Source organism: Paramormyrops kingsleyae, chromosome 11 (assembly GCF_048594095.1).
Source record: "Paramormyrops kingsleyae isolate MSU_618 chromosome 11, PKINGS_0.4, whole genome shotgun sequence".
NCBI lineage: Eukaryota > Metazoa > Chordata > Actinopteri > Osteoglossiformes > Mormyridae > Paramormyrops > Paramormyrops kingsleyae.
The window spans coordinates 2324897-2469075 of record NC_132807.1 but is presented as its reverse complement, the minus strand read 5'-3'; the positions used below and the strand labels follow the sequence as shown (position 1 = coordinate 2469075).

Genomic DNA, 144179 nt, shown 5'->3' with positions numbered 1-144179 from the left:
TCGCAGAGCGAATAGTTCTCCGGGATCATCCTCGGAACCCCAGGAAGATCTGCCCACAGCCGGTGCGCCGGTGAAGTGCCTGGTCCGTGTTTAGGGAGTTCGGTCATTCTGTCACGGTACGTGCAGCCCGGATAGGGAAAGCAAGCGAACGGAAGCCAGGGATCGGGGAATACGGAGTTTAATGCCAAAACACAGAGCACGCAACAAAACAACATCAATGACCGAACTGGGGATACAAACGGAAACGCGGACTAAACAATCCGAAACAGCTGTAAAACACTGGGATTCCACATGAGGTTAACGAGGGGGCGTGGCACACATTAGGATCGGACGGAGCGGGGTGTGACATTATTATTATAGTTCATTTAATTTCGCCTCAAAATAAATTTCAAAAGAACAAATTCAGTTGAAAATATTCCATGTTCCATGTCTTTATTATTCAAGCAGTAACATTCAGTCCTCTTATTTCTGCTTTACAATATTCAATCACGTTATTTTCGCTGTTTCAGATATGCTGCCACAATTTCAGTGGTTTAAAATACGATCCGAAATTCAACTCTCTACATCTGGGACTAGCAGGATGAGCCATAGATTGCCGATAGCGTTCTCTTCGGGAACCGCGACCAAAACGGAGCAAGCGATCAGTACAAGTACTGATTGACTTGGCAGCAGATTTTTGTTGATTGTGTTATTTATGTTTCTTGTCGTTTACTGGTCAATACGATAACTTATTGCAACCCCAACTAGTAGGTTTTTATGTAAAAAAACGCTAGCTGCATTAATTATCACCAAACTTATCTTGCTAACGTAAGAACTACAAGGTTTACACACCCAAGAGTTTAAATCAGCGTGATAAATTTATGATATTGACAGTCAGTTATGAAAGCTGCTGGCAACAGGTATAATGGCAAGGGTGCCAGCAACTGACTCATACCTTGATGGAATTTGTATAAATAGTGCATTATAACTATTATGTAAGAAAACAAATGTTTAGCACGATATTATACACTGATGACGATATGAATGTTCATAAACACGACGCGATATTTCACGGCCCAGCCCTGTCCGATGCCGTTTCATTGTCACCGTCTTTTCCTTTATTAATTAGGCATATCATACTTTCAAAGTGCTATTAAGGTCCCATGTGCTTGTGCACAATTTGTGTTAATGTGAATATATCCCCGGATGCAAGGCCCGCGGTGGCGTAGTCAGCAGTTGTTTGTATTCTGGGTCTTGGTGGACTGCTTCGCCACCATCATTCTAACAGGAGCTTGAGGTTTAATTAACAAATTTATCTTCATCCCCACTCTCTGATTCATCCATTGTTTGCATTTGATTCCTCATGTGAGAACTACTGTGTACAGTTTTCTGTACCGGGGAGGGAACAGATCCATAAGGTCACACCCTTTAGCGTTTGCAAGGGTCCTGAGCGCAGTGTTTGGTGTCCCTAACTGTGCATAGCTTAGCTAATACCTGATCAACCTTAGAGGTCAACGACTCACCCTAAATTTTCACATTAACTGGATCTGAAAACCACCCAGCTGACTTTCATCTTTGATATACTGTTGTTAGGATACTGGGCTAAATACGGAGGATGTCAAAAAAAGAAAAACTTCAAAACACCTTTTTATAAAAGTCCGTAATGTTCACCATGAATGGTTTCCAAGGCAACTTCAAGGTTCTACAGATCACATTGTTCTTTAGAAAAAGAGCAGAAGAGCCATGATGCAGGCTTTAAAACTGACCACAAATTAGGTTCAATTATGAGGAATAATGTAAAAATGGGATTACTAATGGCTGTCCTTCATCTGTGTCTTTCCTATTGATGATAACATCAGAAGCTAATTAAAAATAATGTTTCCTGGAGAGATTTTTCTAGATACTATGAACATTATTCTTTCTCTTAAAAAAACGTTTACAACTTACATTAGCATCAGTGGAAACAGTAGAAACACTCAAACAAGAGGGCAACTGTAATGAGTAAACATGAATGTGGACATATGACCTGTAACGTGAAGTGTTAAAAGTGAAGACACCATGCTTTTAAGGAGTTACCATGGTGATGGGTTCGGTCATTACTGTCAAGAAAGAAGCATCTAAATTTTACAAACTTTGCCTTGGGTAATTTTATTTTGCTGGCAACAGAGTAGAATACTGACCACAATCAATTCATTTGTTGATTTGAAAAACAGCAGTATTTGTTTTGCCCTCATGTAAAACAGATCCCCTTAATTTAGACAAAGAAAAGGATGGGCATTGAGAAGAGCACACAATTATGGCACTGAAAACTGAATTAAAATTATTTTGGAAAGTGGATGATAGGCACAGGGCCAGCCCCGAAAAATAAAGAAAAGAAACCAGTACCCAGTTTCATAATTTGCTTTCAAAATAACACCCAAGACAATTAACAATCACATGGCAATTGGCATCCTGCATTCACCTGAAATCAATTATAATATACTAAAGTTGAACAAATTAAACAGTTACATAACCATTTTAGTGACAATCCTGTTACATTTCTGCAGGCATCATTCAATCTATCTATTGCTTACAACAAGAGGCTACTAAGATATAGGTAATGAAAACTGTTAAATGTCTAGTAATGTTTTCAGTATCGACTCTAAAGTTCTGTTCATCTACAGTAACATACCTGCTTTTTGACCTAGTCGAAAAAGTTTCTATGCTGTAAAAACAGAGTTAATTTCAGTTTCCCCTCATGAACAGCTCTCTTCAGTTCTAATTTATTGTTGAATTGATCTTCCAATTAGTGTAAACTTTGTTCTCACTATCCAGGGATTTGCTTACTTACTTTCAACAAAAGGTCAATATCAATAAACCTGATGTTTTAGGTGGGAATGGCCCGATACTCTTGTATCCCGCACATTACCTGATAGGAAAAAGAGGAAGGGGAAAATTGCCTCCTCAAGAGCCAAGGGAAGAACTGGTTGAGTAGAAGATTAAAATTTCAAGCTACACCAATCCACCTTCTTGTCAGCTGTTTATTGCCACTGACCTCTATAAGGCAAGGTCAGATTTTCAAATTATAGGAGACTAGTAATTTGTGCAATGAGTAGTGATGTCATCCACCAAGGTCATAATGAACTAGCAAAAGAAGGATAGGGTAGAAGAGACAAGAGGAAGGAGGTGGGTGAAAGCAGGTGGTTGCTCTGAAGGTGTGAATGTAATTAGAGGACAAAAGACAAAGGGAGAAAAATAGCAGGAGGGCTTGAGTTAGGGATGTAACCATGGGGCACTAAGGCCCAATCCCAATTCTATTTTCTACCCCTTCCCCTTGCCCCTTGAAATGAAGTGGAAAGGGGTAGGGTTAAAAAATTTCCCCTAAGAAATGGGACACCACTACTACACTGTTATACGTCATCATCCATTGTCACTACCTCCTAACGTTACGTCAGAGGACATGCACCGATGTTTATCACAAATTCCAAGATGTCGCCGTCAGCATCGTAGCATGTAAAGATTACTCACTCCCGAAGTTTTTTTGCGCCGTATTTGGACTTTAAAAACATATGTTCGTTTTCACCTCGAAAACGTATAAGCCTTCGGGTTTCCTCAGCTGTCCCTATACAGAATATAATTTACAAAAATGTTGTCATGTTGCAATAAGTACGAATAGTGTAAGCACCGTTCATTTACATGTACACATATGGCCGTAAGCAAAACAAAACAACGCGCTACAACATGCTGTCAGTTACCGGGTAACGTTATATGACATAAAAATTAGGGCTGTCAAACGATTAAAATTTTTAATCAGATTAATCACAGGGTTGCTGTGGATTAATTTAGATTAATCACGATTAAATATGATTCATTTTTAATCTATATTAATCACAATTCATTTTGCATGAGCAAACAGACTCAAGAAAAAAGGGAATATAAATGCACTTATGATGTTTATTGAACATCTTCAACACGACTCGGATGCATTACATCTGCCACAGAAGTGCAATACCATGGACCCATATCAAAAAGCAAGATTTTTTGCTTAGCCGGACAACTTGTCGTATTTAAGATACCTCAGTTTAAATGGTCTTTATCTTCGTTCACTTACAATTAGCCCGAACTACCGTAAATCCGACTAATCATGAAATCCAATTCTACCCCGGTTAATTGCCATTGTTAGCAATATCAGTTGATCACACATTACGCGCGGTGCTTTACATATAAAACTCCGTAGCAACACGTCCACAGATAAGTTGGACGGTATAGTGTGTGCGACTGATTTAATGAGTCACAAATGAGAAGTAGTGCTTAAACAGTATAAAACTACAACTTTCCCTTCTGTTGATAAGAGGCGCAGTCATCTCAGATTCTGAACTCGGGATCCTCTGTGCTGCTCCGAGATATTTCTCGGATCTCCGAGAAACTGGAGCGGGCATGTTCTCACTTCCGCTTTCAAAACTCCGGAATACGACTCGGAATACGAGTTCCCAGGGCAAATGGAACGCACCAATACTGCCTGAAATGGGTTGACAGAGACATTTCAGGCATTTTGAGTCATTCTGCGCTGCAGATGGGTTAATTGCGTTAAAAATTTTAATCAGATTAATCATGATGATGGATTAATCCGCGTTAATCCATTAATTTTGACAGCCCTAATAAAAATATATTTCCTAATATTGTGCCATCAGTGCTATCCGCAAGCAAACTTTAGCGATTTTTTTTCAAACGTTTCTTTACAGAACATCACCGTAAACACAAACACAAGATTGATGGTAATATACATGTAATGAAAAAATGTCAAATGGCAAAAATTACTTAACATTTATGGGTCTGCTTGCTCGAGTGGGCAGCCATGTTATAAATTTCTCTTAGCCCTTCGTTTGAAGTGAGGTCCCGAAAAATCTTCGTTTCGAGGGCTATCTAGCCCTTCCCCTTACCCCTACCCCTCCAATCAAAAGAGAATTGAGACACTCCTACCCCTACACGTGAACGCGCCAAACGGAGGGGTAGGGGTAAGTGTAGGGGTAAGGGGTAGAATTGGGATTGGGCCTTAGTTCCCCTTCAGCCTTTCATATCTCTGGTTAACCCCCTGGGGCCTGAGGCCTTTTTTCCACTTTCGAAGTAGTCTGACATGCCTTGACATTTTAAAATATTTCACCTATCTAAAAAACATTTATCCCAAAGTGATACATTTGCTTTTATTCAGCACAAACTCAGCACCAATAATCTGAGACCTCTTAGAATGTTATTATTCTATTTTTTGTTAAAATCAACTTTAAACATATACTTTTCAAAAACCTATTTTCAGACATGCTGAGAAATTGTAAAAAATCACATTATAGACATTTCTAGGTAAGACTTTTGAGCTCTGAAGCTTATAGACACAGGGGTTGGCTACACATAGGTGAAAGTGACATTCAGAAATTTTATATAGTTTGATTACTAAAGTGTTAGAACTTTGGAGTGACACTCTTTTTCTCAAAGTCAGTGGTCTTCACAATGAATATTGATGAGATAGGTGTTCTCACACCTGTAGTAGTTTGCATACTGTCAATGGCCCATCAGTCTGGAATGTCACTGCACCCCACACCCATCACTTTGGAAAGGCAGTTTGAAACGCAAGAAAAGTAGCAACAATAAAATCCCTTTCACAGTTTATTGATAGATGGAATGAAAAATGAAAAACTGTGACTACATAAATATAGAAAGCGATAAATATGATGCAGTGACTATTATTGACGCTCTGGGGACGAGGGCAACATCGACCGCGTATCTTTCTCGTGTATTTCAGTTTATATCTCGCTGAAATCATTATGTAGAATCATGAAAAAAACACTGACTAAATCCGTTATTTGTCTTCTTTTCAAAACTTCCATTGTCAGAAGTATAAAAGTTTTTAAAATTAGGTTAAATAGGCAAAAAGCAAATCGTGTCACCTTTCTTTGTTTTACTTGCGTCGGAAGCGTGTAGGACCGCTCTCAGCGGAAGATCGCTATTCACGTTCTAAATACGCTGCGTTTGAATCGGCGACCACGTGATTGCAGGCACACAGGCTTAGCCCACTGAGCTATGAACACAGGTATGAGCTTCGCTGCTGAAAGTGGCAACACTGGCGCAAAGCTTCAGCGGCAGAGACGTATCCGTGTGCTATATTGTAGCCGATCAGTGTAAACACTACCCAGACATGTGCTCTTGTTTATTTCGGTCACAATGGGCGTATTCACATATTTATTTACCCAATACTAACTGTCGGATTATCATGTTATTATCATGCGAATAGCGCGATTTGCAAGTGGGTGGGCGATCAGAGCCGCTTCGAGACGCAGACGCTTAAGTCAGTCACTCTTGTTCTTTCAATTCGTATCACGAAGCTGTAAAAATATGTTTAGTTTCTACCTATATATATTTGAAAAGTAGACCGTCCAAGGTTTCTGAGAGTATTTTTAAAATGTGTATATGACAAAAACTCGCGGAGTTATTTAAACGGTTTTGCGAAATTTCTGTCAGATCCCGCCGGCGGGATCGCCGGTCCCAAGGGGTTAAAGACAGAAAAAAGGTGAAATGTCTCGAAGCATCCTTGATCAAGTCAAGTCAAGTCATTCATTTTTATAGAATAGTTAGTTCCAACCAGGAAATCTGATTGGACAAGAGACATTCTATGTGTGCTGTTTCCAAAGCATAACCGCACTCGGACAAGTCACATCAGATGTATCACTATCTGCTTTACAGGTGTATCTAAAAACCATTAGTTAGTCAAATTTAAATGATGCAAAGTAGTTGGGAGTGAGTGAGCTGTGTTGTGTTTGAATGTTTGTGTTGCTTGGCAATAGTTTATTAGTGGGAACGTTTTTTTATTTTTAATTTTTTTTGCAAAGGCCCATAAATGTTAAAACAAATAATCAAGCAAAGTATTATCTGTTGTGGCTTTATACTGTTATATTATAAAGGCCACTTGATGAACTGTTGTATAAAAGCAATAATGTATGAAAAGGAGTGTGTTAAGTCCTGTGTATTTAAGTCCACGTCAGAGTATGTATCCCCAGTTCCGTCATTGACGTCGTTTGCCATGTTTTGCCTCATCTGTTTGTTCTGCCTAATTAACCCGTGTTCCTGATTGTCTGTTTCCTGACCCTGATTCTCCGCTCCCTGCTCGCCCGACGGCGATCGTCACAGAATGACGGAACTTCAAGAAAGGTTACCCCCCCGATCGAGGATCACTACCTTGGTCTGATTGACGAGGTAACCTATTGGCTCGCCCAGCCCAAAGTCAGGGAAGATCCCGAAGCCTGGGCTTTGGCCAGCCGCAACCGGGACATTCTGGAGAGGATGTCCCTGGACAAAGATGCGCACCTCGCAGTAGAGGTGTGCGACAATCTCCGCCAGCTTCTGCGGAGGGTGGCAGAATTAAAAACCCGGCAGGCAGTTACCTCCCGCTTACCCCTCCGAATCCCCAGAAGCATCCCGGACTCCACCGCAAACAGCCAGCCGAAAGAAGAAGCGGAGAAAGCAGCGACCGGAAAACGGCCCATTAATATTCCTGGGGGCTGTCTCAATCTCCGCAACGGACAACACCGTTGCTTCGCTCAAGCGGGCGGACGACGCCCACACCGCCGCTTGCCCCTTGATGAGGATACCCCGGGCATTTAAAGGGGCCAGGTCCATTGAGAATGCAATCCCACAGGTCTCCAAGATCCTTAAAGGGACAACGCCTGTGATTGAGGCACAGACTCTGGCTCCGACTAAATATTCTGAACATGGTATTCTCCCAAGTGTTTACCATTAGTGGCACCTGCCAGTAACGCATAGTTGCAGTTTAGAGAAGTTATGAATAAGGTTTACCACAGCCTCCCTATTAGCTTGTCAGCCCTAGACATTGGGGAGCCATCAAACAGATTCACCTGATTTAACCCATGGAAGTCATTGCAGTAGGTTCTGTCGAGGGTACCATCTTAATCAAGCTGGACCATGGATTATGGCTGTCCCCTGTCACCCCCAGCTGCACCTTCTGTTGAACCTCCTTCTCCTCACTGATATGACTGCCCCCAGGTGACAAGCTGAAAGAGGTCCATGAGAGGGTCGATGGAATGAGAGAGCTTACCATCACAATCTGAGTCTGAAGCTCCATTCCCAACCAGTACTGGGTTTGGGCCTTGAGAACTGTGGGCACTAGAAGAACCTCACCTGATCAGTAGAGATGGTGCTGGTCAGACAACATGAATTGCTTTTTTCAGAGATCGTTGTGATGTCTGTGGTTTGATGAGGATGTGGGCGTAGAGTGTAGCTGTCCAAAAAGGGAGATGTGGAAACATTTACATATAAGGATAAATTGTTTAGCAGCATTGTGGACAAGATTAACTGATCCAGTGGCATATTCCAGTAATCTTGCCATTAGGGAATTGCAAACAGAGATTATTCATCGATAAAAATAGCGAAAATATCAATATCGTCTTCCTGATTTACTAATTTTTTAGACAGTATAAGTTCTTTTTTTTTTTTTTTTGTGGCCCACCACTACCCCCACCCCCCTCTTCAGAGGACAACTTTATATTTAATTACAACTTTATACATAATCTCAAAAGTTCATTCATTTAAATAAACCTCCTTTGCAGAAACGGTTTTGGATGAGTTTTGACCAGGGAGTGACAAAAAGTGGACAGTATATGTGAGAACTCCTTCAGGACAGCTGGAAAAATATCTCAGGAAGCCACCCTACGAAACTAGCATATAGGAGAAAGTAAAGTCAGCCAGTCCCTGGAGCGATTGGGGTTAAGGGCCTTGCTCAAGGGCCCAATGGTGGGATCACTCTGCCAACCACAGGATTTGATCCAGCAACCTTCTATGTCCCAACACACAGAGCTGCCCCCACCCACTGTCACGCCCCGCTCCGTCCGATCCTAATGTGTGCCACACCCACCTCGTTACCTCGTGTTAATCCCTAATTGTTCTCATCTGTGGCCTGGTCTGTTCACCGTATCCTGCCCATATTAGTCCGCGTCTCCCACTGTTTCCCAGACCGGTCATTGATGTTGTCAAGTCTCGTGACAGTCCGTGCCTGTTTGCCCTGTCTTCTCTGAATAAACCCTGTTTGCCCATCCACTTGGCTCTACTCGCCTGCTTCCCCGCTCACCCGCCAGTGAACATAACAGAATGACCGATCTCACAAACAACGCACCGCAGCAAGAAGAAGATTCCTGGCTCCTCCTGCTGCATGAGGTGAAGTATTGGCACGAGCAACCGGAGATCCAGGAGGACCCCGGCTTTTTCGCCCTGGCCAACCAAAGCTGGACCCTGCTACAGGAGGTTACCCCGCGCACGGAAAAACACGCGCTAGCGGAAGTGCACTCTAACCTGCAGCAGCTTGTCAGCCGGGTGACGGAGAAGCAGCTCCAGCTGCTCGCCTTCTCCGAGGCACCCCCGCCTCTACCCACCTGTCCTGGTCGGCGGAAGAAGAGAAGGCGCCGGGGAAAAGGCGAGGAGGAAGCCCCAACGATCTTCGTGGGGGCTTGCTCTCTTCGCCCTGCTGTCATCCCTGCCAGTGGGCGAGGGAGCTCCTCACTCACCTCGGAGGGCACCGATGCTGCCCGCCTAATCAGCGCCGGTGAGAGGCCGCCTCCCTTGGAGGCTAATAACTTTCGGGCGGAACGCCTTGGCCAAGGAGGGATACGGGCGGTAAGGGACACTATACCCCGGGTCCCTAAAGCCCTTAAAGGGGCAGCGCCTGCTCGCCAGGCGCCCATCCTGGCGCCCGTTCCGGAGCTGCCCGTCATTCCGGACCTGCCTGCTCTGGATCTGCCTGCTACTGCCGCCACTCTGCCCGCGGCACCACGTGCTGCTGCCGCCTCTCTGCCCTCGGCACCGCCTGCTGCTGCAGCCTCTCTGCCCGCGGCACCGCCTGATCCGCCTGTCCTGCCTGATCCACCTGTCCTGCATGACCTGCCTGTCCTGCCTGCAGTCCCTGCAGCTGCCGCCGCTCTGCCTGCGACACTGCCCGAGGTGGCCGCGGATGCGCCCCCTGCCGGCTGCGCGATGGCGGCGCCCCCTGCTGGCCAGGAACTGAGGGTGCCCGCTGCAGCTCTGCCCGAGGGCCTGGCTTCGCCTCTGCCTACAGTGGAGGAAGCCGCTCTGCCCGTGGCGCCCTCTGCTGGCCGCACGCCCAAGGTGCCTGCCGAGGCGCCCCCTGCTGGCCGCACGCCCAAGGTGCTCGCTGAGGCGCCCCCTGCTGGCCACGTGTCTGAGGCGCCCGCCGAGGCGCCCCCTGCTGGCCACGTGTCGGCGGCGCTTGCGGAGGCGCCCCCTGCTGGCTGCAAGCCCGAGGTGCTCGTTGTGGCACCCCCTGCTGGCCACGTATCTGAGGTGCCCGTCGAGGCGCCCCCTGCTGGCCGCACGCCCGCGGCACCAACTGAGGCCGCCGCTCTTCCCGCGGCACCGCCTGAGGCCGCCGCTCTTCCCATGGCACCACCCGTCCAGCCCGGCTCTCCTGTCCTGCCTGTCCAGCCTGGCTCGCCTGTCCGGCCTGTCCAGCCTGGCTCGCCAGTCGTGGCTGAGGCTCCGGCTACACCGCCTGCCGCCACGCCCCCTACTTTGCCCAAGCCTCCACCCACTGCGGCTCCTATGACTCCCTCGCCCTTGCCCCGGCGAGGCCGACACCCCCAAAGACCCCGCCTTTCTGTGTCCCGTAAGGGGAGGGGACACAGGCGTCGGGCCCGGGTCCCGCCCGCCCTGCCCCCTGGCTCGCCCGTGCGTCCCCTGGCCGTCGCTCGGTGGATGCCTGTGGGTCCTCCGGCTCGGGGTCGCCAGTCTCCGCTGGGTCCCCCCCTGGTTCCTCGGTGCCGGTCCTCAGTCCCGCCTCCGGCTCTGTGTCAGCCGCCTCCGGGCCCCCCTGTTTCGGCTTGGCGTCGGACGGCGCCTTCCCCGGCTCCGGCTGCGCCTCCGCCTGCCGCGGCTTCCCCCTCCTGCCTGCCTGCTCCGGTGTTCCCTCCTGCTTCCTCCATGTCCCCTTCGTCACTCCCTCGTCCCGTTCCCTTGGCCCCTGGGTGGTCCCCTCCTGCTCCCTCCTCCCTCTCGCCTGCGGCCCCTCCGGCCACTGCCCGTCGCCCATCGGGGCTCCTTTGGGCTCCCTTAGTTCCTCCTCCCTTTGCCTTTCTCCCTCCTGTCTCTGCTCCTCCTCCTCCTGTGGGTCCTCTGTTCACTCCTGGCCCCTTCGTGTAACCTGTGGGTGTTCCTTCTGTGCCCTCTGTGTCTCCCTTCTCTGTCTGTCTGTCTGCCTTTCCTGTGCTTTGTCGGGTCCTGTCTTTCTTCTCGTCCCTGTTCCTGTTTTGTGTCTCGGTCCTGTTTCCGGTCCCTCGTTGATGTCTTGCTTTTGTCTTCCAGGTCCTGTTCCCCGGTCTTGTCTCGTCCGTCGCCTCCTCTCGGGCACGCCCGGTGTGCGCGCCTTTGGGGGGGCACGCCCCGCTCCATCCGATCCTAATGTGTGCCACGCCCACCTCGTTACCTCATGTTCATCCCTAATTGTTCTCATCTGTGGCCTGTTCTGTTCACCGTATCCTGTCCATATTAGTCCGAGTCTCCGACTGTTTCCCAGATGTTGATGTTGTCAAGTCTCGTGCCAGTCCGTGCCTGTTTGCCCTGTCTTCTCTGAATAAACCCCATTTGCCCGTCCGCTTGGCTCTACTCGCCTGCTTCCCCGCTCACCCGCCAGCGAACATAACACCCCCCAGCAAATTATTCCTTTTTGTTTAATACTTTTTCGCTTAGTGCATAGTTCCATATATGTTATTTTATAGTGTTGATGTCTTTATAATTATTCTAAGATGTAGAGAATAGTACAAATAAATCTTTCTATGGGTAGGTGTCTCCAAACTTTTGACTAGCACTGTATGTCTTTTGCACAGTGCCGTATGCTGGGTGACATGGAAATAAAATCCACTCCAGGGTGGACAGCTTGCTGCTAAAATGTTTTTCCTGAACAGATCTATTTTTAAACGCAAAATTCTGTGTTCACTGTTCCTGGAGCAGGGATGGCATGGTGATGCAGTATTGCCTCACAACTCTGGGACCAGGGTTTGAGCCTCTGCCATGGCTACATGTGTGTGGAGTTTACTCTCCATGCCTTTCTGGGGTTTCCTCCAGGTAATCCTGTTTCTCCACACAGTCCAAAAACATGTTGAGGTGAATTGGAGTTACCAAATTGTCTGTAGGTGTGCATGTGTGAGTGACTGGTGTGTGACTCTGCCCTGCAATGGGTTGGTGCCTGTCTTGGGTTGTTCCCTTCCTTGTGCCCATAGACGTCACACCCCTGACAACTCTGAATAGATTAAAGAAGATAGATGGATGGTCTATGAGCCATGTCATACTGCAAAAGAATCAAGTAAGATGAGAATTTATTGTAATGTACTGGACATCAAAAGGGAATAGCCCAATTCTGGGTTCTTCACCTATGACCATATTTCACTTCCAATTAAGTACTTGTCAGGGACCAAGATGGAAGGCATGAGGAACACAGGTGGAATAGAAATAAAATCCTTTTTTTAATTCACAAAAAGAAAGCAATTTAACAAGAGCATAAACTTAAAAAAAAAACCACAGCTAGTCATATAACAAAAAGTCAACTTATCAAAAAACCACAGCTAGTCATATAACTTAAACCAAACAAACTGACCTTCTTCTAGACAAGACATCATGAGGGCTATATATACTGGTTGGCCAAACCACAAGACACAAAAGGGGTAAAACCAATAACAAATACCACAAATACACCAATACAAAAGTCAGTTAATGTTTCAATCAAAACAAACAAAATCAAATTAAATTAAGTTAATCCGAAAAAATATACTTAAACAATAAAAAGAAACTAAATGCAAAATATTCCACCCCCACCGCAAACAACCAGTTGGAGTTGTCCAATTTCCTGCCTTTAGCCCAGCTTCCATGTTGGCCACCTCTTTTGCCTGGAGCAGCAAGGAATCCTTCCCTGCGCTCCACACACGGTAAATCAAAAGAAACAAACTCAATAAATACTCAACACATAATTCCAGTTAACCAAATGTGCGCGCCTCATCTAGTAAACTGGTTAAATGTGCCAAATAAAGAAATACATAAAGAAATTAAATGTTAATTACTAATATATTGCAACTTAAACTAAACAAACTCAAACATAGAATAACAAATGGCCATAAATGATACTTTCAAATTAGCTGTGTGGCTGTGGAGCAGCCATCACAGTACCGCATTTCAAAACTGCCCAAAAGAAGTCAGCAGGAGTTAAAGTTTTGCAAGGGTTTGATACATGGGAACGGCAAGCACTGAGGCGTGATGCAAATTTAATTCTTCTCATAAAATGTGACTGAAGTCAGAGAGCAGCTAGTGGAGCTGAACCCACCCACTGTTCCCTCTGCCTTCCAATTCTGCGGCTCAGAACAAGAATACCATTTGCAGCTCCTGCCCTCACTCACATGGCCTGCCTCGGTCAGCTGCAAACTCCAGTAGCACCAGGCGGAATAGCCCTTTCAGAGCAGGCCTGAGGGCTTCCTTTCTGCACTTCTCAGAGCCCATGAATGAACATTATATTACACTCATGGCTGCAGGATAGGCCAACAATTGCAGGAGAAGGATATAACTCTGATAAGATTAGTATTACGAAATGTATACCATCTGGAATCTATAAAAGCTGTCAGGAAATGTTTTGCCCCCAATTTAGTTGGTCAGATTAACTTGCTTGAAATACTAACAAAATAATAGTGCAGAAAGGCCTGATTTTGAATAACTCAATTCTACTCCATTCCTCGCCCCCCTATCAATTCCCCTCTTTTCACTCACCATTTTTCATTCTCTCCATCTCAATCTTCCACCACCCACTGTCCCTTTTCTCATTCCCAATCTCCCCAATTGTCCTTTCCTCACTCCACATCAATCCACATGTCTGATTATGCCATCGTTATCATTATTCCTTCACTTTCCATATTGACACTTTGGACTTCTCTGCTCTAATTTAGTCTGTTTTTTTTTTTTGATTGTGTGTTTGTTCATTAGTTTTTTACCCTCCGGTGAAGCCACAGTAACAGTGGGCAACAGTGGATGGTCAAGTAGTGCGGTAGGCATTGCAGTGATCAAGTGGGCATGGGGTAAATGAAACCACAAGCCATTCTAGGGTGACTGCTCTAGAAATGCTAGAATTATAAAACAGTGCACGTGCAGCATTATAGGGAATGCACGGTCTGGTTCATTTCTACACACTTCATCAGTGGACTTTTATTGCAAGGTACTTTTATTGCGAGAGTACCAAGCTGTACATCTCATTGCTATAATAAAATAGAGGTAAGAAAAGTCTTTTCTATCTATTTTTTGTCCTTGCTGAAATCACCTTTCCACCTTTCTGAAAAAGTTTTACATTTTCATTTCATGTTTTCCATGTTCTTTACTCTGTTTTTGGATTAAGCTAACTGAAACAGCCCCCACAATGGCCATATTATAGTTCAGTCTACAGAGTTTACGGGTGGGGAGAGATTTTAAAGGTGTTTTTTTAATTAAGTTGAATGCTAGCTTAATGTTATTTATATAAATTTCCATAGTCCACAGGCAACTGTTTTTAAAGCCAGCCCTGTCAAGAAACAGGATTTGCACGGTTAATTTCGCCCTTAGATAAACACCTTTTATAACTTTAAATAGTTGGCTGGAATAGGCTATGGTGTTGCTACAGAAACTTAGAACCCCCATAAACAGAAAACAACAGGAATAAGCTATGTCCCAGATGTGTTTTGGAGGAGGTGCTTCTGTCTGGAGAAATCTATATCTATTGAGGGCTAGCATAGGCCGGAATAGGCAAAGAACGCGTTTCTCAATGAATGTTATGTCATCATCAGACCTTCTTGACTGATTGTCAAAGGACTCCCATAACTGCAACGGACCCTCACATCATTCATGCCGCTTATTTATTCCCATACTAGAAATATTCTTTATGAAGCTAATTGTTTCCTGGTGTTTGCCACGGTGGGTTTGCAGCAAACCGTCGTAAAACACAGTACTAAATAAAACATACGTTAGCATCTGTATTTAATTTTAAGTAATTTATTATGACTTTGTGGAAGAAAAATCCATGGTTATGCCAACTCAATACAAATTCAATCAGTAGGCCTACTTAATAATGAAACTTATAACACTATTCATTCAAATATGATGATTGTAACGATTAACTTCTGCCTTGAAACATTTAATATACTAAACACATAATGCAAGCTTGCTTAAGTAATAGGTTTTCATTTTTTAGGTAAGAGGAACTAACATATTTTGGTATGACTTATTCTGCAAAAAGGACTGGATCAAGGTACAGTACAGACCTGACCTGAGAAGTAAGGCTGCTGCAGAAAACATTTATAAGAAATACATGTATGGTAGAGGTCAAGGATACTGAAAAGAGAACCAAAGAATGTATGGGGAAGTGAGATGAAGAACTCAACTTGTTTGAACTGGGTAATGAAACCAAAAGAGTGATCATGAAAAGGTCGACCATACCTCCTTGAACTGTCTGTAAACTGTCACGTTTTTGGCTGTAAAAGACGTATGCATTTGTTGTTCAGGGAGCAGAGCAAGAGACGCATGAAGGACTGCTGAGTGTCTGTTCTCCCAAAGCATTGCGGTGAAATAAAGTTTGTCAGACTTAAACAAATTGACTTCAGCTAAATTTCTACTACAACTTATCTTTGAACCAGCTTAGGAATCTGCTAAACATGAGCATGCTGTTTGGCCCTTCATTTACACTGTTGTCGATCCTGTTGTTCCTCCACACACCTGCAACTGTAGCACGACAATCGCACTGCATTCCTTAGAACATGTGACAATAAAACTTGCAACAGAATATAAACCATCATCAGTTGCGGACTCCATCATCAGATGTGGCTTACTGAATATGACAGACCGATGATGACTTTCGAAATCACCCATGCTACATCCATGGTAGATCACTAACAATAAAGAACATAAGCCAGCAACGTAAGTTTGGACCTGATTATTGTTTATATGATGGTTCATGGTTGACATGGTACTCATAGCTGTCAAGTCTCCCGTTTTGGCCGGGAAACTACCGTATTTTTCCCCTCTTTCCCGCCGTCCTCCCGTATTAGTATTTTCCCGTAAATCTCCTGTATTATAATATCATTAAAAAAATTCCTCTGCCTCTACAAACTGAACTGTCAGTAGCCTCGCGAGAACTGCCACCTGCAGTAGTCTGCAGGTCATTTACAACATTAACCAGGTCATAAATGCGGAGGTTAAAATGGCAATGCTGTGTGCCAAAAACAACGTTACTTTCACTTTCTGTGAGGACTTCAACAAGGATACAAAGTCTGCAACAAATCTGTATAATATGTAGGAATTATTAGCTCAGGTAATTTTTAATATCTCCACCAATATGTTTGAAATTAATTAAAGTTTAATTAATTATTATTTAATGCTGATTATTAACCAATCGTTATGCCGAATGGTCGGTTCCTCCAAACTCAATTGCGGTATCCCTGTGAGTCTGTTAATGTGAGACTTAAATGGGATTCACTAATTACCAGTATCGCTTAGTAACCTGGGTTAGAACGGTCGTCCAGCGAGCTGCATCACCAGGTAATGTAAACGATTGGTAGCGAAGCTCCCCTCACGGCCAATGAGAGAGAGTCTCGCGATGTTTCAGGCGAGTTTGAGGTTCAGAGGGTGTAGCAAGATCGCACAGAGGCAGGGACTTATTGTGAACACTCAATGACGGAGGCTGAAGTTGTGTAAAAGACATGCATTTATTCATAGCTAACACTACAACTAACATAAGACAGACATTACACCTAACACAAACAACAAACACGAAATAACGGAATATAACAAACGATGTAATTATGAAAATGCAATGACCAGATTTAAATGAGTAACCTTAAAAGCGAAATACTGTTCTGCAAAGTAAGCACAGTTTGTGGAAACACGACCCTAAAGTCATATAGCAGGTTAACAGAACAGCTTAAGTTGTTAGAATGAAAGGAAGTTGGTTTACTTGGTTGAAGAGTGGGGGGGGGGGTCTTGGCAGTTGATGGCAGAGCTGCTGAGCTGATGGCACTCAGGAAGGCGCGGCGTTTGGAGCAGTGGAGTGGAGCCCCTTTGAATTCTCTCTCCTGGTGAAGCTTTGTCTTGGGTGCTGTTCTCTGTTCAGCCGGGCCTTCACCGGAGGACTTCTTGTAGGCTTCTCTTCTCCCGGGCTGATGGTCTTTTCTGCGCTGCTGATGGTCGTTCTGCGCTTGATGATCTGTTTGCCCCGGTTGATGGTTGTTCTCTCGGGCTGATGGTTGTTCTCCTTTTTGTTCTGAGGTGCCAGGGTTTTATGCTCTAAAGTTCATGAATAGGGATGACCAGGAATTCGACTCCTGGCCCAATGGCTGGCCATCCATTTGGTGGGCTTTTGCAAGGGGGTCTGTATCAGTCCTTTTGGGATTTATGACTTGACTGATTCTCCCTTCACTGATGATTTTCATTAAGCTGTTATAACTTTTGATACATCCACTTTTATGGTAATCACTGACCAGATTTGGAATCAGGGGTGATTAACAATCAGTTTGATACCAAACATGCCATACCAGCTTCACAGGTACATACCTCATACCATCTGCATTAATTGATTAAACAATTAATTATTTTATCTATGTGACTGATTCACATCAGTATAGGATACAGGGGTTTTGGGTTGCACCTCAACAGATGTTACACTTTGTGCAGATATTACATCAAATATTCATATTCCAAACAGCACATCTTATCCATAGATAGGCGTGGCCGTTAGTTTGTGGTAATATCAATATAAGTTGCACATCTGGAAACAACATATTTTGTTTGGTGTGGCTTATGCCAGTTGATCTTCTCCAGAATGGATAAGATACACCTTAATTCAGTTCTTTTAACATAGCATGTTAGAACAAAGAACCTTGGTAACGGTCCACCAAGATCAGATAAGGACCACAAAGGAATGTTGTAAGAGAAGGGGGGTTGTTAACAAAGAAGACTCTCTAAAAGTTAGGACACATTGGTTACACTAATTTTCCAGATTCTTCTGGTATACCATGAGAACATACACTCACCTAAAAGATTATCAGGAACACCTGTTCAATTTCTCATTAATGCAATTATCTAATCAACCAATCACATGGCAGTTGCTTCAATGCATTTAGGGGTGTGGTCCTGGTCAAGACAATCTCCTGAACTCCAAACTGAATGTCAGAATGGGAAAGAAAGGTGATTTAAGCAATTTTGAGCGTGGCATGGTTGTTGGTGCCAGACGGGCCAGTCTGAGTATTTCACAATCTGCTCAGTTACTGGGATTTTCACGCACAACCATTTCTAGGGTTTACAAAGAATGGTGTGCAAAGGGAAAAACATCCAGTATGCTTCAGTCCTGTGGGTGAAAATGCCTTGTTGATGCTAGAGGTCAGAGGAGAATGGGCAGACTGATTCAAGCTGATAGAAGAGCAACTTTGACTGAAATAACCACTTGTTACAACCGAGGTATGCAGCAAAGCATTTGTGAAGCCACAACACGCACAACCTTGAGGCGGATGGGCTACAACAGCAGAAGACCCTACCGGGCACCACTCATCTCCACTACAAATAGGAAAAAGAGGCTACAATTTGCACGAGCTCACCAAAATTGGACAGTTGCAGACTGGAAAAATGTTGCCTGGTCTCATGAGTCTCGATTTCTGTTGACACATTCAAATGGTAGAGTCAGAATTTGGCGTAAACAGAATGAGAACATGGATCCATCATGCCTTGTTACCACTGTGCAGGCTGGTGGTGGTGGTGTAATGGTGTGGGGGATGTTTTCTTGGCACACTTTAGGCTCCTTAGTGCCAATTGGGCATCGTTTAAATGCCACGGCCTACCTGAGCATTGTTTCTGACCATGTCCATCCCTTTATGACCACCATGTACCCATCCTCTGATGGCTACTTCCAGCAGGATAATGCACCATGTCACAAAGCTCGAATCATTTCAAATTGGTTTCTTGAACATGACAATGAGTTCACTGTACTAAAATGCCCCCCACAGTCACCAGATCTCAACCCAATAGAGCATCTTTGGGATGTGGTGGAATGGGAGCTTCGTGCCCTGGATGTGCATCCCACAAATCTCCATCAACTGCAAGATGCTATCCTATCAATATGGGCCAACATTTCTAAAGAATGCTTTCAGCACCTTGTTGAATCAATGCCACGTAGAATTAAGGCAGTTCTGAAGGCGAAAGGGGGGTCAAACACCGTATTAGTATGGTGTTCCTAATAATCCTTTAGGTGAGTGTATATACAATGGTAGCTATACCTATCTATTTATTTAAATTTATATGTGTTCAAGTGCAAAGGGGTAAAATAGGTGATACTCCGTGAACATGGTTATAAGGGTGGCACACAAAACACTAACATTGTCTAAGGACACATACAAACATAACCTATCTATATATTGAGACTAGTAGTCGTGAGTAAATCAATATACAGGGTATACAAAAGCCAAACTTAAATGAAATTTCCTTTAGGGTGTTCGTCTGTTGGGTGAGTGATATGTAAGGCAGAGTGTATGGGGAGGGGGTTGTGTGCCAAGTCGAGGGACCCCTGTCCTTGAGGTCCACTCTGCTTGTCTGTAGGTTCCTAAATCTTTGGGCAATAAAAGTTGTAGTGATGGCCTCCCTTGTTATTTGTGTGTGTTTGTGTGTGTTTATGTGTGTAACCCCCCTTTGGTGCCTCTCGTACCAGGCTCGGCCTTGTCTCAGACCACCTGGAATTCAGGCCCTGTGATATGTGCATGTGTGATCCTACAAATAAGTCATTAGTGAATGCCAGAGAGCCACATGAGTGAACATGAGAAATTAAAAGAAAATGTGTAATGAAAATAATATTTAAATGACAAGTGGTTATTTTAGATTTCTTGTACACCTGTCTTAAAATGTAAGGGATACTAGATCTTGGTTGGGGTGGTGGGATGGCTCGCGGTGGGTGCCGGAAAATTTCCCTTATTTTCAAATCCAAGACTTGACAGGTATGATGGTACTAATCATCTGAGAACGTGCAGAGTGGTGTTTAAAAAGACTTATTCTTGATATACATGTAAAAAATGGAGTGAAGTAATAGGTTGTAGGTCCAGTTTGTACTGACTGTGTCACAACCTGTCGATTTCATCAGAGAATTCATCCAGAAAGTTCAAAGGAAGTTTTTCAGAAAAGCATCCAGAATTACTGTGTACTCAAGTGCCCCAGGGATGAATTTTAGATAACAGAAAAGGCACTTTTTAACTAAATGAGCTATTACCTCTTCTTCTCCTCCTAAATCTGGGGGGTAAAACGGTACTCTAAACATGGCTGGTGGCCTGATCACTTACACACTTTTGTCGGAATGGAGTTCATGCAGTCACTGCGGGCGGGGACGTGCTTAAGAGTAAACGGCAAGCACAAAAGTCCAAAACAAGGCAGCCTGTACATTAAAGTACCGTCATTACACTCAAGCAGAGCAAAATGAATGAGCTTAAAAAAATAAGAACTTGATAAGTATTTAGTATATTGCATAGAATATCACCATTACTTGCACCCAGAAGTGCTTTTGATATTTTGCTTAATTAACATTTGCCAACATCATTTAGCTGTTTTGTTGATCAAGTCATCAGCTAGAAATAACATAGCCTACACTGCATACGGTAGGTTACAATTTATAGCCATACATTTCCACAAAATTCCACATACATTCCTGGAGAGATTACATCATTTGTTCTGCTGTCACTCTATCCTAAACCTTGCTGCTGATAAACCAGTACCCCTCAATAGATATAGATTTCTCCAGACAGAAGCACCTCCTCCTAAACACATCTGGGACATAGCTTATTCCTGTTGTTTTCTGTTTATGGGGGTTCTAAGTTTCTGTAGCAACACCATCACCTATTAATGGCAGGGTCAGCGCCCATCCAACCCCGCCCTCTGTGACCCTTCCACGTTTGGCCAGCAGGCATTGCTGTTCATTCCGCCTTTTCCCCTCTCTGTCTTAGCTCCTCATCTTCCTTAGTGTGTTTTTCCCGTTCGCCAGACTGCTGCATAGGTCAATGGGCTGAGTGTGCAGCTCAGATACTGTTCCCCTGTGTTGTGGGTTTGAGACTGGCTTGAAACCAGTCTCACCCATTTTGTTTTCTGGATTTTTGTTCTCTAGTGTTTATTATTTCGTATTTCCTTCATGTTCATCATTTTGTCTCAGCTCCTGAGGAGTGTCCACCTAACCACGTTTTTCTTTCCTGATTTTCAATGATCACAGACTCTTCAGATGGGGCACTCCTCCTTGGTTGCCCCACTGCCTGCTGCAATCTGTCCTTACTTGGGCAATGATTCTGGTGCCTGTCTATACTTAAAAATGTTGCTAGCCATCCTATCTGTGCATGGAATAAAACTATGTAACAAGCTCCCATCCTGATTTCTTCAACCACTTACTCATGGGCGTAAATTTCATTTAACAGTAGGGGGGGACAATAAATATAAAATTTCTCATGAGCAATTTTTAAAGGGGACACAAATAATACAGTCAAATTGTACTTATGAAGATATGTCCCCACAATGAAAAACTTTGCTTCTATCATTATCATTGTAGCATGGAGACTGCATCATTATGGTTATTTTCAAAGGTTTTCTCAGGTTCAATGACAAAGCAGATTTTTCTTCAAAACTATTTATTGCATTGTTTGTTATGTTGTTTACAGTCAAGCCATCAACATACAATAAAATTTAAACATGACTTTAAATGCATAATAGAAATTGATTATACAAAAAAATACAGTGGGGTCAGTTCGGACGTAGCACAGTGCTCATTTAGTAAATGCACAGCTAAACAATATGCTAATTGTGGCCATTAATGTTAAGTTAACATTATGCCAAGTCGTCACAAATAAAACAATGCATGGGAAACGGCTTTGGCGTGTTAGTTGCAGTGCACTATGCAACAAGCTATTGTAAACAAGCTAACGTTAACTAGATAAGTAATATTTTAATCGCTAATATAGCAGATTCATGGAAAATTACTGTCACGCCCCGCTCCGTCCGCTCCTAGTGTGTGCCACGCCCCCTCATTATCCACGTGTGCTTCCCCGATTGTGCCCAGCTGTTTCCTGTTTCTTTTGCCTTGTCCTGTGTATATGAGTCCGTGTCTCCCCATGTATGCCAGATCCGTCATTGTATTGTCCGTGGATGTCTCTGCGTGCTTGTCATTTGCCAATTAAACCCCGTTACTTGACTTCCTGGCTGCTGACGCCTGCGTCCCGGCTCGCCTCCGTTGCCGAACGTGACAGAATGCCGAATCTCGTCGAAAGCACGAAGCAGCAGTCCGAGCACCACCGGCTCGGACTGCTGCAAGACTTCGTGTATTGGCAATCCCAGCCCGAGGTCCAGGAGGACCCGGTAGCCCTGGAGCTGGCTAGCCGGGGCAGGGACCTGCTCCAGAAGGACCGTCCACCCGGACAACAGTACCCGCTGCAGAGGGCACGTAAATGCCTCCGCCGCTTACAGCTCCGGCTCGCGGAGGGAAGAGCGGGGCGCGTTGCCTGGAACCAGGGAGACGTGCAGGAGGCAGCTCTGCCGTTCACCGCGAACGACGCGGGGGAGACCTCGTCGCTCTACCTGGGCGCCTGCTCGCTTTTCCCCGCCTGGGAGGACACCGCTGTCGCCTACCCGCTCAGCCCTGCCGGTAAGCCTCGGCTTGAGGAGAAGCCACCTCCCTTGGAGGCGTATTATTATCGGCTGGAGCGCCTTGGCCAAGGGGGCATACGCTGCGTAAGGGACGCCATTCCGCGGATTCCCTGGACTTTAAAAGGGGCAGTACTTACTCGGCCGGTGCCCGTCCTGGCGCCCGTTTCGGACTTGCCTGATCCGTCTGCCCAGCCTGCAGCCCCTGCTGATGCTGCCACGATGCCCGCGGCGCCCCCTGATGGCCACGTGCTGGTGGTACCTGCTGCGGCGCCCCCTGATGGCCACGTGCTGGTGGTGCCTGCGGCTGCGTCTGATGTCCCGCCTCCGCCTGCACCCACGCCCGCCAAGGTGCCTGCTCTGCCTGCGGCACCTCCTGCTGGCCGCAGACCCGAGGTGCCTGCCTCGGCACCCCCTGCTGGCCTCACGCTCAAGCCTGTCTCGCCTGTCCTGCCCTGCTTGTCAGCCCTGCCAGTTCAGCTCGCGGCCCCGCCTGAGGCGGATGATGCCGCTCTGCCCGAGGTGCCTGCCACGGCACCCCCTGCTGGCTGCATGCCCTCCGAGCCCTGCTCGCCCGTCCTGCTTGTGCGGCCCTGCTCGCCGGTGGCTCCGGCCGCACCGCCTGCAGCCACGCCCGCGGCTCCGGCCGCACCGCCTGCAGCCACGCCCGCAGCGCCCCTTGCTGACCACTCGCCTGTCCTGCCCGTCTCGTCTGTCCACCCGGCCCAGCCCTGCTCGCCTGTCCTGCCGGCTCCTGAACTGCCTGTCTCGCCTGTCCTGCCGGCTCCTGAACTGCCTGTCTCGCCTGTCCTGCTGGCTCCTGAACTGACTGAGGTGGCCGCTGCGGCGCCCCCTGCTGGCCGTGTGATGGTGGCGCCCGCTGCGGCGCCCCCTGCTGGTCGCACGCCTGCAGCTGCCTCCGCTCTGCCCGTGGCGCCCCCTGCTGGCCGCACGACGGAGGTCCCCGCCGAGGTGCCCCCTGCTGGCCGCACGACGGCGGTGCCCGCCGAGGCGCCCCCTGCTGGCCGCACGCCCAAGGCGCCCGCCGAGGCGCCCCCTGCTGGCCGCACGCCCAAGGCGCCCGCCGAGGCGCCCCCTGCTGGCCAAGTGACTGCGGCGCCCCCCACGGTGCCCCCTGTTGGCCAAGTAATGGCGGCCCTGCCTGAGGCCGCCTCTCCCGTCCTGCCCGCGGCCCTGCCTGAGGCCGCCTCTCCCGTCCTGCCCGCGGCCCTGCCTGAGGCCACCTCTCCCGTCCTGCCCGCGGCCCCGCCTGCGGCTCTGGCTGCCCCGCCTACGGCCACGCTTGTTGCCTCATTGGAGGCCCTGACTCCCTCGCCCTTACCCCGGCAAGGCCGACGCCCCCCAGGACCCCGCCTTTCAGTGTCCCGCAAGGGACGGGGACATAAGCGTAGGGCCCGGGTCCCGCCCGCCCTGCCCCCTGGCTCGCCCGTTCGGCCCCTGGCTGTGGCTAGGTGGCTGCCTGCGGGTCCTCCGGCTCGGGGTCGGCGGTCCCTCCTGCTCCCTCCGTGTCCCCTCCGTCACTCCCTCGTCCCGTTCCCTTGGCCCCTGGGTGGTCCCTTCCTGCTCCCTCCTCCCTCTCCCCTGCGGCCCCTCCGGCCGCTGCCCGTTGCCCGCCTGGGCTCCCTCGGGCTCCCCTTTTTCCTCCTCCCTTTCCCTTTGTCCCGCCTGTCTCTGCTCCTCGTCCCTTTGTTCCTCCTCCGTTCACTCCTGGCCCTTTTGTTCCGCCTGTCTCTCCTTCTGTGTCTCCCTTCTTGGTCTGTCTGTCTGCGTTCCCCGTCCTCTGTCAGATCCTGTCTTTCTCTTGGTCCTTGTTCTTGTTTTGTGCCTCTGTCCTGTTCCCTGTCCCTCGTTGATGTTTTGCTTTTTGTCTTCCAGGTCGTTTTCCCTGGTTTCGTCCCGTCCGTCGCCTCTTCTCGGGCGCGCCCGGTGTGCGCGCCTTTGGGGGGGGGTTATGTCACACCCCGCTCCGTCCGCTCCTAGTGTGTGCCACGCCCCCTCATTATCTACGTGTGCTTCCCCGATTGTGCCCAGCTGTTTCCTGTTTCTTTTGCCTTGTCCTGTGTATATGAGTCCGTGTCTCCCCATGTATGCCAGATCCGTCATTGTATTGTCCGTGGATGTCTCTGCGTGCTTGTCATTTGCCAATTAAACCCCGTTACCTGACTTCCTGGTTGCTGTCGCCTGCTTCCCGGCTCGCCTCCGTTGCCGAACGTGACAATTACATCGGTAATCAGCATTTTTGCCGCAACTAATTTATGAATGAGTCTGCATCAACTACATTAAAGAGAATCGCTTTATTTAAAGTGAATAAAATACCCTACTTACTGGAGTTCAACATTAATTGAGCCACACCCCTGACTCGTGTGCGTGGAGTAGGCGATATGAACTGGGAAAGCAGGCAGTTGGCCAAACCACTGTGAGGAAGGGGAGGGGGAACTTAATTGTTTCTAAATGCATTTTTTGCGTTTGTTTTTTTTTCTACTTACAGAATTATTTTATATATACATACATATATTTTTCACAATAGTGCGATTTTTTTTTATATATATATTTTTTTTTGGGGGGGGGACAACCCTTGGATAGGGGGGGACATGTCCCCTCCGTCCCCCCCGGGATTTACGCCCATGCACTTACTGCTCCCCACTAACCTTGGTCCCATATCACATTAGAGTTCATTTTGGGGGCTGCCTCGTTCTAAGGAGTTTACATGAATCCTCACTATTGTGGATCAATGATTCTATGTCGGTTCACTTTGTGCCTGTACCTAAGCTCCCCCCTGCCAAGAAGACAGCTCAATTAGTTATTGAACACGTCTTTCAATTCCATGGGTTGCCTGTCAATATATCTTCTAACAGGGATCACCAGGTTGAGTCCCATGTCTGGAGAGAATTCTGCAGTCTGATCAGCACTACTATTAGCCTCTCATCAGGTTTCCATAGATCAACAAGCAGATAGAGGTGTTTCAAGCATGTCCAGCTGGGAGGACACCCCAGGGCAGACCCAGGAGTCACTGGAGAAATCTCTCAGCTGGCCTGGGAATGCCTTGATGTTCTCCTGGTGGAGCTGGAGAAGGTGGCTGCTGAGAGGAAGGTCTGAGCATCCCTGCTTCGACTGCTGCCCCCACGACCCAGACCTGGATAAGTGGCAGACAATGGATGGATGGATGGGCTCCCTACCAGTGCCAGCCACTGTCTGTATCCTTATCAGTGCTGCGTGAGGTACCACCCTCCATTGTTTCTGGACCTGGGGGGGGTTGTTTCAGTTCCTTTGGTTAACCAATTCCTGTCAACAAATCTGGCTTGGGTGTCACAGCGGTACTTACAACAATGGATGATGAAATACACCAAGAGGTGCCAGAACCCGGCTTCTTCCGAGTACCAAGTAGCTCAGAAAATCTGACCATCTCCACAGGATCTGCCTTTGCGAGTCCAGTCAAGAAAGCTTGCTCCCCGGTTCATGAGTCCTGTCACTATTTCGAACGTCATCAGCCCTATGGCAGTGCATCTGAAGTTGCCAGCATCCATGCAACATTACTGCCTGGCTTTGCATGTCTCTTTGCTTAAACCTGTGCCTCCTGGCTGACTGAAGGAGGTGAGGTTCACGCCAAACATCGTCTGCTAGGGCAGGGATTTTCAGTATCTTGTTGACTAGGAGAGGTACGGTCCTGGGGAGTGTTGCTGGGTACCCATCCTACACGTACTGAATCCTTCTCTCATCAGCGAGTTTCATCGTGACCATCCCAAAGCCCTTCATTAGTCATTCGGGAATGTTCTGGTTTTGACATGGAAAATCTGACTCTGATTTGACCATCGCATTAAAGCTCCTGCTCACTGTGACCAATCTGCATCTGAATCCTTTTTTCTGCACCCCCTCCTCACAGATTTCTAATTTATTCTTCTCAGAGATGATGCCACTGACCTTCCTTGTTCACTTCTGCCTCACTTTGTGTTATGATCTTTATAAACTGTAGAAATTATTAGCTCAGGTAAATTTTAATATCTCCACCAATATGTTTTTAAAATTAAAGTTTAATTAATTAGTATTTAATGACGATTATTGCCTAATCGTTATGCTGAATGGTTGGTTCCTCCAAACTCAATTGCGGTATCCCCATGAGTCTGTTAATGTGAGACTTACATGGGATTCACTAATTACCAGTATCGCTTAGTAACCTTGGTTAGAAGGCTCGTCCAGCAAGCTGCATCACCAGGTAATGTAAACGATCAGTAGCAAAGCTCTCTTCATGGCCGATGAGAGAGAGTTTGAGGTTTCAGTGCTTATACTGTAGATGCCAGATCGCACAGAGGCAGGGACTATTGTGAGCACTCAATGAACGGAGGTTGAAGTTGTATAAAAGACATGCATTTATTCCTAACTAACACTACAACTAACATAAGACAGACATTACACTTAACACAAACAACAAAACTGTAATAGTGAAATAGAGGCAGACAGAATGTAATTATGGAAATGCAATCACCAGATTTAAACGACTAACCTTAAAAGGGCAATACTGTTCTGCAAAGCAAGCACAGTTTGTGGAAACACAACCCTAAAGTCATATAGCAGGTTAACAGAACAGCTTAGGTTGTTAGAATGAAATGAAGTTGGTTTACTTGGTTGCAGAGTGGGGGGGGGGGGTCTTGGCAGTTGGTTGCAGAGGCTTATGAGCGGATGGGATGATGGCACTCAGGAAGGCGTGGTGTTTGAGCGGTTGTTGGAGTGGAGCCCCTTGGATTCTCTCTTCTTGTGAAGCTTTGTCTTGGTTGCAGTTCTCTGTTGGGTAGCAGGCCTTCACCGGCAGGCTTCAGGAGGGTTTCTTGCGGGCTTCTCTTCTCCTGGGGTGATGTTCTCCGCCTCTCTCTTTGGGCTGATATGCTTTCTGCTCCTCCTGACTTTGTTCTGAGGTGCCAGGTTTTATGGTCTAAAGTTCATGAATAGGGATGACCAGGAAATCAACACCTGAACCAATGGCTGACCATCCGTTTGGCGGGCTTTCGGAGGGGTGTCTGTGGCAGTCCTTTTGCGATTTATGACCAGACTGATTCCCCTTTACTGATGATTTTCATTAAGCTGGTGTAACTTTTGATCCATACACTTTCATGGTAACCACTGACCAGATTTGGAATCAGGAGTGATTTTCCAATAGTTTGCCACCAAACATGCCATACCAGCCTAGCGGTTCACACCTCATACCATCTGTATTAATTAATTAATAATTACTTATATTATGTATGTTACTGACTCACATCAGTATATGGTAAAGGTGTTTTGGGTTGCACTTCAACAGATGTTACACTTTGTACAGACATTACATTACATATTCATGCATGGTAGAGCAGAAAGAGCTTGCTAATGGGCCACAAAGATCAGTTAAGGGCCACAGAGGAATGTGAAAAAAGGGGGGGCTGTTAAACAAATAAAGAAGAATCTCTGAAAGTTAGGACACACTGAGATACCTGGTTAAACTATTTAATTTTCAAGATTCTTCTGGTATGACCATGAGAACCTATATGACCATGAGAACCTATATGCAGTGGTAGCTTTAAATATTTATTTATTCAAATTTATATAAGCGTTTAAGTGTGAGGGGTAAAATAGTTGATACTTCGTGGTTATAAGGGTGGCACACAAAACACTAAGATTGTCTAAGGACACACACAAACATAACCTATCTATATATTGAGACTAGCAATATACAGGGTATACAAAAGCCGACTTAGAAGAAACTTTCTTTAGGGTGTTGGCCTGTTGGGTGAATGGTATGTAAGGCAGGATGTATGGGGAGGGGGTTGCGTGCCAAGGCGAGGGACCCCTGTCCTTGAGGTCCACTCTGCTGCCCATAGGTCCCTAAATCTTTGGGCAATAAAAGTTGGAGTGCTGGCCTCCCTAGTTATCTGTGTGTGTGTGTGTGTGCGTGTTTAAGTGTGTTTGTGTGTGTGCGGTCACGTGTACCTCTCGTACCAGGGTAGGCCTTGTCTCAGGCAACCTGGAATTTAAGCTCTGTCATATGTGCATGTGTGATCCTACAAAACACAGGACTTTTTTTCATATCACTTGAATTATCCATGTTTTTATTAATAATACATGACCTCTAGTTCTAAAAACACCACATTGTAAACTAGGTCCTTTTCACAGATAAATATTTGATGTATCTAATGAGAAATGATCCCATGGTTTTTGTGTGTATAATGTCTCATTATAATTGCGATGCACTATTCTCTAGCACCTCAGGAGAACAAAGGGAAACTGCCTTTAGTTTATAAAACCAATAAATTGTACCAGAGGTTGGACAATAAATCTTCATAGTCTGGTTTAAGGCTAAGTATTAACAATGCAGCTTCAACAACTGCTTTGGGATTCTGGTATCTGTCATGACCTGCTCGTACGATCCTTGTGTGTGCCACGCCCCCTCATTACCTACGCGTGCTACCCCAATTGTAATCACCTGTTGCCTGTTATTCTCTGCTTGTCTTGTGTATATTAGTCCACGTTCATGTCTGTTTCCCTAGGTCTGTCATTAACGTGAGTTCGCTGTGTGCTTCCCTATGTCCTATCAGCATTAATAAACCCCGTTTTACCTGTATTCACGGCTCCCCTCGCCTGCTTCCCCGCTCGCCCGCATGCCGATACAATGGAATGACAGACCTCACAAAGAAGACACCCAACCTCACCGAAGAGGAGTACCTCGTCCTGGTTGACGAGGTGCCCTATTGGCTACGACAGCCCGAGGTAAAAGAAGATCCTACGGCTCAGGCTTTAGCCAACCAAAGCAGGGGCATTTTAGAGGAGATGTCCCTGCCCGGCGACGCGCAACTAACCGGAGGAGGTTCGAAAAAACCTTCGCTGGCTTAGAGAAAGGGCAGTTGAGGCGATGATGCGGCAGGTAGACGAGGACGGTGGGCTACACTACAGTGAGCGGTCTGAGCTTCCTGGAATCCCCAGGAGCTCGGCAAAAGCAGCGTCGCAGAAAGCAGGAAGACGTCCTGGGGATCTTCCTGGGGACCACCCAGATCTCCGCCGTTTCTCCTGCCAGGTGTCGGAAGACGCCCCTTCCGATTCTGAACCCAGCAGTGTTCAGCCCCAATGTTACTGCCTTGTTACTGCCAAGGCAGCCCTTTCTGTCATGACCTGCTCCATACGATCCTCGTGTGTGCCACGCCCCCTCATTACCTACGCGTGCTACCCCGATTGTAATCACCTGTTGCCTGTTATTCTCTGCTTGTCTTGTGTATATTAGTCCGCGTTCAAGTCTGTTTTTCTAAGTCTGTCATTAACGTGAGTTCGCCATGTGCTTCCCTATGTCCTGTCAGCATTAATAAACCCCGTTTTACCTGTATTCACGGCTCCCCTCGCCTGCCTCCCCGCTCGCCCACACGCCGACACAACAGTATCCAAAACAAGTATTACGAAACCCAACTAAAAACTCTAAAATATGTACAAAACCGAGTTGTGATGCAGGAGAACTCCTTCCCAAGTTCCTGCTAACTGTATTTCCCTTTGATTTTTCCCAGGTCCTAGGAAGCAGTAATGTTATGAAAACCTAAAGCCTGATTAGCCCTTTCTGTATCAGACAAACAAGCTTGTAAGCTTAGGATCGGTGGTAATGTGGGTGTCACACAGAGCCAGACGTGTCAGCGCTAATCTTAGGTCTCATGGTAGGAGATAGAATACGCATGGCCTTATGACAGCCACTTCCTGTCCAGTTCTATTAGAGACACAGTGATGGTGAGGACTTGACTGTACTGCCTCCGGCAGTCTTATTGCCACTGATTGATGTTCCTTACAGCGCCCGTAATAAATATACAAATAACCAAGGGCAGCCTTTGGCCTTTGTATGTAATGGAGTGCCTCTTTTCTCCTTTATATTTGCTCTCTTCCTGTAACACACATGCAAAACAAACATCACAAGTACATTACACAGCTGATAGATATACCAGATAACAGCTAATAAACATACTCTATACAGGCCCTGTTTGAAGTCCCTTAAAACTGGCATAATGTTTTGAGTTTTACAACCACTATGGCTACCACACCAACATATTTTCTGCCTTTTCATTTGACCTAATTTGCATTTAAAATATAAAGTCACTGTGTGCTTTTCACTCTGAAGTTGGAAAAATGAAGTAGGAACGCCTAGTCTTCTTAAGAAAAGATCAACCCATGTTTATAATTTCAGACTTTTAATTTCTTTTAATGTTCAAATGAAGCAATAGATGAAGGTATCTTCACTAGGCTTATGTGATTGCAGAAAAGGAGGTGGTCTCATGCTATTAAGTATTACCCAAATTTGAAGTTAGACACTTCAAATTGTTATTATCTGTTTTATATGAAACTCTTCTGTGACAAATTCTTTGCACAGTAAAAGCGAAAAAAGCAAAAAGGCATTGCATTTTAGCCTTTACCAAAACAAACAAGGCAGCTGGCTCTCTCACTCTAAACAGCTGCACTTCATTCCCAATTACTGACAGCTGCACTACATCCCGTTAACGACCATCTACAGTACCTAGCTTATATAACCAGTTTGACCAGTGTGCTGTGTGAGGAATGTTTGATGAATATCTGATTATTGAGTGTTGTGCTGCCTGACTTTTTCCCCTGGGTGGTTCAGGTTCTCCTCCTGTGTGATTTTGTGCGTGTGCCTGTCCCAGTCCCCCAATCGGTGAATGTGTGTCCTGACCCCACTCCCCATGTCTGTACGTGTCATTGCCCTGGATAGACATTCCAGCTCCCATATAGTGTATTGGCTTCCTGTTCCTGAGGCTTTTCTTGACACTCATACCGTAGCAGCATTTTTCTTTCATTGGTTCATTGCTCAGGCACCCACCAGCCCCTTCCTCTGTATGTCCCTGTTAGTGAGATTTTTGGCTACCCGTTTTTTGTGGGAAATGGTTCAACCAAATCAGACCAAAAAATTGCATCATTTTAAGATATCTAAAAAGTTAAGGTGATGTCATTTGCTTGACACAAAAAAGTATCTTTGGAAAAATTCAGAAGCTTGTGAGGAAAACCCCATATTTTAATGCTTGATCGGTGGTTTAACTTAAGCTTGTACAGGTTATTCATTTCCAACAAAAACACTACTTCAAGTGCAAGCTGAATTTAAATGGTTTCATAAAAGGTTCAATGAACCAATAGCAATAATATGAGAGGACATTGTATAAGATTAAACTTTATTCATCCTGGGGGAATTTGTATCATAAGTAGGGATGTCAAGCTATTAATTGCTTATACTACATGTATATACACTGATAAAAATATCCTGCTTGATTTACTTAAAAAAGTTATCTCAACTTTTTGCATGACATTTTCATGTACATCAAACAAGACAAACCTTTGTATAAACTACTTGTTTTGTTTGTGCTTAAATTTTCAATTTGCAAGTAAAGTCAACTTAATTTTAATATACCTCCTGAATTATTTGAATGTGTGATCTACTTCAATTTAAAAGTTTCTAGTATCTATTTTTAGGTAAAACTTACTAATGTTTCTAAATTTCCATAACACTAACTTAAAGTTGGGTCTACTTAAGTATTTTAATTTCCTAACTAGAAAAAATATCCAGAACATTGTTTATTTTGGCTAGTGTAATTTTAAACTTACATTTACTCTTACTTTCTAGGTTATAACTGGCTATTTCTTATACTTGTCACGCCCTGCTCCGTCCGCTCCTAATGTGTGCCACGCCCACCTCGTTACCTCGTGTTCATCCCTAATTGTTCTCATCTGTGGCCTGTTCTGTTCACCGTATCCTGTCCATATTAGTCCGCGTCTCCCACTGTTTCCCAGATCGGTCATTGATGTTGTCAAGTCTCGTGCCAGTCCGTGTTTGTTTACCCTGTCTTCCCTGAATAAACCTCGTTTGCCCGTCCGCTTGGCTCTACTCGCCTGCTTCCCCGCTCACCCGCCAGCAAACATAACAGAATGACCGATCTCCCAAACAACGCACCGCAGCAAGAAGAAGATTCCTGGCTCCTCCTGCTGCATGAGGTGAAGTGTTGGCGCGAGCAACCGGCTCGTTCGCCCTGGCCAACCAAAGCTGGACCCTGCTACAGGAGGTTACCCCGCGCACGGAAAGACACGCGATAGCGGAAGTGCGCTCTAACCTGCAGAAGCTCGTCAGCCGGGTGACGAAGAAGCAGCTCCAGCCGCTCGCCTTCTCCGAGGCACCCCTGCCTCCACCCACCTGTCCTGGTCGGCGGAAGAAGAGAAGGCGCCGGGGAAAAGGTGAGGAGGAAGCCCCGAAGATCTTCGTGGGGGCTTGCTCTCTTCGCCCGGCTGTCATCCCTGCCAGTGGGCGAGGGAGCTCCTCGCTCACCTCGGAGGGCACCAATGCTGCCCGCCTGATCAGCGCCGGTGAGAGGCCGCCTCCCTTGGAGGCTAATAACTTTCGGGCGGAACGCCTTGGCCAAGGAGGGATACGGGCGGTAAGGGACGCTATACCCCGGGTCCCTAAAGCCCTTAAAGGGGCAGCGCCTGCTCGCCAGACGCCCATCCTGGCGCCTGTTCCGGAGCTGCCCGTCATTCCAGACCTGCCTGCTCTGGACCTGCCTGCTACTGCCGCCGCTCTGCCCGTGGCACTGCCTGACCCGCCTGTCCTGCCTGACCCGCCTGTCCTGCCTGCGGCACCCGCCGAGGCGCCCTCTGCTGGCCGCGTGATGGCGGCGCCCGCCGGGGCGCCCCCTGCTGGCCAGGAAATGAGGATGCCCGCTGCAGCTCTGCCCGAGATCCTGGCTTCGCCTCCGCCCCCTGCTGACCACGTGATGGCAGCGCCCCCTGCTGGCCGCACGCCCGAGGTGCCTACTGAGGCGCATCCTGTTGGCCATGTGACTGCGGCGCCCACTGAGGCACCCCCTGCTGGCCACACGCCCAAGGTGCCTGCCGAGGCTCCCCCTGCTGGCCAAGTGATGACGGCGCCCGCCGAGGCGCCCCCTGCTGGCCACACGCCCGCGGCCCTGTCTGAGGCCGCCTCTCCCGTCCTGCCCGCGACCCTGCCTGAGGCCGCCTCTCCCGTCCTGCCCACGGCCCTGCCTGAGGCCGCCTCTCTGCCCATCCAGCCCAGCTCTTCTGTCCAGCCCGTCCAGTCCGGCTCGCCAGTCCTGGCTGAGGCTCCGGCTGCACCGCCTGCCGCCACGCCCCCTTCTTTGCCTGAGCCTCCACCCACTGTGGCTCCTATGACTCCCTCGCCCTTGCCCCGGCGAGGCCGACACCCCCAAAGACCCTGCCTTTCGGTGTCCCATAAGGGACGGGGACACAGGCGTCGGTCCCGCCCGCCCTGCCCCCTGGCTCGCCCGTTCGGCCCCTGGCTGTGGCTCGGTGGCTGCCTGTGGGTCCTCCGGCTTGGGGTCAGCGGTCGCTTTTGGGTCCCCTCCCGGTGCCTCGGTGCTGGTCCTCGGTGTCGCCTCTGGCTCCATGTCGGTCGCCTCCGGGCCCCCCTGCTTCGGCGGGGCGTCGGACGGCGTCTTCGCCGGCTCCGGCTGCGCCGTCGCCTGCCGCGGCTTCCCCCTCCTGCCCGCCTTCGCTGGTGTTCCCTCCTGTTCCCTCCGTGTCCCCTCCGTCTCTCCCTCGGCCCCTGTGTGGTTCCCTCCTGCTCCCTTCTCCCTCTCACCTGCGGCCCCTCCGGCCGCTGCCCGTCGCCTGTCTGGGGTCCTTCAGGCGCCCCTTGTTCCTCCTCCCTTTCCCTTTCTGCCTCCTGTCTCTGCTCCTCCGCCCTCTGTGTCTCCTCTGTTCCCTCCTCGTCCCTTTGTCCCTCCTGTCTCTGCTCCTCGTCCCCCTCTGGTTCCTTTGTTCACTCCTGGCCCCTTCGTGTCGCCTGTGGGTGTTCCTGTTGTGTCTCCCTTCTCTGTCTGCCTGTCTGCCTTTCCTGTTCTTTGTCGTGTCCTGTCTTTCTTTTCATCCTTGTTCCTGTTCTGTGTCTCTGTCCTGTTTCCGGTGTCTGGTTGATGTTTTGCTTCTGTCTTCCAGGTTTTGGGCCCCTCGTCTCGTCCGTCGCCTCCTCTCGGGCGCGCCCGATGTGCGCGCCTTTGAGGGGGGGGTTATGTCACGCCCTGCTCCTTCCGCTCCTAATGTGTACCACGCCCACCTCGTTACCTCGTGTTCATCCCTAATTGTTCTCATCTGTGGCCTGTTCTGTTCACCGTATCGGGTCGATATTAGTCCGCGTCTCCCACTATTTCCCAGATCGGTCATTGATGTTGTCAGGTCTCGTGCCAGTCCGTGCTTGTTTACCCTGTCTTCCCTGAATAAACCCCGTTTGCCCGTCCGCTTGGCTCTACTCGCCTGCTTCCCCGCTCACCCGCCAGCGAACATAACAATACTGAAAATAATAAATAATTTATAAAGGTTATTTATTTACTCTGGTAATACACTGTTTATGCCCTCTACCGCTGGTACTTGGACTACAGATATTGAGAAAAATGGCTTTTCAGCCTTTTAGGCAACAATGTACTCTAAATACGAGTCAACCATAATATATAAAAAACTGTATTTCAAAACTGAAATGCATCTTAACATGACAAGATGCTTGTTTAACAAACACCTCTTATTTTCAAAGTAAAACTCTTTTGCTAGTTCAGAGCAGCCCAGTATGCCCACTATTTAGCACAGTTAGATCAGATACAAAATTGAAATTTTACATGTTAACAAAAAAGTGCCGTACCAGTTATATGAAGAAAAAAATGTCATACTAACATAAAGTGGCCCAGCGCATGAATGCATGCTGACAAAATCTTCACTGTTTTATAAAAAATGCAGATACATCAAAACGATATCAGCAAAATCTAAAAGGTGAAGAGAAATGACAAAAAACAAAGTGCAAAAATCACTGTCAGTACTTGAGAAACACAAAGGCCAAATGCTCTAGTAGTTTTTAGACAATTTGACCACGAGATCATATACCTTGGAGGACATTTTTTTGTTTACATCCTCCAGTTCTAAGAAGATCTTCTGAAAAACCTCAAAGGTATATTTCAGTGTCTTAGGGTAGCTCAGTTTCATGGCATAGATAAGTCCCATTAGGTAGGTACAAACATCCCAAAAGTGATCTCTGTTCCCTCCATGGCTATTCCAGCTTGCTTACAGAGACCTTCATCCCCAGATTTGCTGACCACAAAGATGTTAAGGACGAATTTAGTAAGGGCCTCTTGGATGGCTGTAGCACCATCATCGTCAAAAACCTATGAAACAATGAAGCAATTGCCACCCCAGACGAAGTCCTTGCCACCCCTGTTGCCACCCCGCTGAAAACATTACACTGTTTGATTTTTACGAACATTTCTCAAATCTCCCAGCGAACGTGAATGCATCCTTACACAGCACGCACAAGCGTGCAGCGTGCTGTTGCTGCTACACTTTTCATTGGTTAAACTGACACGCAGGTATTTCGTGCTCCAAACGGCTCCAAAACATCGCGGCAGCACACGCGGGATCGATGTAGAGCGTTTTTGCTGGTATGTACGGCTTTTATTGGTATTAAATTAAACGAAGTACTGTTTTAACGGGAAGTAAGGGAGACATTGCACTGTAGTGCTTAGCAGTAATTAGAGCTGGGCGATTTTTAAATAAAAAACTCGATTTACGATTCGAATAGATTTTTTTTGTCTGTTACGATAGTCGCTGTGTCAGATTACACGATTTTGACTCCTAAAAATTTTGTCACGTCGTGGACAAGAAACATGTCAGACTACACGTTGTTTTCCGACCAGTCATCGCGAGCTGTCTCACACACTCTTTCACTCGCACATACACAAGCTCACTCATATAGCCTACACACACACACACTCGCACATACACTCTCATACATACATACTGTTCTATTATTATTCTTGTGGTACATATTTGAATGTGTACAACTGCCTTGTCCTGCCTTGTTTTGACAGGTCCAAGTTTACCTCAGTTTTTGTTTACTACTGGACTTGATTAGTCCAAGGAGCACTTTGAATACTTATTCTATTTTTGCTGTATACTTAATACATATATAATTGTGTACATTTTGGAAAATAAAAACTTTAATTAATCTGTATACATTTTGTGGAAAATAATTTATTTTTAGTGTAATTGAACACTTTGTATATTGACCCCCCAAAATAATACCTTGCCACCCCTTTGCCACCCCTGTTTTAAAAGTCTAGCTCCGCCACTGCATGTACTACAAAACAAATAAAGATTTCAAATTCTTTTCAAGCTGGACAAAAGTAACAATTATCACAGTTGTGCTGCGCTTTCTAATTTATACTGTATTAATAAAAAAAAAACTTTTCTCCCCAAATCACTTGAAAATGTTAAGCATTGGAGTTATTTTTAATCCTCTCTACAGGATAAAGTAGGGCAGCTAATTATAAAGGTATTCAAGTTATTCTACAATATGGGTTTTGATTAAGGGTAACTATAGCATGTGAATATAGGCACTTGTCCAATATTATGAAGGGTGGGGCCATGTCTAAGAGCCATGCCTGAAGGGATTCTGTCATTGACATTCTGACCTTCGTTTGGTAATGTTGTGCACTTTTAAAATCCTCAGAATTAACATTTACACAATCATGTACTTTGTTAACTTCATACTTACATTCGGAATTGTGTTTACAAATTTGCATTGAGTCAGAGAAGAGACAGAGATAGATATTTTTACCTGGTAGTCCTTGATCCTCAATCTTTTCACCTAGGTAAACGATGAGGCCTCTGATCACAGCTTCTCTCCGTAATTCAGTGTTGTTGTCCTACAAAAATATGACATTAATTTAAGGATGGGTGGTGATACGGTGGTGAAGTAGTTAACACTGTCGTCTCACAAGGAGGAGGTCCTGGATTCGATTCCTGGGTCGGCCATTGGGCTTTTCTGTGTGGACTTTGCATGCTATCCCCATACTTGAGTGGGTTTTCTCCAGGTGCTCCAGTTTCCTCCCATGGTCCAAAAGCATGCGATATAGGTTAATTGGTAGGCACTTTTGAATGTTATCTTCAAATAACACGAAAACCCGATGGTTTGCGAAACAATGCAAAGACTTAAATGTGCTGCATCTAAGCAACTACATCGCTACCTTCAGTCATTTTCTGAACCCGCTTAGTACAGGCATCCATACCTCAACGTTGGCTCGCCGCACTCGAAGGCGATGATGAAGACGGGGTGGCGTGGCACGTCCTTCACAACAGCACGAAAGGTCTTTGAGTATTTCAGAAAATACTTAGCAAACTTTATTTTTAAACCTCAAATTCAATCTTCAAACCATCCATAAATGGTAGCGCCATCTTAGAAAGGACAAAACAATCAACTTACTCAGATATAATTCAAATATTCTGCTTAGTGTTAATGGCTCTCGGACACTAAAGAATCAGCTGGAAGTCTGATCTGGAGCAGAGTCGTCCTGTTCGCAACGCATACATCTAATTTATTACCCACTAATGTTTGAAGTGCATATAGGTTTTGAAAGTCAAATAATTGTTGAATATTATAAACTGACTTTACCTCGGTATGTCCATGTGGGCAACTTGGGAAAATCAGACTTGCAATAGTAGTCATCAACAAAAAAAATTTTATTCCAAAACTATATGCTCCGAAATTGACCGAGGCTAAATGGCTAGCAAATAAGCAGGACAACATTTGGGCCACATTTGTCTAATCACAAGTGGGCCACTTTTGGCATGCATTCGTTTTCTGGTGCCGGAACCGGGCCAGCGGTGCCACACATTTGCCAGAAGTCCGCATGCCATCTGGGGACGACCATGGTGTTGCACTTCTTTTCACCCCGCAAATGGCAATTAACAGAACAGAGTATATTAAACAAAAAAAAGTTTGTTGCGTGAGTGTATGTAAAAAGGTTTCCTGGAAATACATACATCTCCTTAAGGAAGTGATGCGTGATGTCTTGTATTTTGAACAAAGCAGTTTGACTTAAAAACAAGATACATTCTTGTAAAGATAGTAATTTATTAATTTATTTATTTGTTGATATTACGCATTTAATTGTGTTATATTTACATTTGCCCAGATTAATTTTTTTCAGTGTATAATTACATGTACTCAAGAGGCAGATCAAAACACAGCATAAATTTAAAAAGGAGTCCCATTATAAGGGAAAAAACCCAAAGCACAGTACTGGATGCCACCCAATTCCCAACACAAACTTAATAAGGTCATCCTAACTAATAAACACAGACTCATTGCCAGGGAGTGCCACCTTCAGTGTAGTAGCAGGACCTTATTCACCGTGTATGTGTGTGCGTGTTCTTCAACCTGGTGCCTAGATTCACGCGCATATGCTACAGAGGCATGATCATAATAAACGGTGAGGTACACTTTTATCACTACAAAAATGCCCCTGCAGCTTGAGGGAGGGGATGGATTACTACACCCTGCGCTAGCCTGGCAAAAAAACACACAACATTTAGGCCAATTTTACTAATAGACAAAGGAGCAGTGGTAGATCATCCTATAGAGACAAACATACAATATAAACACATAATAATTCATGAATGAGCATACGGTTAGAAGAAAATACAAAGCTAGAACAAATAAGGTTAGATTCAAAGCAAGCAAAGGGTAACAGGTTATCTTATTTTTACCTGTAGCTAGACTTCATGCATGAAACTATGGTATTATACCTCTCACATCTTGCCACAGCATCGGCCGATTTTTAAAAAGTCATTAAACAGACATACACAACATAAGTAGTTTCATCGTCACACTGGTGATAATCAAAATGTAAACAGTGGAAGCATTGCAAAAAACAGCTACAGTCTCATAACAAGTCCAGTCAGGTAAGTAAAATGTTAGTATCATCTCAGCCATGGACGATGCAGAGTGAAATGAAATAACATTCCTCCTGAACCCGAGGTGCAACATTCATGATAATACAGATATTGCAGTGCAAAAGACAGACTTATGCTATAATTTACTGTACATGTATCAGTAATTTAACAAACACTCTAAGGACAATGAAGGGTACAGATGAAGACTGTTCTGCAGCATTGCATTGCATGCCAGGACACGTGGAAGGCAACCCAGTGTCAAAGACCTTTGAATGCGACCATGAACACAGAGCTTAAACATAAATGGCCACTCAGCAGTTACCTGGGGTATGACTGAGAAAGGTAGGGTTATGGTAGAAGGCAAAGACAAACAGTTCTGTCAGTTACACATATAAAATTCATTTCTCCCAAGGAGTCTGATATTCATTTTTTCTTATCCTCCTTGGACCTCAACATTCTTCGCTCGCACTCCAATCATTCACAGACATGGATGCCAATGTCCTTAACAGTGCCCAGTGAGTCATTATTAATGAAAGAGCAATAAGCATGTGGACTCATCTCCGTACTATACAATCATCTCCATTAAAAGTAAACATTTTATCACACAAATGAATTCTGATAAGGACAATCTGTTTGCCTGCGTCTCTGTTTATTTACACAGTTGTTTTTATGATGGCCCTCATTGCCACAGCGGTGTTTGGGTCAGGGTGAGGTACCTGCCTGCTGAGCCAGATGGCCAAGCCCTGGATGTTAAACAGTCAGAATGCAATGAAGTTCTCCGTTTCAAGGGTAATAGTTTCCTGGCATAATGCACTGTTGCTTTAAAATGGATTCACCCCCTTCCCATGTTCCGGACTCCTGGAAAAACGGCAGGCAGCAGCAGAGATGGCACAGATGATGTATGGCCAGGAGTACCTTCTCTGTGAGTCATGGAATTGATGCTCTGGTACAATCCTGCAATATGCAACAACTACCCAAGTTGGTCGGGGGATCAATACCATGCCCCATTTTCCCCTGCCCTAGAAAAGGCCTCCCCTGAGAGATTGCATCAATACCAGCAGGTGAGGTGAGACATGAGTCTCTGCAGGATGGAGTAGTGGGTATGTCAAAATGTGACGTGTGCAATAGTGCAGCTGTTCCAAATGGATATACAGCGATCCCCCGCTATATCGCGGTTCATCGCAGATTTTTCCCCGACATGTCACAGTTCCCTGCATATCGCGTATCCTTTCTTGTGATCTGATTATATTCATTTGATATATATACGGTGTATATATATATATATATATGTGTGTGTGTGTGTGTTTTTGTGTGTATATATACATACACATTACATATTATTATTTTATTATTATTATTTTATTTTTTATTTTTTACCCTTGTCGTGTCCGGCAGTTTAGCAAGCAGGATGTTAGTCTGGGTGCTTTATTGTGCCAACACTTTTATTTTGCCAAGTGGAGCTTCGGATTTAAGCTCCTCTTGTTACTTGAGGTATACTCTTTATTAATCAGTTATATGTCATTGCGCCACAAAGCCGGAGCTGACAGGGGGGGTTAGTGGGAAAGAGATAGAGAGAGAAAGTGAGAAAGGAGAGAAAGGGGTGAGAGACAGAGGAAGTAGAAAAATAAATAAATACATAATAAAAATAAAAATAAAATAAGGAGGGGGGTCAGAGAGAGAGACAGGGAAAGAGAAATAATACTGACAGTAGAACAAGAAAGAAAGAGTAATAAAAGGACAGCTTCTGCATCTTACTGCTGGACACTATCATCACACCAGCTGCTGTATCTGAAAGATAAGATCCAGGGACACACACAAACAGTATACACACAAAGAAACCAGTGGTACTATTATGACATGGGAATATGCTTGTGTCAGTATCTGCTCCTGGAATTAAATACGTTAATACCAGCGAAAAAAAAATAAAAAATAAAATATATATATATATATATGCATAAGCAGACCACCAGGAACACTGTCTAAATATCGTCGTACCCGTATCTGCATCTAAGAGGAGGGAGTGGAAGCCACACACCAACTTTCACACATACTCTCACACACACACCCAGACAAGGAGAAAAAGGGATAAAATAGGGGAAGAGAGCCCTAGGCTCTCTTGTGTGTGTGTGTGTGTGTGTGTGCGTGCATGTCTATGTGTGTGTGTGCATTCTAAGTGTATGTGTGTTGATATGAAAGTGTGTGTATGTGTGCGTGTGCATATGTACGTGTATGTGTGTGTGTGTACGCATACGTGTATGTGTGTGTGTACGCATTTGTGTATGTGTGTATGTTTGTGTGTTGTGAGTGTATGTATGAGTGTGCAGGTTAACATGGAATGATTCCCAGTGAGTGTGTGAGGCCACAACAACGCCGCCCCAGAGCCCCCAGACGGCCGGGAGAGCCCCGACGGGTCATGGACCCAGCTGCCCCACAGCGGCCAGGTACCCGGGCCCCCCGCCACCGGAAGGCTGCGCGCCCACCCAAGGAAGGCAGGGGGGGAGGCACCGGGCGCCCCCCACCGGCGAGCACGAGCCAGGAAGCCGGCCACACAGGCACGGATAGAGCCCGGAGCCCGGACCACCCGCACACCCCGCCAGCCCCGGGGAGACCCGCCCTCCCCCAAGAACCCCCACCCGGGGGACCAGGGGGACGCCCCGAGAGCCACCAAGCACACCCGCCCCTGACCCCCCCTCCCCCAAGCCCAGATCCCAACCCTCCCTCCCCAGCCCCCGCACCCTCCCTCCCTCCCCCAAGTCCCCTCACTGCCGCCCCCACACTGCCCCCACACCGCCCCATCATCCACGTGCTCCCCGTACCAGGACAAACATGCAGACACACAGATCCATGCATGCACTCATACACACACTCAGACACACACTCCCAGTCACACCTGCCCGTCTTTGAGGTGCGGCCGCAGATGCCCTGGGCTTGCCCAGTGGACGGCCCAGAGGATGTTCCCCACCCCCCCAGATCGCAGGCGAGCGGGCACCCCGCCAGAGGCCGGCAGCACCCCACAGGTGCACCCGCCCCACCCCCGAAGCCAACCCGTCCGCCCCCCACCCACCTTGATCATTGATGGTGTACATGTGTGTGAGCTAAGGTGTCGTTGAGATATGGGGGAGCATATGGGGAAAAGACACCCACCGGACCCCCAAGCCCTAAGTGTCTAAAGTGGAGTTAAAATAGAGGGGAAGGGAGCTGTGCAGTCCAGCTGCGGGCTGCAGAAGCAGCCGACCCAGGACCTGCACAGCTCCCCCAGCCCTCCAAAGCCCTATGTGGAGGAGTGGTGTGACGTGGATGTATGTCTGAAATGCAGTTAAGATAATGAGGGGGGGATGAGTGGCTAATCGCCCCCCCTTCCCTCTGTGTGGTGCGGTGTGATGTCTAGGTGTGGCGTCTAACGTGTAATTAGGAGAGATGGGGGGTGAATAGCTGATCATTTTTTTGTGCATGGCACCAACACCCAGGGGGCACCACCGCCCCCCGCCACAGCGCCCCCCCGCCCCAACCCAAGGAGGTGTCTGGGGCCTCATCTGCGCCGGCATCGCCGACGAGCCGTTCATACCCAGATACCCACATTCACCAAACACTCGCACCCCATGACACCCGCACCACCCCAACCCCGACGTGCTCCCCCGTCCCAGGCCATACATGCAGACAAACAGAGCATGCATACTCACCGGATACACACACAGAGACGCACGTCCACACGCACACACTCACTAGATACACGCACAGACACGCATGCCCACAAGCACACACTCACCAGATACATGCACAGACACGCACACACTCATCTCGAGGCCCAACAGCAGATGCCCTGGAATTGTCCAGTGGTCGGCTCCAGAAGATGTTCCCCTACCCCCCAGGTCGCAGGCTAGCGGCACCCCGCCGAAGGCCGGCAGCCCCCCGCGGACGCCGTCGCCCCGCACCCGGGCCCGTCAGCCAACACCCGTCTCCCCCGCCATCCCCCGACTCCCCCGGTCCGCCCACCACCCCCCTTGATCAGTGGGAATGGGTGTGTGTGTGGAGCTAGGGTGCAGTTAAAATGTGGGGGGGACACAAGTGGGGGATGGATACCCCAGCCAGAGCTGCGGTCCTCCCCCCCCAGCCCCCACAGGCCCTCAATGTCTAAAGTGGAGTTAAAATAGAGGGGAAGGGAGCCGCGCTGTCCAGCTGTGGGCTGCCAAAGCAGCCGACCCAGGACCTGCACAGCTCCCCCCACCCTCCAAGGCCCTATGTGAAAGAGTGGTGAGACATGAATGTATGTCTAAAGTGCAATTAAAATAATACAGGGCAGGTGAGTGGCCAGTCACCCCCCCCTTCCATCTTTGTGATGCAGTGTGGTGTTGTGGGTGTGGTGTCTAAAGTGGAATTAAAAGAGATTATTATTATGTTATTATTATTATGTTATTCATATCCTTAGCCTGACAGCCATATATGTGTTTAAATAAGTTTACATGTGTTTAAAGTGTGTGGGAGGGGTATTTTAAGGCTTAAACTATAAATTTTTTTTTTTATTTATATGGTCTTTCTATATTGCGGATTTTCACCTATCGCTGATGGGTCTGGAACGCATCTTCCGCGATAGGCGGGGAATCACTGTCAATAAAGATTATTTCAGAAAGAGACCAGACATATAGGTCAGGCAATGACTATGATTAACAGATATTTATAATATATGCCTGCTTCATAATTGTTCATATAGCATAAGACATTCCCTATGCTTGTCTACACTGAACGCCATACTTCTATGAAGTGCAAAGGTAATTACATGCGTGGTTCCACCCACCTCGACACACTCTATTCCTGTCAACACCCCCACCTTTCGACACACCCATAAACCCTTTGACATGCCCCCTTTCGACACGCCCATAAACTTTTCGACACACCCACATTTTGGCACACCCATAAACCTTTCGACACGCCAATCTTTATACGCACCTGTAAGCAAATCAACATGCCTACTTTTCAACACACCCATAAACCGTTTGCCACGCCTACCTTTCAACACGCCTAGCTTTTGACACATCCATAAACCTTTCTAAAGGCCCACCTTTTCAGACACCCATAAACCTTTCATCATGCCCATCTTTAGACATGCCCATAAACCTTTGGCCACGCCCACCTTTCGACACGCCCACCTTTCTACATGCCCACCTTTTTGATACGCCTAGCTTTTCACGTCCAAAAACCTTTCGACACGCCCACCTTTTTATACGCCCACCACTTTAGCCTGCAGAGACCTCTAGTTGAATGAGGTGGGACTGTTTGCACAGAGCAGTGTTTAACTCGCTAGCTGTGTGGGAGTATTGCCACCACTGTGTAATCTTTCATTTGATTTCAGTCCATACCTACCACTTCCCAAATCTCATGAATATCTGAATAAAGTAATAGCTTCACTTTAGGAAAACATACGTGAAGCCCACCTTTAGTTAAGTATTTGAAAAAAATTCAATTCAGTTTATTATTATACTGTAATAGTGCTTTTCACAACATTTGCCCCAAGGCACTTGACAAGACTTTATGGCAATCCATTACTACATCATTTGTATAAAATATTGCATGAAACAGGGAAAACAGAAAGAAAGCATGCCAGAAGACAATGGAGGAGAGGAACCAAAAATTCCCAAGTAGGAAAACAACCTATGGAGGTCCAAGGTTGCCAATTTTATGTTTCAGGCCTGGATGAAGGAAATGATTTCATGAAGTTACTGAACTTAAAAATGGTGACATACCAGAGTTCAGCTTACGGGTGACAAAATGCAACAGGGCACCCCAATGTACAGTGTTTGTTAAGAATGAAAGGCAAGTGATAACTGCCTAATAACTGCCAATAATTTCTGTCATCTGTCTTTCCCTCTGGTCATCTGTCTTTTCCAAAATGACTGAAGGCCATAACCCACATCAGTGAACTCAAGCTGGGAATCTGTAGAAGTCCCTCCCACTCCCTTCTGGGAGATGATGTCAGCTCAGGCAGAAATGAGCATTGGTGTGGGGGGGGCATTTGGAGGGTGTGGCTGAATAAAAATGTGAATCACTAATCTGAAAGGAGGATGAAAACCATTGTGGTGCTAAGCACCTTTTTACATGCTGCTGTGCTTAATCTCCTAAACTACGAGTTTATGGTTCATGTGCAATATTGGATATCTTTTAATAGTTACATTTATTTAGCAGATATTTTTTTAATGCACCTGAAATAGTCAGACTTTCACTTCAATGGGGGAGAAAAATATCCCCCACCAATAGTTTTAACTAAAACATCTCATACAGGCTCTGCTTTCAGGTGTGCAGTTACTTACCTGCCGATGAGTAAAAATGCTAATCTTCAGTTTTACAGTATGCTAATATAATGTTGCACTTCAATCGAATAGCCTATTGATATCCATCTTTCATTGGGAATCCATCAGCAGCTTTTATACCACCTACATATCTTTGTGTGAATGCTCTGTTAATACATTTTGGCTATTAAACTTTGGAGTGTTTTCATTTCTCTTAAGTATAGCTAGGAGGTTTTGATGAGCAAACAAAAATATTTTCCTGTAATTTTTCTCAATATCAGAAACCTATGTGGCTTCTTAAACAGTAAATGCATGCTGGCTCACACAGTATAATCTATTCTTAAGTATAAAAAAGTGAGAATATGCTCCATTGAGGAACAACAGCTACATATTTATTTAAACAAATACAGCGTAACCAAGAACAATGTGACTAAGAGTAACATGACGAGTATTTCCCCATGACTGCCCGATGGTGTACTGTCCCTGATGATGAATATGGACCGAGCTTTTCTGAGGAGGTGCTAGTTAACCTCAGCCATCACTCTTATTGATTTTTAAGGGGGCTTATTAATAAGGGGATCATGGACCAGGACAGAAGAGAGCAGGAGAAGTTTTGTGCAGTAATGGGGTGGAGGCAAATGGGGCGGGGGGATTGGGAGGTTAGTGGCATTAGGGACAATACAAAGTTACCTTTGGGGCACTGAAGACAAATGGCTGCACTGCCACCTCATCCACAATCTCCATCAGGGAATGCACCTTTGACTGCACTCATGATCTATAGCAGTGGTCACCAACTGGTGGACCAAAACACAATTGAATTCAGACTGTGCAATTGATTACCCCCCCACCCCCAGCTGGAATTTTATCGTTCGGGTACCCGCCTGCCCCCACTGCTTGATAGGTTTTACTGCAAGGGGACCACCCCCCAGTCGACATTCTTTTTTCAGATGCAATGAACCTTAGCTTTGTGTTGCTGATAGAATTTGGCCCTCCAAGAAAAATAGTCGGGGCCCCCTGATTTATGCCACCACCTCTGGGAGCCCAAGAGAGTTTTATTTCCCCAATGGCAGGTTCTTCCGATATTTCTGGCATCGCTCCACGGATGGGTCCACTCTCTCTCCTCTTCTTCCTCAAGATGCCATGTTCTTCCTGCAGAGGTGGAAATTTCAGGTCCAGAAAGTACAAATCCAGACCAACGAATTTGTTTCAACCAACCAGTTGAGTACTCTGTGACTGTGACTCTTTATGCTCAACTGGTTGGTTGAAAGTAAATCATGGTCTGGATTTTTACTTTCTGGACCTGAAATTGCCAATTCTGTACATGTGATGTAATACTTTAAGTGGGCACTTAGGCTTCGCTAGGTAAAGGGGGCAAAAGCTGATTCATCTGCTGTACCTTTCACCACCTACACACAGTGGCTGATTGTTAAAATGCTTTCTGGACCGAAATATGCACAGAGCAGAGGGATGAAGTGTAGGCTAGTAACTTCCAGATACTATTCTCAGCTTAAGGTTTGACAATCACATGCAGAGACTCTTGCTGATGTTACAGAAATCAGAGGCAAGTCCACCGTTGTACTTCATAGTGGTAATTGTCCATTGGAGAGTCCTCTATGGCACTTGCTTTATAGTCCATCTCCGGTCTCCCTACAGCTTATAAGGTACCTATTTTGGCTGGGATGGCAAACCAATAATGTTCCACCAGAACAATGGTGTCACATACAGACAAGAGATATTAGGAGGGATTTGCAATAACAATGAAAAAGTGAATAAGCACAGAACAGTGCAAGAAAAGTGGGAATATAATTAAAACTATACATTGTGCCTGAGTATATCTATTTTAAAGGGCATAGCTTAAGGAGATGGGGCTTCTCTTTCATCACGTTAGATGGCACATTACCCTCCCATCAGACAAAAAAATACTTGTAGCAACATCTGGAAACATCAACTAATTCATGGACAATATTCATTTAGTCTTCACATGTTAGGATGCATGAGAGAAATGTCGTTCTTTACGCCTTTCACCAGCTTAGAGCCATTGTACTGAAAAATTTGCAGGGGTCAGACTAATTACCACATGGTCCTGACTTCTTGGTTCTGTATGCGGCCGTGTAGAAGTTTCTGACAATGGTACTTATAGCCCATCACTCACATCTGTGCAAACAGAGCAGCAAACTCCACAGGCAACAGGCTAGTCAGCGGTCTGACAGATGCAGAGGCCATGCGGATATAAATGGTAAATAAATAACATTCGAGCAGATGGTCACAGTTTTGTGTGAGGGAAGGGCACATGCCTACTTCTATACAGTATCTCCATATTCCACAGGGTGAGCTTACCCAAGATGTACAACCCAGTTTAGAGTATGAACTATGGCATAAGTAAAGAATGAAGATGGGGATTTTTTTCTTCTAGTAAGAACACCTTTGAATATGTGGACTCTAGAGACTATGGTGTCAGTAGATTCTACTCTACGTTTCCTGTAGGATTTGGATCACATCAATAACCACTTAAATGTCCTTGTCAAGCAAGTTTGCCCTACATATGATGAAAGTGGAAAGCAGTGTGGTAACATCTCTCAAAGCACACACAAGCACCCAAACATATCACAAAGTTCCTTCCAGTGCATGAAGACCTGCTCTGCTGCAGCATGATGTGGACAATTACGCCATAGCAGAATACTGTGAGGTCAGTGTGAACCCAGGAAGGTGGATGCAGGCAAAGCAAAGTGAGGAAAGGGTGGTTGTCGTGGAGGTGAACAAAATTAGAGTGCATAGCTCCACACGCAGAGCTGCCAATCGAATCAATCCCCTGACCCTAAAGGGGCCAGGCAGCACTGAGTCACCCTGGCACCCAAGGCTAATACTTCCATAAAGTGAATGGATTGACAGTAGGTTAATGCAGAGGTCACACAGCAGAATTTTATATGAGGCCAAAAACAGTTAAAGGGCACAGCCCTCCTCAGGAAAGAGCTAAGTGGCATATGCTATGATCGGCACAGATCACAGATCACAGTGCTGTTGTCAGATCTATGTCTCATTGTATTTTTGTGTTATTGTGTGTCTTACTCTGGTATCATTTTTTCAAAAGCTTAGTTAACTGGTCAGAAATAGATTTCTTTGTCACTCTTGGATACTTGATTAATTTATGATTAAACATTGTACACCAGTGCATAGGGGTTGGCATTTCATGAAGTGATACTTCATTAGTCCCTGTGGGGAAATTCTCTTTTTGCTTATCTCATCTTGCTCTGTATGAGACACATGAGAGCAAGCTTGGGGTCACAGTGCATGGTCAGCCAGTGTGCAGCACCCCTGGAGCTGGGGGGTTAAAGGCCTTGCTCAAGGGCCCACAGACATGTAACTATTCTACTGAGGCTGGGGCCTGAACCGGTGACCTTTCAATCGGCGGTACAGAGGCTTAGCTGAAGCACACACTGCCGCATGTAAGGTGACTATGTGACTATAAGGTGGCCAGTTTGGAGGGCAGGGGAGACCCACCGTTGTACCCTTGAGTTATTCAACAGGCATTTCTCCAGTGAAACATTCTGTTGTATCAAATGATGAATGAGGATACTCACATATTGCTGCTGTAACCTCTACCATAAACAAAAAAAGACAAGAGGGAAAAAAAAGCTGTCACTCTCTCGTGGCCTTTGAGAGAAAACATTACCAGAAGGATGGACTGCATGATAGGTAGCTGCAAACAAACATATCTTGTCTTGTGATCCCAATGTCCAGGCTCTCTCCCTCTCTTTCTCTCTCACACACACACACATGTAATCATATCTTTTTGGGGACCGCTCATTCATTTCTATGGGAAAAATAGTAATGCTAACTATGACAACAGGTGAGACCAACGACCTCAGACTGAGCAGAGTCCAAGCATGTGAGAACTGTAAAAAGGGCCTGGAGAAGGACATGGAGGACAGGGGTAGCCAAGCCAAAAATGTTCTCATGTATGTTCATAATGAAAACAAAAAACAAGGATTACTGCTGACTTACATGCTGAGTGGTCAGTGGGTCTTATTCCTCCTGTTGACATTTAACCCAAACATACAGGTCAGACTTTCAGATATGCAGCCTTTACAAAAATACAGAATCACTAAAATTTTTGTATTGTACACATAACACAAAACTCAGTTTGCTAGAGATATTCTGATTAGGGGATTCAAATTTTGATTATGGATGGTGATACAGAGGTTTTCATTCCAGATGCGCAGAGATGAGTGCTGAGGTCACAGAGGCCTTTGAATTTATTTTGTCTGAAGGTGATTCCCAGCAAGTTACACACTGATAAAATGAAACATGCTTCATTTGCCGTTTGCACAAGTACATCAGGAATGCTTATTTTCACGTATCACATCTGCAAATGTTCTGTTTCCGTAATGTTTTTTAACAAAAGGGGGACTATAGCGGTCTCATTTTAAAATGTCACAGCTCCAGAATCGTGCCGATGTTTCGTGTGATATATGGACCCCTGCAAACAATTTTAGCTGCCCACAGCTTTCTACATTGTTCGACATTTGGAAGTTTTTGCTTCCTCAATTTTCCTGAATATTTAAAACCAGTAATTCTATGAAAAAGTTGGGTTTAGACTCTCCTGAGAGAAGGATATGCTGTCTCACACCAACAATCTAAAAAAAACAGGTTTTATCACATTGTGGGGTACATTTGGTCCCCACAATGTATGTAATATAAACATAATCCACACACACACACACTTTCCAAGCCATAGAATGTAGCCCTGACCTGTCAAATATAGCAAAACATCAGGTCATGTATGAGCTACAATATATATGTGTCATGCCAGTCCGATTTCCTCTGAAACTGCAAAATATATAAAGCCGGAATCTGTCAGCAAAACAACAAAACAGCTAGAAATACTGTATAAGTGAATCCCCACAGTAGTCGACATAGATATCATAGGTAATGGAAGGATTTCCTGCTTAATAAATGAATCTCTGACTAGGCACTAGCTGCTGCCTGAAGATTCTACCCATATAAGAAAACAGCATTTTCTTTTTGACTCACTGAGATTTACCTTTGGCACAGCTGATAAAGAACATGGCTGAAGGTATGTGGGCACCGCCATTAAAGAGGAATTGGCTAATGTTGAAGCAGGAATGTTTGGGGGCAAGTTCAGTGGTGAAATGGTAGGTCACATAAACTCACAGAAAGACACCTGATAACCGAGAATCAATACCCAACCAGAATGGCAGCAAATGTCACCAGCAACATTCCAACATCTAATGGAACGCCTCAGTGAAAGAGTAAAGGCTATTATACCAGCAAAGGGTGGATCAACTTCATTGCAATACCCTTGGTTTTGAAACGCATTGCTGTACAAGCTGATGTCCATATACTTTTGACCATGGAGTGTATCTCTGCACTACGGCTCTTTATTCAACTTTCAAACAAATTAAAGGCCTCACAACAAGCTTTACAAGTCAACATCATCTTGCAGGTGGGTCATTCAACGTAGCTGGTTCATATTAATTACACCAGTGCTGAGTTCCAAGGGAGGCAGAGATGGCTGTGCACTGGAAATCTTCCTGCAAACCAGTGCAGCACTGCACGTTTATGCAATATGTTGGGCAAAAGAAATCATGTCTGTGGGCTTTCATACAATGTAATTCATTGTCTACTATTTACTTACAGTACTGTCTTCTGCAACAAAGTTCAGACATAACAAACACAAATCATAACCAAGTCATTGTTCATATTTAAAAGAATTATTTTAATAATATTTTAATGAGACACATAAACTCACAGAAAGACACCTGATAACCTAGAATCAATACCCAACCAGAATGGCAGCAAATGTCATCAACAACATTCCAACATCTAATGGAACGCCTCAGTGAAATGGAATGTTTATATAGTGCAGGACCAACACTTTAGCATCTGCACTGCAGTGCCACATGGTGGACAAGAGAGGACAATATCCTCATAGGCTTTCCAAGTGACAAGTTCACTTTGAATGGTTTTCACATAATTTCATAATGTCACCTTTTATACTTTAAAAACACTGCATATGTTTTAAACGATAGGAGTGGGACACAAAAGATGATTAAATGCCCAGACATGAACTCTCACCTTCCATGATCTTGTGAAATGTATTATCTTCAGAGCTGTGAACAGTCAGGAAATCTATACTTTCTTACCATAGGAACAAATAAACAAAAGAGCAACCTTGAGTTGCATCATAGATATAATGGAATCAGTTGACGGATGTATATATTTTGGAAGATACGCTGTGTTTTCTGTATGTATACATTCAAAAAAAAATTCTGAGATACAACACTAGAACAAACAGTAGAATTTATGTGGACAGATAGCGGAAAAAACTGCATCCTAATTTTTTTTCCTTAAATGAACACTTTTTTCCAAGTAGAACAGGAACCAGTATACCTTCAGATCTATTCCAGCTGCCTAGTAAAAACTACTGGCCCAGGAAACCAACCGTTACGATCTAAGCAAATATAAATACACATTCACTTTCAGGGATCTGAGAGGAGATACCATGACCAGGCACCAACCATCATATATAGCAGGTCATCTTGCAAGCTTTTGTCTCTGGGGAGTAGCACTTAAAAAATGACTACCACTAACTTAACTTTCCTTAATTATCATCCATCACAAATCAAACGGAGGAAGAGTGGTTCAGCTTTTCATGGAAATATATATGCCCTTCATGAAAGACTTGAGTGCATGAGTGCCAACTCAAAGGTGCTGTCAGGGACAGTTAAATTATCGTTTGGGCCTATTTTCCTGTGCACTGTGGGGGAAGACCAACCCTGAATGGAAAGGAATGGACATCATAAAGGCTGATTTAAAGGCTGCATAGAATCTACACTGTCGGTACGGCATAACCACATACCCTACGCCATAGCATGACACACACATCCCCTTAAATGTAACTACAGGTGTCAGGTTACAGCAGAGTGTGTGCGGCTAATGATGATGTAGATTCTGCACTGAAGTATAAATCAGCCTTAAGGGGACGTCCTGGCACACTCAACATATACAAAGGGTACCTGTACATCATGTGCCCATATCCCAGGTCCATGGATTACAATACATAGTGTTTTACTCCTGCTTTATTAGACGCGCTGTTCAGGTGTCCGTGCCCTGAGCCACTGTCTCCGTTTGGGCAAATCAAGAAATTTGAGGGCCATACCTGGCTGTGTGTTGATTCCTTTTGTCTAGAGGCAGGTGTGAGCTTATGAAAGACCATCCTAGCAGCAAATATTTCCAGACCGATCCTTTTAGGAGTACCTGTAGTGTTTCTGTAAGAGAGAAAAGCAAACACCAAGAATTCACAGCTCCCAAAATAATAGTAATGGAAAAATGCAAGATACAGAAATCATACATGTGACTGAAACTGGTTAGCATGATAATAATTGACTGCTAAATATTCGTCAGGGTATTAAGTAAAAGCTCCTTTTAATATTCCTTTCTTTTGTGATAAATATTTTAATGAAATATACCTAATATCTACAAATGTCTAATTATCCAGTTGGAATAAACATGCACAAGAGTTTTATAGATGATGTTTAAAGAATAAAATGCTTCCTAAGGCAGCAGGCCCACCTCTGGCACCCATATAAAGTCCACCTCAGGTCGCCCTGTCCTCTGTTCTCTAATTACTGTTATAATGCTGCCAGCAATCCCTGTTTCATGGCTGCCTCAGTGGCCTGTCCAGTTATTGTCCTATTACCCCACTCGTCTCCTTCACTTATTACTTTGATGTACCCCTTTCTATTCCTCATTTCCTGTTTGTGCTGCACCCTCTGTCATCTTCCCTAATTATCAAATTGTTATCTTCCCATCCCTACTTCATCATGTCTGTGCTGTTCCTTCTCTTTCCCTATTACCTCATGGTGCTGTTCTTTCTGCTTTCCACTCTTCATTACCTCAGTGTGCTGTTCTATCTTTCATCTTCCCCCATTACTTCAATGTGCTGTTCCAGCTTTTTATTTGGGGGATACTAATCCCTCGTTCTTCTCCTCTTCCCTCTCTAGCTCAGCATGCTGTTCCCTCTTCCCTCCCACCCACCCACACGCTCCATAATTCCACACTGAATGAATCTTCCCTCTGACTGACTGAAGCAGCTCTGCCTGTGAGCAGATAGCAAGAGAGGGAGGGAGGGAGGGAGAGAGAGAGAGAAAGAGTGATATCGAGCAAGAGAAAAAGGGAGGGAGGGACTCGGGAGTGAGAGAGACGAGAGCAAGAAGAGAAGAGAACAGAGAGAGGAGCATGTGTATGCCTCTGTATGTGTCCTTGCGTGTGCGTGTTCTTGAAGGACACAGAAAGCCAGACGACCAGTGGGAAGCACACGGCTGCTCTCTGACAGCTGTTCTTGCCACCGCAGCAGCAAGAAGCAGGGAGCATCAGCTCTGGAAAATCGCATCAATGTAAGGAGAAGGTGCGTCACCCAGAGGGGTGAGCAGATCGCGGTGTATGGACTGGATTGTATTCTTACCAGGGCTAATTCAGCAAGTTTTCGCACAGCAGTTAATGTCTCTCTCTCTCTTTTTGTGCGTGTCTCTCTCTTTCCCTCTCGGTTTGTCGTGGTTCATTTTAACAGCTGCAATTCTGAGAAAAGGAAAGAAAAAACATCATCTGCTTTTCAGGCTCCCCAGGTGTCGTGCAGGATTGGCATATTCCCCCACTGGCAGCAGCCTGGATCCTCTGTGTGCCTCCCCTAGTCTCTCTGGGGATGCACCGACACAGCATTCATCTCCTTCTGTTGGACCCCCAGGAACACAAAGCTAGCTAACAACTTGCTGGTTGGGGGCTGCTCAGTATAGGGAAAGTACAAGTAAAAAGAAATTACCCCTTGATTCTGGGCTGACTGCAAACGGAGGGAGTTTGATTACTTCATATATAGTTGCTTTTATACAACTCTCCGGTTTTCCCATGGACACATGGGAGGGGGAAATAGGGGTGATTCTGAGCACTTTGCACTGGACCCATTGGTTTCCTGGCCCTGATGTTGGCTGTTGCCACTAATTTATCTTCCTCTTCTATTTTTTTTCTTACCCATTTATGTTTCCTGCTCCGGATCCAGCAACGATCAGTTGTCTTTTTTCTTTTAAATCTGATCATTCATGTTACTTGGGACAGAACAAACCATGGCAAAGAGATGGCCATAACTTCCCCTAATTTCTGTTCTGCTCTGTCTCACTCCTGAAGAAGCAAAGGGCACAGTTCAGATGTCCCAAAAGAAATGGTCTTACAAAGGCTTCAAATGTGCAACTTTCTATTGTTTCAATCCAGAACAAAGATGAACCTTTTTTGGTGACTCCTGTGGCTTTTTACCAATTCGCATGAGCAACAGAAGCAGGAGATTCATTCATAATCTGTCTAACTACGATGTGGAACACAATTATGAACTATAGAATTGAGCTTTTCAAAATAAGGGGCTGATTTTTATATATTGGGGTAATTCCAAGACAAAGCTTCTTTTATGACTGAAATGGGAATACCAATGTCAATATTCATGTATTTTATACAAAAACAAGGATAACCACTAATTCAATCCTCCATGAACTCACACGCATACATAGGTGAGGGCATAACACACCCATGCACACACACAAAATAATGATTGATTTCTCAGCCTTTCTCAGCTTTTCATTTTTTTTCACAATTGTCTCAACTGCCGCCACAAATTTGATTGCTGGGAGTTCCGTAGCCTTCAGCACTTGTCCTCTGCTCACCACCAGCTGTGGGTCTGCCACAGTGAAGTTCATGAGAAGGAAGTCAAGGCAAAGAAGGGCTTTGGTTGCCCAGGAGCTTTTAAGATGTTGAGATCTCCCCATATCACCGGTGTTCCCATTTGGATCAGAAGTGCAGTACGTCCCCATAGCCAGGGACATGGACCCCAAAGCGGCTCCCCCGCACACGCCCCACCTAGCCCTGTGAAGGATGTCCCTCAGAGAAGCACCACCTCGGGACACCTCTGAGACCCCCAGCTCCAGAGAGAAAATCCGTAGCCACATGAAGATGGTGATCGACCAACTTGAAGGCATCCTCCAGGAGTTAAAGGAGGTGGCCAGTGAACTCCGAGAGGTAAGACTGACTCTGCTCCTTATCATTAGGTTGGTGGTCTTTTTTTTAGGGCTTGCTGTAGAAAAGCAGTGAGGTGGTTTTGATAAGAAATCCTTTGATTTCACTTCAGCTTTGACGTGGTAACTTACCCTGTTGCAGAGAATAGAGTAACATGGCACCTGTTCAAAGGACTGTACTATCTAAGTGAAGAACAGATTAATTTTTTTAGGAGATATCTTGCATCTCAAAAGACTTGCTTAGACTTAAGTAAAGGATTTACTTGCATATTTAATTAATAGATTGGACTTGGTAGTAGTTACATACACAAAGACTCTTCTTATACAAAGTTGTATTTGTGTATTCAGGAAATCCATAGTAACAAGATCTACAAGTATGAGAGTTTAAAGATGCATTCTTCTCCTTGGGAAAAGATAAAGGGTGTATGTTTGACCTATGCCATTGTATCTCAGTTTTTCCTTGTGAGGTGTCCCTGTGAATCTGCTCTAAAAAATAATGAAGAAAATATGCTGTAGCTTCCATAATTAAAACTTTCCACCGAAGGACACCCTCTCACTCAGCTGAATGCCTGTGAGGGGCCTCCCTCCCTAACTGCAACACCTCTCCTACACCCACTGAAATGTGTGCACATGTTTAATGCACCCTCAGCTCCCCGTCTGCCATCAGTGTCTTATTAGCTCGAGCCAACCGGCCAATCACGATGCAAGAGGCTCTCAGGGATGCATTAAACATGGAGGCTGTGACAGGCTGGCCGAGAGGGGCAGAGAAGCCGGTGGGGTGGAAAGCTGGCGGGGGCAGGGGTGGCAGACGGTCATAACTCACTGGTGCCAGGTTTCTGCCAACCCCCACTGTCGCCTGGCTTACACTTCTTTATTTACTCAGATGGGATAAGAATCACAGCCATGGAATGTACCACATGCTTGTGCTGGAACCAGGACATATGAGATCTTCACAGTTTCACATACATTAGCCACCCAAAACCACAAGCCCCACTGGCAGTAAATAAATACCAAGATTATATAACTAACCGAAAAATAACGTGACACAGTGAAGGACACAAGTCCAGCTTGCTCAGACAAATGCCAGTGATGATAATGAGGTCACAGCAATGAAGAGTAATTATCTGCTCAACGGCACCTGGAGCTACAAGCCTGGCTCCCTGAGCTTACAGAAACAGAACACACTGCTCTTCTGTATGAGCCAGTGTGAGATGTGCTCTGATCTTGGGTCTGAGCTTGGGGTTGCACCAGATGACACGAATGACCGTGGCATTGGCTGCCTTTACAATTTTCTGAGGTTTGAAGACATGACTTTGTTATGGCTGCTCTTATGAAAAATACGTCATTGGTTATTACATTTACATTATGTCACACTATAAATTCCATAGACCACAAGAAAATATAATAATCCAGTACACAGTGATGCTAATCATAACTTACATAGATTAACCAAGTGCTGAGTGATCTGAAATTATTCCGCTGAAAATTGTATTCTCTAACAACAACAATAAGAACAAATATCAGCAGCAATTTAAATTTCCACAGGTCATTAAGCACACAACAGAACTTATCGAAAATCTGAAATTTATAAAACCCTATGTTTGACAAATAAATTATAGAAAACACTGGAGGAAAAACCTTATGGGTTTTTAGCGGAAACATATACATGGGTAATAAGGGTGGGAAAGGAGTAAATCTATAGCATTTAGCAGTGTGTGTATAGCATAAATAACATTAGTTTCTGATATGTGGTTTAAATGAAAGAGATGTGCATTTGTGAAAGCAGCAGTGCAAGGCTGTACCACCAATGTTTCTCAGAAGCGCACTTAGCGGTAGAGTATTGTAAATGGATCAGTAAACAAGAGATCGTTTCCCTCTCAATGATCAGCTACAGGAAAAAGGCAGAAGGTAAAAACCAGGCTTAGAGGAACTTTGTATCGACTGAAGAAGTCTCAGAGTGTAACAAAGCTGGGCTGTTGCTGCCAGGCTGTAGGTAGCGTGTGGTTAGCCAATGGGCAATCTCCAATACAGCAATGACAGTGAGCCCATCAGTAAATTTGTTTTATGCTTGGAAACCGGTAGCATTAGGCTTGCATTTCCAGCACCCAAGGCTAATCAGGAGTTAATGAGCTTTATTGTTTGTTTTTCCCCAAGGTTCCACTACTAGATTTCCAGCCAACTCTGGCCTTGTTTAGCATCCAGCAGACCTTAGGCAGTATTCAGCTACACTCCACACAAGTCCAGGAGATGCAATATTTTCACAATCAAGGTTATAAGATATTCATATTCAGCATCAAACAAACCCTTATGCAAGAAGCAGGCAATCCACATAGAACAGGCTTGCAATCCTGCCAACTTCATGGCTGATATGTCATGCTGCAGAGGTCCTGAAAACACCTTTGGCTATTTCAGATTAAGGGTTTATGGTTATCATTCAGAAGCAAGAATGGCACTTTCAGCCCTGTAGTTAAACCGCTGCTCTGCTTGAAATAAACACAATAAACACAATGCACAGATTTATATATACACTCACCTAAAGGATTATTAGGAACACCTGTTCAATTTCTCATTAATGCTATTATCTAATCAACCAATCACATGGCAGTTGCTTCAATGCATTTAGGGGTGTGGTCCTGGTCAAGACAATCTCCTGAACTCCAAACTGAATGTCAGAATGGGAAAGAAAGGTGATTTAAGCAATTTTGAGCGTGGCATGGTTGTTGGTGCCAGACGGGCCGGTCTGAGTATTTCACAATCTGCTCAGTTACTGGGATTTTCACGCACAACCATTTCTAGGGTTTACAAAGAATGGTGTGCAAAGGGAAAAACATCCAGTATGCGGCAGTCCTGTGGGCGAAAATGCCTTGTTGATGCTAGAGGTCAGAGGAGAATGGGCCGACTGATTCAAGCTGATAGAAGAGCAACTTTGACTGAAATAACCACTCGTTACAACCGAGGTATGCAGCAAAGCATTTGTGAAGCCACAACACGCACAACCTTGAGGCGGATGGGCTACAACAGCAGAAGACCCCACCGGGTACCACTCATCTCCACTACAAATAGGAAAAAGAGGCTACAATTTGCACGAGCTCACCAAAATTGGACAGTTGAAGACTGGAAAAATGTTGCCTGGTCTGATGAGTCTCGATTTCTGTTGAGACATTCAAATGGTACAGTCAGAATTTGGCGTAAACAGAATGAGAACATGGATCCATCATGCCTTGTTACCACTGTGCAGGCTGGTGGTGGTGGTGTAATGGTGTGGGGGATGTTTTCTTGGCACACTTTAGGCCCCTTAGTGCCAATTGGGCATCGTTTAAATGCCACGGCCTACCTGAGCATTGTTTCTGACCATGTCCATCCCTTTATGACCACCATGTACCCATCCTCTGATGGCTACTTCCAGCAGGATAATGCACCATGTCACAAAGCTCGAATCATTTCAAATTGGTTTCTTGAACATGACAATGAGTTCACTGTACTACAATGGCCCCCACAGTCACCAGATCTCAACCCAATAGAGCATCTTTGGGATGTGGTGGAACGGGAGCTTTATGCCCTGGATGTGCATCCCACAAATCTCCATCAACTGCAAGATGCTATCCTATGAATATGGGCCAACATTTCTAAATGTTGCCGCATACTGGATGTTTTTCCCTTTGCATACCATTCTTTGTAAACCCTAGAAATGGTTGTGCATGAAAATCCCAGTAACTGAGCAGATTGTGAAATACTCAGACCGGCCCGTCTGACACCAACAACCATACCATGCTCAAAATTGCTTAAATCACCTTTCTTTCCCATTCTGACATTCAGTTTGGAGTTCAGGAGATTGTCTTGACCAGGACCGCACCCCTAAATGCATTGAAGCAACTGCCATGTGATTGGTTGATTAGATAATTCAATTAATGAGAAATTGAATAGGTGTTCCTAATAATCCTTTAGGTGAGTGTATATATATATATATACACTCCAATATCAAAAAGTATCAATGTTTTTGCTGCCCATCCTATGTCGAAACAGGGGCTAATGACACAATCTTGACTGATGAGTCAGATTATTTCCTCTGAAATAGACTTGTTAATAAAAGTCATGCTAATACCATAACGATTTTAATCAAAGGACCACCAGTACCTTTCTATTGAACCTGCAGAGGAGATCAACAGGGCAGACTGTAGTTATATCCGTCACTATCTGGCAGGAGTATAATAAATGTGACTATAATAAATATGACAGGCTGCTCACTGTGCATTTTAGCTGCAGTGAAATTATTTACAATGCAAAATCATTTGAGAAACTAATGCAAATGAAATCCAAAGAGCCCATCAGCATTAAGAATGAACAGAACCGTAAGAGGTGCTGCTGTGTATCATAAAACACTAATCATTTATCATGGTCCTTCGGGCCAAATTCCAGATGCAGAGTTTCCAGCTGTGACCTGTCCCTCCTGATACCAGAGGAGAGACTCAATTTACTGGGGATTAGCAAAGGACTGGGTATGAGCAGTGGGCCTTCAAATATACCAAACAAATTCTCCCTCTGCTAGTAGAGCCAGCTTGGACCAACAGCAGGGACAAAATGACCCAGGAAATCGCTAATACTAATAACCTCCATTTTCTGGTGATACAGTTGACTGTTTATATCCTAAACTCCTCTTTAATCTTGTCAGGCCAGAATAGGTTTCCTTTGTCAGTTAGTTTATTTTATCACAGCTTATAATTCGTTCCTTTCTTCCTAGGAAATACAGATAGTTATACTTAACACCATGCAGAACTTAGGCTACACACAATATTGTAGTGAATAACAGATGTTGCTTTAGTTATTTTCGCTCGGCTTTTCCTGGATTTTTATTAATCAAAAGCTTTCTCTTGTTTTCAAATTCCTGTATTCTGCATACATCTTTGTTAAACAGTAGGCTACTAGAGTACAACATTACACAGCATGTGACCATGTCTATATCAAGGTTCCAGCTCCGTCAAGGCATTGTAAGACTCACCATGAAATGTTCAGGCAATCCTGATCTCCAAATGCTACTAATTTCTGCAGTCCCTGGTAAGGATAACAGCTCCTATCATGACAAAATTTAATCTCTGCACGTCAGCTTTACATCTTATCTAAAACGATGATACACATTAAAGCACATTTGGTTCAATTACACTATCTTCCATTATTTTCAAGTCAGAAGTGTTTTCTGAATTATACCTCTTTTTCTCCATCCAACCATATTTAATTGCTGACTTATGAAGAAAAAATGCATTGCTAAATAGAACAGACAGTAAAATTAAGAATAGGCTTTAATTTGAAGCCCATGATGTATAAAAGAAGCAATAAAACAGCAATGAAAATCATTAGTTTTAAACCGTGATCTTGGTATACGGAAATGAGGTACAAATGATGAGAAGTAATTGTTATACATTACCTACCAAGGTACTCAATATATGTCTCAAAAAGTGAGGTATTCGGGTCAACTACTGTAACTAGTAACCCTAGCTGAGCAACCAGGTGATCAATCGCTAGCAGACTTGTAAATAAATGGTCCATTTGGAACAATATTTTTAATTGCTGGGTTTTCTGTTTCATATTTTGCACTTTTTATCTTTTAATGTTTCTCTGTTTTGCAAATAATGTGCATCAGCTAAGACCGAAACTCCATTTAGGATGTTTCAGAAGAATATACAGTGCCTTTAAGACTGGAGAAAAACTATAGGAAAATCTTCAAGCAATGAAAAACAAAAGGGAAAAGTGTATAGAGAAACAATGTGATGAAAGAAAAAAGTAGAAATTTTAATGGCTATTGCTCCAACAGCAAGATGGATGACAACCAGAAATGGGTCCAAAGACGGTTGGGAGTAATAACTGTGTTTTGCTTCATGCAGTGTTGGATAAGTAGTTTAAGGCATGAACAACAAGAATATAAGAAAGATAATTATATTATAGTTTGGCTTTGGACCATGATGTTTGGTTTTCAGCATTAGCAGTACTGGGCTATTGGCACATTTGTTCTTCTGGGGCGAGGATTTGTGCTATTTCTGTTACGTGCTGAGGGGTTTTATTTTGCGTAGCTGAGTTGCTTGCTACTGTCAGAATACAAGCTAACCAGCAGCTTCATCCGAGCTTGACATCTCATCTGCGCCATTTTGGAGGCTTTGACAGTTCCATTCCAGCAGAAGCACTGGGATGGAGAGTTTACACATGCACTGTCAGCAGTGGGTACGGACTATAGAACACTTTTAAAGTTGGAGGGGCAGCCCATCAGCCTGCTGAGTTCTGAAGCATGTAATTCATTTAAAATACAGTTTCATCCAGTTCCACAGTGACATGTTATGTAACAGAGGGATACAACAGTTTGTCTGAACCACAAGCTGACCATAACAGGTTCCTTTGACTTTTGTCACAAGATCCTCAGGGGGAAAGTTAGGACACGTTGGCCGTTAATCCAGCATGGCAGGCTGCCGTAAGCAGGAGTGACACTACTTTTACTGCAAGAGCTGAATATCTGGAGGCAAGATTATTTGGGTCAGTCTAATACAACACTGAAAAGAAATCGAGGCCACACTGTTTGCATCAGTATCGACTGTTTAATTATTCATACTAATCAAACTATGGGGCCAGCCTGACTTTTACCTCCTGTGAACTAACACCCTAGATGCAAGTTTGGCTATAATAGACAAAAAATTAAGTAGCATCTTCTTCTCTGTGATTAGGCTTTACAGCTAGCTTTTAGGCAAGATCAAGCCATACAAAATCCTCTTTCTTTTATATTTCTTATCGCTAGCGGAGAAGCCCTCTCTGAAATAGGCATTGTATCTTTCTGTCGTACATCATGAGATCTGGTCCCTGTAAAATAATGAAAATTTCTGTGAAGACATCGACTAATTACTGCCACCCCACTTCTCTCAGGGAGAGAGCAAGCTAGTGTGTGGGGTGACACTTACTCTGTCGTGAGCAATTCTGTTCCTGACAGGAACAGAGAGGTGCTTTAGTCGTGGGTATATTCACTCTAGTCTTGGCCCAGCTGTGTATATTACCAAAAGACAGCATGTAATGACCTGAAAAGTTTGACTATGATCTCCTCGGACTAAGGCATTCCATTCCAACCCCCCCCCTCCACAGTTTATAAAATGGGATGAGAATGGGATGTGAGGTCAGAGTATCATGTCAGTGGTATGGGCCAATTAGCAGTGTTCAACATTCAATATTTAACAGAGTAAACAAGGTTCATGTAAGCTAAACAGGTTGCTAACAGGTTATTATTCACACTCCAAATGAGGGCAACAAGCATCAAGTCTAAATGGACATTGCATAACAGGTGAACCTAGCACAGCATTACCCATAATGACACTCACTGCAAGACCATTTGTAGTTCCCATTCTTACAGCTGATTCTAGTTACAACAAGTCAAGACAGTTCTTCGCTGATGCCAGTGAAATGGTAAACAGCCAAGGTTTTAGCCGATGGAATGGATTGTTCACACTCCCTGTTATCTATAATGTATCACATTATTATTTAAACAATGAGAAATTAATTTCTTTATGGGCTGAGAAATGACTGGAAAAGCATTGCTGCTCATAGAATTTTAGTAACTAGTAGACAAGTTTGTCAAGAACGGGCTTTTATAAGGGCAAAATGTCAGTCCAGCTTAAAACAGTTGGATTAGTGGTATTCATTACTAATCCTTTTTAATTACCAGAAGTCATTAATATGTTTTTGTGTATAAGTTTTATTAATAATGCCTTTCTTCAGAGCCCCCTTGGATGGTCAACCCCATTTCACACTGAAGGGGTTTCACACTGAAGGGGTTCCAAAACACAGGCAGCGTGTTTTGGTAGCACAGCCTGGGATCCACACTGACCTTCCACCAAAGATGGGTCGGGGCACTAGGGGACGGATCTCCCCACCGGTGCCTCTGACACGGCTGCGGGATGACAGACACTTAAAGAGTAAGAGCTCGCAGAAACAGCAGTCATTCTGAGGTAGAAATAGCTGGCCAAGAGACTGCCCTGTTAATTGTTTATAAACACCCAAAAGGTCTTTTTCCACTGCTCTGGCCATTTATATTTATTTAGCAGGCGGTTTTGTCCAAATCAACAAACAAGTGAGGAACAGAGAGTGGGGTCAGCAAGCATCCCTGAGGCAAATGGGCTCAGATGCTTTGCTCAAGAGCCCAACAGTCATATTTTAACTACACTAGACGTGGAATTTTAACCCACGACCTTCCAAACACATGCACAGATCCCTAGCACCTACATTTGAACTTTATTAAAAAAAGTTATTGTAGATAGTCTTTGGATAAAGTTTAATATTGCCAGCTGAATAACATTTCCCCATAACGAAAAAATACTGTCATGTCTGCCTCCAGTCGGGACTCCTGCAGCCACATCCAGCCAGACCACATCCTGCCTCACTTTAACACTTAGACATACCTGCAGCCACATCCCCTAATTAAACGTAAGGACCTCTCTGAAGTAGAATCTTTCTGAGATCTTGTGCTGACTCATTGCTGTAATGGTAGCATGCTGTGCTTCTGAGTGACATCTACTGGATTCTGTTTTCTGACCCTGATTGCTGAATGTAACTTGGCCCGTATAACAGACAGACAGTGGAGTTTATGTGTGGTGTAATTCAAATTATGAATTTTATGTCAAGCAATACAAGAGGTTGGCTTGGGGAACATTTTTTAGCATCTTTGCAGTACTATACCGATTAGCCATAACATTCAAAGCACTGACAGGTGAAGTGAATAACATTGATTATCTCATTACAATGGCACCTGTGAAGGGTGCCATTATATATTAGGCAAGTGAACAATCAGTTCTTGAAGTTGATGTGTTGGAAGCAGAAAAAAGGACATGTGTAAAGATCTGAGTGACTTTGACAAAGGCCAAATTGTGATGGCTAGATGACTGGGTTGGCATCTCCAAAATGGCAGGTCTTCTGGGGTGTTTCTGGTATGCAGTGGTCAGTACCTACCAAAAGTGGTCATGGCCACCCAAGGCTGATGTGTGTGAGGAATGAAGGCTAAACCATCCAGTCTAATCCCACTGGAGAGTTATTGTAGCATAACTGCTGAAAAGGTTAATGCTGGCTATGATAGAAGTGTGTCAGAACACACAGAACATCGCAACTGGCTGCATATGGGGCTGTGTAGCTGCAGACCAGTCAGAGTGCCCAGGCTGACCCCTGTCCACCACTGAAAGCACATACAATGGTGAAAGTGTCAGAACTGGACCATGGAGCATTAAAAGAAGGTTACCTGGACTGATAAGTCATGTTTTCTTTTATATTCTTGGTTGGCCAGGTATGTGTGTGTTGTTTACCCAGGAAAGAGATGGCACCAGGATGCACTATGTGAAGAAGACAAGCTGGCTGAGAAAGTGTGATGCTCTGGGCAATGCTGTGCTCAGAAACCTTGGGTTCTGGCGTTCATGTGGATGTTACTGGGGACGTACCACCTGCAAACCAAGTATACCCTTTTATAGCAAAGGTATTCCCTGATGGCTGTAGCCTCTTTCAGTAGGATGTATCCTGCCACACTACAAAAATTGTTCAGGAATGGTTTGAGGAATATGGGAAAAGTGTTGCAAGTGTTGACTTGCATTCCAAATTCCCAAGATCTCAATCGGATTGACCACCTGTAGGATGTGCTGGACAAACAAGTCCGATCCATGGAGGCCCCACCTTGCAAATTACAGGATATAAGGGATTTGCTGCTAACGTCTTTGTGCCAAATACCACAGGACACCTTTAGTGGTCTTATGAAGTCCATCCATGCCTCGACGGGTCAGAGCTGTTTTGGCAGCATGACGGGGACCACCACAATACTAGGCAGCTGCTTTAAATGTTATGGCTAATCTGAAATGTGCAAACAAAGCAGCAAATAAATGCCCCTTGGTAGATTTCAACCTGTGCCTAATTATCAGTTAATTAACAAGTAATAACTGCTTAATTAACACTTGAAGTCCTTAAAATGAAAAAGTGTGGTGATGAGTTGTGGTAGATAGAGGTAGAGCCTGTGCTCTGCTTGATCCACTGATCATGGACCTGTCCTGAACAGAACACACACACACACACACACACAGAGGATTGTAATTATATCTTTGTGGGGACTCTATTCATTTCTATGGGGGGCACCGTAATCCCAACATGACTACCTTAACCCCTAGCCAGCCCTAACCTTAACCATAAGTAACCAAACAAAATACGACTTTTTAGTTCTTTTATTCCCCACAACAGGTTTCTGTTACATTGGGGGGGGGCACAATGTAACATAAACATAATCCACACACACACAGGACTCTGCTGCCATGACAGCAGGGTTTGCGTAGCGTGTCCCCACCCTTCACAGTGTCCGTAGTAAGATACAGCTGCTAGGTAACAGCTCAGAGAATCTGTTGTCTCTGGAGGCTTCCACTTGCATACATCTTACTCCTACGCACTTTCCTCTCCTTTAAGCCTGTCTTTTTTTATTCATGCTGAAAAATGGCACAGGCACAACTTGCAATACTGTCCTCAATTTAGCTGTCACTCACAATCTAGCTACATGTTTTATGCAGGACTAATTAACATAGACAAGGGTACAAGAGTTTTTGAGGTACAAAACCTTTTAAGAGAACGAAGTTATAGGTAATATATTGTGATGACCGCTGTCCGGCGAGCAGGCAGGAAGCGGGGAAGGACAAGGCAGGCAGACGAGGATCCAAAAGTAAGCGGGTTTATTGTGGATTAAAACGAGGGAAACACAGGGCAGACAGCAACTAAACATCAATGACGGATCTGGGGAAAACAGACTCAGACACGGACTAAATACACAAGACAAGCCGAAATAACAGGAAACAGGTGATCACAATCGGGGTAGTACGCGTTGGTAATGAAGGGGCGTGGCACACACGAGGACTGGACGTGCAGGTCATGTGTGTATGTATTTTTTTATGTCATTATTCATCCTTTCCTGTGTGTGTGTGTGTGTGTGTATACTGTATATTTTTTCCTGGGGGGGGGTCAGGGTAGGTGATAAAATGCCCCCCTCTGATATATCTCTGATTAAGGTAGTATTTGCAATGCCATGTACAAATACTCCCAGTGAAAGATGAATTAAGTGTTAACTAATGAGTTTTTGTATATCATGCCCAAGATCATCTAGTCTTGCCTCAATCTGGCCTCTCCCTGGCACAATGCCAGATTTTCTGGGCTCCATCAGTATTGCCTCCCCTCACCACAAGGCAAAAAACTATGACTAGCTGGCAGAGTTCATGCCTGTCGCTGTTTTGCTGATAGTTGCTTTGATGTGGCTTGAATGGAGAGTTGGGGTCAAGGTCACCAGGCAAAAGATGCAGCCCCAGAAAAAGGCAGCATGACTGCACTTTCTGCCTGTAATGGTTGGGGATGCAATGGCAGAAAAAAGGGAAATGCACACAAAGTAGCACAGCTGGTTGACACTTCTTTGGTGTTTCACTCTCTTATTCCTCTTTCATCTCTATGTGCATCAGAACTTCTCACAATGCATACCTACACCCAGCTGCCTGAACGACCTCATAGAGACCAATCATAGAGACCACAGCAAACCAGTGGTGCTTGTGCTTTCTGCCCCATGAGAATACTGGAGGGTAATCTCCCTGAAGAGGACTGCTACCTCCTGACTGTCGATTTTGTATACCCCCCATTTCACGTAATATTCCTCGAGGGGTATTTGGTTGTATCCTTGTCTGTCATGCCTCCTTGCTGGCCACAAATAAGAATATAAAACAGAATCAGCAACATGAGTAACTGACAACTGGTGAAACCTGACTTGTCCGCTCTGTGGATTGTCCACATCCTCCTCTTTTTGTACACAGATGTTTTGTGAAATTGAGCTTTTTCATAAAATTGCAGCATTTTTGGTTGTGCGCCATATAACTGACAGCAGTGTCCATGGGGCAGCAAAGTAGGGAAAAATTCTCAGTTATGCTTTATTGAATAATTCTCAAAAAAAGGTCAGCCATCATATCAGCAATCAAGTGCCCCCCTTCCAGTGTCCAGCTTGATTGGACACATGAGTGGCCAGTAATCTCCATAGTTTTTGAAACTGGAATTCTTTCAGGAAATAAGTATCTTGGTAAATGACGACCTGGAAAAAGGTGACAGATAAAGCTTGGAACTAATACAGATATCTGCTTTTTTAATGCCCATGGCTGGACTTGTCCAATACACAATGTTTCATCTGAGCAATGATGCATCTTTATGCATCCAGATTCAAAATGAATACAAGTATTCTCCTTCATCTGTCCATCCATCCATCCATCCATCTCTATTTGGTATGTAAATTATAGCTTATCTGCTGCATGTCATATTACTATGGTATGATAAGAAATTCTTTCTGTCTCTGACTGTTCTGTCAGAGTTCTAAGCATAAATCACAGTCATTTGTTAATAAAAATCGCTCTACTTTGGACTTCAGTGAGAAAAACACAATGCAGAGATGTACTATTTTAAGAATATGGTAGACACTCTGTTCCTTGGTTAAAGACATCAGCATGTGGAAGACTTCCCAATGTGTTTTTCACACTGCTCCTCACTAATTAACACCCATGGCAGGAAGGAAATTTATCTTTCCTGGGACCTAGTGGCACCCAGGAGTTCAAATTCCAGGCTATAAGCTTGCTAGCTGTCAGACAGTGTGGCTATTAAACACAAGGAGAAAATCTGCTTGCATGTTAACTGATGGAAAACTCACAGAAGCTGGGAAAAAAAGAAAAGGCAAAGGTGATGCATTCTCCATGCTAGAGTGTACAGCCAACCTATGTCCATGTGGATCCGACAGTGTGACAGAGGCTGCCTGATAATCAGGGGCAGCGTGACTTATAAAGTGCTCACATTACTTTGTTTGCAGTGAACAACACAGTAATACTGCCCTTTTGAGCAGCTAAGATCAAACATGTTCAATGGAGGACTAAACATGACTTAAGGATACATTCAAAATAAATAAATGTACAAATAAATCATGAAACATATACAAAATTACATACATATATACATTAAAAATGGCATAATTAACTCTACACTTATTTATCTATTTCTGCATTTCTGTATTCATAGTTTTTAAAATTTCTGAGTTTCTGTCTCTGTAGGTTGGGTATAACCTGGATTGGTTAAAGAGGTGGGATCATTTCGGCTGTACTACTAACGCCTTGGCTTGATGACTGCTGTGGCTGCTGTTTGTAATTACGGATTACTATTAGCTAGCTATAATTTATTATATTATTATATTATATTAGCTAGTTATAATCCACTTGTCTAATGTGTGATCCTTAATTTTATGTAGTCCTGTGTAACTGATGGCAAATTTTTTATGAGTCATTGGTAATGATTTAAGATCATTAGCGAATGGTTTTGTGAACCACACACCAAATAACTACCTTCTATTTTGTCAGGAAGGATTAATGGATAATTTACTTCAGCTCAATGCTGATATGGCTGCAGACCCTGACCTAGCTGTGTCTGAACTGTGGTCAAATCATCCACACTTAAAATGTGTGATGTGCTCAAAATTATATAAAATTATAAAATCAAATCACGCATAAAAAAATGCAGGGTTGGTATCATGGGGGGGGGGGGGGGGGGGGCTATTGTGCTCCTCCAATACTAGCCACTAAGGACACTGCCTTTTACTTAGTTCAATTTTATTTTTTAATAAAGTCGTTCATCTTAAAACAAGCCGATCTGCCTTTCTCACCCAGAGGCGTAAATACAGATCATGTGCTTATCCAATGCTTCCCCACCCCCCAGGTTTGGGGCCATTCTGGAATGCATTTTTCAATTCCAATCCAAATCAGGAAATGGGACTGGAGTTGGGATTAGAAAAAAAAAACTATGGGGAACAGAACTGGAATTGCATTCAAATTTCAAGATTTAAATTCCAACTCCAGTTTGTTTGCTTGTGTTTGTACTAATGTTAAGTCCTCCATAATCTTAAGCATCTGTCTGCAGATGAACTAAAAAAAACCTTTCTAAACAATCTTCTGTCATTGGTATACTCTGCCCTCATAGGAATACAAGTAGTGAAGAAAAAAATATTGTCATGAGTAAGGCTGTTCAAGGATCCAAGCTAGGAATTCCGGAAGTGCTTTTTCAAAGTAACTTACTGGTCTTGTAAGATCAGTGTTTTGGAGTCATTGTAGCCTCTGACGGACTCTGACTGTTTTTGTTCTGCATGTTTTTTGTCACACTGCTCCCATGGTCATAGTGAAGGCTTTGTCATAATTAGGAGAGCGACAGTGACGTAAAACCAAAGAGACACGTATTTACTGTTCACATACTGTATATCATGTGCTAATTTCTGCTAGCACGTCTGTGAGAATCGCTGTGTTATGTTAGCATCAAACGCTAACAGAATTGGCTTTCACTTGTGTAAATTCACATTACAAACTTGGATGTGAGACCAACTAGAAAAGCTAAGCTACTGCTGGAAGAGGTGTTGGCGGGGCCGTGGTCTGTGTGGATCCCAGTGCCTCAATGCAGTGATGGGGACACTGTGCTGCAAAAATGGTGCCATCCTTTGGATAAGATGTAATACCGAGATCCTGACTCTCTGAGGTCATAGAAGATCCCTGGGCATCTTTTGAAAGAGTAGGGGTGGTATCCCGGTGCTCTGGCTAAAACTACACACTGTGGCCTATTAAAGTCTGGCCTCCTAGTCATCCTGTACATCGATTTGATGAATTCTCTCCTGTTCCTTCACCACCTTAGCTACTGTGTGGTGAGCGTACTGGTGTAGAACGGCTGCCATCGCATCATCCAGGTGGGCGCTACACAGTGGTGGTGGATGAAGTGGCTCCCCATTGGTTCTGAAAAACATTTTGGGTGTCATGGAAAGCACTATATAAATGTAACATTCATTTATTTATTCCACTCAGCCGTTCTATAGTACTTTTTCAAGTAAGAGGTTAGAAATTTTCAAGTTCTGAGTTATTGGGAATGCATCAATGTAGTGCAATCCAGAATATGCCCATATTTTCATCAGATAATCAACACTATTTCCATGCATTTTGACCAATAAGATGGTGGTGATACAACCAGCTCGATTTAGTCATGATTTTGGTTCTTAGAGTAAGCAGGGCCATGTCAGCGTGAGTATGGATTGGGTACTGCTCACATAATTTACGATGGAAAACTGTTTATTGCGGTTTGGTTCTTGGTTGCAGAGGAAAAGCGCCATAACATAGAACGTGCATGGGTATTCTTTATTTATTATGCATGAACTTAATCTGCAACAATACTAGTTCCTTAAGGCCGAGAAAAGCAGATGCTTATTGATCTTTAATTTCAAAATATTATGGAATATCCACCAGAAACTTCTGAAATATCAAAGTTAAGACCACCCATCATGACAGTTAAAGAAATACATACATCTCTGCTGCGATCTTGATATCCAGGAGAAGATGTGAAAAGTGTGTCACCTAGGAACTAGTGCAAGCAAATGACTACAGGCATGTGTGCTGTTCTTTGGAGAACTAACTTCAATACCAACTTTGCAAATATCATAAACAAGATGTTTTATCAATATCCCAGCAAGGAGGCCTGTCTGTTTAAATGTTTTTGGCCCAGACTCTGTGTGTGTGTGTGTGTGTATGTGTGTGTGGAGGGGGGTGTAGTTTGACCTATTAAGATGCTATGTGTGCCCCAAGCATTGTTTCTGTGGGGAGCACTGACTCAGTGTATCAGTTAAAAGGCAATAGAAAGACAGCACTGAACAGTGCCAGTCAGGAAACTTATATCCTGAATAAGCTGTGGCTTCAAGGTTCCACTGTGAAATCATATGTTTCACCTGCAGTGTACAGCAGTAGTAGTATCTTGTGCCATCGAACACTCAGAAATTGAAACAGTCAGAAAAAACATGTAATAGACTATAAAAATTTAACAGCTTTCTGAAAACCCCGGCAGGGTAGTTTAAAACAAATCTCAAACTTGCATATATCCATGTATTGAGTTGTTCACACACATTTTATCTTAGTACTGTCATTTTCTCTCATTTTTATGCATTTTTCTCCTAACCCCATTCTGGAAAAAGTCACAGATGAAGATCTGCTAAGGAACTCCGACAACCAATGTCAATTATTTTTACTTTGCCTTTACAGAAAATAAATTAAAATTACATGCTAGTGACATGCAGACTATATAATGTTTACTTTTAATTCCTTCTTCAACTCAAGTTTTATTGACAGTCCCCATTAAAACGTAATATTTGTATTTTTAATGAAAATCAATAATGTTTGATCAGAGAATTCTAATTTCCTGTCTTCTTCACCTTATTGACATTTCATGCTCTCTATTCATGCCATTTAATTTCAAAATGCACAGATAAGCATTTCTTATATTGTGGTATAAACATTTGAGAAAATGTCTAATAAAAACACCATTACATCCGCTGCTGGTAACCCATTAGGTGATACTGGCGACCACCTAGAGCGCCATCTTCTGCACTAACCCCCCCGAAGCCCCCCCCCCCCCCACAGGCTTGCCTGCAGCACCACATGGGCACTATTTACATCTATAAATATTTCCTTTACCTTGCACCACCTTTTCTTTTGATGACAACATATATTCATTTTCCTTAAAAATTAACCACATATAACATTAGTTTCTCTTATCAGAGCTGAGAATTAAACCTGCTGTTGAAGCAAAGCAGAAGATTCTGATTAAAGGAGAGTTTATAGTTTGCCTGCCAGGTGCATACAACAGGATGCTCTGCGTCACTAGTTTTACGTTTGAAGATTTACCAAAAGTATAGCTCCCAAAACAAGCACCAGAAAAGGAATTTGACACAGAAAAAAAAATCTGCACCATTTAGTATAACACAAAAGTTGGATAATAATCATAGTTGATTGAATTATACTACATCCACTACTCCCGGCAGTGCTGTACTGTACGTGGGTCAGTCACAAACGGTCGTTCTCAGCAGGTGCCCTGTACCTCACTCACAGATACCTTGAAGTTCGCCTTTGTTTTTGAGAGGCTTCTAAAATGAGGCCAAAAACGAAAAGGATGGTACTTGTGTAATGTAGTTATATCTCTGTGCTGCATTTGGGCAGACATACTGGGTGAATAAAAGTAAATCAGGCTGAAAAAAGATATTAACCATACTAACACATCTCACGTTGTCAGACCAAAATATAACTTCTCAGTCCTATCTCCCATGTTCATGTAGGTCTAGACAGGTGTAAACATTAAGCAGCCAACAGGAAGGATGGCAGTTTTGGGGTAAAATTCCATATTCTGCATTTTAACCAAGTATTTACACACATTCTGCAGGGTTCTTCATTATATTAGTTAGAAAGTGGCTGAGATGAGTCTTTCTCCTTTGTATCATAGTAAGTGTCTGTGCTTTGGGTTGTGATAAGTATCTGAGATATCTGTTATGATGACTGTCTATTTTGCATTGTAGTGAATGATTGTTCTGTGTAGTAGTAAATGTCTGTACTTTGCATCATGGTGTCTGTGATTTCTGCAATGGTATTTGTTGCTATGGCGGGGCATGATGAAGTAGGGACGATCCATGTAGTTGCTCCAACAAAAGCGGGTTTTATTGATGTAACAGAACACAAAGGGAGAATCAGAAAGCAAAAGGTCCATGATGGGTCAAAAGAAAACTAGTAAAACCGAAAAACTAAGGCAGGGATAAACACCAGGACGAAAATACCAAAGGTTGTAAGGAACACAAGGGATAACTAACATGGGATAACTATAATGACTACAGCTAACAATCAGACAGCTAACACAGGGCAACAGCCACAATGACCTACTGAGGAACGAAACAAAAGCAGGCACTTAAATACATTAATAACAAGACACAGGACAGGTTAGAACCAAAACTAATCAACCCATCATAATGGACTTTGACTAAAAAGGAACAGGTGGGGTAAAGTACAATCGACAGGCACTAAAGACTAGGAAATCTTAAACACTGAGGGCTATGTACACTAGGAGAGACTAGAAACACAAGTACAAATGAACATAATTAAACAAGGCACATGTGGGATGACCATAGCCTAGATTAAAAATTCCAGATGCATGGGGATAAAATAACACCAAAATATTAAACAAAGGTAAGGCTGGCCTCTGGCCGGCTTTGAATTCATGACAAGGGGATCTTGAGCCGCATGCCAAACTGGGAAAAGGCACACGGGACAGGGCCAGACAGACACCGACCCTGACAACTGTATGTGCTGGATTCTGCTTTGTGTTGTTGTATCTGTGTTTTATATTGTAGAGAGTGCATTAGGATTTTATCCTTTGTCTGCCGTAAAAAAACAAAATACCTATTTTTCTACTTTGCTCATCAAAACACATTTGTTAATGCACAAACTCTTGCTTACGGCCAAGGTAGTCCTCCTTCCCAATGTTTTTTTTTTTTTATCTACAGTGTGGGGTGTAGCTTTATGGGTTAGCAGTCTATGCCAGGAAGGTCACTGGTTCAAAACCTGCAGCCAGCTGTTAGGCTCATGAGCAAGGCCCTTAACCCCAGCTGCTCGGAGGACGCTGGAAAAATGACTGAGCCGTGCTTTGACCTCAAGCTTCGCAGTCATCTATATATGTCTGTATGTGTCTCAAAGGAAAACAAGATGAGATGTGCGATAATTTAAATTCCATTGTACTTGCTACCCATACAATGACACTGAAGGCATTCTAAAACCGAAAAAAAGTATTAGTACTGAAAAAAGCATTAGTATTGGAAAAAAAATATTACTGAAACAAGTACTAGTACTGAAAAACGTATTGCTGAAAAAAGAGGGAAACATAGCAAGCCAATGCAGTCCATCATTCCATTTCACAGTTGTGGTCTGCACGGAGACAAATAGCAGGTCGATAGTCAACCTGCACCCTCTTACTTCAGGCTGCCAGCCCTGCTTTACATGTCTGCCAAAATCCCCCACTTTCTCAGTAGCACCTGGCCAACCTCCATTGTACGTGTAGTTTTAAATGTGTATCTTCTAAGTGTTGTTTCTCTTATTCAGTAACTCTGTGAATGCACCAGAGTGCTGATTATTCAGCATAATTGCATCTCACCATGAACAAAGTTACATGCTAAATGATTTGGCACCAGGACGTTTCCCCATCTATGGATTTTTGCACATCTTCCCAAGATCACAAATTGCCATGGACATCTATGCCTCTCAGTATCAGAACATAAAACAATGTCACAGAATGCATATTTAAGACAATTGAAAATGTACTTTATCTTAATTGTATTTATAAAGCATTCCGAAGTTTCATTTACTGACATCTCATCCAGGGTGTGGGATTGGCTCCAGGACACCCTCTTCAACCCTGGCTAGTGTAAGCAATTAGAAAATGGATGGATGGATGGATGGGATTTTTTTCTATGACATGTTTTTGTATAAACTTCAAATGACCATAATATCTGACAGCATAGAATGAGAGGCTATGCTAACAGAGGATGAGTGAAGAGTGGGGTGTTTGTGTGTCTTTTTCTTTATATGTGGTGGGGCAGCCTATGTAATGTAAAGGCTTCTCGAACACTTAGCAGTCAGGAGAAACCTGGTGACTATACGCAGAAATATAATATTAGGTAACCCCACAAACCCACACGCATCACCTCTCCAGCAATGCTATATTTTTGATTACTTTCACTTACATTATTCCAGCCCATAATTGGCTCTCTTTCCACACAATGATGTTTTGCACAGGAAATGATATGTTGGGTGAACACAATGGCCCCACCCCCATTCTTTCAGCCAACCTATCATCTTCTGACAAGTCAGGATTGTACTAATAATACCATCATCATGTACTAATAATATCATTTTCTGGCAAGTCAGGGTTGTACTAATAATATTAATAATGATAATTTAATGTCTTTTGTCACTATTCAGCCAAAAATACTGCAATTTCCTTTGTAAAAATAAAATCTATATTGGCTCAGCAAGGAAGGAGTGTTTTCAGGATCTAAATACTGCTGTTTGCTCTGGCAGAAATTATGGGTTCTCATGTCAGAACTTTCAGACCTCCTATTGTTGGCTCAGTGAAAGCTTCTGCTGCTTGTGGAATCAGTCAGATTATCCAAGGGGCTGTGCATACAAATACACACGCACACATAATGTACAGCTGTATTTTTTAGCTCTGAACTGCAAAACACCAAACTTCAAAAATAATCTTTTTAAATTTGAAGTAAGCAATGTTGAACACATGAAATATCTAAATCTGTGCAACTTTCACAGAGTCAAAACTGAGGAGACTCATTAAACAGAGAATAAAACAGGGATGGTCATGACTGAAGTGAAGAGCTTCGATGAGAGTAGAGGCCATCAAACCCATTCTGTGCTTCATTGTAGTGAAATGAAACTGACAGTGGCTTGTAGGGCAAGGGTCACATATGGTGAATGCCAGGAAAGCCAAAAAAAGACACACACACACAGAATGTCAGCTAGTTGCTGAACCACTAAGCTTAATTTGTCAGAATTGTGTTGGTGTCTGCAGTTAATATCTAGAGCTATTTCTTTAGAGACAGGATTAGCACTAACTGGGTCTGTGATGTTTCACTTTTTTTGCAAGCTCAGACACCTGTGATGTCTTCATCTGTAATGTTTCCTGCTGATTGAAGTACCACATCTCCTGACGTAGGGGGATTACAATTGAGGTCTTCAACAGGGCAGTCCAATTGAAGAGAATAACAGGACTGTGGGGATGTTGGGGAGATCTTCAAAGGGATGGAGACTGTGTGACACTGCAAAGGCCTTTAGAAGGATGGAGGTCATGTGATGCACATGCTGAATTTGATGTGGTCCTTGGATCAGCAAGGGAAGGGGCTGCATTTCACTTCTTTAACCAATCAACATATTCATTGTATGAGATCACCGCACTAATTAAAACCAATGTTTTCAGTTAAGTGGCAAGGTGCACAATTTTCTATGGTACCGGTTTTACTGTGTATGCCTTTTGTTAAGGGACATGTCATAGGTAATCATAAACAAAACATTGTGATGCAAAGGCAAGTAAGGGTGTGTCTTCATTTCATGATAACGTGGCAGCGAGCGGTCAGTAATACAAGTACACGACTATGCCACCTGGGAAATTTCACCCCAGAAAATATTACTCTGAATTAAGGGCACACAAGTTCATTTACCAAATGGAGCTGGACACGTGTTTGTACAATTAATTTATTGAAAAGTTAAAACAGAAAAACAAAACAAGTGCTTCAGCAACCCAAAAAAAATATATAAAAATCAGCAACCAGCCTTTGGCCACCTGCTGACAAAATCCAAGCAAGAAACAGGTGAGGTTAATCAAAAGGGGGAATGGAGTCCACTAAACACACACACACACACACACACACACACACACACACACACACACACACACACACACACACACACACACACACACACACACACACACACACACACACACACACACACACACACCAAACTGATCCCCACACAAATATACTGCACACGGTGAAAGTGTGAACACCACCAGCCCAGACCAATCAAGTCTGTTACTCAGCCAGATCAATTGAGGCAACCACTGGTATACACACAAAACAGAAAAGAGAAAATACACCAATCTAACCAAGAATCTGCAAGATATTGTGTTGAAATCTAAGGGAAAACCTCAATGAGTAGCAGAATATACGCCATTACTCTTTAGCAGTCCCAAACAGAAAGGGCAGCCCAAAGTCTCTTAATAAGCCACAATCCTAGGGAATGAAACAGCTCCAGAAACCAGGAAAACGTGCGCCGATCCTTAGCGCGTTCTAGGACTCCCAGCGCATCGCCAATGTCCCATCTAAGATCTGGAGCTTCAAGCCGCAGTTGTTGGGCAACATTGGACCGACTGAGGACAAGCCAAGATTGACGGAAAAGAAAAAAACAGATGTAGGCAAAGCCAGTGTTGCCAACTTAGCGACTTTGTCGCTATATTTAGCGAGTTTTTAGACCCCTCCTCTAGCGACTCGTTTTCAAAAAAGCGACTAGCGACAAATCTAGTGACTTTTCCTGGTGTTATTGGAGACTTTTGGAGACTCTGACCTGAAAGCACGTATCGTCCTTACTCTTCTCACCGAGCAGCAGGTGCTGCTGTGGGCTCCTCTCCGTCCCAAAGTACTCACAGACGTACATTCCTCGCGCAGCAGCCCCGCCCAGCTGCAGTCAGAGCACGAGATGTTCACCCCTCCGCGTCTAGACTCCAAATGAATCGCGCATGCGCGAAGCCGCCGCTGGCTGGCCTTAGGGCGGGATGTTAATTTTCTTTGTCTAAAATAAATGACTGCACTAAAATAAATCACAGATTTGATTCACACAGCCTCAGTCTGGTGAGGCTTTATATGAGCACCAACTGCCTGACGATGTTCTACACCTTTTTGCCACATCAGCTGCTTGCTCATTTAAGTCAACTCCCTCAGTTGCTGAACCTAACATATAGAGAACCTTGACCAAAATGATGATGACCCACTCTTTCTGTGAGCCAGTACAGCCTGTTTGTATGTGGAGGGGCATAGTTTTCATACAATGCTATTGACAGTTTTTTCTATTCTACTTTTTTGGTCCATTTAGATTGTTAATGTAGATTTTATACAAAAATGTTCACTGTTCACTTGTTTACTGTGACTTGTACACTTAAACAAACTTAAAATAATAATAATAAATAAATAACTCCACTAGAGTGTCTCTTTGGGGTCACTTTTGCCGGTCCCAAGTCCGGATAAAGGAGGAGGTTGGAATTGTAATATATAAAAAACAAGAATAAAGGTCATTTGTAGTTCTAAACGTAGTTAGGCTGTTTTTTTTTTTTTTTACCACTTTTTGTGTCTCCCACGACGTCCATTATAATGAACATGCACGTTATGCAAATAAGTCGATGACGTCATTTGGCGACTTCTAGCGACTTTTGGGAAGGCCAATAGTGACTTTCCTTGCTGAGGAGTTGGCAACAGTGGGCAAAACAGCAACGACAGTGCAGGCTGAAAATTGTTGCCTGCAACAAAACAAGCACAATGAATCACTCAAAAAAAAAAAAAACAATTTAGTTTAAAAAAGGGGAGTCTGGCATATCTGCTTCAAGAGGCATACACTGAAGCAGACGACCAATTGAAACCGTAACTAAAATTAAAACACATTAAGTAAAACAACTAACAAATACCTACAGGACTAGTGACCGGAATAACTTGCAACCATACCTGGAGCAGCAATGCAATCACACACGCAGGGCACACCTGTTCTCGCTCCCAAAATACTGCAATATAAAATATTACCATTAGCCATTAAAACCCAGCAGAGGATTAACGCTAATAAAAACAGCAAAACCTACCACCAAGACACGCAATAATTACGAAACCCAGCCAGCATGCCACCGTACCACACCAAACCATTGCGGTCCGGAAGGGGAGTTACCAGATCGGGTAACGCCAATGACGGCACCACACAATAGGTGTCCTATCCGCTTGCCTTTTTATAACCGGCAATGGGTGTGTATGTGCGTGTGTATATACAGTGGTACCTCGGTTCTCGAACTCACTAGAACTCGAATTTCTTGAAAGTCGAACAAACCAGTTTGACCAAGAACTTCATCTGAATATCAGAAGTCAAACCGTGAACGCTGATCTAATATAAATTGTACGTGCCAGGAAATGAGTCATACTACAATGCAATTCTTACTTGAATGCCTTCTTCACAGACTGGACGATTAACCAAATAAAGCAGCGCAACATTACAGTAACTAACAATAAATAAACCACTAACTTACATGTACTATTAGAGCATTTATGTCATTTATTTAAACTTTATTTTACCAGGTAAATTAACTGAAAACCAGTTCTCACTGCTTTACGTGATATTCGGGAGAAGTAGCAGATTACGCATCGGAACTGCCTGGGATACAAACGTCATGCGTGTATCTAAACTTCAGCCAATAAGGGCAAAGGTGTGTCGTCACGGAGGCGGTTCCAGTTTGTGCAGCCGGGTAAGAGGTCGCAATGCATCTAACCCTAATGCATTGCGTCAGGATCAGAATGCGTTGCTTTAAGCCAGCGCTGTAAGCAAGTCGAACGCAGCCAATGACCGGACTGGGGAAACAAACTGAAACGCGGACTTAATACAGAGGACTAATGACAACAACCAGAAACAGCTGATCACATGGGGATCCCACACAAGGTTAACGAGGGGGCGTGGCACACGGAAGGAGCGGACGATCGGGCCAGGACAGGGTAATGTTGGGATAAGATCTTTATCGTTTTGGAAGCCATTAAGAAAAAAATGCTCTTGTTTTATCATATTCATTTTGTGTTTAAATGCTAAAAGAAAAAAAAACATATTTAGGTGTAATTTTGGGGGGCCGGGAACCAATTAATTGGTTTTCCATCATTATTAGCGACCGGAGACCAAATTTCCAAGTTTAAGGAATACCAGGTTGTTATACACTCACCTTAGGATTATTAGGAACACCATACTAATACGGTGTTTGACCCCCTTTTGCCTTCAGAACTGCCTTAATTCTACATGGCATTGATTCAACAAGGTGCTGAAAGCATTCTTTAGAAATGTTGGCCCATATTGATAAGATAGCATCTTGCAGTTGATGGAGATTTGTGGGATGCACATCCAGGGCACGAAGCTCCCATTCCACCACATCCCAAAGATGCTCTATTGGGTTGAGATCTGGTGACTGTGGGGGCCATTTTAGTACAGTTATCTCATTGTCATGTTCAAGAAACCAATTTGAAATGATTCGAGCTTTGTGACATGGTGCATTATCCTGCTGGAAGTAGCCATCAGAGGATGGGTACATGGTGGTCATAAAGTGATGGACATGGTCAGAAACAATGCTCAGGTAGGCCGTGGCATTTAAACGATGCCCAATTGGCACTAAGAGGCCTAAAGTGTGCCAAGAAAACATCCCCCACACCATTACACCACCACCAGCAGCCTGCACAGTGGTAACAAGGCATGATGGATCCATGTTCTCATTCTGTTTACGCCAAATTCTGACTCTACCATTTGAATGTCTCAACAGAAATCGAGACTCATCAGACCAGGCAACATTTTTCCAGTCTTCAACTGTCCGATTTTGGTGAGCTCGTGCAAATTGTAGGCTCTTTTTCCTATTTGTAGTGGAGATGAGTGGTACCCGGTGGGGTCTTCTGCTGTTGTAGCCCATCCGCCTCAAGGTTGTGCGTGTTGTGGCTTCACAAATGCTTTGCTGCATACCTCGGTTGTAATGAGTGGTTATTTCAGTCAAAGTTGCTCTTCTATCAACTTGAATCAGTCGGCCCATTCTCCTCTGACCTCTAGCATCAACAAGGCATTTTCGCCCACAGGACTGCCGCATACTGGATGTTTTTCCCTTTGCACACCATTCTTTGTAAACCCTAGAAATGGCTGTGCGTGAAAATCCCAGTAACTGAGCAGATTGTGAAATACTCAGACCGGCCCATCTGGCACCAACAACCATGCCACGCTCAAAATTGCTTAAATCACCTTTCTTTCCCATTCTGACATTCAGTTTGGAGTTCAGGAGATTGTCTTGACCAGGACCACTAAATGCATTGAAGCAACTGCCATGTGATTGGTTGATTAGATAATTGCATTAATGAGAAATTGAACAGGTGTTCCTAATAATCCTTTAGGTGAGTGTATATCATTGGAAAGGTCTTTAAATTCTTTATTGAGAACAGAATTTTGAAAAAAACGGTCCATTCTGCCACATTTAACATTGATGAGCAATATTAATCTCAAAGGAGGGCGTCATGTAATCCAGATTATTTTAAATACACCTGTAAAAGATCTGAACACAAAACAATAATAAGAACCAAAAACAAAAGGGGAAAACGAAGTAAGCTAAAACATGAATATGAACATGAACAAACATTTTTTAAGGAACACAATATCAAAACGCTGAATGAGAGTGAAGTGTAACAATCACCATCTTCCATGTTTCTGGCTTAATTATCTTCAATAATCTTAATGTTTCCTTTTTCCATTACAGGCTGCACTTGTTCAACATATATAGAATCATCATTGTCATACTTGAAGTTAAACGTTATGTTATACCTTTGTGCAGGGGAGTGTCTTGTTTTGGTTGGAAGGTGGGGACTAATGTTTTGGGTGAGAGGAGTGAATAGGTTTGGGGGAGTGTATGAGTGAGTGTGGGTAGGCTGCCTTGGGGCAGATTTGTTAATTCTTAACTATATTGGTTTTAAAACACTGACTAAGAGTGGCAACTCTAAATTTCGTTGTGTTTAATACTACGTATTTTATGCAATGACAAATAAAGCTTCTAATCTAATCTAATCTAAACCATGATGGGTATATCCTGGTATTGTGGATATCACAGTTGCCTCATATTCCTTCAAGATCCCCTCCTCAGATTCATCATTCTTTTCCAACATGTAGTGGACAGGGGTAATGTTGGGATAAGATCTTTATCGTTTTGTAAGCCATTAAGAAAAAAATGCTCTTCTTGTTTTATCCTGTTCATTTTGTGCTTAAATGCTAAAAAAACATCCATCCATCCATCATTTACCGCCTGTCCGGGGTTCAGGTCGCAGGGGTAGCAGCTTCAGTAGAGGCACCCAGACCTCCCTCTCCCCAGCTACCTCTACCAGCTCCTCGGGGAGGACACCGAGGCGTTCCCAGGCTAGCCGAGAGATATAATCCCTCCAGCGAGTCCTGGGTCTGCCCCGGGGCCTCCTCCCTGTAGGACATGCACGGAAAACCTCTCCGAGTAACCGCCCAGGAAGCATCCGCACCAGATGTCCAAACCACCTCAACTGGCTCCTTTTGACGAGAAGAAGCAGCGGTTCTACTCTGAGGCCCTCCCGGATATCTGAACTTCTCACCCTATCCCTAAGGGAGAGCCCAGACACCCTGCGGAGAAACCTCATTTCGGCCACCTGTATTCGCGATCTCATTCTTTCGGTCATTACCCATAGCTCATGACCATAGGTGAGGGTAGGGATGAAGATGGACCAATAGATCGAGAGCTTTGCTTTTTGGCTCAGTTCTTTCTTAGCCACGACGGACCGGTTAAACGCCTGCAAAACTGTAGACGCCGCTCCGATTCATCTATCCAGCTCTCGATCTTGCCTACCCTCACTCGTGAACAAGACCCCGAGATACTTAAACTCCTCCACTTGAGGCAGTAAGTCTTCCCCGACCCGAAGAGGGCAAACCACCCGTTTCCGGCTGAGAACCATGGACTTGGAGGTGCTAATCCTCATCCCTGCCGCTTCGCACTCGGCTGCGAACCGCCCCAGTGCATGCTGGAGATCCCCAGCAGATCCAACAGGACGACATCGTCTGCAAAAAGCAGCGAGGCAATCCTGAGGCCACCAAACTGGACACCCTCAACACCCTGGCTGCGCCTAGAAATCCTGTCCTTAAATATTAAACAGGACCGATGACAAAGGGCAGCCCTGGCGGAGCCCAACCCGCATTGGGAACACGTCCGACTTATTACCGGCAATGCGGACCAAGCTTCTGCCCCGTTCGTACAGGGACCGAATCGCCCACAACAGCGGACCCCGGACCCCATACTCCCGAAGCACCCCCCACAGAGCACCTCGGGGAACCCGGTCGTAAGCCTTTTCCAAATCCACAAAGCACATGTAGACTGAATAGGCAAACTCCCAGGCCCCCTCCAGTACCCATACAAGGGTATAAAGCTGGTCCAGTGTTCCACGGCCAGGACAAAAAACGCATTGTTCCTCCTGAATCCGAGATTCGACTATCGATCTCACCCTCCTCTCCAGTACCCCGGAATAGACTTTCCCAGGGAGGCTGAGAAGTGTGATCCCCCTGTAGTTGGAACACACCCTCCGGTCCCCTTTCTTAAATAAGGGGACCACCACCCCGGTCTGCCAATCCAGCGGCACCGTCCCTGACCTCCACGCACTGTTGAGAAGGCGTGTCAGCCACGACAGCCCCACAACATCCAGAGCCTTCAGGTACTCCGGGCGGATCTCGTCCACCCCCGGGGCCCAGCCACCACGGAGCTCTTTAACCACCCTGGCCACCTCAGCCCCAGTGATGTGCAAGCCCCCCCCCAACACCCTCGGGCTCTGTGCCCTCAGATGTCTCAAAGGCAGTGTGCGTAGATGTATCTGAGGCAGGGTTGAGGAGGTCCTCAAAGTATTCCTTCCACCTCCGGGTGATGTCCCCAGGTGAGGTCAACAGCACCCCCCCCCCACCTTTAAATAGTAGGAAACAAGAGCTTCTTCCCCCTCCTGATACTCCGGATGGTTTGCCAGAACCTTTTTGAGGCCGACCAAAAATCACTTTCCATGGCCTCACCGAACTCCTCCCACGCCCGGGTTTTTGCTTCTGCGACCGCCCGAGCTGCGTTCCACCTGGCCCGCCGGTACCCGTCAGCTGCCTCCGGAGACCCCCGGGATAATAATTCTTGGTAAGCCTCCTTCAGCTTCACGGCCCCCCTCACCTCTGGTGTCCACCATCGGGTACGGGGGTTACCGCCACGACTGGCACCGACCACCCTGCAGCCACAGCTCCGTACGGCTGCTTCCACAATGGAGGTCCGGAACAGTGTCCATTCAGACTCAATGTCCCCAACCTCCCCCGGCATACAATTGGAATTCTGCCGGAGGCCTCTGACAGGAGCCTCTGCCAGACGTTCCCAGCAGACCCTCACTATGTGCTTGGGCCTACCAGGTCTAACCGGCGTCCTCCCCCGCCACCTGAGCCAACTCATCACCAGGTGGTGATCAGTTGACAGCTCTGCCCCTCTCTTTACCCGAGTGTCCAAGACAGAAGGCCGCAGATCAGATGATACGATTATGAAATCGATCATGGACCTGTAGCCCCGGGCATGTTCATACCATGTACACTTATGGACACCCTTATGCTCAAACATGGACAAACCATGGATTGCACAGAAGTCCAATAACAGAACACCACTCGGATTCAGATCAGGGAGGCCGTCCCTCCCAATCACCCCCTTCCAGGTCACACTGTCATTGCCCACGTGAGCGTTGAAGTCCCCCAGCAAAACGATGGAATCCCCCCACGGCACGCCAAATAGCATACTGCTAAGGGAATCCAAGAAGGCCAGGTACTCTGAACTGACATTCGGCGCATAAGTCTGGAACGGATTAAGTTCGAGAACCAAGGTACCACTATACACTGCAAAAACACCTTCTAAAAGCCTTTCCACAACACAAAAAAAAAGAGCAATGGGACAGCACAGAAGCACGTGCATTTGTTTACAAACACAAAGTCACATGACCTAGACAGCACTGGGGAATTCCCTTTTGTACTCAAATGCGTAGCGTTGCGTAGGTCAGAGGCGGGAAAAAACCTGTTCCGGACATACCAAACTATCAAATAAACATCAAAAGCATTATCTTGCGTATTTTTGAGCGCACAAGGTTTTTATTCACCACTTGAACCACTTCCATCACTTACTTTTGTACTAAAATGTCAATAAAACGTCATCAGATGACCCAAAATCGTCAGAAGATTCATCCAGACAATAGAGTACGTATCTATTTTTAGATTAATGGCGATTTCCAACCCACAATGCATCAGAACTCCAGAGATCTCCTCGAAAAATGGGATGTCCCAAAACCACTGACTTCTCCAAAATGACCGCCTCCATATTTAGCAGAAGCAATATTTTCACCAGCAAACCTCCCCAAATTTACGTAAAGGGCATGGATTAGATAAGAAACTCAAATAAGTCATGGATTATATAGACTTTATTTTCATTTTATGTGGTTATTTCGTCATTTACATTGATATTCTAATGGATCTTTGAGCATTCCTGAAGGTGGGTTTTCTATGTTGACAGAATAGGCATAAATGGCAGCCGCCGTCTTGGATCCGATCGCTAATCGATCAGAACTCAAACTTTTTAGGATTGGATCCGGAGTCTGGAACGGATTAAGTTCAAGAACCGAGGTACCACTCTCTGTGTGTGTGTGTGTGTGTGTGTGTGTGTGTGTGTGTACATGCACACACACACACTCACACTGTCTCTCTCTCTCACCGGAAAAATCCTACCCCAAAATTCCTCACACTACTGCTGGTTGAATGGTTGGAAGCCTAGAGCTTGAAAAGGAGAAAAAAAAACAAAAAAAAACGACTAGTGTGGTGATGTCATATGATGAAGACTGTGATTGGTTAAATAAGTGAAACATAAGCCCCTCTAAAGGATGTCTGTTAGATTGATATAAGCTGTGAGATACTGTGAAGTTCTTTAGAAGGAGGAGTATACACTCACCTAAAGGATTATTAGGAACACCATACTAATACGGTGTTTGACCCCCTTCCGCCTTCAGAACTGCCTTAATTCTACGTGGCATTGATTCAACAAGGTGCTGAAAGCATTCTTTAGAAATGTTGGCCCATATTGATAGGATAGCATCTTGCAGTTGATGGAGATTTGTGGGATGCACATCCAGGGCACGAAGCTCCCGTTCCACCACATCCCAAAGATGCTCTATTGGGTTGAGATCTGGTGACTGTGGGGGCCATTTTAGTACAGAGGATGGGTACATGGTGGTCATAAAGGGATGGACATGGTCAGAAACAATGCTCAGGTAGGCCGTGGCATTTAAACGATGCCCAATTGGCACTATGGGGCCTAAAAAGTGTGCCAAGAAAACATCCCCCACACCATTACACCACCACCAGCAGCCTGCACAGTGGTAACAAGGCATGATGGATCCATGTTCTCATTCTGTTTACGCCAAATTCTGACTCTACCATTTGAATGTCTCAACAGAAATCGAGACTCATCAGACCAGGCAACATTTTTCCAGTCTTCAACTGTCCGATTTTGGTGAGCTCGTGCAAATTGTAGGCTCTTTTTCCTATTTGTAGTGGAGATGAGTGGTACCCGGTGGGGTCTTCTGCTGTTGTAGCCCATCCGCCTCAAGGTTGTGCGTGTTGTGGCTTCACAAATGCTTTGCTGCATACCTCGGTTGTAACGAGTGGTTATTTCAGTCAAAGTTGCTCTTCTATCAGCTTGAATCAGTCGGCCCATTCTCCTCTGACCTCTAGGATCAACAAGGCATTTTCGCCCACAGGACTGCCGCATACTGGATGTTTTTCCCTTTGCACACCATTCTTTGTAAACCCTAGAAATGGTTGTGCGTGAAAATCCCAGTAACTGAGCAGATTGTGAAATACTCAGACCGGCCCATCTGGCACCAACAACCATGCCACGCTCAAAATTGCTTAAATCACCTTTCTTTCCCATTCTGACATTCAGTTTGGAGTTCAGGAGATTGTCTTGACCAGGACCACACCCCTAAATGCATTGAAGCAACTGCCATGTGATTGGTTGATTAGATAATTGCATTAATGAGAAATTGAACAGGTGTTCCTAATAATCCTTTAGGTGAGTGTATGTGTGTGCATTGGCTTGAGTTAGAATCTACATAATATTTAAGCTGGATGTTGAATATAACTTAAGATTCCTGAAGGAAAGTTTGTTTGGTTCCAGTGCCCATATCTGATTTTCTCAACACTCCAAGACATTCAAAGGACTAGTCATTTTCCTTGATATGTATCAGTCAGGTAAGGCACAAAATATACTGTATTGCATTGTCATGTTCAGCCCATTGTGCCTCAAACATAAGACATATTTTGAGGTCTTCATCAGTAATATGTACAACTAGATTCCCTACATAATCATTTGGAACTAATCGAGAAGGTACTTTTGATATGAACATTCCTTTAAACATTTTTAGAAGCATTATGCTAATTAGACATTTCTGAGGAGTATCACACATTCACTTTGTTTTCTTCGTATGTTGCATCCAAAAGCGTTATAGTGTTTTGTGATTAAGTAACCAAAAATAAGAGAAACTAGAAACTCGAACCTGATTATCATTCTGTATACCACATAAAAACACATTACTGTGTACCACATATATTCAGAGTCCACATTTAACAATTACGTAATAATTACTTCACCGTTTCTAATGATACTGTTATTCTGGGTTCCTTCATCTTCCATGAGTAAAATGGTTTTTCAAAGTATTTGCAAAGGCTGAGGATGGGATCATTATTGAATAGGGCTGGAAAATTTATCACGTTAACACATTGCGTTAATAAAGTTATGACTTTAAAATTATCACATTAACGCAAGGAGCATTATCCAAATAGGAAAATAGTATGAGCATCGAACATAAGAAATTTAAAAACGAGAGGAGGCCATTCGACCCATCAAGCTCGTTTGGGGAGAACTTAACTAATAGCTCAGAGTTGTTCAAATCTTATCTAGCTCTGATTTAAAGGAAACCAGGGTTTTAGCTTGCGCTACACTAGTAGGAAGACTATTCCATATTCTACCTACACGCTATTTAAAGAAGTGCTTCCTCAAATTAGTTTTAAAATGTTCTCCCGCTAATTTCCACTTATGGCTACGAGTTCTAGTGTTTAAACTAATATTGAAATAGCCATTTGGCTGAACAGCATCCAGACCTGTTAGAATCTTATATACCTGGAAGAACATCTGCAGAAGGATCCTCTCTGTTTCTGTATGGTCAACAATAGAGAATACAGCATTAAAAATTTAGACATACATCAAGACAGATGTAGATGTAGATTCGTTTTCAACTTGCGTGTGCATTGACTTGGTATAAGTTGCCCTGTGGGTAACGAAGTTCTCGAAGGAACATCTGTAAGAACAAGACAGTAAAAAATTACTCTAAAACCCTAAGTGATCACAATTACTATCTTGTATTATATTGAAAATTGAAAAGCACAATTGTGAATTTTCAGTATACACATGCATTTTGAGAGTGATCTTATGCCATAGTAATACAACTCAAATTAATAGTAACATATAAACATCACACAAAAGGTCGAGCATGGTAACGTTAACATAGCCATAGATGTTAAAATGATTAAAGTGCGTTAAAAAAAAAGTTTAACAATAATTAATCAAATTTGAAATTATTTAAGAAAAAAATTATTTTCAACCTACCTTTCCAACCAAGCGTAGGTTTTCTTGTCTTTTAAAGCTGATTTAACAGGGAACAAAATATAGTTTAAAACCACGTTTCTCAACCACTGATGAGCCATGAAGGCTACAGATTGGACCGCGAATTTAAAATCGAGACTGGCTATTGATCCGTATAGGGCCGCCAGCACCACGTTTAAATCTTAACCATGATGCATTGTGTCAGGACCAGAATGCATTGCTTTAAGCCACCCCTGTAAGCCCAAGGCACAGTGTGTGTATTGTGGATTAACACTTTCAAACGAGGCTCTAAAACCATCAAAACTCAAGCGGCATATCGAAACAAAGCACCCAAATCTTATTGGAAAACCACTGGTTCCTCCTGACCCCATGAAAGTGTCCTTGAGCAAAACACTGAACCCCAAATTGCTCCCAGTGTGCAGGTTGGCACCTTGCATCAAGAGCATCTGGCTGCAGACCTCCACCAGGAGGATCTCTACTAGAGGGACGGAAACACGTGAACTCCACAAGAGAGTCCGGACATGACGTTATGCAAACTTACGCCATGGAGGCAGTACCAGATATCACATGATCTCCATGCACGCACAGCCTGGATTTGTCAGTGGGAGAGTGTTTAGCTTTGTCGAAAGAAAAGTGGGTAGAACAAGCAACAACGGTAGCATTCGACCGGTGATTTTTTTTTTTTTCCCTCTCCAAATTTAGCTTTAAATTGCATACTTAAGCTTAGACTGACTGTCTACTGAAAAGGAAAAAAAAATTTTTATAAATTTATAACTACATTTATAAATAATTGTCTTTTGCGCACAAGTTATTATAACAGGTTAGGTGCGTATAGCTGTCATGTTAATGTAAGAGGCTTATTTCAGCACGCTGTACTATGTTTGCTAGACCTGACAGTAGGGTACAATAAGATACAATAGCCTTGCAATTAATATTACTGGAAGGAGTAAATACAACGCTGCCGCGCACTACTTTGACATTAAGGCTGAGGTATAGTCCGTGTGAATAGGCACCAAGAACAATTAATACTTTTTTTCTTCATTATCGGTAGTCAATAATAAAACAGGTATACACAGGTACAATAAATACAATAAATAACTGGTCAGCAATGACAAGAAATGTTAGGCGAACAAATCAACAAACCGAGTAAAGTGGAAAACATAGTATATCTTGACGCAACCGAACCAAACATGAGTGTCAACAATGTTAAAGATGCACAAAATACAGCCTGCGTGCAATAAATTGTGACCAAGTTATACAAGTTTAGTATTTTTGATTATTTGAATATGATTAGCAAATTGACTAAATTGAATATAGGGTTATGCATATTAATATTGACACTGATGTTTTGTTCGGTTGCGTTAAGACAGATTATGTTTGCAACTTTAATCGGTTTGCTGATTTGTTCACCTCACCGAGTTCAACTAACATTTTTTGATATTACTGATGTCATGCGATAAACGCGGAAGCAGGCGAAGGAAGCCGTGAATATGCACAAAGGGATTTATTTTCTGGAGTAACACATCAAGACACGTGAAGTTAATGACCGGACTGGGGAAACGAACGGAAACGCGGACTAAATACACTGGACTAATGACAGCAATCAGAAACCGCCGTAAAACACAGGGAATCCACATGAGATTAACGAGGGGGGCGTGGCACAGGAGGATTGGCACGATCGGGGCGTGACAATTGACACCTATTGCATTTACTGTACCTGTTTATCATAGTGTATTATTATTATGATTATATACTGTCATGTCACTTCACCTCTGTCACGCCCATACACATGGACTGTATAATTCAGCCTTAATACCAAAGAATCAGTTTGCAGCATTAAAAAAAATGTCATGTACAGTCAGCATTCATTGTTGACTGTAAATGAATGGCTCTCCAGTTCGATTTGTTTAGACGCTGAGACATAGTTTTGGTAGACATAGTTTTCATATTACTCTCGGCCTCAAACACAGAGTAAATTATCATGTGCGCACAGAATAACTTGTGCGCACACGATTTAAAACCCTATGGGAATTCGGGGGCTCCGTATTAAAAGTAAGAATTTCACACGTTCCGAAATAATAAAATTAACATATGCTATTAACGTCCCTTCTTGTAGAATTAAAATACATTATTAACGTCCGTTTCCAATGTTAAATATAATTTAAATCGATCACCAAAATAATAAGTGTATACTTTAAAAGACTAGATTTCTGTTCGTTCGAGTTAAAGTCTGGGTTGTGTGTGAGGGTTATGTGATACCTGGTACCACCTCCATGGCATGTTTGCATTTCCATGTCCGGATTCGTTAGTGGAGATCACGTGCTTCCGTTCCTCTAGTGGAGATCCTCCTGGTGGAGGTCTGCAGCCAGACCCTTCTCCCTTGCATGGCAGCCTCCGCCACCGGTGTGTGGATGGGTGAATGTGAGGCATGTATTGTAAAATGCTTTGAGTACTCGTAAGAGTAGAAAAGCGCTATATAAATGAAGTCCATTTAGTTTCAGGGAAAACATGGACTACAACTGCAGAAGCAGACCATTGTCTACTTAACAACACACACTTATTTAATAACAGTTGCATGTATAGCCATCTGACATTGCCAAGTCTTCACCCACAGTGGGACATCTCAATAGATCCTCATACAAGTGCACACTCTTATTTAAAATACTGTCATATAAACTGGATATCAAATAAACATTATCGATAATAAGAAACATTTAACAATGTCCAGTATATAAATTAGCTATGTAAATCATACCTGTCACGTTTGGCAAGCGGGCGAGCGGAGAAGCAGGCGAGCAGAGCCGTAAATACGGACAGACGGGGTTTATTCGTAGGATGATCGCGGCAAACAGCAAGGAACAGCACATAATAACAATACAATGACAGAACTAGGAAATACTGACTGAGACACGAACTAAATACACAAGACAAGCTGAGGGTAACGAGCAACAGGTGAGAACAATTAGGCAGAAACAGGAGGTAACGAGGTGGGCGTGGAATACACGAGGATCGGACGGAGCTGGGTGACAATACCATACCCTATAATATGACAAGTAATATTACTACATTAAATAATATTATTATAGTAATATTACTACTTCCAGAGGCAAACAACCCCTTTTCTAAACAAGATCCGACATGATGCGTATAGTTTTCCCTACCAAAAAAGCGACCTTCGACTTAAACGCGACGATCCGACGTTTTGACGAGCAACGCTTTTCAACATCGCGACGGTCCAACGTTTTCGCGAATAAAACGCGATGCTTCGTAATGGAACACGATCCAATTGCGACCATCCGCCGTTTATGCGACGTATTGCCTACGTACTTGTGCTGACTGGGTACATATATTTAGACAGCAAAAATACATTTAGACAATGATAGACAGTAACAGTAATTATTATTATATAATAAAATACATTTTAAAATAAAGATTTCTTAAATCTAAATTATTAAATACGGGGTTTACGGGGAATACAGATAAATGTGTATATACATTATACACAGTTATTAAGACAGCACCTTACCAATAACGATAAAATAGTGTCCTGCAATCTAGAGGAATACGGGGTTGAATTACAGATAAGGCAGGCAAAACGCAGACGGACAATACAATTACCGGACTGGGGAAACAAACTGAAACGCGGAAGAAATACAGAGGACTTGTGACAACAACCAGAAACAGCTGATCACACGGGGATTCCACAAGGGGTTAACGAGGGGGCGTGGCACACGGAAGGGGACAATCGGAGCAGGACACATTGTTTTTTTTTAACTTTACACATTAGATACATTTATTTTCTTACTTTACAAATTACTGTTTTGATAAATGTCCTTAGATGTGTTTAGTACAGTATAAGCTCTTCTTGTTTTATTCGGTTCATTTTGTGTTTAAATGCTAAAAAAAACATATTTAGGTGTAATTTTTTTGGGGCCGGGAAACAATTAATTGGTTTTCCATTATTTCTTATGGGGAAAATTCGATCCAAACTCGAACTTTTTAGGATTCGATCCGGAGTTCTGAACGGATTAAGTTCGAGTTCTGAGGTACCACTGTATTTGTTTTATTTTATTGAAGGCTTATACCTTAAAATCTCAAGATCTTTCATATTATAAAGTACTGCTCTCAGCTTGTACTTGCTTGCAAATAGTAGCTGGAAATCAAAAATCTGTACATAAGAAGTTTAAGTGAAACCATTAAACAAATATTAAAATATGGGTAATTTTCATGAAATTGAGAATTTAAAAAAATGTTTTGGTGAAATACGGTGTTTGTTTTTTATGTGACATAACCAACTTTTGTGATATTCTAATATTACATCATTTGTTGCTGTGATTTGACGATCTTTTAACCATTTTCTCCAAATAGCTAAAAATCAGTAACAAAACTACATAAAGTATTTTTAACTCTTTCAATTTTATTGCATATAAACCATGATAATCAGTTTGTATAATAAGACGTGTATTTTTGCTCAGTTTTTTGTTAGTTTCAGTAACTTGCCTGGATTTGTACTGAGTGGGATGACTGTAAATCTCTCATGAGCTGATGACTTAAGCATCCACACTGAGTCATGTCTATAAATGGAAACCCATTAATGACTTAGACCTGTGGTATATTGGTCAAAAGAGTTTGCTTGACCTGCAGCTCCAAGGGGGTCCCAAAGTACTGAGACTGTGATTCATCAATACGCATCAAGGCATATTGGCAAAATAAAGCACCATGGTTGTTTTTGTGTTTGTATTTTTACAAATCACTGATTTTGAAGCACATGCATTTATGTAAAACTGAATGAAAAATAAAAATCAAGCAAGCACCTAAAAAAACTTCTATTTGGGATTTGAAACCACAATTTTCCACAGTGTTTTCACTACAGATACAAGAATATGCAAGCTCCTAATTTTATTTAGTGAAACAACATATATTTTGATGCTTTTTCTGGAAATGTATGGTAATGACAATCTGGCCATTTATTTCACTTCTGGGGAATCACTTATTATAACAACAAGCTTAATTAACAGGCAAGGGCGTTGATTGGCTGAGCATACCTTTGTTTTTTTTTTATTTTTATCAAACATACCAAACAGGCAGAGCCATTTTTAAACATGAATAGTTCACAGTGCTGTGAGTGCCATAGCCAAGTAGCAGAGAACACTATGCTATTAGCACATAAAGATAAAACAGTATAAATCTTATCTAAATGTTAATTGACTGTTTAAAAGGCTCAGTGTGGCAGCAGTAGCAATCTCAACCCGTAACTCACACCCTTCCAAAGCCTTGCAGAATTATCATCACCAAACTCCAATGTTCACGGTGTTCCCATTGGCAAGGCATTGATTGGTTTTTAATAGCAATGTGACCACATTTAGCTCACTGCCTGCATACGCTCAGAGACATTGCTTACTGCTGCACAAATCCTGTTAATTATGTGGTATGCAATCTCCATCACAGGCTCAGTGTTGAGGAATTGAGCTGCTGTTAAGCTGTGGGCTGCTGCTCATTGACGACTGGAAGGTTTTTGTCAATAAATGTCAACTGGTATTCTCCAGCTTATATGAACAATTTGTGATGCAGTCCCTCCCCCACTCAACTGGTGACATTGTCATTCCTGGTGACTCATTAACTGAGAGTTTACATCTATTCTCTCCAAACTTAATTTATTGCATGCAGTGTTTGGGTAAATATACATCTAAATATAGTGAAGTCACCAATTTTGTGGAGGTGAAGCAAGTGTACCTGCCTCCCCACACACACGCACACATGCACAACTTGGCTAGCTTTCAAATTCAATGTTTTATGAACTGACAGGTCTGGTAAAGGTGTTGAGGCTTCAAAAGAGACCCACAGAACCAGAGAACAAAAGTGAGTACAACGCATTGTGACAGATGTTCTCACTCCTAGAGATGACTGCGCTGCAGATTGTTAAAGATATAGGTGCGAACTAAGAGAAACAGCAAAATGTTTTAAAAGAGGAAGGAAAGGCTAATATCTAACATGAACACTGCCGTTACAAGGATTTTAAAATTGCCATAGCCCATGTGTCTACTGAGTTTTTCATTAAATTTGTTTTCCCTGGTTTTCCTTAAATCTGACACCAACAGTATTTGTTGTACAAGTAGCATCATCTGTCCTGCTGTATTTAATCCAAAAAAGAAAACTGAAGTATGTACTATCAACTACACTGTATTTTTCTCTAAAAGATTATCAATGATGGTATTAAAGAATGCATGTTATACCACAAATCTGGACTCACTCCACGCTCACCTTTAATAAATGTGACATCCCTGAATTATGTTTTGGGACCTTGATGTAGTTACCAAAGAACAGTGAAAACAAACTGAGGCTAAATTAGAATCGGAAACATAATTACATCCTTTGACGTGACTTAATGTTTGTGACTAAAACTTTGAACATAACGTATATACTGTATACTGCATAATAACACATATGAAATTGATTGTTGTTAATAACACTGAATACTGAATATTGTACAGCACTGAAAATGTAATGGGCAGTCAAAGAAAATTTATGCTTACGTGATCTTCACGTTGGTGTAAAACTATGATGTCTGTCAAAGTGTATCAGCTTAGCCAAACCTCCCCTAAAGTCACCTCACAGTTCTAAGAAACATTGGTAACACTTTCTATAAAGCCCCATTCTATAATGCATCACACATTCCCTCATAATGCATTATAAGGCATTCATAAAGTATTATAAACAAGGCAATAACTATTCTAAAAAGGAATTAACACCTAATAGCCATGTTTATTATGCATTATGACTGCCTTATGAAATGCATTATAAATACCTACCTAATGCATTATGATGGTCAGTATTAGAATTAAGGATGCTTTGTAGTGCATTATGAAGGTATTTATAGTTCACTATGGAGGAAAGCTTCATAAAGCATTCATAATGCATAATAAACATGGTTATAATGTGTTGTTTATAGCCATGTTTATGATGCTTTAAGAATGTATTATAATGCATTATGATGACTGCTTTAAGTAAATTGTTACCCAAACATCCTATACTGTATACCCATGTATTTTTCAACTCCACCACTAGCACACCTTGTATGACCAATCAATACTTCATTGACATTTTTATTTTTAACTAATTTAGTTAAGTCAGCTGGAGGTAAAATGTAATGAATATAGGGAATGGCTGAGGTGCCCTTGAGGAGGGGTTTGGGAACTGAAGCAATATTCTTCTAGCCAACCAACAAGATACCAGTAACTTTTTGGAGAACAAAAGAAATTTTTACTAGTTTTTATTATATTATTCTTAACTTGCATGTGTTCTAATGTTAAATCATATATTTTTTTTTCTGAGCAAATATATACTTACTACTAAGATAAATAGCTTTAATCATGTTCTTTGAATACCTACAACTTTCGCACAGCACTGTATATTGTGTAAAACTAATTTTGGTATCCCTTTTTGTTAAATACTGATTGCACACACAAATTATTTATCTGTTCTAAATTTGTATCAACCATGACCTGAGGTAGTTGCCACTAACTATAGAAGTATATACATTGTATCAAAAGATTTATTGATCACTGCCTAAATAGCTCATTAGCTCTTGACCCACTGCTTTGCAAGGCAACAAGACAATCTGACAGAAAAAAATGTGTATTACGTATGCAATACATCAGGGATCAGGGGTAGGCAATCTTTTCCAGAAAGGCCTGTTGTGTGTGTGTGTTGCACCTCCCTAATTAGATTACTAATTAGAGGACTGATTGGCTGAAGAGTCTTCACACCTAGGTTTGAACAGCTAACCTAAGATATCTCAAAAACCTACATACACACTTTCCCTTTGGGGATAAGCTTGTCTATCGCTGAAATACACTGAAATTAATTAACATTGGTGTATAACTACATATAATTGGTTTGTTTTGTGTCCTGAAAATTACTACAGATCTAAAAAAATGGATATTGGCAAGCTTCTACTTCTACAACAAAATAATAAAAGGTGCTAAAAAACATACTTGCTACACATATTTACCTAAAACATGTGATGAAAACAACAAAGTAAAAATATCTACTAAATATTACTGCTCATCTGGAATCAGAAGCAGCTATAACGAGTTAATGAAATACTGGATGTATGAGGTAAAATGGGAAGGTAAAAAAGAATTGGAACCATAGAAACAGAAGTAACCCAAAGCTGACAAAGATGATCTCATACTGATAGGGAATGGCAGCCAGTAGGTTTTCATACACTCTTTCTTTCCTTCCACTGTTCGATATACTCTTCACCAATAAGAAAGTGAACTGCATATGACACCAAAGGGTCATTGCAGGGGTCACTTGTCAATTTTGGATAAAGGCAGAGTGTCTATTTGTGAACAGCTTGTTTGGATGTACATACCTCTAGGTTGAAATTCAGTAGAACTGAGAAGTTCTGAGTGAAGATTTAGTATTTATTGCTAGTGGCTCAAATGTCCCCAGAAATTCATATTCATCACCTGCTAACCAATGACCCACAATTCCCTATCCGGTAGAGGTATGACACAAAGTTCACACTCCACACGGCCCAATTTAAAACAGCCTGAGCTAAGCCAGGTCCTGTCAGTATCTTGAAGCCACTGACAGCATTATGAGCGCAGGGACACCATGAGCAGCAGGCTGCGTGGTGTGGCAGCAGGCGAGTGTAACCCTGGGCTCAATTGATAGTTCATTAGAATCAAGCCCCAATTAAATTGACTTCAGCCATGAGCAGTACAATTTCATAAAAAATTTTAATCCCTTGAAAGACATGTTTAATATTGCTTGTGATGCATCTAATAAAAATAAACAAATTAATGGTTTCAGTTATGAAAAATACAGCAGTATACAGCAGGCTGGATGGACCAGGAGGACAGGAACAGTTTATCTTTACTTTGAAATAGATCATCAGATGTCACTTAAGGTGACCAAAATTGCCAGCTCATCCACGGAGCTTGTATGTACTGTATATCAGAAACTACTCTTCTCTGGCTGCTGGCAAATCACTAGCAACCAACTGTTCTCTAGGAAGCCTTTCTGTAACAGACAGCCAAGGAACTCTATGTTGACTCCAGTTCTGTCTTCAGCTATCAGCAGAAACCTGACTTGAACAGCAAGATTAGCTGCAGGATCTACACCATATCCAGCATAAACGTTTATATGAGCTAAGTGTCAAAAGCACCTTAGGTATCTTTGGCTGTGTATTTACAAATATTTAACTTTTTTTAAAAATGTGAATATACTATCAATTAATTGCCATACCTTATCGGACATGGGAGAAATTTGCACTGGGAAAATGTGAAGAAGAATGTGAAGATGCTATGTTTTTGGCATTTTTAGTATGCAAAGGTATGACAGGAATTTAGAAATGTGTCTATAATCATTTATAATGTCAGTAATAACACTATATAGTTTCATGGCTTTTTTGGTTAAAATCACTGAGACATTCTTTAACTCACCATTTATTTTCCCAATAGAAAAAAAATGACATCTGTGATACTCATTTATGGTTTTCAATAGACATAAATTTCAAGCGGTGTGATAAATAAACATCAAATTAAATGCAACTCACAGAAAACAATGATTTATAACATGATGTGATGAAAAGATACACCTGTTAATTATGATTAGACTGAGTTTTTTTCATCATCATATATGAATCTTTTTACTAAAATACGAGTGTTTAATTGGTTCCCGGCCCCAAAAAATTACACCTAAATGTTTTTTTTAGCATTTAAACACAAAATGAACCGGATAAAACAAGAAGGGCATATACTGTACTAAACACATCTAAGCACATTTATCAAAACAGTAATTTGGAAAGTAAGAAAATAAATGTATCCAAACAATGTGTCCTGCCCCGATCGTCCGCTGCTTCCGTGTCCTCTTATTTAGTCCGCGTTTCAGTTTGTTTCCCCAGTGCGGTCATTGTATTGTCCATCTGCGTTTTGCCTGCCTTACCTGTAATTAAACCCCGTATTCCCTGATACCCTGAAGTCTGCGCCTTTGTCTCCGTTCTGTCCCCGCTTGGCATGACAATATTATTATAATTAAATGTATTAATGGTTTATTATCCATCCATCCATCCATCATCTGCCGCTTGTCCGGGGTTCGGGTCGCGGGGGTAGCAGCTTCAGTAGAGGCACCCAGACCTCCCTCTCCCCAGCTAACCCCACCAGCTCCTCGGGGAGGACACCGAGGCATTCCCAGGCCAGCCGAGAGATATAATCCCTCCAGCGAGTCCTGGGCCTGCCCCGGGGCCTCCTCCCTGTAGGACATGCACGGAAAACCTCTCCGGGTAGCCGCCCAGGAGGCATCCGCACCAGATGTCCAAACCACCTCAACTGGCTCCTTTCGACGTGAAGAAGCAGCGGTTCTACTCTGAGGCCCTCCCGGATATCTGAACTTCTCACCCTATCCCTAAGGGAGAGCCCAGACACCCTGCGGAGAAACCTCATTTCGGCCGCTTGTATTCGCGATCTCGTTCTTTCGGTCATTACCCATAGCTCATGACCATAGGTGAGGGTAGGGACAAAGATGGACCAATAGATTGAGAGCTTGGCTTTTTGGCTCAGTTCTTTCTTAGCCACGACAGATCGGTTAAGCGCCTGCAGAACTGCAGACGCCGCTCCGATCCGTCTATCCAGCTCCCGATCTCACCTACCCTCACTCGTGAACAAGACCCCGAGATACTTAAACTCCTCCACTTGAGGCAGTATGTCTTCCCCAACCCGAAGAGGGCAAACCACCCGTTTCCGGCTGAGAACCATGATCTCGGACTAGGAGGTGCTAATCCTCATCCCTGCCGCTTCGCACTCGGCTGCGAACCGCCCTAGTGCCTGCTGGAGATCCCCAGCAGATGAAGCCAACAGGACGACATCATCTGCAAAAAGCAGCGAGGCAATCCTGAGGTCACCAAACTGGACACCCTCGACGCCTTGGCTGCGCCTAGAAATCCTGTCCATAAATATGATAAACAGGACCGATGACAAAGGGCAGCCCTGGCGGAGCCCAACACGCACCTGGAACACGTCCGACTTATTGCCGGCAATGCGGACCAAGCTTCTGCTCCGTTCGTACAGGGACCGGATCGCCCACAACAGTGGACCCCGGACCCCATACTCTCGAAGCACCCCCCACAGAGCACCTCGGGGAACCCGGTCTTAAGCCTTTTCCAAATCCACAAAACACATGTAGACTGGATAGGCAAACTCCCAGGCCCCCTCCAGTACCCTTGCAAGGGTATAAAGCTGGTCTAGTGTTCCACGACCAGGACGAAAACCGCATTGTTCCTCCTGAATCCGAGATTCGACTATCGATCTCACCCTCCTCTCCAGTACCCCGGAATACACTTTCCCAGGGAGGCTGAGAAGTGTGATCCCCCTGTAGTTGGAACACACCCTCCGGTCCCCTTTCTTAAATAAGGGGACCACCACCCCGGTCTGCCAATCCAGCGGCACTGTCCCTGACCTCCACGCACTGTGTCAGCCACGACAGCCCCACAACATCTAGAGCCTTCAGGTACACCGTGCGGATCTCGTCCACCCCCGGGGCCCGGCCACCACGGAGTTGTTTAACCACCCCGGCCACCTCAGCCTCAGTGATGGGCAAGCCCCCCCCAGCACCCTCGGGCTCTGTGCCCTCAGATGTCTCAAAGGCAGTACGCGTAGATGTATCTGAGGCAGGGTTGAGGAGGTCCTCAAAGTATTCCTTCCACCTCCGGATGATGTCCCCAGGTGAGGTCAACAGCCCCCCCCCCACTATAAATAGTAGGAACCAGGAGCTGCTTCCCCCTCCTGATACTCGGTATGGTTTGCCAGAACCTTTTCCATGGCCTCACCGAACTCCTCCCACGCCCGGGTTTTTGCTTCTGCGACCGCCCGAGCCGCGTTCCGCCTGGCCCGCTGGTACCCGTCAGCTGCCTCCGGAGACCCCCGGGCTAATAATTCCCGGTAAGTCTCCTTCTTCAGCTTCACGGCCCCCCTCACCTCTGGTGTCCACCATCGGGTACGGGGGTTACCGCCACGACAGGCACCGACCACCCTGCAGCCACAGCTCCGTACGGCCGCTTCCACAATGGAGGTCCGGAACAGTGTCCATTCAGACTCAATGTCCCCTACCTCCCCCGGCATGCAGTCGGAATTCTGCCGGAGGCACGAGTTAAAACTCCAGCGAACAGGAGCCTCTGCCAGACGTTCCCAGCAGACCCTCACTATGCGCTTGGGCCTACCAGGTCTGACCGGCTTCCTCCCCTGCCACCTGAGCCAACTCATCACCAGGTGGTGATCAGTTGACAGCTCTGCCCCTCTCTTTACCCGAGTGTCCAAGACGGAGGGCCGCAGATCAGTTGATACGATTATAAAATCGATCATCGACCTGTAGCCCCGGGCATGTTCGTACCATGTCCACTTATGGACACCCTTATGCTCGAACATGGTGTTCGTTATGGACAAACCATGCATTGCACAGAAGTCCAATAACAGAACACCACTCGGATTCAGATCAGGGAGGCCGTTCCTCCCAATCACCCCCTTCCAGGTCACATTGTCATTGCCCACGTGAGCGTTGAAGTCCCCCAGCAAAACGATGGAATCCCCCCGCGGCACGCCAAATAGCATACCGCTAAGGGAATCCAAGAAGGCCGGGTACTCCGAACTGACATTCGGCGCATAAGCGCAGATGACAGTCAGAGACCTATCCCCGACCCGAAGGCGCAGGGAAACAGCCCTCTCGTTCACCGGGGTAAATTCCGTTGTTAATGCACCGAGCTTTGGGGCCACCAATAGCCCCACCCCAGCCCGGCGTCGCTCACCCGCCGCAACTCCAGAGTAAAAGAGCGTCCAGCCCCTCTCCAGGAGATTGGTTCCAGAACCCAAGCTATGTGTTGAGGTGAGCCCGACTATATCTAGTCGATACCTCTCAACCTCACGCACAAGCTCAGGCTCCTTCCCCACCAGAGAGGTGACATTCCATGTCCCGAAAGCCAGTTTTGTCAGCCGGGGATCGGACCGCCAGGGCCTCCCTTGGCCGCCACCCGATCCACAATGCACCGAACCCCTGACATTCCCCTTGCGGGTGGTGGGCCCACGTGGGGACAGTCCCGCGTGCCTCTTTCGGGCTGTGCCCGGCCGGGCCCCATGGGCCAAGGCCCGGCCACCAGGCGCTCGCCAACGGGCCCCTCCCCCAGGCCTGGCTCCAGAGTGGGGCCCCGGTGACCCTAGTCCGGGCGAGGGAAACGGGACTTTTTTAAAATAATGAATAAGAAATCTTTATTTTTAAATGTATTTTATTATATAATGATAATTATATAGTTACTGTCTGTCGTTGTCTAAATGTATTTTTACTGTCTAAATATATGTATTCTGCTAGTGTAAACATGCAGGATGCTATCATATGAAGGCGAGGCTGAGACTGAAGCTGTTACCCTTTGTTTCCGCTGAGAGACATGCCACGTGACTCATTTCGCTGTGCATACATGTTATCTTAGGTCGGCGTTCACGGTTTGACTTCTGAGATTCAGATCAAGTTCTAGGTCATTTTTTTTCAAACTGGTTGGTTCGACTTTTAAGAAATTTGAGTTCTAATGAGTTCGAGAACTGAGGTACCACTGTATTTTATAATATTAATTCTTTAAAGACACATTAGCATTATTACATGAAATGACTTCTTCCATTAGTGTGGAAAGTTACTGCAGTTCCAGGTGGATTTATACAAAGTTTCACTGGTCAAGAATGACCCAAAAACTTATATTGAACAGTACAGTCATCCCCAGAATCTCAGAATTAGAGAGAACAGTTTCTTGAAGAATTTTGTACTTTTGATTTTGAAAGACAGATTTAACACCGAAAACAGGCACCATTCATTAAACACCTGGTTAAGCAGACATTAAGAGAGATGACCGTGGGCTTGCATTATATTGGGAGTCAGAGGACCGGCACCCCCTTTTTATTTTGGTTGGAAAATTTTTAACATTACATGATGATGCTAGTACACACTTAGAGGCTACTGCTGCGAGTGCCATTCTATGCCATCACATATGAGAGTACTCATTGGTATACTAAACTGTTAACAAAATGACATGCTTTTTTCAGAAACCTGAGGATTGACACTTAAGTTTTGTTGTAAAATAGTACTGCCCCCCCTTTCTCAAAACCACTTAGTAATGCTCAAAAGCAAGATACCTGCACCATAACCCTGTAGGCCTATACAACTGTAGACAGAAAGACTAACATGAGCCCCTCAGTGGTCCTCAGCAGGGCTCTGTCAGAGCAGGCCTGCTCCCCACAGGATACTTCACACCACCTGCTCTGGCCTGGAGCACAGAGCACACTGGTTCATCTTGAGGGAATGCATGCGTCATACAGGGATGAAGTCCACTATGAAGTAGCTTCCTAATACCAGCCCCCCCGTCCAAGTGCCCCACTGGGTACACACATGGAAATATAAATTAGAAAATGTCTGACATAATGTTCTGTAGAAGGGGAGAAAGATTATTGCTGTCAATTTCAATTTTTGTCATGAAAGTTAGTTAGGGAGACAAACCTGCCATTTGCTGGATGATATGCCTTGTTGCAACTGTACAATATGCTAACAATTTGTCACTGATTAAACTTATAATGTACTTTATTTCAATCAATCAAGTCTGAAGGTAAACAAAGGCACTGAAGACACCTAAAGTAAAGCATTTAATTAAATGATTTAATTTTTCACACTACCTTATATATTTTTAATTATCATACATTTCAATCATGCACAAAACATAATTGGCCCTTACAAATGACTTGACCCTGATTTGTTTATTCATTCTAAATTATAATGCAATCTGTTTGTATGACCATTTGTTCTATTTCTGACACAAACGCTTTATTTCCCATAAAAAAAGCTGAAGATTACTGCTCATTGTTGCTGCATGGGCCCATCTGTGGCCTAGAAAAAAATTAATAGAACCTATAAGCTCAGGCTGTTGGCCAGCCAAATTGTTTATCTCCCAAAGCTTCAAAAACATTCCTGCTCACATGAAATGATTGGCCAAGTGTTATTTATTTATTATACAATTGTCAAAGCAACCGTGCAGTTATGTCTGGGAGCACACTGAACATGCCCAAGCATTTAATATAATCAGTAATAACATTGCACTGCCACATACAAGCTAATTCCTCCCTGATCCTGTCCATTAAATGCTCCTTTTCATTAATGTCAGGTTTAATTTGGCTGCTATTTCAGTATTAGAATACTAACAGCCCAGAGCAGTAATTTATATGCATTTTTACGTATTCATGCATGAGTTCTCTTGTTGTCATATCTCAATAATAAGGGAAGATCCTTACAGAAATGTTTAGCCATGAATTTCGCTTTCATACCAAATGCGTCATGAACGTCATGAACTTTGTACCTACAGGAGTGCAAGCCTTCAAGCCACACAGCCAACTGGAGATTTTCCACATGCTACTTTGTCTTTGGTTAAATGGCACAGTACCTTTCCTGGTTGCTTGCCACTTTAAAATTCCCTTTACCCAACATGTTTTTTTTGTTCCATATAAATATCAAAGAAATTGTATCTTTCACTGTTTTAGGCTGGGTTTATTTGACATTAAGCTCCTTAGGACTGCATGCTGTACCAATCACTCCATTGCAGACTCTTTTAAAAAAAAAAGTCCTTTTGTGTATTGTTGATACAAGTCTTTTTTTCTCTACTCACTGCAAAGCAAAAGCAGGTATTGGTTTAATCTCTGATGGTGAAATAAATTTCCCAGTCATTATTCAATTTATAATGATGTGCCTAAAACAGCAAATAATTATATTCCCCAATTATGTGTTCCTATGATTTTAGCATTGTGTCCTCTGACTTTTGGTAATAATTGCACTCAATAGGCAATTTATTAGATTCAGTTGCTGTTTGGTTAAACATCAAAAAGCTTGAGTGTAGCCTAATTTTCAAGTCTGTGCTAGCACACATGGGCAAGGCGGACTTAGGCAGCAATGTCTCTCAATTTGTAAAGTTTCTTTGATGATAGTTGTAATAATAAGATCTTTCCTTGGTAAAGGTGTTTCAGACCCCAGACTGGCCCTTAACTTTATTACAATTTTAATAATATGAAAAGAATCAATGCAAGCCTCAATACTCTTTAAAAAATTGCACTTAATTAATAAAGGTTTTATGTCAATGCTGATATGTGCTATGAATTCAGTGTACTGGATTAGCAAGAGCAGTAACAAGTACCTGTTTATTGTTTAGTTTACTTTACTTTCACCTTCACTCTTTTCCACCTCTTTCTCCTCCCTCACAGGTGGTGGCTCAGATTGACGAGTTGACATCAGACTTTGACTTTGATCTAGAGCCAGATGACTGGACAGGTGCCACAGTGAGCAGCACCTCCAGCAGTGAGCGAGGGCTGGGTGACACCTTCAGGTTGGACCTCCTCAATCCTGATGTGCTCTCCGACAGCTGGGAGCTCTGCAGCTTCCTGGAGGCTTCCACAGGGCCTACCCTAAAACTGGCAGAGCCGCAGCCTGGGCACAAGAAACCGGAGCCAGATGTGGGGGACAACTCCACAGCAGTGCCCACCAACAACAGTGTATACTTGCAGATGAATGGGGGGCTCCCCATCCCTAACGGTCCCCTGAGAATAACGCCAGACTCATCCAGTGAGGAGGCCTCTAGCTCCACTCACAGTCACAAGGCCTCACGGCCCTCGAGACTCAAAGAGCGGGTCCGTTTCAGTGACAAGATCCTGTACCATGCACTGTGCTGCGATGATGACGAGGGCAAGGAAGAGGAGAGGGGAGAGGACGCAATACCGGAAACGGACAGTGAGCCTAGTCCCCCTACTGTCTCCCCCACGCTCACACCAACTATACTCTCACCGTCCGAGCATTCACTTCACCTCAATTGCCTGGACTCGTCCTCTCTCTCCCCACCAGCACTGGCTGGGGGGGTACAGACATTTGTGGTTCCTCCCGCACCAGCGAGAAAGGGCCACATCAACCCGAGCTGCAGAAAAAAACTTTTACGGAACAACAGCACACAAACTGTGTCTGACAAAAGCACCCAAACTGTACTGCCCTATATCCCAAACAAACAGAAAACAATGGAGCTGCACTGAGGAAATCCAGAGCAAGAAAATGGACTGTGTAACATTTAATATTGCATACTTAGGTAACAGATTACTACACCACCAATCAATAACTTGTTAAATAAATAAATGATATAGGAAAACTGCCTGTCTGCTTAACTTTAATTCAAGACTCAGGGAAATTATTAAGAGGGTAATGGTGATACAAAAAAACAAAGTTCCTCATAGTAATTTTAACAGTTAAGCAGAAAGCTGGGCTATATCATATGAGACTCAGAGAACCACTAGCGGGACACACACCAGCGTAAGCCTCAAATATTTAAAAATATAAAAAAAAAAAATATATATATATATATATATATATATATATATATATATAAAAGCACATGAAATGAGATTTGTGTAGTAATATCAGGATTATGGCTCATGAGACTTATACACAGCAAACGAATGCAGTCTTTTTGTCAATGACAGGGGTAAGTAGAACTTGACAGAAATGCATGTTACTCCATAAAGCCATCTCCTTGGTATACTCAATACTGAACACTGACACATGTTCTCAAATTATTATTTTCTGTAAAAAACATATAAGAGGAGACTTGTAACTGGTGGTCATAAAGCCACAATGCAAAATGGATTTGTGTCCTCGGTCTCCCTGCAGGAGTTAAAGGGTGCTGCTTGTATCCTCAGGGACATTGCTACAGTAAGTGTACTGCTGAAGGATGTCGGTGACTTGGGGCAACCTGCCCCCCCTGGGGTTTGAACCCCTGGATAAACCCTTTAGTGGCAAATTCTGTGCATTTTTATGGGCAAAGCAAGCAGGATAAATGGTGTACCTGATGGAGAAATGCTATTATAAAACCATTAGACTATAATAAAGCTAATAATAATATGTAAAAAGTCGTGTTTTTTTAGCGACCGCTTATTCATTGTGTCACAGTCATGTGATTTTTAAATATTTATATTTTGGAAGGAGGAATAAAAATTATACGTAAAATGCAGTGATATAAGATCCCCAAGACATGGTGCTATCTGTGATTTCCAGCTAGAAAGCTCTAAGCCACGCCTGCTGATTCTGCACTGACTCCCCACCGAGGGAAAGTCTCTGACCAGCATTTACAATTCCCAGTGTTTGTTCTTTTTTGTCCCTTCTGCAGTCCTAGGTTCAGCTGCAAACTGTCTTTCTGTACTTAACATGCCTCAGTGATAGAAGCCCGGCTGCCAACCTTGATAATCCTGGTTTCTGCCCACTGCTCACTCAGTACACGATTGCTAATGTTCTAAACGTCTGACCCTTCAAGTATTTCCAGCTTGTTTTTCTTTATTACATCGCATGTTCTGCTTCTGCAGCCACATTTAAAGCCCCAGGATGTCATTTAATCAAGAATCGTGTGCCAATTTCCGTCCACAGTGAGGCCACCACCACAAACATAAGGAAAGGAGAAATAAACGTCTTCTTCCACAACAAGCATATTGCCAATAAAATGATGTCACCGCCTTGTGCAGACCCCTAACTCTGCTGTCCGAGCTGGGCACAGTGGGCTTGGCAGTGGTCACAAAGCTTAATAAAATCTGACAGTTGCAGAGTGCAGTGATTGATGGCCACTTTGCAAGTGGTCCAGGATGCTCTCTACTACCACTGCACAAGATGAGGTGCAAGTAGAACTCTCTCGAGTTAACTAAACACAGGCAGCCCACTTTTATGAGGAGTGTTTATGTACAGAAAATATAAAGTTTTATGGCTTATCCCGTCAGCTGCAGATGGGTGCTTCCTCAGGCGTATTCAAGTATACTTCCTGGGCTCATTTCCACAAGCACCAGAGAATCCTATGGATAAATTAAAAGAAAATTGCTGCACTTTTGCAGTCCCAAGCTTGCAACCATCAGATCCACTGTTACCAGAAATGGTTATCAACAGCACCAGAGGATTACAGCCTGTCTCGCTCAATGTAAACTCTTTCCAATAAAGCTTTCCAGATATGTGAAATGCAGCCACTGCCCAGGTGAAACCCTGCCAGTTTCCATGTTTTCTTCTGATTACTGAATTTAATGACAGATTGAGAATGCCAGTCTTCAGAAGCAAAGCATAATAAAACTAGGTAATGATCTGTATAAATATTTAATATTTGATTAAAAATGGTTCCAACCAATGTAGTTGGTATGCCAGAACTTGGCTGTCATTGGCTGAAATTAATTGTGGGAAGGAGTCCAAGGAATAAACGTTTCCCTGCATCGATCAACACAGATGAATTTGTGCTGAAAACCCGAAGCAAACATCCTTTTGTCATTCCTTTATTATTTAGCCCTGAAACTACACTAAGTGGATCAGTTTAAATATACCAAGGTTTCCTTTCTTAAAAAGTACAGCATGCAGTACTGTACTGATGATCCCGAACAGAATATGGTTCTATTGTGTTTGTGTAATGCGTACATGTGTGTGTGTTAATATATATCTTAAAAATATCGTATAGATCAAATGTTCTCATAATGTCATAAAAAAATGCTATTTTGATCTTGTGGGGTCCATTTTAATGTCAAAAGCTTGCATTTTTTTTGGTTAGATATGGTTAAGGTTAGGGCTGGGTAGGGGTTAAGGTTGTCATTGTTGGGATTAAGGTTTTTCCCATAGAAATTAATGGAGATACCTAATCTGTGTGTGTGTGTGTGTGTGTGTGCATGTGTGTGTGTGTGAGAGAGCATTGTGCATCCCCATACATGTCAGCATGGGATATATGGTCAAGTTTCTCTGCTCAGTGTAATTAGCTGAGACAATGGTGTGCTTCTGCCCAGCTCTCCCCACCTATACAGTACATGTCTCTAAGCATGAGCTCATGTAATCACTTTGCATTTTCTCATGCATGTATAGATAAGCAGCTTCTCCACTTCCTCACGCAGACGGAGTGAAGAGAGGTAATGGAAAATGGATCTCTGTTCTGGATAGCTGTTTTCTTTGCTGATTGCAAAAGCTCCACAGAAGGAGAGAGCTCGATGTGGCCACACTGATTACTATGGATTGTCCACCAGACTGGGCAACTGGAGGTTGATTTGTGAATCTCTGTGTCATTTATTTCCTTCTTTGACCTGAACAAACACCTGTTTTCCTGCACACTGAACCCTCTTACCTCTCAGTTTTATAAATTTGGTGCCTGGTAGCTTATTCTCACCTATGACCGTAGTAAAAGTGTTGGTTGCGTGACGGATGGTTATTACTTCACTTTTACCTTGCTGAAATTAAACCCACCAGGAGGATACAGCTACAGTAACATTTACTGCATTTTAAGTGCTACCTGACAAAGGCCGTCATCCTACATCTGTTGCCTCAATCCCCATCTGGAATCCTACGTGAAATCCTGTGGTTAGGGGACTGAGAATTGAGTAGGACACCTGGCCAAGGTCAAGGCCTGCATCATTCAGAACCTGAAAAGGCTGTCACAGATGATTAATGAAGCCCAATGAAACAACCACATATTACTTTAGACCTTCAGCAGATGAAGGGCAAAGCCAATTGAGACATCAAGGAATTTGATTTTAAAGCAGTTAGTGAATAAACACATGAATTAACATAATTGATAGAAGTGATTTCCTGACAAAATCTATGCACTGATTCCTAAGTACATATACTCATTATACTGTATTTGTGAATGTAGTGTCCTTTTTTTGAATGCAAAACTATGTGATTTTCCCAAATAAAATAACGGAATCCTATTTTGAATGAGTGAAGTAATGAGTGAGTTTTTTAGAGGCACAATACGCAGAGATGAGGGAAGGTTAGGTTCTGAGCACAGTGATAAACACCTTCAGCTGAAGTTGTGCCATGGATTTGGTTTGGTCTTTTAGTCAGTGGCAACAGTGGTAAGGTCATGGACCTGAGCAAGTGGCAATCTCTGCCTCCACTTGAGACAAAAGACCTAAAAATACTACGGGCCCCGACAACTTCATTAAATTCACCTTAGCCCCATTAATGTTTGATTATTGCGGCAGTTTATTTTGGTCAATATATTTCTAGTACAAAAATCAAAACAGGTCAGCAGCCCAACAGTCTCCTGTGTGTTGTATTTTGTAGTTGTCCAGCACAGAAACAGCACTATTAAATCAAGCTAAACTGTGGTTTCCCATTATATAGTTGCTCTGAACTATCATAAAAAAAGGTCTTAATATCTTAAAAAGCCATAACCTTTCTAATCCCAGCCCTAGCTTCAGTTGGCTAACCTAAATCTGGGGACTTTAGAGTGGCAGAACAGGCTGTTGCAAAGTATGTAATATACTTTTAAAAATCAAAATCTATTTCACGTACATGCATATTACACATGTTGAATGCATTTAAAAAATGTCAATTCAATTTCAGTGGCACAGGATTAAACCTCATATAGAAGACACAAAAAATCCTGGAATCAGTCCAATCTAAGTTCTGACAGCAATGAACTTTGAATAGCATAGCATAATTAATTAATGACAAAATGCTATCCTTTATTGTTAGCTTGGTAAGCAGGTGAGCGGGGAAGCAGGTGAGTCAAGCAGGTAATACGGGCAAATGGGGTTTATTGAGACAGAGCAGTGATAGACAAACATCAATGACGGATCTGGGGAATACTGACTCAGACGCGAAATAAATACACGGAACAAGTTGAACATAACAGGCAACAGGTGAATACAATCGGGAATTAACACGAGGTAACGAGGGGGGCGTGGCACATACGAGGATTGGACGAGCCGGGCGTGACATTTATTTATAAACAATGTTTCGTGCCAGGTCAAGGGCACATACTATGGCAAAGTTTGTTGTTGTTGTGTGTGTTTCTTGTTCTGTGTTGTTCTTCCCTAGGTTCCCCCCCCCCCTCAAGCTGATGAGGATTTGACATCACCTCATTAAGAAGTCGGGCTGCAGGTGGGGTGGGGTGGGGCTTCCTGTATAATAGTGCTCTGGACCGGAAGGAACTCGTCTTCGGTTTTCCTGCTGTTGACCTTTGCTGGTTGATGTTCTGTTGGGTGCGCGTGGAGATAAGGTAGCATGTGCATGCACCTACATACCTCCTGTAGGTGAAAATCTGCTAGACACACCAGGAGTAGCGGGCGGGCGCCAACCCATGTATGTTTTGGAGGGCCAGGCAGCTAGCCAGGGCATATAATACAGGTAGTTTAGAGGTTTGTAGGGTTAGAGACTTTTGTTCTGTTTGTTACTTTAGCACCGTCCATTGTTCCCTGCCACAGTGGTTTGTTTCTGTGGTATTGAACATAGTATGAATAAACTATTAAGATGTTTACTATATTAACGTGCCTTCTCGTGGTTACTCACAGCACCAGCAGCACCCACGTCATTACCATCTTTGTTCCCCCCCCTGACCCTAGACCAGGGGGTGGTTTGTAACAACAAACATTTCTGATCATGGTATAACCAAGTTCATAACATGTTATAAAAAAAGATTTGTGACTACACTGCATGAGGCAATGCTTATTGTAGTAGTTTCCCTTGGTAAATTATCTAAGTTTTGAGGCTTCTGGCTATGGTATTAAATGTGTGCTTCAGATAAGCAATGATTAGCATAGCCATAAAATTTGCTCATGACATTTTATATTTGACTGTACTTTTGTGAAAGACTCGCCATTGCCTCATGAATTCATCATACTTACCTGGCAGGGGAGATACCATGATCACAAAAGTGGTTCACCAAGGATGAGGCCCAACCATTGCACTGAAGATGTACTGACCCCTGCGAATTCCCCTAATGTGGGTATCTGTACTGCATAATTTCTGGTTGGGGGACTGCATTCGTACTCTCCACTGATTTATTTAATTTTTATTTTTTTTCTAGTGGGCATTTTTTTTTTCCAGTGGGCATTGGTGGCTTGATGGTTAGGGAAGCGCACTTGTAATTGAAAGATTGCAGGTTTGAATCCCTGACCAGCAAGGCACCACTGAGGTACCCTGCCCCCTGCTATGTCACATTCTCACATATGGGTTAAATGCAGAGGGCACATTTTGTTGCTGTGCACTGTGTGCTGTGGTGTGTCAACAATGACCATTGATCACTAAATTCTAAATTTTGTCTTCATTGGGGCAAAGCGTAGAGTGGACAGACTGGTGCCAAACACAGTCCTCTCTCCCACCACGGTCTGCCACTGAGGGAAACATGGGAACATAATAGATAGATCCCCATTATCCAATTAAATATTAATGCAGGAGTATTTACATTGCCTTGTGAATATTCTGAAAAATGTTTTTGGAAAAAAAAAGTGTCAACATCAGTCTAAAAAAGCATCTATCCATCTTCCAACCACTGAAAAAAGCAATTTTTGTGTGTGTTTATGGCATGCCTCTGCTTTCAGTAGTTCTACTAGGGGGTGGAGTTGTTGCAGATCAATAAAAAGCTGTGTGACTCTACACTCCTACTGCACTGCAAGAAATGGCTTTTTAACCCAGATGTCATCAGAAATTATATGAAAGGCACCAGGAGTACTTGAATAGTGCTGGGAACATGTAGATAGAAATCAAATGTAAGACATGCACAGTTAATTGTTTATCAGATATCCAGGGTTTTCGGTATGCCACCTTAAAAAAGGTGCAATATGTATTAATCTTTATAATACTGCTTAATGATTATAGCGTAGCATCTGCAGTGGCAACTATTTTAGACCGCCAAAACACAGTACCCCCCAGGGGGCAACGGTGCACACTAATTGGGTGTCAACATCTATGACAATTTTATCCCATCACTGCACATACCTGACAGAAATATCAGTCTGTCATGCATAGCCTTTCAGTTTGTGACTGTGAATAATAATCTGACCCGCAAGTGATGCTCACCTGTTCTAATAAAAAAAGTTCTCTTGATTTCATGCAGGCAGGGAATTTGAAAATGGCTTTTAATTAATGGGATGAACATATCAGCATTAAGGAATTAGGCAGGGAAATAAGTTAATAACCAATGTACAACAAAGAGTAGAACATATTTATGATAAAGGACATATATATAATGATAATCACCAGCACCATACATCAAGAATGTTCCTGTTCTCAGAGCCTTCTGTTCTGTGATGCAGGATTGATGTCAGCATCAGCACCAGCTTCAACACCATTAGTAATTAGTTAATTTCTTTATTACATGATCAAAATGCAACAGAGACTCATCAGAAAGAAGCTCTGGCACTACAAGATAACGATCTAAGCTGTATAATTGTGAAAGGTAGAGAGACATAAATTGCATAATGACATAATTGTCCTATTTTCCTGTTAAACCTGAGTAAAATCCTCAAAGTCAACATGTTCTTGCAACAAATGTCATACTACACAATTCAAATTTGATTGCCAGTGGGAACAATAGAAAGCATGCCTGTGTTGTAAATAAGGTCAGCATTTTTTCATTCTTATTAATGACCAAATTTGCTCATTCATTTATATTTCAGTCATTCTTTGGGATATCACGGTATCCACCCAATGTGTCTTTGCAATCCCTAAGGATCTGAAACGCCACAAGTCTTTGATTTCAGAGATGGGAAAGGAACTTGGCAGAAAAATAGAATACATTTCTCTTTAATTATGCCAATTCCTTACCTTAGGTATTAAAAGGTAAAATAACTTTCCATTACCCAAAACAGGCAATTAGTGACAACATTATTTAGAAGCTGTGTATAGATGTGTGAAGAACTAGCCAACAGCCCAATAACAGAATCTCATCGAGCAGCTGAAGGCCAAAATTAAAGTTCAAAGTAAAATTGATTAAATCTGACCCAAACTTGATTTTGATTTGTATTATTTCTTCAGCTATCATCTCATGATTATGGTTGTTCTGATTAACTCCTAAACTCATTTAGCTAAGTTTGTTCAAATTCCCTAGATGTGGAAAAACAGAGCAGACCCAAAGAAGCCCAGGATAGTGGATTCCTGGGAGTCTAGCATCCTGGACGGCTTCGGTGGATCCACTACCCACCCAGTGGGAGTCAGCATCTCGTAGTGCTCCCCACATGGCGTTTAAATGCCTCTCCATTTTGCAGCAACAATTTGACCACTCATATACTCTGACGGCCTTAAATTTTTAAAAATGGAGGGAAGAAGGCTGTCAGTTCATTCAGTGTCTTGTTCAGTCATGGACAGTTTGCGTTTCAAAGTTTTATTTGTGATATAAACATACACAGTTATGCTGAATACTGAATAATCATAAATTAGATCATTTTCCCCATTGGTTTGTCAGCAAGCGACGAGGAAGGGATCTGCATGAGGCTGCAGAACACTGACTAGCTAGCATCTCAGCACCAGTTCTCTCAATGACTTATTCCCTAGACCTATACTGAAGCCTTCTCCCAGTTCATTCAAATCACAGACAAATTAACACCACTTTAAGTGGAAAGCTCACCCACTGGACAGGTGTAAATATAATTTCAAGGAAGCTCACTGTGTTGTAAATAACCATATATTTGTAGACACTGCTAGGTCCATGACTCAAAGCAGGATATGCATTTTTATACCTAGAAAAATCATCCCTAGAAAATATCCATGTCATTTTTTTCTAGTTCTAATATGTTTCAACACCCATACAAGAGTAGCTTGAAATAAAATCAATTAGCAGTATTACACTTCTCTGCAGCTAATTCAAAAATCCATCTGTGAAATTGAAATTGCTACACATCCTCCATTCCATTTACTATGTAAAGCTTCATTAAAAACGTTTTCCCCCACTTCTCTTAATATAATACACAAAATGACTGCCAGCAACCGTGCATTAATTTCATTGTCTTTCTGAAAGCCATAAAGTGTTTCAAATGTTCCTCCATACAATGTTCATATAAAACTTCTGCTAAGAATAAAATGGGTTCATCTCTTGCGGCTTATGTGTATACCAAATTATCTTCACTTTGGCAAGTTTGTGGTTTCACGTGTGACCACTGCCTTCTCCTGTGTCACAGGCAGAACTCTTTCACAATAACCTAACTGCCTAGGGCAGTTTTAACCAATTTACATTCATAATTCCAATCAAAGAAGAAATCAATACAATCGTGTGCCACATAATGACATTTTGGCCAATGGTGAATCACATATACATTGATGGTCCCCTAAGATTATAATGGTAATAAACAGCTAGTTATTGGTGTATGTATTTACTGTACTGTACTTTTTTTTTTCTAAAAAGTTTACTGTAAAACTGTATGCTGTTACATGTAATGTGTTAGTACAGTCCAACGAGTTAGTTGTTTATCAGATAAACAATGAGTTACTACAGTTAGTACAGACAAAATAGCCTAATGATACATTTCTCAGAAGGTATCCCTGTCTTTACTCAACACATTACCATAGACAAGTACCTATAATCACAAACTTCTGTTAATTAAATAGACATAACAGTCACTATTAACACTCTAAGCCAGGGGTGGGGAACTTGATCCATGGAGGGCCGATGTGGGTTTTTGCATTGACCTTGCCATCAGCCTATAACAAAACAGTGGTTCTCAACTCCAGTTCTGGGGATCCACTGTTATTGGCTGATTGAGAGGTCATCCCAACAACCCGCACCGGCTCTCCATGGATCAGGTTCCCCACCCCTGCTCTAAGTGCAGAGATTAAGAAGTGGGTGACACGAAATTTTGGGCCACCCTTAATGCATGGCCAGCATCCAAATGACACCGTTTAATGTGACATTGACATCAACAGAACGCTTGCTCCCTTTCAAGCTCCTCCTCTCAGAGATGCAAACATTCATCTGTGTCAGAGCTCTGCACAGCATGCATGGTAAGTGACCTAGGAAGTGAGGCATTAAAAAGGTGGATCCACACCATAAATTTCCAAAAGCATCACCAATGTTTTTGAAGCATTTATTGAACAACCATAGATACCTCAATAGTCTGCATCTATATACTAAACAACAGCAGGAAATGAAGACCTCTTCTTTTCCCTACATCCTTTTAGGTGGCTGTCATAAATTCCAGTTCCTCGTGAAAAATGAAACATCAAACCAATGAATCCATTATCAACTTTCTTTTCCAAGTGTTTGTCATTCGCAGCCCTAATCCCACATAATGACAATTGATTAATGACCCATTTTAACTTACTAGTGATGGTGACACATGTACGAAGAAGTAGAAAACATTTTCATTTTTCATCCCAGCACCAAATACGCAGAATTCTAATGTGATTCAATAGTTCATTCCCAGAAGATGGGTTATATCTTGGTAGTGATGGGGAGCATTTTTTCATTAGTAACTCTGATAAATTATCTCTTCAGCTGCTATTTATTTCTCTTTTTTTATCCTCTTGCCTTTACTTAATGAAAAAAAATTCTTAATAGTTTTTGTCTATTGTCTTTATCATGTACCAAATCCCTTCAGCGGTGGGTATCGTGCATAAATTTAAAGAAAACAGGTTATGATTTTGAATACCATCAGCCTTTAGTTTTCACCAGCATACAAAGATATGAGGAAAAAAAGTGCAAGGCGTTTGAGTTTAGGAACTATGAAAGAAGAAAAATGACCGGGAAAATCCACCTGGAAACATGTGATGCATTCGTTGTTGGTCAGTTGAAGTACATCAAGTGGAGGACGTCTCTATGTCCAGTTATTGCAGGAGAGCTAGTACAGTACATGCACTGCAGCTTAGGATCGTGAGGACACACTACTGCCTTTGAAACTATTTTTTCTCATTTCATTTGAAATAGTTATTTTTTTTAATCAACCAGTTGTTTAGCCTAATTGATTTGCGTGTTAGTTAATTTTTTTCCCTGCTAGATATTCCACAGGCAACTGTACGTAGTATTATTGCAAAGTGGACGTGTTAAGGAGCAACAGAAACGCAGCCGCGAAGTGATAGAGCACGTAAAGTAACAGAGCGGGGTCGCCAAGTACTGAGACGCATATTGTGTAAATGTCACGCTCTGTTGACTCAATAATTGCATAGTTCCAAACTTCCTCTGGCATTAACCCCAGCACAACAACTGTGTGCCAGGAGTTTCATGGAATGGGCTTCCATGGCTGAGCAGCTGCATGCAAACCTCACATCACCAAGTGCTGTGCCAAGCATCACAGGGAGTGGTGTAAAGCACACCGCCTCTGGACTCTGGAGCAGCAAAAACATGTTCTGTGGAGTGACAAATCACGCTTTTCTGTCTGGCAGTCTGATGAACAAGTCTGAGATTGGCAGATTCCAGGAGAACGTTACCTGCCTGACTGCATTGTGCCAACTGTAAAGTTTGGTGGAGGAGGGATAATGGTATGGCATAGTTTTTCAGGGGTTAGGCTAGTCCCCTTAGTTTCAGTGAAAGGAACTCTTAATGCTTCAGCAAACCATAACATTTTGGACAATTCTATGCTTCCAACATTGTGGGCACAATTTGGGAAAGCCTGACCTCAACCTCATCGGACACCTTTTGATAGAATGGAGATTGTGGGCCAAGCCTTCACTTCCATCATCAGTGCCTGACCTCACAAATGATCTTAAGAACATAAGAACTATACAAACGAGAGGAGGCCATTCAGCCCATCGAGCTCGCTTGGGGAGAACTTAACTAATAGCTCAGAGTTGTTAAAATCTTATCTAGCTCTGATTTAAAGGAACCCAAGGATTCAGCTTGCACTACGTTATCAGGAAGACTATTCCATACTCTGACTACACACTGTGTAAAGAAGTGCTTCCTTAAATCCTGGATGAATGGGCATAAATTCCCACAAAAACTCTCCAGAGATATATATATATATGTATAGACAGGAAGTCTCAGAAAGAGACAGAATAGATACAAAAATGAGGTTCTATAGCCTTGCCAGTGTGGAGTTTCTTCTACTCTCAATTAATCTGATCAGTATAGACTGTCTGGGAAGTGGGGTGTGGGTGGAGACCTCAGGTGTGGTCTCTACAGTGGGGAAGTCATGAAGATAGTGCAGGAGGGAGGGGAAGTGAATTGCCAGTGTTGGTGGTGGGCTGCACTGGCAAAGGAGAGTCAGATCTATAGAATAAGATATTAACCTTGTTATCCCTATCTATTTTCCTATCTATATTCCATTCCTCCTTTTGGTTTGTTGATTACATCATTAGTGTCATGGGTCGCAAGCTGGCGAGTGGAGAAGCAGGCAAGTGGAGCCGTGAAGATGGACAAACGGGGTTTATTGGTAACGACAGGGCAGACAGGCACGAGCATCCACTAACAATACAATGACAGATCTGGGGAATACTGACTGAGACACGGACTAAATACACAAGACAGGTTGAACTTAACAAGCCACAGGTGATTACAATCGGGAAGAAACACTAGGTAATGAGGTGGGCGTGGCACACACGAGGATCGTACGAGCCGGGCGTGACAGAACCCCCCCCCAAAGGCGCACACACCGGACGCGCCCGAGGGGAGGCGATGGACGAGACGAGGGAACAGGACCTGAAAGACAAAAACCAAGGCATCAATGGGGAACCGGAAACAGAACGGAAACACAAAACAGGCACAAAGGCAAAAGGCACACCAGAAAGGGAGACACAGGGGGAACACCGACAGGCGGAACAAAAGGGCCAGGAGTGAACGAAGGACCCACAGGAGGAGGAGGAGCAGAAACAGGAGGGACGATGGGACGAGGAGCAGACAGGGGAGACCAGACAGGAATGGACAGGGGAGAAAGGGGAGCCCGAGGGAGCCCAGGCGGGTGACGGGCAGCGGCCGGAGGGGCCGCAGGCGTGAGGGAGGAGGGAGCAGGAGGGGATCATGCAAGGGCCCAGGGGACAGGCCGAGGGAGTGACGGAGGGGACACGGAGGGAACACTGGTGCAGGCAGGCAGGAGGGGGAAGCCGCAGCAGGCAAAGCCGGAGCCGGGGAAGGCGCCGTCCGACGCCCCGCCGAAGCAGGGGGAGCCGGAGGCGGGACTGAGGACCAGCACCGAGGCACCGGGAGGGGACCCGGAGGCGACCGCCGACCCAGAGCCGGAGGAACCGCAGGCGACCCCGGAGCCCCAGCCAAGGCCCCCGGCCCGACGTCTATGTCCCCTCCCCTTGCGGGACACAAAAAGGCGGGGACCTTGTCGGGCTTCACCACTTCAGGGCACAGGCGCAGAAATCCGCTTCCCACCAGAGTTCCTGGGGCCCAGCAGGTAGATCCCCGAGGGGTCCCATTCTAGCTCCTCCTCCTCTTCCACCCTGAGAGGAGGAGCGATGGTGCAACCGTCCGGGACCTCCTTGGGGACCAAGAGTTCAGTGAATGGCTGGACCGGGGCTGCAGGCGGTGCTGCCGGAGCCGCGGGCGTGGCGGCAGGCGGTGTGGCCGGAGAGACAGGCTGGACGGGCGAGCCGGGCAGGACAGGCAGGACGGGCTGGACAGGCAGGATGGGCACAGGCGGGGCCGCGGGCAGAGCTGCGGCAGCAGGCAGGGCCACGGGCATGCGGCCGGCAGGGGGCGCCTCAGCAGGCACCTCGGGCGTGCGGCCAGCAGGGGGCGCCTCAATAAGGCACCGCCAGCATGCAGCCAGCAGGGACCTTGTGCGCAGCAGCAGGGACAGACAGGTGAGGCACAGGCAGGTCAGGAATGACCTGCAGATCAGGAACAATGGGCAGGTCTGGAACAATGGGCAGGTCTGGAACCTCTCTTACGGCTGCCCGGGCAAGCGTCTTTAAAACGGACGTTGCCCCTTTAAGAACCGTGGGGACTCGGGGAATGGCGTCCTTCACGGCGCTGATCCCCTTACTAACCAGGCGCGCCGGCTGGTAGTTATAAGCCTCTAAGGGAGGTGGCTTCTCCTAGTGGAAGCTGATCGGGCGGGCAGCAGCGGTGTTGTCCAAGGCGGGGAACAAAGAGCAGGTTCCCAGAAACAGTGGGGAAGCTTCCTCGTGCTGCCCTTTGTTCTTTCGCCTCTTTTTCCGGCTGCTTGTCGCGGAAGGCGGATCCTGTTCGAACGCGTCGCCTGGAGCCTGGGCTCCGTCAGGCGTTGTCTCAGCCATCGGAGGCATTTTCTAACCCTTTGGAGGGGATAGTTACGGTGGCCGAGAGAGCTCAACGTGCTGCAACTTCAGAAAACACATGCAAACAGAAAAAAACCATGCTGCAACTTCAGAAAACACATGCAAACATAAAAAAAAACCACAACAAATTAAGAAAACGTCTCCATCAGTTTGACAACACAGGCGCTGCAAATACGGAAACGCGCTGCAAACACACGAACGCACAGCAAACACACAAACGCGCTGCAAATAGCAGGGACCACAACGAAAATGTTTCAGGGGGACCTCAAAAAGTGACAAACCCATCTGGGAGCTGATTATTTGTTCAGTGGCTTTTGGTCAGAGCAGAGGTGTTGTCCGTGAACTAAAAGGTGAGTTTTTTTTGTTTTTTTTTAACAACCTGATCATACGATTCATTGGTCTTTTGGATATTATTAGACTAATCTGACGAATCACACACATAACTGTGGAACGTTATTAACTTAATTGCCAATAAATATCTAAATAAATATATGCAAATAAATGTAACGTTCAAAGTTCATGACAAAATTCTGCAGTGCTTCATTAATGGTTAAAATCAGGTCAAAATTCATTACAGATTGATAGAAAAATTTTTAGACATATGTTGCATATTCATCATTTATGGTCTACCTTCCAGTACCTGTGCACATGGAATAAAGGCTTTTTTTGGCGTAGCATATTTAATTGACCTTGGTATTGTCAAACATGCTATTTGTAGAGCAATTAAGACATCAATCCTATGGACAGTTTTGTGTCAGTTGATGAAAGTCATTACTTGAAATTGTTTGTAATCCCAGCCTAACAAATTACCTCAAGAAGGCCCTTTTTGACCTCATCAGGTATGTCCTCAATTGGGGCCTCAAGTGTTTTTACTTTACCAATTAGGTAAAGGAAGAAGTTTGGGGAAAGACAACGAGGCCCTGGACCGCCATGGACAATGGACAATGCAATCATTCTTCCAATGTGGAAATACTCATTGTCTTCTGCAGCTAAAAATGCACTTTTTCGTCACTTTTTGAGGTCCCCCTGAAACATTTCCGTTGTGGTCCCTGCTATTTGCAGCGCGTTTGTGTGTTTGCAGCGCCTGTGTTGTCAAACACATTAATTTGTTGTGGTTTTTTTTATGTTTGCATGTGTTTTCTGAAGTTGCAGCATGGTTTTTTTTTTTTTTTTTTTTTTTTTTTTTTTGACCCTGTTATCTTTTTTTTTTTTAATTAATTGCCCACCACCACCCCCCCTCTTCGGAGGACAACTTTGTTTTACATTACATTCGAGAGCAAAGATTGTGGCCGCTCCGAACTCACCAGTACCGTGGAAAAGGAGAAAAACAGGGGGGGTACAGAAACAACAAGCGTAACAATAACAGACATCAATCACCATGGGGAGAGGGGGAGAGAGAAAAAAAAAAAAAAAAAAAGGTATACAGAAATAATAACACTAATAATGTAGGCGGGATGGAAAAAAAATGAAGTATAGGGGAATACAGAATACAAACAACCATAAGAAACATAACACTCATCAAACAACAAGAATTCTAACAACATCAGTGATACTAATAATAATTAATACAAATCGGTATTATATATATGTAGCATACATACACGTAATCGTACCGTTATATATGTATATTTCAATTCCTAAATCTATAACATACCCTAAAAAGTAATAATAATAATGATATTGATCGCTCAACCAGTCTTGTATGCATGTGCAAGTGTAGGTGTGACCTGATTTGTCATTGGATGTGCTGGCATTTAATGCCGTCAGGGGAGGCGGCAGCACCCCCCCCCCCCCCCCAGGCCCAAGGCGAAGGCAGGAGAACCAGGCAACCGAGGCCACCCTACCGCCCCCCCGGCACAAGGGCCCACAGCCACGCATCCCAGAGACAACCACCCGCCCAACCCGAGAGGGAGCCCGCGAGGGACTAAGGGGGCGCCAACCCCCGCACAGGGAGGCCCGCAGAGGGAGGACGGGCGGCGAGCCCCCCAGCCCCACCCGCAACCCCCCCACCGGGGCAGGCGGGTCCAGGGCCGAAGGGCCCCACCAACCGGGACCACCCCCCCATCCCCCGGCGGACGGCCCCCCACACACCAGGGGAGCCCCAGCCCCCCCAGCCCGTCCCCCGGCAGGACAGGCCGCCGCCCACCGCAGCGACCCGGCACGCCTCCCCCCCAACACTGCAGGATGATCCAAGGGGGGCCCATACAAAGAGCCCCCCCCCCACCCGGGAGCGGACCCGCGGCGACCGGGGAGCGGCAGACACCCCGCCCAGCCCAGACCGAACCCCCCAATCCACCTAGCAGGGCCCAGAGTGTCCCAAGATTCCCCGGACCGCCCGCCAGGGCCCCACCAGGGCGCCGCAGAGCCAAGCACCACCCGGCCCGCGGCCCGAGAGAGGAGGCCGCCCATACCCGCCAGGGCCACCCGAACCCCCCCATGATGGGTCTTCCACCCGGCGGGCCACCCCACCCGCACAGGGCCAGAGACAGAGAGTTAGGGGGGGCCCCTCAGCCCCCATCCCCTCCCTGACCCATGTTGGTGTGAAGTGTGCATGTACATGTGTGAGAGAGTTGTGTGTTTATGTCTACAATGCATTAAAATTAGTGGGTGCAGTTCGGGTATGAGGGCCCCACCACTGGCAGATGGCAGAGTCCCCCATCCCCCTCCCCGCACCCCCAAGGCCCTAATGTAATATGGACTGCGTATATGACTAAGGTGCAAAAAGTGGGCGAGCAGTTGAGGCATGGGCACCCCACCGCTGGCAGACGGCAGAGCCCCACCTGCCTCAACCCACCTCCTCAGCCCTAGTGTCATGTGGTGTCTAACATGCAAGTAAAAATTGAGGGGCAGTGTCTCGGCGCACCTCCCCACCGCCCCTCAAGGCCCTAGTGTTGTGTGAAATGTGGTGTTGGGCCCAGGGGAGCAATAAGGGCGTGCCAGGAGTGGGCCCCCCCCGGCACCGGGGCCAGATCCCCGACTGGCCCCGATTAGTCCCCATCCCTGACCCCGCACAGCCGGCAGGGACGGCCAACCGAGGTGTTCAGGGGCGCCACAGGCAGCCCAGCAGCAGGGAACGCCCCCCCCCAGGCGCAGACCGGGAGAGACCCACCCCACCATGCCCGATGAGACCCCAGCTAGCGGCCAAGGACGGGACAACCCCAGACCCCCCCGGCAAACGGGGAGCCGGACCAGCCAGGCGGGGTGACCCCCGCCCCCCGGCCACCCCAGGCCCCCCCCCAGGCGAGGCAGAGGCTCCCCCCACCGCCCCCCCCAAACCACCCCACAGCGCCCGAGGGCCCCGCACCGGAATCGCCAACGGCAGACAACGACCCGCCCCCACCAGGCAACGGGCCCGGGCAGACCAGGCCCCCCAGCATGCGGGCGACCACCCGCCCGGGAGCCGGAGCAGCGGCCCCAGCAGATAGAGCCCACGCCCCCAAACCCACGCACCCCAGCGCAGCGGCCCAGGCGGAACCCAGAGGCCCCACCCCCCGATCCCCCCCCAGCGCGCCACCCACCCCGCGGGGGCAGAACCCCCCCACCCCCGGCACCGCCCCCACCAGGCCAGGCCAGCGGCCATCCAGAGACACTGACCACACGCCCTCAGCCAAGAGAAACACCAGAGGACCCCAACAACCCAGCCCCCCCACCCCCAGCCCCCAACCCGGGACGGTGACGGCAAGGCCCCACCACCCCTGACGACATTACGTTAAAAAATTCATTATTGGAGTCCAACTGTCTTCAAAATCGATCAATTGATTTTTCTTACAGGCAGACATCCTCTCCATGGAAACATAATCCCAGAGTAGGTTTTTGAACAGATTTATGTTTAAATTGTCTTTTGACTTCCAGTTCAGAAGGATTGTTTTCTTAGCAATGGTTAGTACTGTGAGAAGCATGCAAGATTTATTCATGTCCATATTAGTGTCAGTGAGGTCCCCAAGCAGGCAGAGTGAGGGGGAGGGTGGGATGGGATGCCCTAGGTGTGTCGATAAGTCTTCACAAATCCTTTGCCAGAATTCGTTGACCGGTGTGCAATACCAGAAAGCATGCAGGTAATTATCTGTTGCATCCTTCTTACAAGTTAGGCATATGTCAGTATCTCTGATACCCATCTGGAACATCCTCTGCCCTGTGTAGTGTGTTCTGTGTAAAATTTTGTATTGTAAAAGCTGCAGGTTGGAGTTCCGATTCATTCGAAAGGTATTCAAGCAAATTTGCCTCCAGAAGAATGTTCACATGGTTTTTTTCTGTTTGCATGTGTTTTCTGAAGTTGCAGCGCATTGAGCTCTCTCGGCCACCGTAGATAGTCCTGTCCGGGTGGGCACTTCTCCGCGAGGAGGTCCGCGCCCCGGTTGGCCAGAGCCATGGCTACGGGTTCCTCCTGGACCTCGGGCTGGGACCACCAATACACAATCTCTTGCAGCAGACTGAGCCGGTGGTGCTCGGTCTGCTGCACTGTGCCTTTGGAGAGATCTGTCATTCTGTCATGGGTCGCAAGCTGGTGAGCGGAGAAGCAGGCGAGCGGAGAAGAAGGCGAGCGGAGAAGAAGGCGAGCGGAGAAGAAGGCGAGCGGAGCCGTGAAGACGGACAAACAGGGTTTTTTGGTAACGACAGGGCAGACAGGCACGAGCATCCACTAACAATACAATGACAGATCTGGGGAATACTGACTGAGACACGGACTAAATACACAAGACAGGTTGAACTTAACAAGCCACAGGTGATTACAATCGGGAAGAAACACTAGGTAACGAGGTGGCCGTGCCAGACACAAGGATCGTACGAGCCGGGCGTGACAATTAGTTGCAGCCCTAGGGATGTGTGGATTCCCTTCTTGTTGTTTTGACAAGGATATATTGATGTCCTTAAATAAACGACAATGATGTGAAGTTATTTATTGTGTTTCCTACACAGTCACCACAATTCTTCAAGCAAGCTACGGTGATATCTAAAATATTAATTTTCCAGCATCTCCCAAATAACAACATTGATTGCATTGTACAACATGAGGTATGGCTGTTTTTATGGCTTATTACCAAACACACGCTTTCTAACAGCCCAGAGACCTATTCAGAAATAGATACAGCTTACATTTACATTAACGGTCAATACCCATTAGAATACAGTACTTAGGTTACTTAGAAGACTGAACAGCATAGTTCTTGTGTCCCATTCACCCACATGTAGAATATGCATTGCATACAAAAATATATTTTCTGCACAAGTCTTTGGAAGAATTAATTTGAAATACATATTGGAAAACCATGTTACACATACGGACAAAATATACAATATGCCGAAACCAAAAGCTTTATGCACGACAGAAATCTAGCACAAACAGGAAAAGTTAAAAATGGCAAACAAGGGAGTAACAAAGAAAATCACAGAGGAGAAGGATAAGGGACAGAGCTTACATTTAACTTATAGTGATTGCATCACTTTTTTCTCAGTTATTCCTCTATTATTCATGCTATTTGATGCACATTTCATTCTACTGCCCTGTTTGCAGCTGTTGATTAGGGAATATCAAAGCAAAACTCTTTCTTTAGGAAAATGAAATATACAAAACATAAAAGCAGGGTTGGACTTGTGGGCTAATCTGGACTGTAGCCCAGGACCCTAAGTTGTGGTGGGGGAGTTCTAAGTGTTACAGCAGCAGCATTTTATCCTGTAGGTAGAGCTCCAACCCCTTAAATTCAACCCCGTGCATAGTTCGTACATATAATGTTAATTACATGATAAAAGTTCTCAAAATAACCAATATCAAAAGGCTCGTCACAGGCTCATCAAATTTTCTCACTAGCAACAGCATACACTGGAAATACAAACCTGCAAAACAGCTTCAATAATAACAGGCTGGTTTTATAAGAGCACTGCAGATGTAGATTCAGAGACCTGCCAGCCTTCATTTGCCAGTTCTACTGTTCCCCTCTTTCAGCAGTCTCCACAAACACAAAAAATTCTGTCCACGTCTTCACTGTGCTCTCTACTGCTCCTGCTTTCTGGGAAAATGCTATTTCTTTGCTTGACAGCCTTATTAATAATTGCCAGTTTACCCCCCCCCCCCAAAAAAAAAAAAACCCCATAAGGATAAAGGGCAATTCATATTACACATATTAGTTAGTCTGGCTTTCAATACATTCAAAGCTTTCTTGAAAATGTTCACGATTCTTCTCATAATATAAAATAATACGATTGATAACAATAATGAGGTCAGCTGTTACTGTAATAACCTATTGGTCTAGTATATATTACCATGTCTCATATACATGGAAATATATTTCAGTTCAGTTATGCAGTTATTTGTTAAATGTTCTTTAAGTAATAGAAGTTTAGTTTCAAAGGTTCTTTTCCCCTAAAAGTTACAACAATAGTTTGATAAAATTCAAAGATATATTACAATCTGGGTTACCTAAAGAGGTGTCTTTGGTTTATTAGAAGACTGAATAAAATATTTTTAATCTCCATTACAATTACCAGTTCTTTTATGTTTACATAATAAACTCTTTTGATAATATGAAAATGTAATAATTTGATAATTACAAAGTTATGAACTCAACCTTATTAGATATTTTATCTTTTCTTTATCCCTTACTTCAGCATTTATGAAGCATGGAAATAAAAAAATTACATGGATGTGTGAGAAACTCTTAACAGAGCGTAAAATGTTAATAAAAGAATAACTGACCCATCAGTACGTTATGATGCAAGTACTTTGTACTATCATACAAAATGGTTTCAATTGTGAACTTTTGGCACAATTGTATTTTTCAGACAGCCATTGCGAAGGATAACCAGTGGATTTAACTAACTATGCTTATTTAAACCTAATGTGACATTGAGAGGGCAAACAAGAGGTAGACCCTGTAGTGCAGGAGACAGGAAGTTTACTTCTATAACCGGGTACAACCGAAGCCAAGTTCACAAGCCAAAATCATGGTCAGGTCGGAAGCGGGGAGTCGAAAGCCGGGAGGGTCAGTCCAACGAGCAGGAACTCATTGAGCATTGCAGGATCCAAGATGTCCTTAGCTGGTACCCAGGAGCACTCATCTGGACCGAACCCCTCCCAGTCCACCAAGTACTGTAGTGCCCCTGCTAGGCGGCGGGAGTCCAGGGTAGCACTGATCTGAAAAACCTCTGAGCCATCTAGCAGGGTCCGACGGGACGGAACAGCGGTGAGTCAGGGCGAGCTGAGCCCAACGCCAGACCTCCTTACAAGCCTTGTACCAGTTGTCCACTTGCGGTACATCACTGGCAGGAGCATCCCATGGGAAGAGAGGGGGTTGATACCCTAGGACACACTGATAGGGAGAGAGGTTCGTGGCAGGGTTAAGATGGGTGTTGAGGGAGTACTCAGCCCAGACGAGGTGGGTGGAGCAGTCGGATAGCTTGTCCCGACACAGTAGTCGTAGCGCCTTAGCTACCTCCTGATTGGTTCGCTCTGCCATCCAATTGGCCTGGGGGTGATATGCAGTTGTTAAACTGAGGGAGATGTTGAGCTTCCAACAAAAGGCCCAAAACACCTGGGAGGTAAACTGACTGTCACGATCTGAAACCACATCTTCGGGAATGCCATAGATTCGAAAAAGCCACGTCACCAAAAGGTCTGAGGTATTAGGGAGCTGTATTTTGGAAAATCTGTCTACCATGGTGAGGAGGACGGTGTTACCTTGGGATACAGGAAGGTCCGTGATGAAGTCAAGTGCTAGATGTGACCAGGGGCGAGACTGGACAAGTAAGGGTTGAAGCAGTCCGGCAGGTGGTTGATGGGAGGATTTGAGCTGGGCACACTTGGAACAAGAAGCTACATACTGTTCCACCTCCCGCCTCCATCCGGGCCACCAATAACGTTGGGCTACCAGTCGTAACGTTGCCGAGACCCCCGGATGCATTGAACACCGGGAGGTGTGGACCCAACGAATTACAGCAGAGTGGTGCAGGTTGGGTACATACAGCCATCCGGGGGGGCATCCTGCTCTCTACTCTTCCAGGGCTAATTTCATGGCCAGGAGCTCTCGATCTCCCACATCATAATAGCGCTCGGCTAGGGTGAGTTTTCTAGAAAAATAAGCACATGGATGACGACGAGCAGTAACTGGGTGTCGCTGGAGCAGTTTCAAGTTTTTGAAGGCGGTGGTTGCCTCTGAATTCCACTGTAGATGGGTTGCACCACCTCGCATCAGACTGGTGAGCGGAGCTGCCACCTGACTGAAGTTTCTGATGAACCGGTAGTAGAAGTTTGCGAACCCCAGGAATTGTTGCAATTCTTTAGTTGTTCGGGGCTGCGGCCACTCCTGTATGGCGATGATCTTCCTCTCATCCATCGCAACTGTACCTGGTTGGATTAGATAGCCCAAAAATTGTACCTGGTTCTGGTGGAATTCGCACTTTTCTCCCTTCACGAACAGGTGATGCTCCCGTAGCCGTTGCAAAACTTGACAAACATGTTGGACGTGCTGCGAAAAGGTAGGTCAATAGATCAGAATATCATCAACATAGACAATTACATATCGGTTGACTATGTCTTTGAAGACAGTATACATAAAGGCTTGGAAGATGGAGGGGCTATTTACTAGCCCAGTGGTTCCCAACCTTTTTTAACTCACGGCCCACACAGCCAAACACATATGTTTCCGCGGCCCACTGCAGAAGAATCGATCCCGCTTTTTGTGTCGGGTTAACTAAGTACTCGGAAGCAAGGCTGTTAATTGTCTTTATTGAATAAACTGGTAATTTATTTAATTATATATCAAATTATGATTTATTTGATTTTGACTAGACATTTTTTATTATATTAACAATATCACAATTTCTATTAATAATAATTGCCGGCCCCCCTGCAATACCCACAGGTTGAAAACCACTGTACTAGCCCATAAGGCATCACGAGATATTCGTATTGCCCAGTGCTGGTGATAAAGGATGTCTTCCATTCATCACCTCTGCGAATGCGGACCAAGTTGTATGCGCTACGTAGGTCTAGTTTTGTGAACACAGTAGCCCCTCTGAGTTGTTCCAGTGCAGAGGGAATGAGCAGCAAGGGTTCTCGATGTTTTACAGTGATCGCATTGAGGGCCCGGTAATCGATGCAAGGGCGAAGACATCCATCCTTCTTCTTAACAAAGAAGAAGCCACCTGTAACGGGTGAGGTAGAAGGACAGAGGATGCCTTGTTTAAGGGCCTCTTGGATGTACAGGTCCATAGCCTCCTCTTCATGCAAGGACAGCAGATAGAGGCATCTCTTTGGGAGTGGCGTCCCCTCCAGGAGATCGATGGCACAATCGCATTCCCTGTGAGGGGGTAGCTGAAAAGAGAGCAATTTACTGAAAACATCGGTGAAGTCCTGGTACTGCTCTGGCAAGAGAGGGAGAGACACCGAGAGAAATAAGAGGGGGACCAAGCCACAAGCTCACCTGTGTTCCAATCGATATGTGGATTAAGCTCCTGTAACCAGGGATAGTCAAGGATTAAAGGGTCCCTAGCCTTCGCAGGCACTAGGAGGTCGATAGTCTCCCAATGGAGAACCCCTACCTTTAAGGTGAGAGTTACGGTACGATGGGTGACCTGCCCACCATGCAAGGGTTCTCCATTCACTCCTAGGACAGCCACTGGGGTGGAGAGCGTCTGCAGGGGAATCTTGAGTTGTTTGGCTAAAGTGAGATCCATGAAACTCCCTGCTGCCCCAGAATCTAGCAGAACCCTTGTGGGGAAATGTTCCCCTCCTGAGGTAACAATTACAGGTACAGTGAATTGACTTTGGGACACAACCACGAAAGCCGATAAGCCTACCTTGATGGCGTCTTCCAGGTCCGGGGGTTGTATGGGGCAAGTCCGCACAAGGTGTCCTGCTTCCCCGCAATACAGGCAGAGCCCGTTTGATGTGCGGCGTCACTCCGCGGTGGTAAGCGGGGAACGTCCCAGCTGCATGGGCTCTGGGTGATCGGATACAGTAGCTCAGGCGGCGGAAGCAGCCTCCGTGCAGGCGCGTCGTTGGCAGCGCTCCCTCACCGCATTATCCAGTTACAGACAGCCGCACGTAATCTTCGAAAGATAGCATCCCTCCGCAGGAAGCCAGTTCATCCTGGATCTTGGGGTTCAATGCACGGTGATACATGATCCGGAGACAATCCTCTGCCCAGCGCAGCCCAGCAGCAATCGTACGAAATTCCAAGGAAAATTCCGCAACCGATCGGGAGCCTTGTTTTAAGTCAAACAGCCGCTCCCCCAGACTACGTCCCACAGCCGGATGAAAGCGTTTTGGAATTCCCATGCTGTGTCTAGGAGAGGGCTTTCATCGGTCCATAAAGCCGTGGCCCAATCGCGTGCCCTCCCAGTCAGCAATGATATGACAAAAGGCATGCAAGTGGAATCATCAACAAAGCGCTCTGGATGTTCGTCAATATATAGCCCGCACTGCATGAGAAACGCCCGGCATTGGTCAGGATTACCATCATACTTTTTGGGCATCGCTATTGGTACCGGTACAGAAAACCTAGGAGGTGAAGCAGGCAGCTCGGCCTGGGAAGCTTGAGCTTCCATCATCTGGGTAACCAGGGCGGTGAGCTGTTCTACCTGCTGTTGGAGCTGCGGGGTCTATCTTCTGTAGGTGAAGTATTCTATGACTTTTGTTTTTTTTTTATTGCCCACCACCACCCCCCCTTTTCAGAGGACAATTTTATTTTACATTAAATTCAAGAGCAAAGAGTGTGGCTGCTCTGAACTCATCCGTCCTAGTACCGTGAAGGGAAAAAAAAAGGAGGGGGGGGATACAGAAACAGCAATCGTAACAATAACAGACATTAATCACCATGATGAGAGGGGGAGAGAAAAAAAACCAAAAAAAACAAAGGTATACAGAAATAATAACACTAATAATGTAGTTGGGATGGTGTGTAGGGGAATACAGAGTACAAACAACCATAAGAAACATAACACTTATTACAAGGACATCAAACAACAAAAATTATAATAACAACAATATCAATAATAATGATTAATAATGTTACAAATATGTATTATATATATATGTAGCATACACACATGAGATCCTACCCATATACATGTATATTTCAATTCCTATATCTATAACACACGCTAAAAAGTAATAATAATAATGATATTGATCGCTCAACCATTCTTGTATGTGCAAGTGTAGGTGTGAACTGATTTGTCATTGGATGTGTTGGCATTTGATGCTGTCAGGGGAAGCGATTCTGTGACTTCGAGAGAGCAAACAAGAGGCAGACCCCGTAGTGCAGGAGACAGGAAGTTTACTTCTATAACCAGGTACAACCGAAGCCAAGTTCACAAGCCAAAATCTTGGTCGGGTCGGAAGCGGGGAGTCGAAAGCCAGGAGGGTCAGCCCAACGAGCAGGCACAGGACAGGACAACAAGAGGTGAGGATGAGCAGTGGAGACGGGTCGGGATTGCAGGAGAAGGCAGGCAGGGCAATCGGGAGCGGGCAGGCAGGCAGAATAAGCAGGCAGGATGCAGGAGGCAGGGATAATAGGGAAGACAATGAACAAAGAAACGCTCAGTAAGGCACATAACTATGCAACAATACTTCGCAATGTCTATTGCGTGTGATCCGCTTAAAAAGCCGAGGCAATCAGCGGCGATGCCTGTGGGCGTGACACCTAATGAAATTCATAATGATAATAATTCTGTTGAAACATAGATTATTTTGACATTTTTGTAACTTTAAAATAAGCTCAGTACAGTATTTTCTGAGGTAATATAAGAACACCAGAAGTCAATTGTACCCTATATCAAGTATTTACACAATTTTCCAAGGCCTAGTGCAAATGTGACTTTATCACTGAAATGTATGAAATTTGCATTCATAACACTTTCAATGAACAAGACATCACAGGTGTAATATACATTAATAATACACATTATAATGGTATAATCATATAATGTTTCTTGTTAAGGCATTTTGAAGCTGTTGAGGTATGTTGGGATGTTAAGGAATACTTACATGCTGCTTATGACTGTACTATGAATGCATTATGAAGGTACACTAAATATTCTATGAATACATTATAAAAATACTATGAAGGTGCTGTTAATGTAAAGTGTTACTGAATTTTTATGGTTGCCCTTATAACAACCACCTTATAACAACCTTATAACAATTTAACAATTTGATCAGACTAGTCATTTTTCATTACCGACAGTATGTAATAGCTGAAATGGTGTAGAACTAGTCTAAGACCCACCTACCAATGACAGGGAGATTTTAATACTGTATTTTGCATTTGTTTCTTGAAGCAGCACTCAACACCGGACTTGCATTGCCTCATGCTTTTCATCTGCAGTTAATTTCATACTATGTAGACCATCCACAGAGTCATGGGACTTAATATAATCAACATTTTCATTCTTTTATTCAGAAAATTCTATGGTTGAAGCTTTGAAATTGACTCTCTGAACTGTTTGAGTATGATTATAGACCTAATGATTTACATAAAATACATCTATTGATTTTCTACCTAGAGCAGCAATAGCTATTTTCCAAAAAAAATTATTTGATCAATCCTAAATCTTACAATTGGGTCCAAATTGGCTATTAACCTAAACAGTGGGACACAGAAGTAAATTATCATTTGGACAAAAGTTCATATTTGGACAAAAGTTAAATTATTTGTTTTCCTGACAACAGTACATTACTGTTGTCAGGAAAACAAGAAATTTAATTTAAACAATACAATGTGGGATTTCATCATAAATCTGCTGTATCTTTACTATGAGTAAGAGCTTTAGCTTGATAACTAAATGGGCACCTGACTTTACATCCAAGCCAAATGATGCCCTGTTATCTCGTTCTCACCTCTCTGTGTGATAACAGGTTGAAACCAGACCAAATGCCAGGAAATAAAGGGGATGGACTAGGATAGCTTCAGCCAAACGGATCTGGAATTCATCCACATGATATGCTTTGGTGGAAGACAAGTGGAACATATGTGTTTCTATTTTTTGCTGTGTAGAACGGGACACAATTATGACCCATGTTGCTCAATATCCTGCCACCAGACTGAAATCCCAACCATCCAAATCTGAGGGGCTTAGCTGGGCACCATCAGTCTTTTTCTGCTTGGAGTCACATTCTTTCTCTCCCTCAGCTTTTAACCTTCAATGGTCTATGTGCTTACAGGAGTGCTGATGTATTTCCGGTATAATCTCAGCCAGCTTGATAACTTCCGCTATTCATTCAGTAGCTCTGTTTTCATCAAAAATGTCTCAGAAGAATAACTTTAAGTCTACTGTAACTCTAAGTAATTCACACCCCAGTCCATTTGGTGGCGAGTGTGCATATTAATATCATGCTAATGTCAAGAAAGCTGAATGTCTGAGGTTTCTTTAAAAAGCCCAATAATTGCAATGGCCTAGACAATATAAGTAAAGAAACTGATGCAGTGGAGGATGTGAAACAAAGAAGTAGTACTGATAATGTTTACCAGCCAGCGGCAGCTAATTTTATGGGGCAAAATGGTTAGTTCATATTTTAATTGTAATTGCTAATATTGTAAAATTACATTGTTCATAATTGCCTAATATTAGAACAAGGAAAATCATCTGCTTCATGTGGTGTTAACATGAAAAATGCCCTTATAAATGCATAATATATGTCAGGGTGCGGGGCAAGCGAGCCGGAAAGCAGGGGAGAGGAGCCGGTAGGTAGGGCAAGACGAGGATTTAATCAGATGACAGGACTAACAAACCAGGAACAACGCATGACACTACAATTACGGATCTGGGGAAGACGGACTGAGACTCGGACTAAATACAAAAGACTAGGCAAACGGAACAGGCAACAGGTGAGAACATTCAGGGATGAACACGAGGTAACGAGGTGGGTGTGGCACACATCAGGAGCGGACGGAGCGGGGCGTGACAATATATGTGCTTATGTGTTTTAATCATTAAAAATGAAAATGAATGAATGAAAATTAAATGGTATGTCTTATTGTCATTAAAAATGGGAAATTAAAATGATGGGTAATAGGCTATGATGGAATTTTAGCTTTGCAAAGAGAGGACATCGGGTTTAGGATATGAAGCAAGGTGTAAAGGCAATACAAAGACTGACACAGAAAATATGGGGTGTGCTTATTGCAGAACTGCAAGAAAAAGTTTTTTTCATGTTTGTTTTTGTAATATCCTGTCACTAAAGGATAATGCGGACACCAGAGTATGTGGGTATAACCAAGTTATTTTTACTGAGACCACGTTGCCACAGAATATATACACACACTCAACAGCAGGCAGACTAACTCTACAGTTTTTACCTTTTGTCTTTTATTGCCCCCTACAGTATGGGATTATTCTTAACATAATACTCCACCATCTACTACATTCCTCCCCCCTTAAGCTATTATACAGTATCCCCCACAATTCTGAAAATGAAGGTTTTTTTATATATGACTGATTTTGTTCTGTTTTTATATATATATATATATATATATATATATATATATATATATATATATACACACTCACCTAAAGGATTATTAGGAACACCTGTTCAATTTCTCATTAATGCAATTATCTAATCAACCAATCACATGGCAGTTGCTTCAATGCATTTAGGGGTGTGGTCCTGGTCAAGACAATCTCCTGAACTCCAAACTGAATGTCAGAATGGGAAAGAAAGGTGATTTAAGCCATTTTGAGCGTGGCATGGTTGTTGGTGCCAGACGGGCCGGTCTGAGTATTTCACAATCTGCTCAGTTACTGGGATTTTCACGCACAACCATTTCTAGGGTTTACAAAGAATGGTGTGCAAAGGGAAAAACATCCAGTATGCAGCAGTCCTGTGGGCGAAAATGCCTTGTTGATGCTACAGGTGAGAGGAGAATAGGCCAACTGATTCAAGCTGATAGACGAGCAACTGACTGAAATAACCACTCGTTACAACCGAGGTATGCAGCAAAGCATTTGTGAAGCCACAACACGCACAACCTTGAGGCGGATGGGCTACAACAGCAGAAGACCCCACCGGGTACCACTCATCTCCACTACAAATAGGAAAAAGAGGCTACAATTTGCACGAGCTCACCAAAATTGGACAGTTGAAGACTGGAAAAATGTTGCCGGTCTGATGAGTCTCGATTTCTGTTGAGACATTCAAATGCTAGAGTCAGAATTTGGCGTAAGCAGAATGAGAACATGGATCCATCATGCCTTGTTACCACTGTGCAGGCTGGTGGTGGTGGTGTAATGGTGTGGGGGATGTTTTCTTGGCACACTTTAGGCCCCTTAGTGCCAATTGGGCATCGTTTAAATGCCACGGCCTACCTGAGCATTGTTTCTGACCATGTCCATCCCTTTATGACCACCATGTACCCATCCTCTGATGGCTACTTCCAGCAGGATAATGCACCATGTCACAAAGCTCGAATCATTTCAAATTAGTTTCTTGAACATGACAATGAGTTCACTGTACTAAAATGGCCCCCACAGTCACCAGATCTCAACCCAATAGAGCATCTTTGGGATGTGGTGGAACGGGAGCTTCGTGCCCTGGATGTGCATCCCACAAATCTCCATCAACTGCAAGATGCTATCCTATCAATATGGGCCAACATTTCTAAAGAATGCTTTCAGCACCTTGTTGAATCAATGCCACGTAGAATTAAGGCAATTCTGAAGGCGAAAGGGGGTCAAACACCATATTAGTATGGTGTTCCTAATAATCCTTTAGGTGAGTGTATATATATATATATTAAAAAAACAGAACAAAATCAGTCATCACAACAATAAACAGTGCCACCACCGTCAGGTTAACCAACACAAACACACTTTTAGTTAATAGTCATAGTCTTTCAAATAACTAGTATTAGTCACAGTCCTTTGTGACCGTCTGGCCGATGTAACTGATTTATGCGGTGGTGACTCCTTCGCTGTGCCTTGGGATGGAACGTTTGTTGCCGCTGCTTTCATGTTGTGTTCAAGATGTTCTTCTGACACACATCCATTCCCCGCTGCGGCCGAATTCGCGAAGCATGTCATTGTTTCAGCTGGTGGAGTAGGTCCGACCGATGGTTCTGTAACCCTAGGGGCTATTACGTCTCTGACTTCCGGTCTAGCCAGTACCTGGTCTACATGTGTATGCACAATGCTTCCATCTCCCAACATGAATCTGGACACTGGACTTGTGACTTTCGTAATAAACCCCAGTATCCACTTTGGTCGATGACTGAAATTCCTTATAAGCACTGCATCTCCCCATTGAAAACTTCTCTCTGATCTTTTCTTGTCATGATGTCTCTTTTGTACACCCTGTTTCCGTTGTACCTTAGTTCTAAGGTCAGGATGCACTAAGTGTGGATCGTAATCTCCTGCCTTATAACATTTCAGCGGGTGACAACCCCGTGGTGGACTGAGGGGTAATGCGGTAATTAAACAATCTGCCATGGTTTACGTGGCCACTCCCAAGGATGGAGAGGTGTGGGAGCTGGCAAGCGCTACAACCTGCTTTCATTCTGGTGATGCCTGGATGTCCATGATGCAGTTGACCTAGCAATGCTTCCCACCCCGGGGGTGGTACTACCACCCGTGACCCCCACAATAAACACCCATCTTGCACACTTAACTCACATTTCCTCAAAGCATAGGTCTGGAAAACTGGGTCCGAGTTACTTGGCGGCCACCCCTGCAGGACGAACTGTACCACTCTGGACAGCACTGGATCTTTGCGTATCCACTGACTCACTTCTTCTGCTACCACAAGTGCTACCTCCTCCATCAACAACACTCGATCCTCTTGTTCTCTCTTTTCTGACAGCTGAGGCAGAGGGAATCGGCTCAGAGAGTCTGCGTTGCTGTGGTCTTTCCCAGGCTTATACACAATCTCGTACTCATATGCTCTCAAGGTCATGGCCCATCGTTGAATATGAGGAGATGACATTTGATGCACTGCTTTCATCTCATTGAAGAGAGACAGTAGGGGTTTGTGGTCTGTGCAAAGTACAAACCTCCTTCCATATAAATATTTATGGAAGCGCTGAATGCCGAACATCACTGCCAGACCCTCCTTGTCCAATTTTGAGTAGTTGGCTTCCACTAATGTGAGTGTCCGCGACATGAAACCGATGGGTCTCTCCTGCCCATCTGACATACGATGCGATAACACCGCCCCCACTCCAAAAGGTGATGCATCACAGGACAGAATTAGGGGTTTCTGACTGTTGTAATGCACATCCGATGACTGCATGAGTCTTTTAGACTCCTCAAAAGCTCTCTCTTTCTCCTCCATCCATTCCCATTTGCTGTCTTTCCTTAACACTTTGTGCAAGGGAAATGGCAAGGTTGACAAGTTTGGCAAAAACCAATTGTAATAGTTGAGCAGGCCCAGGTACGCTCTTAGTTCTGATACATTTGCTGGCACTGGGGCCATCTGTATTGCCAATACCTTATGTGAGATGGGGTGGAGCCCAGAGGCATCCACCTTGTGTCCTAGGAACTCTGCCTCCTGTTCCATGAAGGCACACTTGTTACGCTTTAACCGAAGGCCTGCCTGTCGTAGCCGTCTCAGGACCTCATCCAACGTTTCTAGATGCCCCCGGTCACTCCATCCTGTCAGCATAATGTCATCTAAGTAAACAGCGACATTAGCAATTCCCACAACCAGACCTTCCGTCATCCGTTGGAAAATTGCTGGACTGGAGGAAACGAATGGAAGGCGATTCATCTGGAAAAGCCCCTTGTGCATGTTAATAGTGACATATGGCTTGGATCCCTCATCGAGAGTGACTTGTTGATATGCATGACTCAGGTCGAGTTTGCTAAACATTCCACCTCTGGTCAGCTTCTCAAATAAGTCCTCCAATTTCGGTATTGGATATTGCTCAAGCTTGGAGACTAGGTTTACGGTGAGCTTGTAGTCTTCACAGATGCGCACAGACTTGTCTGGTTTCAACACTGGCACTATTGGTGCCACCCACTCTGAAAACTTCACTGGCTCAATTATGCCCTGTTTTGTAAGTCTTTCTAACTCACTCTCCACATTCATTCTCATGGCATAGGGTACTGGCCTGGGCTTGTAGAACTTTGGAGCAATGGCTTTGTTTATGTATATTTTTGCTGGTGGGCCTCTCCAGGTCCCCAGTTCCTCTTTAAATACCTCTTCATTTTGCTTTAGCACCTTCTGCAAGGTCAGGTGAGGTTGCTCCATCTTATGTACCTGTACACTGTTCCAGTCCAACTCCTTTAACCATACCCTCCCTAACAAGTTTGGCCCCTTTTCTGCTACCACTACTATGGCTAACTGCTTGACTATGTCCTTGAACTTTACCGTAACGACTGCCATGCCTAGTATAGCTAGCCTTTCGCCTGTATATGTTTTCAAAGTCCAAGAACAATGTTGCAGTTCCTGTGTGTTTCTAGTTGTCCACAGTTTGCCATATTCTGTCTTTGTCATAATTCTCACACCACATCCATTTCGAAATCTACTATTTTCTCATTTACCTTTAGTTGTGTGGTGATGGGGTCAACTTTTGTTATTTCTAAATCTTTCAGTAGTCAGTGCATACTCCTGTGAGCATCCAGGGCTCGGACATTGATATTGTGGACACTTTTAAATACCTGGGTGTTCATCTCAATAATAAATTGGACTGGTCAACAAACACAGTTGCCCTGTATAGGAAGGGCCAAAGTCGCCTCCACCTGTTGAGGAGACTGAGGTCCTTCGGGGTGTGCAGAGAACTCCTACGGACTTTTTATGACACAGTAGTGGCCTCAGTAGTTCTCTACGCTGTTGTGTGCTGGGCAGGGAGTAGCTCGGACAGAGACAGGAAAAAACTTAACAAGCTTGTTAAGAAAGCTGCACACTGGACACCATCGAGGAGGTGGCGAACAGAAGGATGCTATTAAAACTGTCATCTACTATGGATAACCCCTCCCACCCCCTGCACCACACTGTGGAGGCTCTGAGCAGCTCCTTCAGCACAAGACTGTTACACCCTCAGTGCAAGAAGGAGCGCTTCCGTCGATCATTCCTCCCCACAGCTATTAGACTTTACAACACATCACTGCAGTGACCACATAATCAATATATATATAATCCCTGTATATGTACATATGTGTGTATATATATGTATATGTGTGTGTGTGTGTGTGTATATATGTATGTATGTATATATATATATATATATATATATTTCAGCAGCTGCTATCCATATACCTAGCATTGTGTATATGTTTCTTTTTTTTCTTACATTTTTACTTATATATTTTTACAGTTTTAGAAATTGTTTTCTATTGTTTTTATTATCTGTATTGTTATTTTTTGCTGATCCTATGGATCCTGTCCTTTTTTTGTACTGTCTTTTTTCAATATTGCTGCTGTTTTCTCAAAGAATTTCCCCATTGTGGGATTAATAAAGTCTAATCTAATCTAATCTAATCTAATCTAATCTAATCTAATGTACAGCACGATGCTCGAATAATGTGACTAATGTCATTGGGCCTCATTCACCAATATTTTCTTAAGAATTCTCTTAAACTTGTTCCTACGAAATTTGTTAAGAACAACCTACGTCGGATTCATGACATGTTCTTAAGTAGCAGAATTGTTTGCACCTTTGTTCTTAAGGATGAATCTCACGTCTTCGTAACTGAAAGCGCATGCCAGTTTGTCCTAATTAGCATAGGGAAACGCCCTGCAATTTCCCATAAAAGGACATGAGACTGTAGGGCCGTGTGCAAGGAATGGCGAAGAGATGTGCAAGCTGTGAGCTGCTTGGCACTAAGAGGAAAAAAACTTAAGTAATGCTGAAGTAGAAGTATTAATACAGTACATTCCCGTTATAGTGGACTCGCTTATAATGGAATATCTTCTATAACGGACGAGGTCCGCTGGTCCTGGCCGTGCGCCTTTAAGAACATGCAGAAAAAGCATCGGATATAGCGGACTTGCATATAACGGAATTTCGCTTATAACAGAAAAACAATTTAGTCTCCAGGGCCGCTTTTAGCTGTACTTTTGTTCGGCTATAACAGACATACAGGCTCCGCCGACAAGGCATGTGGCATGCCGGTGATATCCAGCGCAGACATGTAGTCGGGATTATTAATAGTCACGCATCTGCTCAGGTAAAGTTGGATTACTACATGTACAATATAATAATTTATACCACAAGTGTGTCTGCTGGGGTGTGGCATGAGTAAATGGTGTCCTGTATTTGTGTTCTGGGCATACAGCAACTCTGGATATAACGGACTGTTTTGCCAGGTCCCTTGAAGTCCATTATAACTAGATTTTACTGTACAGGGGGTAAATGCAAATAGACACATGTTATTTAGGACACAATCCTGGTGAAATGCAGGAGGAGCCCGGCCAGGACTCACCCCACAGAGCCCAGTCCCTCCAAGCAGTAGAGCCCCCCAATCCCTGCAGAGTAGTCCCACAGAGGCGGATCAAGTAGCCCCCAGCTAACAACCAGACCATGTGGTTACAGTTTGACGCAGATGTCAGTAAAATCATTCAAACTACAACCAAGGGGGTAGTGGAATGCCAGCTTCAATCTATGACAGCGATCATTGTTAGCTATGGAGCAGAGAGGTTTGGCCAGGATGAGAGGAAGGAAATCAATCTCACCTATACTATGAACTGCAGAGCCAGCAAGATACACCAGCTGCGGCAAGAACTTCGAAGCCTTAGACATCAATTCAAGACAGTTAGCGAAGAAGAAAAACAATCGCTTTCCGAACTTCGTAACATCTTGAGAAAGAGGCTCATGACCCTGCGTAGGGCAGAATGGCACCGAAGGCAGGGGAAGGAAAGGGCGAGGAAACGTGCTGCTTTCATCTCCAACCCCTTCAACTTCACTAAGAAGCTGCTGGGAAATATGCGAAGTGGAAGCCTCAAGTGCTCAACTGAGGAGGTGAACTCCTTTCTACACGACACCTTGGGCGACCCAGAGAGGGACCTGGAGCTTGAGCCACACATGTCCCTCATAAACCCAAAACCTCCAACTGTTGAGTTTGCTATGAGGGAGCCCAGCTGGTCAGAGGTTCAGGATGTGGTGAAAAGGGCCCGATCAGTCTCAGCCCCAGGCCTATGGAGTTCCATACACTGTATACAAGCGCTGTCCACAACTCTTACGACACCTTTGGAAGATCCTGAAGGTGCTATGGCGTAGGGGAAGAATCGCCGACCAGTGGAGGTATGCTGAAGGTGTATGGATCCCCAAGGAAGAGAACTCAGAGAACATCAGCCAGTTCAGAACTATCTCGCTGCTTAGCGTCAAAGGGAAGATATTTTTCAGTATCCTTTCAAGACGACTAACCGAGTTCTTACTGAAGAACAGCTACATTGACACTGCTGTTCAGAAAGGTGGGATCCCTGGAGTACATGGCTGTTTGGAACACACTGGAGTAGTCACACAACTCATCAGGGAGGCGCATGAGGGAAAAGGAGACCTGACGGTGCTATGCAAATGCGTATGGATCCATACCGCACAAACTCGTTGAGTTAGCCCTGCAGCGACATCATGTACCCAGTAAAATCATAGAGCTCATCCTAGATTATTACAATAATTTCAGGCTAAGAGTCACCGCTGATTCGGGGACATCAGACTGGCATTGACTTGAGAAGGGCATAATAACAGGCTGTACCATCTCGGTCATCCTCTTTGCCCTTGCCATGAACATGGTTGTCAAGTCAGCAGAGGTAGAGTGCAGGGGCCCCTTGATGAAGTCTGGAGTGCGACAGCCCTCAATAAGAGCTTTCATGGACAACCTGACCGTCACCACCACATCTGTCCCAGGAAGCAGGTGGATCCTCCAAGGCCTAGAGAAACTCATAACCTGGGCAAGGATGAGCTTCAAACCAGCAAAATCAAGGTCACTAGTGCTAAAGAAGGGGAGAGTAGTGGACAGGTTCCGCTTCTCATTGGCTGGAATTACCATCCCATCCATTACAGAGAAGCCAGTTAAAAGCCTTGGCAAGCTTTATGACTGCAGCCTGAAGGACTCTGCCTCCATAAAGAAGACCAGCAAAGACCTCGAATCCTGGCTTAGTAAGGTGGATAAATCAGGTCTTCAAGGGAGGTTCAAGGCTTGGATATATCAATATTCCATCTTGCCTCGGATCCTGTGGCCCTTGCTGCTGTACTCAGTGCCCATAACAACAGTGGAGACCCTGGAGAGAAGGATCAGCAGCTACAGCGAAGATGGCTGGGCCTGCCTCGCAGCCTGAGCAGCGCTGCTCTGTACAGCACCAGTAACATCCTGCAACTCCCAGTCAGTGGTTTGGCTTAGGAATTTATGGTGTCAAGGACACGGGAGGTCCTGCAGTTCAAAGAATCCAAAGATCCCAAAGTGGCATCAGCTGGCATCCAGGTGCACACTGGCAGGAAGTGGAGTGCAGCCAAATCCCTGGAGGTGGCTGAGTCCTGACTGAGGCAGAAGGCACTGGCGGGCACAGTAGCATCAGGTCGAGCGGGCTTTGGTTACTTCCCAGTAACTAGAGCTGACAAGGTGCGAGGCAAAGAGCGTCAGCACCTTGTCCAGAATGAAGTGCGGGCAGGAGTGGAGGAGGTACGTGCTAGCAGGATGGTGGGAATGGGACAGCAAGGAGCTTGGACTAGATGGGAGAATGTTCTGCCAAGGAAGATCACCTGGTCCACAGTAATAAGACCATCACGTTTCACATAGCTGGTGAAAAGCCCTATGCACCACCAAGAGCACACACTGGTCTTCTCGCTACTGCTACTGATTGGAAGCTAGAAGTGGACCTTGGCAAGCAGCTGAGGTTCCCAACCAAAATAACAACCACACTGCTCCGCCCAGACATGATCATTCTGTCAGATTCCACCAAGCAACTGATCATGCTTGAACTCACAGTTCCCTGGGAAGAACGCATCGAGGAGGCCAATGAGAGGAAGCGGAGTAAGTACCAGGAGCTGGTGGAGGAGTGCAGGAGGCAGGGTTGGTGAACTCGTTGTGAACCTCTAGAGGTGGGCTGTAGAGGTTTTGGTGGTCGATCTCTCTGCAGAGTGTTCACTCTGCTAAGTATCAATGGACAGGAGAAAAGGAAGGCAATCAGGTCTGCAACTGAAACCACAGAGAAAGCCACTAGGTGACTTTGGATAAAGAGGGCAGAACCGTGGATAAACGCTGCTGGGACACAGGTTGGGGCCTGATCAACCCTGGCTGGGTCACCTGGGCGAAGGTGTCTGATGTTGAAAGACCCGAAACACCCTATGACCCCAGGTAACATCACTGATGATGTGTCCCAGGGCATCTGTATGATGTATCTTGCACTCAGTAGCGTAACCAGTGGATATAAAGCCCCCAAGAAAGCTGATACATGGAAAGACATCACCTTCTCTGTGAATGCTGTGTGCCAAATAAATCTAAATGATCTTCAAACATGCGTTCCCTTCTCAGAGCACGATTGGCAAGCTCTTCAAGAAGTAACAGAAATGCCATTGTGATAGTAAGGCCAATGCGCAGAAACTGACCTATTTATAATCCGGATGATTGCCGTTACTACCATGAAAATAATTTTTACACTTTAAAATTATTTTTTATATTTTACTTTTATAAATTATTCAAATGCCATCATTTTATGAACTGTAGAATGAACAAAACTGCCATAACCGATTATTTTGAACAAACTATCATTACTCAAATGTGCGTACGAATGGTCTTGAGTGTGCGTAGATTCTGTTCTTAGCTAAGAACAAATTCAGATAAGAAAACATTGGTGAATATCAGAATCTTCGTAAAAAGGTGCGTACGTGGGGTTTAAGAACAAATTTGTTCGTAAGAACGGTTGGTGAATGAGGCCCATTGAGCATAAGTCCGGATAAGTCCTGAAGCAACTGAGTGAAAATGCCATAGTTAGTTAAGTACAGTGTATGAGCACCCGAAGTGAAACAGCTGGCTGATGCGGAACACGGAAGAGGGTGCGCATATAGTACATTGCCCAGTTTTTTACAATATAATAATCCATTACTTGTCATATATCCCATCTTCCATTTTTCTAAATCTGCAGCTATGGAGGTTAATAAGGAAAAAATGTGTGGAGAACAAAGATTTGCAAGTCACAAGGCAGACTGGCCTGTATGCCACTGGAAAAAAGGACATCCCATGAGAGGTGACCCAAGGGATGTACAGTCTCTTCTCTGGCAGTGCTAGTCCAAAGTGACATGCGGATTGCCACCAGCATATGATTCTAACTGGGGATATGGTATGGTAAGTATTAGAGATGGGCGATCCACGTTTTTTCAGTTCCGATCCGATTTCGATACACAACTGCCGATACCGATACAGATTCCGATACAAGAGCTCTTTTTACTTTGTTATACTTTACATATTATTTTTTTTAAGCTAGTAAATACAGATGGAAAAAATGTATGACAAAAAATATTTAATTAGGCTACTACAAACATACATAACGTACTGTTCCACCTCATTTGTTTTAAGCGTTTTTGAGGCATTTGCAGTTCAATAT

General features: G+C 44.2%; 1 protein-coding gene and 1 non-coding gene across 2 annotated transcripts; both read left to right on the top strand.

Annotated features, from left to right (window-relative positions):
* The first annotated feature begins 53950 nt into the window (after positions 1–53950).
* Positions 53951–106100, top strand: LOC111848050 (inhibitory synaptic factor 1-like). The gene is made up of 3 exons (XM_072717806.1): positions 53951–54139; positions 54359–55799; positions 105010–106100. The coding sequence occupies exons 2-3, from the start codon at positions 55656–55658 to the stop codon at positions 105823–105825; spliced, it is 960 nt and encodes a 319-aa protein (XP_072573907.1). The 5' UTR covers positions 53951–54139; positions 54359–55655; the 3' UTR covers positions 105826–106100.
* A 5315-nt stretch (positions 106101–111415) lies between these two features.
* On the top strand, positions 111416–111576 carry LOC111848115 (U1 spliceosomal RNA). Its single transcript, XR_002839216.1, has one exon. It is a non-coding gene; the product is annotated as a U1 spliceosomal RNA (small nuclear RNA).
* Positions 111577–144179: the final 32603 nt, after the last annotated feature.

Excerpts from the sequence above, each read along its gene's own strand:
- LOC111848050 (XM_072717806.1), top strand. The coding sequence starts at position 55,656 with ATGTCCCTCAGAGAAGCACCACCTCGGGACACCTCTGAGACCCCCAGC. Across the intron at positions 55,800-105,009 it reads TGGCCAGTGAACTCCGAGAG|GTGGTGGCTCAGATTGACGA; the intron begins GTAAGACTGACT and ends CCTCCCTCACAG.